Below are 121,896 nucleotides of genomic sequence, written 5' to 3'. Positions count from 1 at the left end.
TAGACTCTGGCTCTCTCTCGAATGTTATGATTTGGCCGCATTTCTTTCCCATCGATGATCACTCTTGCACAGATTAAAAATGCAGTTTTCCCTACCTTTCGAGCTGCAGCCACCATCGACCATAGTTTCTCTCTTGTGAATTTGACCAATGAGGTCAGATCCTCCGTGAACCTCAATTTTTGCTTGATGAGGAATTCACAATTCTTCGCTCGCCTCCAGAGAAGATCCTGTGTAGATCTGTTGGTGAACCAGATGATTGTTGTCCTCGGTCTCTTGTCTTGATACTCGAGTCTCCCAAACGATAGACGATGTCTACATTTTCCATAAGTTCAGCTTTTGAATTGGGAATGATATCTCCACAAATGTCAACAACTCTGCATTTGATGTCCGCACCCACCTACTCTGGAATTTCATGGAGCCTCAGGTTCCACCTGCGCTGGTATCTCTCCGCCTCTTTCACCTTTTGCTCGAGTTCAGCTACCTTCTTTAAATTTTCCTGGCAGATAACTTCCACTTTCTTCATGTCAATTTTGAGGGATTTCACTTCTCCAAAGATAAAGTCAACAGATTTTTTAATGGCCCCAATTTTCATCGTATTCTCCCTAACCATGACCTCCAAGCCATTTGCCCTTTCATCTATCTTTGCTGTCAAAAGCATTACAATATTGCTTTGCATCTCAAGAAGTGACATACCCTCTTGGCCTCTCATCTTTTTCCACTGGGGCTTGACTGGAGTGCAGGGGTTGTAAGGTACCAGCCTAAGCTGGGGACTGGAGAGGCGCAAGTTGTGAGCATTGTTGTCCATGCTCACCACATTTTCATCACCCATTGCAGTATTTCCCCCCACAGTTACATTCTGAATGTCACGTCCTGACCTTAGTTCCTTTTTTAGGTCTCTGTTTTAGTTTGGTCAGGGCGTGAGTTGGGGTGGGCATTCTATATTTTTGTTCTATGTTTTGTATTTCTGCTTTTGGCCTGGTATGGTTCCCGCTCAGCTTTCGCTGCCTCCAGCTCTGCCTTACAGAACTACCCACCAGAAATGGACCAAGCAGCGTGGTAACCAGGAGCAGATGGTTCTGGACACCTGGACTTGGGAGGAGATACTGGAAGGCAAGGGACCCTGGGCACAGGCTAGGGAATATCGCCGCCCCAGGGCAGAGCTGGAGGCAGCAAAAGCTGAGCGGTATGAGGTAAGGCAGCGCAACAGGCACGAGAGGCAGCCCCCAATTTTTTTTGGGGGGGGGGCACACGGGGAGATTGGCAAAGTCAGGTAGGAGACCTGAGCCGTGTTATGCGGTGAAGCGCACGGTGTCCCCAGTGTGCATGCATAGCACGGTGCGCTACATCACAAGTGCCATGCAAGAGTGGGCATCCAGCCAGGGGAATGTTGTGCCGGCCCAGCGTGTTTGGTCTCCGGTACGCCGTTTCGGCCCAGGGTATCCTGTGCCGGCGCTGCGTGCTGTGTCTCCAGGGCGCTGGGAGGGTGCAGTTCACCCTATGCCTGTGCTCCGCCTGTGCCGGGCGAATGTGGGCATTGAGCCAAAGGGAGAGGTGTGAGTGGTATGCACCAGATCTCCAGTGCTCACCCACAGCCCGGTTCAACCTGTGCCTGCACTCTGGAGTGTCCGGGCTAAAATGGTCATCCAGCCTGGAGGAGTGGTGCCAAGGCTGGGCATTAGAGCTCCACAGCCCGGTCCATCCGGTGCCTCCTCCACGCACCAGGCCTCCTGTAGGTCTCCCCTCCTGTCAGGAGCTGCCAGAGCCGCCCGTCAGTCAGGAGCTGCCAGAGCCGCCCGTCAGTCAGGAGCTGCCAGAGCCGCCCGTCAGTCAGGAGCTGCCAGAGCCGCTCGTCAGTCAGGAGCTGCCAGAGCCGCCCGTCAGTCAGGAGCTGCCAGAGCCGCCCTTCACTCTGGCGCTGCCAGAGTCTCCTGCCTGTCCGGCGCTGACTGAGTCTCCCGTCTATTCGGGGCCCAATACAAGGGTCCCCAGTCCGAGGTTGGCGGCGAGGGCCGCTCCAAAGGCGCCACTTAAGTGGGCCAAGACTATGGTGGAGTGGGGTCCACGTCCCGCGCCAGAGCCGCCACCGTGGACAGATGCCCACCCAGACCCCCTCTATGGGTTTAGGTTTTGCGGTCAGAGTCCGCACCTTTGGGGAGGGGGGTACTGTCACGTCCTGACCTTAGTTCCTTTTTTAGGTCTCTGTTTTAGTTTGGTCAGGGCGTGAGTTGGGGTGGGCATTCTATGTTTTTGTTCTATGTTTTGTATTTCTGCTTTTGGCCTGGTATGGTTCCCAATCAGAGGTAGCTGTCAATCGTTGTCTCTGATTGAGAACCATACTTAGGCAGCCTGTTTTCCCACTATGATTTGTGGGTAGTTGTTTTCTGTTTAGTGTGTTGTTTCACCAGACAGGACTGTTTAGTTTCTTTCATTCACTTTGTTATTTTGTTTTGTGTGTTCAGTTCTAATAAAATAACATGGACACTTACCACGCTGCATACTGGTCCGATTCTTCCTACTCCTCCTCAGATGAAGAAGAAAACTGTTACACTGAAGAGGAGTACCCAAAATCATACCGTCTTTTGTGATTAATTGTCCATTTGACGATCTCTCCATTTCTTTCCTTTTGGTTCTGGTCGTGGAAGTTTCCATGTACGTTCGACAAACTAGTTTGAGCTAGCTTGCTTATCTGGCTATCTAGTATTGTCACAAACTTAGTTTTAGAGGTGAATAACTTGCAGAAAGTAATCAATTACTTTGGTAAATAAACGAAACCATATTCATACAGGGTTTTATGACCATAGAAATGATCCAATGGCCATAAATGGGTAAGGAAATCCAATAATTCCTTCAGCTACCAAAAAAAATATCTGCACTGCCCGCCTGTCAGGACCCAGTTACGAACCCGGGTCTCCGGAGTGAGAAACAGTCACTAAACTAACTGAGCCACGAATAGTCAGCTGAACCCAGAAGATGAGGCAGACACAGCAGTACTTGAGATGGTGTATTTAATGAAGTAAAAAGTGAAGTTCTTCAGGAAAACATGTAACTCCACAACCTCAAAAGGAATTCCACAAGAACAAAGGTAATCCTCCAAGACAAAAAGGTAAATCCCCAAGGTGGAAGGTATAGCACAAAAAAGCCTCAAAAGACACTTAAAAAACAAACAAACAAGAACAAAAAACAGAATTCCACAAGAAAGTCCACCAGGATCAACAAGAGTTCACAGAGTACTAGGGCTGGGTGCTAACATACAAACACAGAGCAAAGAACTGAATAAAACAAAGGGTTTAAATACAATCAGGGGAAACGAGGCACAGGTGCAAATAATAATGGGGATCAAGGGAAAAGAAAAGGTCAAAAGGCACAATGGAGGCATCTAGTGACCAAAAACTGGAACAACCCTGGCCAAATCCTGACACCGCCATCTTGCGTGCCCCCTCTGACGTTTGCATACACCCACTCATCCACCCCTAGTAGCCACCCTAGTTTTGTTTTTTTGTTTTTTTTAAGTTATCATCTGTCATATACAGTGGGGCAAAAAAGTATTTAGTCAGCCACCAATTGTGCAAGTTCTCCCACTTAAAAAGACGAGAGAGGTCTGTAATTTATCATAGGTACGCTTCAACTATGACAGACAAAATGAAAAAAAAAATCAGAAAATCACATTGTAGGATTTTTTATGAATTAATTTGCAAATTATGGTGGAAAATAAGTATTTGGTCAATAACAAAAGTTTATCTCAATACTTTGTTATATACCCTTTGTTGGCAATGACAGAGGTCAAACGTTTTCTGTAAGTTTTCACAAGGTTTTCACACACTGTTGCTGGTATTTTGACCCATTCCTCCATGCAGATCTCCTCTAGAGCAGTGATGTTTTGGGGCAGTTGCTGGGCAACACAAACTTTCAACTCCCTCCAAAGATTTTCTATGGGTTTGAGATCTGGAGACTGGCTAGGCCACTCCAGGACCTTGAAATGCTTCTTACGAAGCCACTCCTTCGTTGCCCGGGATCATTGTCATGCTGAAAGACCCAGCCACGTTTCATCTTCAATGCCCTTGCTGATGGAAGGAGGTTTTCACTCAAAATCTCACGATACATGGCCCCATTCATTCTTTCCTTTACACGGATCAGTTGTCCTGGTCCCTTTGCAGAAAAACAGCCCCAAAGCATGATGTTTCCACCCCCATGCTTCACAGTAGGTATGTTGTTCTTTGGATGCAACTCAGCATTCTTTGTCCTCCAAACACGAGTTGAGTTTTTACCAAAACGTTCTATTTTGGTTTGATCTGACCATATGACATTCTCCCAATCTTCTTCTGGGCCAAATGCTCTCTAGCAAACTTCAGACGGGCCTGGACATGTACTGGCTTAAGCAGGGGGACACGTCTGGCACTGCAGGATTTGAGTCCCTGGCGGCGTAGTGTGTTACTGATGGTAGGCTTTGTTACTTTGGTCCCAGCTCTCTGCAGGTCATTCACTAGGTCCCCCCGTGTGGTTCTGGGATTTTTGCTCACCGTTCTTGTGATCATTTTGACCCTACGGGGTGAGATCTTGCGTGGAACCCCAGATCGAGGGAGATTATCAGTGGTCTTCCATTTCCTAATAATTGCTCCCACAGTTGATTTCTTTAAACCAAGCTGCTTACCTATTGCAGATTCAGTCTTCCCAGCTTGGCGCAAGTCTACAATTTTGTTTCTGTTGTCCTTTGACAGCTCTTTGGTCTTGGCCATAGTGAAGTTTGGAGTGTGACTGTTTGAGGTTGTGGACAGGTGTCTTTTATACTGATAACAAGTTCAAACAGGTGCCATTAATACAGGTAACGACTGGAGGACAGAGGAGCCTCTTAAAGAAGAAGTTACAGGTCTGTGAGAGCCAGAAACCTTGTTTGTTTGTAGGTGACCAAATACTTATTTTCCACCATAATTTGCAAATAAATTCATTAAAAATCCTACAATGTGATTTTCTGGATTTTTTTTCTAATTTTGTCTGTCATAGTTGAAGTGTACCTATGATGAACATTACAGACCTCTCTCATCTTTTTAAGTGGGAGAACTTGCACAATTGGTTGCTGACTAAATACTTTTTTGCCCCACTGTATAACCATAAAAACGTAACATTTCAGACTAATTTAGTGTTCCGGATTTACATTTACTGTTACATCTAGTCTATGAGACCTTGCTGGTACAACACAAACATCTAGCAACTTATTAGCAACTTTTCAACTACTTACTATTTTTTAGTTACTTTGCAACTACTTAGCATGTTATCTAAACCTTCTCCTAACCCTAACTTTAACCATTTAAGCTAACTCTTCCCCTAACTCTAACCCTTTAACCTCCTAACTCCTAAACTTAACTTTAACTTTAACCCCAACTCCAACCCATAGCCTAGCTAATGTTAGCTAGATAGCTAATGTTAGCCATCTAGCTAGAATTTGTAACATATCATATGTTTTGCAAATTCGTAACATACTGAACCTTTTTTGCAAATTCAGAACACATATTACAAATTGTTATTCATAACATATCATACTAATTGTAGCGTCTCGGATTTAGGTACAGAATAATACTAAATGCTCTGAGACCAGGTTGCCTGGTTGGGTTGCTTCCACAGATCCTCTGTGATTTCCTCAATACTCATACACTTCCTCATGACAGCTCTGTCCATACACAACAACCTGGATCTCAGCTATTTGAAGTCCTCCTCCCCCTCTCCCGCTCTTTCTTTCTTTCTCTCTCAACCCCTGTCCCTCCTTACACACAAATAGCCTACTCTCCCTCACTCAGACTTTCTCTCGCCCATTCTCTCTCTCTCTCTTCATACTTGGCCGAGCTCAAAAGAAGGGGACATAACAGAATGAAAGGAGATGGATTTTTCGACGAGATGTGAGGGGAAAGGTGAAATTAGCAACTCTTAGCCTACGTTGCCCCTATGTGAAACGACAATCGTAAATGTTCAACAGAATGAATGAATAAGAGCGGCGTCTATCAACAAGGTAGGTTATGTAAACTGGCTTATTTCACCCCGGACGTTAGACTGGTTTTGTGGTGACTGAGAAATTACGGATAATATAAGTGGGGGAGTGGGTGATGTTACATAACACAGTGCACCGTTTCCCCTTTTTATCTTTCGTAAATTGTACAAGTGAACAAGAGTATCCAGTTATCATTGCAATGAAAAAGCAACAAGCTTTGAGTGTGAAGTCTCGTTTATAACATGCACTTGCCGCACGTGAAAAAGGAACAGTGGAACCTTATACAGATGGTTTCCACATGATCTCTTATCTATCCTTGCATTCTCATTTGTCAGACATTATTAACAGTAATTGAATAACGTGTGTGCTTTATCAGAAAAATCTGTCAAAATAGTATTTCCATAGATCTGTGTTGGCTACTTAGCCTATAGGCCTATTTTCCACATAATATTAATGAAGCACTTTATTTTCCTTGAGGTCTGTGGGTTAATTGTGTTTTCAACCTTTCTAATAATGTTAGTATACCATAAAACAAAAACATTTAATTATCAGTTTTTGCATTTTCCATTAAATTGCGTCTTGTTCTTTCAAACACAGGCCTGACATTTTTTAATGTTCTAGAATATAATCTTATTCTAGAATCAGCTTCTGTCTAGAGAATACTTTCTCATTAAATTAGTGATCACGACAATAGGGCATTTTTGTCGTCAAAGCAAATGCTGAAGGGGCCGGCTTGGTGAAGCGTTGTTGCTAATGAAGCGATACCTATTATTTTCTGGATAAGAGCTCCCTCCATCTCCATGGCGACGTGGAGATCTTACATTCAAAACCATGGAGTGTGCGCGCAGCTTTCTCGCTTGAAGGGGATCGGTTCGATGGCAGGACAAAGCGAAAGGTAGAGCCCTCTACCTTGCGGAAGAAAAGATAAACGATAGGATCTGTTTTGGGGACGAAAAGGGGAACAATTCTGAGACACAAGTAATCTTCATAGGAAAGGAGCCGGGTGAGTGAACTGAGTAAGGTTAGACTATTGTTTAAGAACAATGCCTGTTGCTTGCTACCCTATCCTGGGAAATGTCATTTTTTTAGGCTATAGGTCTAGCCTCCAGACTGTTGCCTTTCTGCAGCAGCGCAGCCCAGTGGGCATACGATGTGATAAAGACGTATGTTACTGGTTGAAATAATGGTCGGGGAGGTCTTATTACCAGATCGCAACCAAACGTTTTTTTGACGTCATGAAAAATACATATTATTTTGGGTGATACCTGTTTTTTGGTTAAAATCTGATTGAACTACTGACCAGTTATCTAAATGCTACACCAATCTATATAAACATGTGCATCGTGTTTGTAAGCCATCCACCCAGTGCAAATAAGACATTAGAACCATTACAATTATTACAGTTGGAGTAATGTTTTTTTTCCAGAAGTGTTTGCATGATTCAGCTTAGCACATTTGGCAAACAACAGCTGGCAGAGGGCACAAAAGCAGGTTAGGGTCTCATGGCATACTATACCCAGTCAACATGATGGGCTCGGCACTATTCCGTTTTGACACTCTGCATGGACTCGGACTCGGTGGGCTTCATGCAGGCCAAGCTTTTTCAGAGTCTGGCAGAATGATATTACTCTGGGCTCCGGTTAATGGTACTCTGGCCGAGTCCACTTCAGCTTATCCAGCCCAATTCACTTTTTCAGGAGTAGGGTCATTTGAAGTTTTTATTCAGCAGGTGATGAAATACCAATTTTAAAAAATAACAAAGAATTGTGATATTTCACCTCCAGGTCATCGAATTTGATAGGTCATTAAAAGCTAACATTAGTGACAGTCTCTGCGGTCCTATAGCTATCAGAAATTATCCCTAAATTATAGAATCTCTGATGCTATAAATGCTTTTGCTTTTACTACAGGCTATGGCAGTGTTTTTCATAGTTGCAGGCCACCCAATTGAAAAGTACACATTCACTTCCATAACATTTGTTCTTGGCTACCAGCATGGAAGATAAATATGCACAATAATACAAAAATGTGGTAAACCTGCAGTACATTGAAATAATTGTTGTTTAATGAATGATATCTGGTAGCTTGCTGTGTGTGTTGGCTTCTAATGATAATCTTTTGTTGATGTTAATTGCAATATTTATTGTAGTGCACATTTTCTTCTGTTCCACTGAATGCAATTTGCTGTTCTATTATGACTAACTACATTTGCTTTCAGAATTTAACAAATAACACATAGGCCTATGTATTTTATTGCAATATCCTACTACAATCCACCAGGATTTACAAAACCCTATTGTTATCCCATTTATTTCCATCAATAATTACAAAAGCATTATTGCACCTGATTTTGACCCTGAGAATATGACAATTGTCTTTCCCCTTGAAGCTTTTAAGCAATTAACATAATGCATCCAGTCATTTTATTTTAATTTCAGTAACTAAGTAAGGACGTAGGCATATCAGTTCCAGCTAAAACTTGGATTGGAATCTGTGCCTCGCGTAGCAATAGGTCTGTGAGCGCAGGCAGCCTGCTTGCTTGAGCATATTGCTCGAGCGTCAACATTCCATACAGCATGTTGGGACAAAGTGCCCGGTAGGCTACACAACAACATCACTGGGAAACAACATCAGTTTCTCGAAATGTACACAATTTTTTTTTGAAAAGATTAGACTGCTAAGTGGTAGTCCCTCTTCTCCTGCATTCTTGTTTTATTTTAAAGCGGCGGTTTGTTGGGGAGAAGAACATCAAGAAAAGTGTTGCTAGCTAGCTGGCTAGTTTTAGCTAGCTAATGTTAGCTCTCTGGCTAATCCTCCATGGACATGGTAAGTTTAAATTGTTACCTGTTGTAGCTAGCTAGCTAACATTTTGATATCTGTTTTAGTTAAAGTGGAATTGTCAGCTTTTTAACTACTTTGCAGATATGAAACAAACAGACAATCATATCATCCCAAAATTGAACATTTCCAGTTTATGCTACAAAATCAACTTTATAAAAGCTTTTAAAAATAGGTTATATTTGCCATAACATTTCATGATGTACACTAAGGCATTGTTGGCAGAATAGATGGATGTAGTTCAATGCATGATTAATATAATTCACCAATGCATTTCTTGGTACTCCAAAAAATATTGCGATCAGGTTTAAATCACAGCTGGCCTGGTACATAGTTTGCTGCCTCCATTTGGGATGCACTGTTTCAGTTTCAATTGCTCAATTTAGGAAAACAAATGAATGTAACTAAGGCTGGTAATGTCAATCCAATCAAACTAGCAAGGGCAATGATCATAAGTCAGTCATAATGTGGCTAATAGGCTGGCATATCTATTTACGTAGCAAGCTAAACGTTAGCTAGATATCTAGCTTGCTAGCTGCTAGGAGGATGTCATGTCATGTCATTGGAGGAGTGGGTGAGTGAGTGACTTTTGCCCCTCATATAATTTTTCGGTGACTATACTGTACACAGCTAGAGATGCAGGTGTCATTTGGTTAGCTAGCAATGACTTGAACGACTGTTATCCAGTTAGGATATCGCTTGCGTTCGCAAATTCACTCTGGCTATTTACTCCGATTCCAGAGCACTCTCGCTAAGTGTGGCAGAGCGCAGAATAACTGATGAATTTACGAAGCACAACACCCACTGAATATGACCGACCAGTGTCAGTAAACATAAGAAAATAAATTAATAGTTAGTCATGAACGCTCTAGATAACATGTAAACAGCCTGACCAGCTTTGCTAGGGCGAGTAAAATGGTCAGTAAGGTGTTCTCTCGTTTGTGTCTAGAAGTAGCTAGCTAGCAAGCTAGCCAACTTTAGCCAGTTAGCTTTGGGAACTTGGTTGGGACAAGCATGTATTGTTAGCAGGCAAGCTGAAGAAGGAGGAGTAGGCTACAATTCCCCACTGTTTATCAGTGCAATTTTGACTGTCAATTAAATGAAAAAGTTTGAGAGTTTATCTAATGTTCCTTCGTTAGATTTTAGCTCATCTTTCTCTGGCTAGCATTAGTTGTTGATTTTTTTTGTTGATGTGCATAACTGAGTGAGAGAAAGCCTAACTTTTCATGGTTGTTTGATCAATAGGACTGTTAAGTTCCCAAATGTAAGAGGACTCCCAAGTGGTATTGACATATTTGCAGAAATGTGTTTTGTGACTTTTTGAGACGCGAATGCGTTTGAAATATCTTAAGTCTTGCTGTTGCAACTGCCTGTAAACAAACAGTCCAATTCAAAGTGAATGATGGCAGGCCTGTGTGGAAAATACAGGTCTACTGTAGCTCTGATTGGCTATGGTGCACCGGTCTGCATAGACTCTGGTCCTGGACGAGACAGATATTTTTATTAGGTTTTATTTACTGCAGTTAATTGTCCAAACGCACGGCCGCTTTCCCACTATATTGCTATGGAATTTTCACAAAAGCCTTAGTATACGTAATTCACAAACATTCTAAGAATGTATGAAAATTACAATATCTAAGTCCTTTCTTGTCAGAATAAATTTGTTTAAGTGTCATATTCTTCCTGGGGGTGTATATGAACAGATTTTAAGATTTTATGTTGCTAAAATGCTGTCAGTTCCACTTGAAATGACAGTACATTTCTGTGTCTGTGTGTATTCTCTCTCTGTGTGTGTGTGTGTATAGAAAACATTGTCATGTCAATGCTGTCATGCTATCTATGTGCGTGTGTGTGTGTGTGTGTGTGTTCTGTGCATAGTTTCCATTAGCCAGTATTAGCCGGCTTTTGGCAGATAAAAAATTAGAAAAGCAGATAAACCAAATTGGTACTGGCCAATTGTCTGGGAGAAGAAAAAATCCCTTTGTGAAATAATTATTTTTATCCTATTCATTGATGTTAATACCAGTCAATGTAAATACACTTGACCAGTCATGCTTATTGGTCTATAGGTTTATAGCATACAGATACAGAGCCTTAGAGCAGAAAATCTGTCAGATACAGTATCTCAAACCACTTTGTAATGAGCTGGAGGCAGTATGCATTTTGAAAACATATACTTAATGGTTGCTTCAAAGTACCTTGCTTCAAAGTACCTTGCTTCAAAGTAACCCAGCCAAAATCAGACCATATCCGTGGAGGCAATTATTTTATATAAACTTTCTTTCATTGTCCCTTAGCCAAATGCACAATCCTAGCACCCCATGTTCGTTGTTGTATATCAGATCTCCCCTCTTTCTAAATTTAGAAATTATATTTTAATCTCTGTCACATGAAATGTCTTGTTGGCATCAGAATTCGGTAAGAAGGACCGCACATCGTTGCATCCTCAACTTGCAGGTTCTGTTAAGATGAATTACCATAATCTAAATGTGATTTCTGTCATTCTGAGTACTTTGGGTGGATGTCCTAATCAGGTTACGCATCCAATGCATACAGGTCTGGTAAATTTCTCAAAAGTTAAAATGCTGCCGGTCAAATGTTCGGAGCCCCATTTTCGTATTGGAGAGAGGGGGGGAGAGATGATGATCACAAAAACATATTGAAAAGATTTTCATCATGTCAACATTGTGTCATGCCAGCTGTGTGTGTGAGATAGTGTCTGAGAGAGAACAAGAGAGTGTGTGTGTGTGTGTGTGTGTGTGTGTGTGTGTGTGTGTGTGTGTGTGTGTGAGAGAGAGATATTTTAAGATAGCCTAATTCTTGAAACGTGTACCCCCCCATATGGAAGTTAAGTTTTTCTTGATTCATCAGGGATACTGTTATTTTGTATTTGACAATACAATACATTTTGCCTATCCCAGCTCCCCCTCAACACTCATTCTAACATTACAACTCTCAACTGCCTTTTTCAATTCTTGGTTTTCTTTTTTGCAGGAATCTTCTAGCTTGGATGGCAGGATAGAGGAGGGAACAAAAGGAAGAAGTACAGAAGTTATCCTAACTAAGAAATGTACGTAAATAGCCTCTCTCTCTCTTTCTCTCTCTCCGTATGTCTGCCTGACTGGCAGATTGCTGAGGGGCAACGTAGCCAATGTACTTTCTATGCTAAGTCTAACTTGGGCCGTCATTGAAAATAAGAATTTGTTCTTAACTGACTTGCCTAGTTAAACAAAGGTAAAATAAAACAATTTAATAAAAACTTAGTGAAGAACTTAGGTAATGGTTAATCATGATTTGTCTCTGTCTTTACAGTTCCTGAAAAATGTCAATGACCTGATGCATGTCCTCTACAGCAGTGCTTGGCCACACACTCAGTGGAAAGGAGAGAGCAGCACCACCACTCCTTAAATCAATAGTCAAGTTTTGTGGTTTTTTAAAATCTTTTTTTTTCTTCTGTTTGATACTCTGATCTTCAATGTGTATTGATTCCTACTAGCCAGCTTTGTAAGAGCTAGGTTTGTACTAGCTATGTTAATGATCATTAGTTTTTTTCTCTGCATCAGGAGAGAAACTGGATTCCCCAAGAGAAAAAAGATGCCATCTAGAACCTAAAAGGGTTCATCAAAAAAAGTGCCATCTAGAACCTAAAAGGGTTCTCAGCTGTCACCGTGAAGAAAAGGATGGAGGTTTTTACATATTTTTACTGACCAGAATATAAAGTATTTTTCTGGCCATGATACAATCAGTTGGTCATAATTGTGACCTCTATCTGACCAGCTGGTCATAGTTTTGACCACTATTATGTGCTATATTATGTACTGGTCATAGTTAAGATCTCATCGTAACCTGGTAATGACCACCTGACTACAGCTTATTACCTACCATAAAAAGTATTGTAGAGGAACAAGTTGGATATTGAAAACATTTCATATTTATTTGTTTACATAGGCACCAATTAAAGTTTAAATCTGCAACATATTCTTACATTTAAAATAGATCAAGTAATGGCAAAAACAAATCATAACTCACCCACAGACATTACATGCATAGAAATACTGGGAAACAAACGATATAATGTATTATTTTTTAAGAGTGGTGTGATGGGGTAGATCCCCGTCAATTCCACCGTCCGCAACCACAGGGCTCTCCAGACAATGGTGTGGTCAGCCCAATGCATGCCTGCCCTCCAGGACATCTACAGCATCCGGGGTCACAGAATGGCCAAGAAGATTATCAAGGACCTCAGCTACCCGAGCCACGGCCTGTTTACCACACTACCATCTAGAAGGCGGGAAATGTAATTAGCGACAAAACACCATTCTCAAAAGCGCACCGCATGAGAATGGGGAGATCTAAAGATGCATCAACTGGGTTACTGATTTGACTAGGATTATGCCTTTGACTGCTGGACAATAAAATAACATTGATTTGAAAACCAATAGATAATGCTGGTTTTAATGGCATATAAAGTGTTTATAAAATAATAATTCCCCCAACATGTCTGATCGTATTTTGGCTTGGCTAGGCTAGGCTACTTTAAAACAAGCTATGATATGCTTCATAAAATGACATGAAACATCCAGGTTTTAAACAATTAAGATTATGGTTAAATAGTTTCAAAATGCTAACCGCCTCCGCTCAGATTCAAGGTAAAATTAAATGTTATATGTCACATGCTTCGTAAACAACAGGTGTGGACTAACAGTGAAATGCTTAATTACGGGCCCTTCCCAACAATGCAGAGAGAAAGAAAATAGATAAATTATAGAAAAGTTAAACATCTAATAATAAAAGTAATAATAGATCATGGGTACCAGTACCGTGTCGATGTGCAAGGGTACGGGGTACTGTAGATATGTACATATAACTAGGAATAAAGTCACAGATAGTAAACAGCAGCAGCACCGTATGTGATGAGACAAAAAAAGTATGCAAAAAGGGTCAATGCAGACAGTCCGGATATCGATTTGGTTAACTGTTTAGCAGTCTTATGGCTTTGGGGTAGAAGCTGTTCAGGGTCCTGTTGGTTCCAGACTTCTGTATTGCTTGCCATTGATGAACGTGAAGCTCTCGACCCAATCAACTACAGCCCCGTTGATGTTGCTTTTCTCGAAGCAAGGCATTTGGCTTGTCTGGAAGGCTTGTGTCATTGGGCAGCTCGCAGCTGGGTTTCCCGTTGTAATCCATGATAGTTTACAAGTCCTGCCACATCCGAGGAGCATCAGGGCCATTGTAATAGGATTCAATCTTAGTCCTGTATTGATGCTTGGCTGTTTGGTGGTTCGTCGAAGGGCATAGCGGGATTTCTTATAAGTGTCCGGGTTAGTGTCCTGATCTAGGGTGTAATCATTAGTCAATCTACTGTGTAAGTCTATGGAAGGGGGTGACAACCACGCGCCTCCTAGGTTTTGTATTAATGTCAATTTACCTAGAGGAGAACGGAAACTAGCTGTCCTCTGGCACGTATTAATGAGGCCGGTGACCGGCGTGGTAATTTCCTCAATGCCATCGGGCGAGTCCCAGAACATATTCCAGTCTGTGCTATCAAAACAGTCGTGTAGCTTAGCTTTTGCTTCATCGGACCACTTCCGCATTGAGCTCATCACTGGTACTTCCTGTTTGAGTATTTGCTTGTAAGCAGGAATAAGAAAGATAAGAGTTATGGTCTGATTTGCCAAACGGAGGGCGAGGGAGAGCTTTGTATGTGTCCCTGTGTGTGGAATAAATGTGTTCAATAGTTTTTTCGTTTCTAGTTGCAGAAGTGACTTGCTGGTAAAAATTAGGTAAGACAGTTCTGTTTCCTGCATTAACCCTTTGATGTGTACTAACCAGAACAACCTTCTAAAAATGTATTTTACACACATTATATGTGTCCATTATAATCTATGCAAGAATCAGAATGCATGATATGTTACCAGTACTTAAAACAGTAAATAAAAAAATGTATTACCACACAAACCAATTTCTGATAGTAATTTATTGATACAAGTGGCCCGTGCCGGTGTTATGAAAACATTACTGAGGATTTGTCACCACAGATGGTCTGTTTAAGTTTCTACCATTGTAGCTAGGCCAACAACAGCGCCTCTTTTTTTAAATGTATTTTTTTACCTTTATTTAACTAGGCAAGTCAGTTAAGAACAAATTCTTATGTTCAATGATAGCCTAGGAACAGTGGGTTAACTGCCTGTTTTGACTGGAGATGTGCAAATGTCTGCATACTTGACCTGAGGAGACACTGTTGGAGTGCTTGGGCTATCATCGAAGAGAGAAGTTTCATCTAGCTAATCCTCACCTTACATTAGCATGGCATGTCTCAAACATTAGTTGAAATTGCTACTTCTGTGTGAATTAATGAGGAGGCAGGACATACCTCATTTCAAACTGCTGTTAGAAAATCATGTAAAATGTCAAAGTTTAAACATAGCATATAGATAATTAGCAAGCCGTGCCTTGGTTTGAGGGCAGCATGGGTTAACTGTCCTGTTGCGTAACAGTCACATAATTCTGACATCATGGCATAAGAAAACTCACGCCGTTAGAGATATTTGGAACCCATATGTGAAAAGATTAAAATCACCGGCCACTAGGAGAGCTGCCTCTGGATAGGCATTTTCTTGTTTGTTTATCGCCCTATACGTTGAGAGCAGGCTTAGTGCCAGCATCGGCTTGTGGTGGTAAATAGATAGCTCCGAAAAATATAGATAAACTCTCCTGGTAAATAGTATGGTTTACAGCTTATCATGAGGTAATCTAACTCAGGCGAGCAGAATCTTGATGTAACGGCTCTATTCTATCTCCTCCTCCTCCAGAACAAGGATCGGACCAAAATGCAGCGTGATGATGATTCATGATATTTTAATGAAGGAAAAACTATACATACAGAAACTACAAAAATAACTAAATGAAATAACGAAAACCGAAACAGCCCTATCTGGTGCAAACACAAAGACAGGAACAATCACCCATGAAATACTCACAGAATATGGCTGCCTAAATATGGCTCCCAATCAGAGACAACGATAATCACCTGACTCTGATTGAGAACCGCCTCAGGCAGCCATAGACTACGTAGACACCCCACAAAACCCCAAGACAAAAAACACACCACAATAACCCATGTCACACCCTGGCCTGACCAAATAAAGAAAGAAAACACAAAATACTAAGACCAAGGCGTGACAGAAACCCCCCCCCCCCCTAAGGTGCGGACTCCTGGACGCACCTCAAAACCATAGGGAGGGTCCGGGTGGGCGTCTGTCCATGGTGGCGGCTCGGGACGTGGATCCCACTCCATAAATGTCTTAGTTCCTCCCCCTCGCGTCCTGGGATAGTCCACCCTCGCAGCCGACCATGGCCTAGTAGTCCTCACACAGAACCCCACTGGACTGAGGGGCAGCTCGTGACTGAGGGGCAGCTCGGTACTGAGGCAGCTCGGGACTGAGGAGTAGCTCGGGACTGAGGGAAAGCTTGGGACTGAGGGGAAGCCCGGCACTGAGAGGAAGCCCGGCACTGAGAGGAAGCCCAGCACTGAGAGGAAGCCCAGCACTGAGAGGAAGCCCAGCACTGAGAGGAAGCCCAGCACTGAGAGGAAGCCCAGCACTGAGAGGAAGCTCTGCACTGAGAGGAAGCTCTGCACTGAGAGGAAGCTCAGGCAGGTAGTTGGCTCCGGCAGATCCTGGCTGGCTGGCGGATCTGGAAGAGTCTGGTTGACTGGCAGATCTGGAAGAGTCTGGTTGACTGGCAGATCTGGAAGAGTCTGGCTGACTGGCAGATCTGGAAGAGTCTGGCTGACTGGCAGATCTGGAAGAGTCTGGCTGACTGGCGGATCTAGCTGCTCTGGCTGCTCCATGCAGACTGGCAGGTCTGGCTGCTCCATGCAGACTGGCAGGTCTGGCTGCTCCATGCAGACTGGCAGGTCTGGCTGCTCTATGCAACCTGGCTGCTCCATGCAGACTGGCTTCTCTGGCTGCTCCATGCAGACTGGCAGGTCTGGCTGCTCCATGCAGACTGGCAGGTCTGGCTGCTCCATGCAGACTGGCAGGTCTGGCTGCTCCATGCAGACTGGCAGGTCTGGCTGCTCTATGCAACCTGGCTGCTCCATGCAGACTGGCTGCTCTGGCTGCTCCATGCAGACTGGCAGGTCTGGCTGCTCCATGCAGACTGGCAGGTCTGGCTGCTCCATACAGTCTGACAGCTCAGGCGGCTCCATGCAGACTGGCAGCTCAGGCTGCGCTGAACAGGCAGGAGACTCCAGCAGCGCTGTAGAGGAGGAAGGCTCTGGAAGCGCTGAACAGGCGGGAGACTCCAGCAGCGCTGTAGAGGAGAAAGGCTCTGATAGCGCTAGACAGGCGGGAGACTCCGACAGCGCTGTAGAGGCGAGGCGCACTGTAGGCCTGATGCGTGGTGCTGGCACTGGTGGAACTGGACTGAGAACACGCACAGGAAGCCTGGTGCGGGGAGCTGCCACCGGAGGACTGGTGTGTGGAGGTGGCTCTGGATAGACCGGACCGTGCAGGCGCACTGGAGCTCTTGAGCACCAAGCCTGCCCAACCTTACCTGGCTCGATGCCCACTCTAGCCCGGCCAATACGAAGAGCTGGTATGATCCGCACCGGGCTATGCACCCGCACTGGAAACACTGTGAGCTCCATAGCATAACACAGTGCCTGTCCGGTCTCTCTAGCCCCCCAGGAAGCACAGGGAGTTTGTGCAGGTCTCCTACCTGGCATAGCCATACTCCCTGTGTGCCCCCCTCAAGACATTTTTGGGGCTGACTCTCAGGCTTCCATGTGCGTCGCCGTGCTGCCTCCTCATACCAGCGCCTCTCCGCTTTCCTTGCCTCCAGTTCTTCCTTGGGGCGGCGATATTCTCCAGGCTGAGCCCAAGGTCCTTCACCGTCCAGTTCTTCCTCCCATGTCCAGTCCTTCTCTCGCTGCACCTTGGCGCGGCTACACTCCCCTGGTTTAGCCCAGGGTCCTCTCCTGTCGAGGATTTCCTCCCAAGTCCAGAAATTCTTGTTGCGCTGGTCCTGCTGCTGCTGTTGCCTGTTACCACGCCACTTGGTCCGGGTGTGGTGGGTGATTCTGTAACGGCTCTCTTCTTTCTCCTCCTCTGATGAAGAGGTAGAACAAGGATCGGACCAAAATTCAGCGTGATGATGATTCATGATATTTTAATGAAGGAAAAACTATACATACAGAAACTACAAAAACAACTAAATGAAATAACGAAAACCGAAACAGCCCTATCTGGTGCAAACACAAAGACAGGAACAATCACCCACGAAATACTCACAGAATATGGCTGCCTAAATATGGCTCCCAATCAGAGACAACGATAATCACCTGACTCTGATTGAGAACCGCCTCATGCAGCCATAGACTATGTAGACACCATACAAAACCCCAAGACAAAAAAACACACCACATTAACCCATGTCACACCCTGGCCTGACCAAATAAATAAAGAAAACACAAAATACTAAGACCAAGGCGTGACACTTGAGACTTCCTGAACACTGCACCCCCTTGAACTTACCCGACGCTGATGGTCTGTCCTGCCGATTCATAGAAATAACAGCTAGATTATTATCCATGTCCTAGTTCAGCCCAGTTTCCAAGAAACATAAGATATTACAGTTCTTCAGGTCCCGTTGATAGGATAGTCTCGAATGGAGCTCTTCCAGTTTGTTCTCCAGTGATTGTACATCCGCCAATAGAACAGAGGGTAGAGGCCCACGACGGCCTCTTATATCGCTCTCTTTCTCTTCCGAGTGTCAGGAATTAGGGCCTGGTCCGGGGTGAGCAGTATATCCTGTGCCGCCGGCTCATTGAAGAAGAAATCTTCATGCAAATCAAGGCTAGTGATCGCTCTTCTGATGTTCAGAAGCTCTTTTTGGTCAAAGGAAACGATGACAGAAACATTATGTACAAAAAAGGTTAAGATCAGCGCCTAAAAAAACCCACAAAATAGCAGAATTGGTAAGGAGCCTGTAAAATGGCCGCTATACATTCCAGCACCATTCTCCTTTATCACAGGTGAGTGATGTGCAGTGCGCAACAGGCACTGTCCTTCACTCTCCGATTTTATAACCATTTGATCTGAATGAACCATACCTCAAGTATGTATGTCGACAGAATCAAGCCTTTAGACATGAATGTTAATTATCCTTCATTAGATATATTTTTTTTGTATAGGACTCAATCTTCCCATGATGTCAAGCAAAGAGGCACTGAGTTTGGAGGTAGGCCTTGAAATATATCCACAGGTACACCTCCAATTGCTGTCAAATGATGTCAATTAGCCTATCAGAAGCTTCTAAAGCCATGACATAATTTTCTGGAATTTTCCAAGCTTTTTAAAGGCACAGTCAACTTAGTGTATGTAAACTTCTTACCCACTGGAATTGTGATAAAGTGAATTATAAGTGAAATAATCTGTCTGTAAACAATTGTTTGAAGAATGACTTGTGTCATGCACAAAGTAGATGTCCTAACCGACTTACCAAAACTATAGTTTGTTAACAAGAAATTTGTGGAGTGGTTGAAAGAGTTGTTTTAATGACTCCGACCTAAGTATATGTAAACTTCCAACTTCAACTGTACATGTGAGAGTTGATTGAGTTTGAGTGAGTGACAGGGAGAATGAGCAAGAGAGAAATAGGATAAACTACATGACTCACCAAGGGAGGTGCCTGTTGAATTATATATTATAATTATAAATGATATACCCTAATTAGCCTACTCCTGTCTATTTTTGTCTCACCTTCTCGTAAGCCTATTATATGGACAATGTCGCTTTTATTGATCTGTTTGTCAGACTCAACAGTGTAGGCTACCCTGTAATTTGACGTATTAAAAAAGATTCTGCTAACGTCTCCAGCCATACAGTGCATTCGAAAAGTGAATAGGTGACTGCGGCATGCTGGCCTTCTAGTCAGAGCTGCAAAGAAAAAGCCATATCTCAGACTGGCCAATAAAAATAAAAGATTAAGATTGGCAAAAGAACACAGACACTGGACAGGGGAACTCTGCCTAGATGGCTAGCATTCCAGAGTCACCTCTTCACTTTTGATGTTGAGACTGGTGTTTTGCAGGTACTATTTAATGAAGCTGCCAGTTAAGGACTTGTGAGGTGTCTGTTTATCAAACTAGACACTATAATATACTTGTCCTTTTGCTCAGTTGTGCACCGGGGCCTCCAACTCCTCGTTATATTCTGGTTAGAACCAGTTTGCACTGTTTTGTGAAGGGAGTAGTATACAGTGTTGTACGAGATCTTCAGTTTCTTGGCAATTTCTTGCATGGAACAGCCTTCATTTCTCAGAACAAGAATAGACTGATAAGTTTCAGAAGAAAGTTATTTGTTTCTGCCATTTCGAGCCTGTAATCAAACCCACAAATGCTAATGCTCCAGATACTCAACTAGTCTAAAGAAGGCCATTTTTGTTGCTTCTTTAATCAGAACAACAGTTTTCAGCTGTGCTAACATCATTGCAAAAGGGTTTTCTAATGATCAATTAGCCTTTGAAAACAACAAACTTGGATTAGCTAACACAACTTGCCATGGCAACACATGAGTGATGGTTGCTGATAATGGGCCTCTGTACGCCTATGTAGATATTCCATTACAAATCATTTCCAGCTACAATAGTCTTTTACAACATTAACAATGTCTACACTGCATTTCTGATCAATTTTAGGTTATTTTTATGGTCAAAAATGTAGCTTTCCTTTCAAAAACAAGGACATTTCTAAGTGACTCCAAACTTTTGACCGGTAGTGTACGTCTCGTGTTTAAGCCATTGAATTGCGACTCCACTTTGTCTCTATACTAACACTTTGCTTGTTTGATTGCCTTATGGAGGGAATAACTACACTGTTTGTATTATGTCATTTTTCCAGTCACCTTTTCATGATAAATGCGGTGGTACGTACTTTCAGTTTTGCCCGAATGCTGCCATCAATCCACGGTTTCTGGTTAGGGAAGGTTTTAATGGTCACAGTGGGTACAATATCTCCTATATACTTCCTTATAAACTCCCTCACTGAGTCAGCGTATACATCAATGTTATTGTCTGAGGCTACCAGGAACATATCCCAGGCCACGTGATCGAAGCAATCTTGAAGCGTGGAATCCAATTGGTCAGACCAGAGTTGGATAGACCTAAGCACGGGCACTTCCTGTTTTAGTTTTTGGAGCAACAAGATGGAGTCATAGTCAGACTTGCCAAAAGGATGGCGGGGGAGGACCTTGAATGCATCGTGGAAGTTAGAGTAGCAGTGGTCGAGTTTGTTACTCACTCGTGTACTGCAATTGATATGCTGATTGATATCAGATTAGTTTGTTAAAATCCCCAGCTACAATAAATGAGGTCCTTCTGTAGCTCAGTTGGTAGAGCATGGCGCTTGTAACGCCAGGGTAGTGGGTTCGATTCCCGGGACCACCCATACATAGAATGTATGCACACATGACTGTAAGTCGCTTTGGATAAAAGCGTCTGCTAAATGGCATATTATTTATTATTATTAAAACCTCAGGATATATGGTTTCCAATTTGCATAAAGTCCAGTGAAGTTCCTTGATGGCCATGTTGGTATCCGCTTGCGGGGGGTCTGCTAACTGCTAAACTGCCGGGCCCTGGTCTACTAACTGTTAGCTTGCCTGCCCGGTCTGCTAACTAATAGCCCTTGCTAACTGCTTGCTTGCTAACCAGGTCTGCTAACTGCTAGCCCTTGCTAACTGCTTGCTTGCTAACCCAGTCTGCTAACTGCTAGCTTGCCCTGGTCTACTAACTGCTAGCCCATGCTAACTGCTTGCTTGCTAACCCGGCCTGCTAACTGCTAGCTTGCCCTGGTCTACTAGCTGCTAGCTTGTTTAGCTCCGGCCTACTAACTGTTAGCTTGTTAGCCTGCTAACTGTCTGAATCGCCGTGTCCCCAGCCAGCCCAACCACTCACTGGAGCCATATGTTCACTTGGCTACGCATGCCTCTCTCTAATATCAATATGCCTTGTCCATTACTGTCCTGGTTAGTGATTACTGACTTAAAAAATGTCAATATTTCACTGTAGAGCCTCTAGCCCTGCTCAATATGCCTTAACCAACCATGTTGTTCCACCTCCTACATATGCGATGACATCACCTGGTTTAAACATCTCTAGAGACTATACAGTGCCTTGCGAAAGTATTCGGCCCCCTTGAACTTTGCGACGTTTTGCCACATTTCAGGCTTCAAACATAAAGATATAAAACTGTATTTTTTGGTGAAGAATCAACAACAAGTGGGACACAATCATGAAGTGGAACGACATTTATTGGATATTTCAAACTTTGTTAACAAATCAAAAACTGAAAAAATAGGCGTGCAAAATTATTCAGCCCCTTTACTTTCAGTGCAGCAAACTCTCTCCAGAAGTTCAGTGAGGATCTCTGAATGATCTAATGTTGACCTAAATGACTAATGATGATAAATACAATCCACCTGTGTGTAATCAAGTCTCTGTATAAATGCACCTGCACTGTGATAGTCTCAGAGGTCCGTTAAAAGTGTAGAGAGCTTAATGAGGAACAAGGAACACACCAGGCAGGTCCGAGATACTGTTGTGAAGAAGTTTAAAGCCGGATTTGGATACAAAAAGATTTCCCAAGCTTTAAACATCCCAAGGAGCACTGTGCAAGCGATAATATTGAAATGGAAGGAGTATCAGTCCACTGCAAATCTACCAAGACCTGGCCGTCCCTCTAAACTTTCAGCTCATACAAGGAGAAGACTGATCAGAGATGCAGTCAAGAGGCCCATGATCACTCTGGATGAACTGCAGAGATCTACAGCTGAGGTGGGAGACTCTGTCCATAGGACAACAATCAGTCGTATATTGCACAAATCTGGCCTTTATGGAAGAGTGGCAAGAAGAAAGCCATATCTTAAAGATATCCTTAAAAAGTGTTTGCCACAAGCCACCTGTGGAAGAAGGTGCTCTGGTCAGATGAAACCAAAATTGTACTTTTTGGCAACAATGCAAAACGTTATGTTTGGCGTAAAAGCAACACAGCTCATCACCCTGAACACACCATCCCCACTGTCAAACATGGTGGTGGCAGCATCATGGTTTGGGCCTGCTTTTCTTCAGCAGGGACAGGGAAGATGGTTAAAATTGATGGGAAGATGGATGGAGCCAAATACAGGACAATTCTGGAAGAAAACCTGATGGGGTCTGCAAAAGACCTGAGACTGGGATGGAGATTTGTCTTCCAACAAGACAATGATCCAAAACATAAAGCAAAATCTACAATGGAATGGTTCAAAAATAAACCTATCCAGGTGTTAGAATGGCCAAGTCCAGACCTGAATCCAATCGAGAATCTGTGGAAAGAACTGAAAATTGCTGTTCACAAATGCTCTCCATCCAACCTCACTGAGCTCGAGCTGTTTTGCAAGGAGGAATGGGAAAGAATTTCAGTCTCTCGATGTGCAAAACTTATAGAGACATACCCCAAGCGACTTACAGCTGTAATCGCAGCAAAAGGTGGCGCTACAAAGTATTAACTTAAGGGGGCTGAAAATTTTTGCATGACCAATTTTTCCGTTTTTGATTTGTTAAAAAAGTTTGAAATATCCAATAAATGTCGTTCCACTTCATGATTGTGTCCCACTTGTTGTTGATTCTTCACAAAAATATACAGTTTTATATCTTTATGTTTGAAGCCTGAAATGTGGCAAAAGGTCGCAAAGTTCAAGGGGGCCGAATACTTTCGCAAGGCACTGTATCTCTCTCTTCATTACTCAATGCATAGGTTTACCTCCAATGTACTCACATCCTACCGTACCTTTGTCTGTACACTATGGCTTGAATCTATGCTATCGTGCCCAGAAACCTGCTCCTTTTACTCTCTGTTCTGAACGTGCTAGACGGCCAGTTCGTATAGTCTTTAGCCGTACCCTTATCCTACTTCTCCTCTGTTCCTCTGGTGATGTGGAGGTTAATCCAGGTCCTGCAGTGCCTAGCTCCACTCCCACCCCCCAGGTGCTCTCATTTGTTGACTTCTGTAACCGTAAAAGCCTTGGTTTCATGCATGTTAACATTAGAAGCCTACTCCCTAAGTTTGTTTTACTCACTGCTTTAGCACACTCTGCCAACCCAGATGTCTTAGCCGTGTCTGAATCCTGGCTTAGAAAAACCACCAAAAACCCTGAAATCTCCATTGCTAACTATAACGTTTTCCGTGAAGATATAACTGCCAAAGGGGGCGGTGTTGCAATCTACTGCAAAGATAACCTGCAGAGTTCTGTATTACTTTCTAAGTCTGTACCCAAACAATTTGAGCTTCGACTTCTAAAAATTCACCTTTCCAGAAACAAGTCTCTCACTGTTGCCGCTTGCTATAGACCTCCCTCTGCCCCCAGCTGTGCCCTCGATACTATATGTGAACTGATTGCCCCCCATCTATCTTCTGAGCTTGTGCTACTAGGTGACCTAAACTGGGACATGCTTAACACCCTGACCATCCTACAAACTAAGATTGATAATTTGTGTGAGATTGAGGGCATCAATGAACCTACCAGGTACAACCCCAAATCAGTAAACACGGGCACCCTCATAGATGTCATCCTAACTAATTCGCCCTCCAAATACACCTCTGCTGTTTTCAATCAAGATCTCAGCGATCACTGCCTCATTGCCTGCATCCGTAATGGGTCTGCGACCAAATGACCACCCCCTCATCACTGTCAAATGCTCCCTGAAACACTTCTGCGAGCAGGCCTTTCTATTCGACCTGGCCCGGGTATCCTGGAATGCATTGACCTCATCCCGTCAGTAGATGATGCCTGGCTATTTTTTTAAAGTGCCTTCAGCACCATCTTAAATAAACATACCCCTCTCAAAAAATGTAGACCTGGGAATAGATATAGTCCTTGGTTCACGCCAGACCTGTCTGCCCTTGACCAGCACAAAAACATCCTGTGGCGTTCTGCATTAGCATCGAATACCCCCTGTGATATGAAACTTTTCAGGGAAGTTAGGAACAAATATACACAGGCAGTTAGAAAAGCTAGGACAAGCTTTTTCAAACAGAAATTTGCATCCTGTAGTACTAACTCAAAAAAGTTCTGGGTCACTGTAAAGTCCATGGAGAATAAGAGCACCTCACCTCCTCCCAGCTTCCCACTATTCTGAGGCTAGGAAACATTGTCACCACCGACAAATCCACTATAGTTGAGAATTTCAAGAAGCGTTTCTCTATGGCTGGCCATGCTTTCCACATGGCTACCCCCTACCCCGGTCAGCTGCCCGGCACCCTCCACAGCAACCCGCCAAAGCCCCCACCATTTCTCCTTTACCCAAATCCCGATAGCCGATGTTCTGAAAGAGCTGCAAAATCTGGACCCCTACAAATCAGCCGGGCTAGACAATCTGGACCCTCTCTTTCTAAAATTAACCCCCGAAATTGTTGCAATCCCTATCCCTGTTCAACCTCTCTTTCATATCGTCTGAGATTCCCAAAGATTGGAAAGCTGCCGCGGTCATTCCCCTCTTCAAAGGGGGTGACATTCTAGACGCAAACTGCTACAGACCTATATCTATCCTACCCTGTCTTTCGAAGGTCTTCGAAAGCCAAGTTAACAAACAGATTACTGACCATTTCGAATCCCACCATACCTTCTCCGCTATGCAATCTGGTTTCAGAGCTGGTCATGGGTGCACCTCAGCCACGCTCAAGGTTCTAAACGACATCATAACCGCCATTGATAAGAGACATTACTGTGCAGCCGTATTCATCGACCTGGCCAAGGCTTTCGACTCTGTCAATCACAACATTCTTATTGGCAGACTCGACAGCCTTGGTTTCTCAAATAATTGCCTCGCCTGGTTTACAAACTACTTCTCTGAGTTCAGTGTGTCAAATCGGAGGGCCTGTTGTCTGGACCTCTGACAGTCTCTATAGGTGTGCCACAGGGTTCAATTCTAAGGCCGACTCTCTTTTCTGTATACATCAATGATGTTGCTCTTGCTGCTGGTGATTCTCTGATCCACCTCTACGCAGACGACACCATTCTGTATACCCCTCTTTGGACACTGTGTTAACTAACCTCCAGACGAGCTTCAATGCCATACAACTCTCCAACCGTGGCCTCCAGCTGCTCTTAAACGCAAGTAAAACTAAATGAATGCTTTTCAATCGATCACTGCCTGCACCTGCTCGCCCGTCCAGCATCACTACTCTGGACGGCTCTGACTTAGAATACGTGGACAACTACAAATACCTGAGTGTCTAGTTAGACTGTAAACTCTCCTTCCAGACTCACATTAAGCATCTCCAACCCAAAATTAAATCTAGAATCGGCTTCCTATATCGCAACAAAGCATCCTTCACTCATGCTGCCAAACATACCCTCGTAAAACTGACCATCCTACCGATCCTCGACTTCGGTGATGTCATCTATAAAATATTCTCCAACACTCTACTCAACAAACTGGATGCAGTCTATCACAGTGCCATCCGTTTTGTCACCAAAGCCCTATACACTACCCACCATTGCAACCTGTACGCTCTTGTTGGTTGGCCCTCGCTTCATACTCGTCGCCAAACCCACTGGTTACAGGTTATCTACAAGTCTCTGCTAGGTAAAGCCCCGCCTTATCTCAGCTCACTGGTCACCATAGCAGCACCCACTCGTAGCACGCGCTCCAGCAGGTATATCTCACTGGTCACCCCCAAAGCCAATTCCTCCTTTGGTCATCTTTCCTTCCAGTTCTCTGCTGCCCATGACTGGAACGAATTGCAAACATCTCTGAAGCTGGAGACTCACATCTCCCTCACTAGCTTTAAGCACCAGCTGTCAGAGCAGTTTACAGATCACTGCACCTGTACTTAGCCTATCTGTAAACAGCCCATCTATCCACCTACCTCATCCCCATACTGGTATTTATTTATTTATTTTGCTCCTTTGCACCCCAGTATCGCTACCTGCACATTCATCTTCTGCCGATCTACCATTCCAGTGTTTAATTGCTATATTGTAATTACTTCGCCACCATGGCCTATTTATTTCCTTAACTTACCTCATTTGCACTCACTGTATATAGACATTTTGTTTTCTTTTGTTCTACTGTATTATTGACTGTATGTTTTGTTTATTCCATGTGTAACTCTGTGTTGTTGTATGTGTCAAATTGCTACGCTTTATCTTGACCAGGTCACAGTTGCAAATGAGAACTTGTTCTCAACTAGCCTACCTGGTTAAATAAAGGTGAGAAAAAACCATGGCTTTCACTGAGGAGAGTTCTCTTGGGAGATAATACGGTCGGCATTTGATTGTGAGGAATTCTGGGTCAGGTGAACAAAAGGACTTGAGTTCTTGTATGCTGTTACAATTACACCATGAGTCGTTACTCATGAAACATACAACCTCACCCTTCTTCTTACTAGAGAGATGTTTGTTCCTGTCGGCACAATGCACTGAAAATCCCGTTGGCTGTACGGACCTCGACAGCATGTCGAGGTCAAATAGCAATGTCTCCGTGAAACAGAGTATGTTACAATCCCGGATATCTATTTGGAAAGCAACTCAATGTCAACTGATGTCAATTAGATTGAAGCATTCATGGATTTATGACATTTTTCTGGTGAGCAAGGGTTTATTTAGTCTTATAGGGCAGAAGAGAAGCTACATAGACAAGTTGTCACACCCTGACCATAGTTTGCTTTGTATGTTTCTATGTTTTAGTTGGTCAGGGTGTGATCTGAGTGGGCATTCTATGTTGGATGTCTTGTTTGTCTATTTCTATGTCTGGCCTGATATGGTTCTCAATCAGAGGCAGGTGTTAGTCATTGTTTCTGATTGGGAACCATATTTAGGTAGCCTGGGTTTCACTGTGTGTTTGTGGGTGATTGTTTCCTGTCTCTGTGTTTTGCACCAGATAGGGCTGTTTTAGGTTTTCTCACGTTTATTGTTTTTGTAGTGTTCGTGTTTATCTTTTGTTATTAAACATGAATCAAAGAAACCACGCTGTATTTTGGTCCGCCTCTACTTCACCTAAAGAAAACCGTTACAGAATCACCCACCACAACAGGACCGAGCAGCGTGGTAACGGGCAGCAGCAGGAGCAGCGTAAGAAATCCTCGATGGGAGAGGACCCTGGGCAAAGCCAGGGGAGTGTCGCCGCCCCAAGGTGCAGCAGGAGAAACAGCAGCAGGAGCAGCGAGAGGAATGGACATGGGAGGACGAATTGGACAGAGAAGCGCCTCTCCAGCGCTGCCGGAGCTTCCCGTCTGCCCAGCATTGCCGGAGCTTCCCGTCTGCCCAGCGCCATCTGAGCTTCCCGTCTGCCCAGCGCCATCTGAGCTTCCCGCCTGTCCGGCGCTGCTGCCGGAGTCTCCCGCCTGTCTGGCGCTGCTGCCGGAGTCTCCCGCCTGTCCGGCGCTGCATTTTGGTCCGCCTCTACTTCACCTAAAGAAAACCGTTACACAAAAGATATCCCCACCCCCTGTCAAAAAATTATTCTGCCGTCTCTGGCTGTACAGCGAATTTTTTGATTTATCACATATAATCTGGGGGCTGCGGATGGATTAATAGCAATTGTGGGCAGGTGCGTTGAACAAACAGCTGACCCCCACATCACTGATCTGCATGTGTCTTAATGTGTGCATCTGCGTATGCATGCGTGTGTGTGTTGCGCAAGTGCATGAGTTTGTGCTTGTGTGTTATAGTCCTACATTTGTGAGAATACGTGTGTGTGCACCTGTGCATGTAATGGTATAGGCCTACTGTGCAGTATGTACATTATAATGTATCTCAGTCTGGGCTGTGAGGAAATCCATTAGGATTTACCAGGCTAAAGGAAGATGCTGCCTCACCACGGCATGATTGGTTCTGGGGCTCCTCGCCTAGTGGCTACAGCTGATTAATGGCTTTGTGGCACACTATAGAATTAGTGAGGGACCGTGGAAATGAATTTAATGTAAAAAGCGAGTGGAAAGGAAGAGCTTGGGTCAGAGACGAGAGCTCTTAGCTGGACATTATTATTGTTTTTTTAACCCTTTTTCTCCACAATTTGTAGTTACAGTCTTGCCGCATCGCTGCAACTCCCGTACGGACTCGGGAGAGGCGGAGGTCGAGAGCTATGCATTCTCCAAAACACACTTCTTGACACAGTGGCCACTTAACCTGAAAGCCAACCACACCAATGTGTTGGAGGAAACACCGGCGACCATGTCAGGGTGCATGTGCCCAGCCCAACACAGGAGTAGCTAAAGCATGATAGGACAAGGACATCCCTGCTAGCCAAACCTTCCCCTAACCAGGAACTCTAACGGCACAGCTCGCTGCAATGCAGTGACTTAGACCACTGCGCCACTCAGGAGGCCCTTAAATGGACAGTTATAACTGCTGTCATGATTTAAGGTCATCATTTTTGGGGTAATTTGTTTTGCTCCCTTGGGCGTGAATCATGCTGCCTATGGCCCCAGAGCCAGCAGGTTATCAAAAAGATATGCACAACATCAGCTGGCTTCTCACAGGGTGTTAACCCAAGGACATTTCATTACGAAAACTCACGGTTTAAGAAGTGTTTGCGATGGAAAGGGGGGTTAGGACTAGGTGTTTCAGGTAAATAGACATTGTGTCTCGCCTGGGAGGAAGTGAGAAGTACATGCACTGTCTACTAGATGGCCCCTTATATTAGACCGCAGCCTCAGCATTGCATCTCTCTGGCTGTCCCTGACACATTATTACTGGCAGGCTCATTTCCTTATGAGCGAGGATGATATACTGTTAAACAAGCACAGTACCATCCATCACACATGCAACAAATATGATTTAGCGCTAGTTCTAACAGTGTGAACACGGTGAGCTAGAATTATAATCTAGTTTGTTAATTTCTATGTGAAAAGGCTACTTGATTTTGTTCCCTTGTTGTAATTTTACAGATCTGCCTTTACTTGCTATTGTGCTACGGTTTCATTTGGTGAAAATGCAGCTCTGGTTTTGTTGACTCAGCCACCGAAGGAAAAATATTGCATTTTTTTTTATTTCACATTTATTTAACCAGGTAGGCTGGTTGAGAGCAAGTTCTCATTTGCAACTGCGACCTGGCCAAGATAAAGCAAAGCAGTGTGACACAGACAACAACGCAGAGTTACACATGGAGTAAACAATAAACAAGCCAATAACACAATAAACAAGTCAATGACACAGTGGAAAAAAGAAAGTCTATATACAGTGTGTGCAAAAGGCATGAGGAGGTAGACAATAAATAGGCCATAGGAGCGAATAATTACAATTTAGCAGATTAACACTGGAGTGATAAATGAGCAGATGATGATGTGCAAGTAGAGATACTGGTGTGCAAAAGAGCAGAAAAGTAAATAAAATAAAAACAGTATGAGGATGAGGTAGGTAGATTGGGTGGGCTATTTACAGATGGACTATGTACAGCTGCAGCGATCGGTTCGCTGCTCAGATAGTTGATGTTGAAAGTTGGTGAGGGAAATAAAAGTCTCCAACTTCAGCGATTTTTGCAATTCGTTCCAGGGACTGGCAGCAGAGAACTGGAAGGAAAGGCGGTCAAATGAGGTATTGGCTTTGGGGATGATAAGTGAGATATACCTGCTGGAACGTGTAATACGGGTGGGTGTTGTTATCGTGACCAGTGAACTGAGATAAGGCGGAGCTTTACCTAGCATAGACTTATAGATGACCTGGGGCCAGTGGGTCTGGCGACGAATATGTAGCGAGGGCCAGCCGACTAGAGCATACAGGTCGCAGTGGTTGGTGGTATAAGGTGATTTGGTAACAAAACAGATGGCACTGTGATAGACTGCATCCAGTTTGCTAAGTAGAGTGTTAGAAGCTATTTTGCAGACGACATCGCCGAAGTCGTGGATCGGTAGGATAGTCAGTTTTACGAGGGTAAGTTTGGCGGCGTGAGTGAAGGAGGCTTTGTTGCGAAATAGAAAGCTGATTCTAGATTTGATTTTGGATTCGAGATGTTTAATATGAGTCTGGAAGGAGAGTTTACAGTCAAGCCAGACACCAAGGTATTTATAGCTGTCCACATATTCTAGGTCGGAACCGTCCAGGGTGGTGATGCTAGTCGGGCGGGCGGGTGCGGGCAACGAACGGTTGAAAAGCATGCATTTGGTTTTACTAGTGTTTAAGAGCAATTGGAGGCCACGAAAGGAGTGTTGTATGGCAGTGAAGCTCGTTTGGAGATTAGTTAGCACAGTGTCCAAGGAAGGGCCAGATGTATACAGAATGGTGTCATCTGCGTAGAGGTGGATCAGAGAATCGATGAGCAACATCGATGATATATACAGAGAAAAGAGTCGGCCCTAGAATTGAACCATATGGTACCCCCATAGAGACTGCCAGAGGTCCGGACAACATGTCCTCCGATTTGACACACTGAACTCTGTCTGCAAAGTAGTTGGTGAACCACGCAAGGCAGTCATTAGAAAAACCAGGCTATTGAGTCTGCCGATAAGAATACGGTGATTGACAGAGTCGAAAGCCTTGGACAGGTCGATGAAGACGGCTGCACAGTACTGTCTTTGGTGGTGGTTATGATATCGTTTAGTACCTTGAGCGTGGCTGAGTTGCACTCGTGACCGGCTCGGAAGCCAGATTGCACAGCGGAGAAGGTACGGTGGGATTCAAAATGGTCAGTGAGCTATTTATAAACTTGGCTTTCGAAGACTTTCGATAGGCAGGGAAGGATGGATATAGGTCTCTAACAGTTTGGGTCTAGGGTGTCACCCCCTTTGAAGAGAGGGATGACCACGGCAGCTTTCCAATCTTTATGGATCTCAGACTATATGAAAGTTAGGTTGAACAGGATGGTAATAGGGGTTGCAACAATGGCGGTGGATAGTTTTAGAAAGAGAGGGTCGAGATTGTCTAGCCCAGCTGATTTGTACGGGTCCAGGTTTTGCAGCTCTTTCAGAACATCCGCTGTCTGGATTTGGGTGAAGGAGAAGCCGGGGAGGATTGGGTGAGTAGCTGCGTGGAAGGAGGAGCTGTTGGCCGGGTTTGGAGTAGCCAGGAGGAAGGCATGGCCAGCTGTTGAGAAATGCTTATTGAAATGTTCAATTATCATGGATTTATCAGTGGTGACCGTGTTACCTCTTGCTTCAGTGCAGTGGGCAGCTGGGAGGAGGAGCTCTTGTTCTCCATGGACTTTACAGTGTCCCAAAACTTTTTGGAGTTAGAGCTACAATATGCGAATTTCTGCTTGAAAAAGCTAGCCTTTGCTTTCCTGACTGACTGCATGTATTGGTTCCTGACTTCCCTGAACAGTTGCATATCGTGGAGACTATTCGATGCTATTGCAGTTCGCCACAGGATGTTTTTGTGCTGGTTGAGGGCAGTCAGGTCAGGAGCAGCTGGGAGCAGAGGGGGGCCGATAGCAGGCGGCAACAGTGAGAGACTTATTTCTGGAGAGATTCATTTTTTAAATTAGAAGTTCAAACTGTTTGGGTATAGAACTGGAAAGTATGACAGAACTTTGCAGGTTATCTCTGCGGTAGATTGCAATTCCTCCCCCTTTGGCAGTTCTACCTTGATGGAAAATGTTGTAGCTGGGTATGGAAATCTCAGAATTGTTGGTGGACTTCCTAAGCCAGGATTCAGACATGGCAAGGACATCAGGGTTGGCGGAGTGTGCTAAAGCAGTGAGTAAAACAAACTTAGGGAGGAGGATTCTGATGTTGACATGCATGAAACCAAGGTTTTTTCGATCACAGAAGTCAACAAATGAGGGTGCCTGGGGACACGCAGTGATGATAAGAGAGGTTGTATCTCTGGATAAGCTGGTTATAATGGGTGAGGTCACCGCATGTGTGGGAAGTGGGACAAAGGAGGTATCAGAGGTATAATGAGTGGAACTAGGGGCTCCATTGTAAACTAAAACAATGATAACTAACCTAAACAACAGTATACAAGGCATATTGACATATTGACATATGAGAGAGACATACAGCGAGGCATAAAGTAATCACAGGTGTTGATTTGGAGAGCTAGCTAAGACAACAACGGGTGACACAACAACAGCTAATCAGCTAAAACAACAACAGGTAAAATGGCGATGAATGGGCAGAGAGGGTCAGTTAACTACACACAGAGCCTGAGTTTGCGCCTGGGGTCGACAGATAAAAAATTCATAAATACAAATAAATAAACAGAATGGAGTACCGTGATTAATGGACAGTCCAGCGGTTATCAGCTATGTAGCCAAGTGATCATAGGGTCCAGGGGGCAGCAATAGATGGAACGGGGAAGTCGCCGGGTAGTCACTACCAGGCTAGCACGCGGGCGACACAGCATTTAAAGTTAGTAGCCCGGGGCTAGTAGAAGCGTCTGCTCTGACGTCCGACGGAGGCCGGTTGAAGGCATAGCGGATGGCGTATTCGGCGGCAGACCTTTCTTGGTGGTGCGGCCGGGCGCCGTGTCGACTAAGGATCCAAGCCAGATGGCGAAAGAGATATTGTAGTTGTATTAATTTAGTTTGCTAGCCGGGAGATGCACCTGGCTCACGGCTAACTGGTGCTAGCTTCGGGGCAGGGGCATTAGCCACTATAGCCACTCGGTAGCAGCGGTGATCCGGTTGCCAAGGTCCAGAGCTTATGCTAAGGATCCGGTGGAGTAGTGTGTTCTAGCCGTGTTTGGGTGGAGTCCGGGTGAACAACTGAGTAGGCCAGGAGGTGGGCCTCAGGGATAGTTTCGGTACTGGGTAACTCAGTGGGTGCTAGCTAGCTGTGAAGATCAGGAGAATGGTCCAGGGATTACGGCAGTGAGGCAGGTTACCGGAAGGGATAATTGAACTATAATGGAGAAGAGATTGAAAATAAAATTGAAATATATACAAAAAAGACGAAAAAATACAAAAGTACACAAGAGGACGAACAAAACATGTCTGCACTGCTACGCCATCTTGGAGGAAAGGAATCATCGCATGTGAGCCTTCTTTTGGCACCAGGTTTGGGGGAAGTCTATGTACACTGTTTTGCTAACTCTGTTGATTCGTCTTGAAATCTCCACTGAATAGTCCACAGTCTATGGTTTGATAAAAAGTCTGTTTCAAAAATACTTTAAATGTGCAACATACTGTGCCTTAGCTTTGTGCCTCTCCCTCAGAAAAGTATGCAAGAAGTCATTGTGCACATTGCTCAGTCAGATGATCCTTCCAACTCTATTACTGGATTTATTCTGTTGGATCGAAGCCTCTGTTCTGAATGTGTGTTAATTCATTTATGTTGAGACCACTCAACGCTTGCTCCTGCCATGTCTTTCCTATATACAGTATATACTGTATTGTCACAGGGACTAGCCTAGTAAGAGCAACCTGTTGAGTAAGCCTAGAATTCCAGCCTCTAGATGGCCAAATCGTATCCAGCGCATGTTCCCTGCCAAACTATGCTAAATCTAGGAACTGTCATCAAGCTGATAATCCAGGAACTGTCACCAAACTGAGATACAGCACAGTGTGTCCCTGTGCTCTGAGTGGCACTGATTTCAGGGAAACTTCCCTATGCTCCACAATATGTTGCTACAATATTATATCACCCTGCTAATATGATATAGTCAGAGTACCAAGCTTAAATGAATGGCTGAATCATTAATTAATCAAAGGGGGTGAATCGCTAATCTAATTTCCTGTCCCCCTCGGTTCTGTACGTCTTGTGTCACAGCGTCACAAACATTGTGTTTTTCTGTTCTCTCTGCCCCTGTTTCTCGCGTTGGCTCTGGGCTTTTTTTTCTTCAGGACAGTGGTCTAAATACAGCTGTCTGTTGGAAGAGGATGATTCACTCCCATCAGTGTCAATCGCAAACCTACCTACCTCTGTCTGTGGGTCTCTCTTTGTGTGTCTGTGATTGTAGACGCAGCCACAGGACACTTTGGAACATGAACATTAAACATTATCTCCCATCAGTGGCAGTCAGTGCCGTTTAAGATGAGGCAGGACATTTTTTTTATTGAGCATTGCCTTATTTCTATTGTATGACTCTCATTCATATTCCATTCACCCAGTTCAATGTAACCGGGATATATTTAGGCTACTACATGATACTCTACTTTTCCCTATACCCATCATGAGGTTGCTACAACCTAGCTTATGAATGAAAGTTTACAACGTAGGTGCACACAGGTCGAGAGACAAATTTGAGGTGACAGACAGTGACATTCAATACCGACTTGCACACTCTTGCTTGCATCTAGCTGATATAGGATGCTGCCGTTTAAGAAACGTTTTTCAACAGAATCAGCGGAATGAATAAACCTCTGATCACACATACACAGTTCACTTTCATAGCAGCCTCTCACCTCTTCCCTTCGCTAGTGGACTTCAATGCACAACACATCAGCTGTACGTGACCAGGCCAAAAAAACTTTCCAAGCCAAACCGCTGCCCACAGTATACATTGTTGTATTAGCTAAAGCAACGTTATAGTCAGCATAGCTAATAGAACTAACACGTTAGTAAACCCGCTACAATCATGCAGTAACATCAGTAAACAGTTACACCGGTGGGCCCCGGTGGCAATAAGCAAGTACAGGGGGCTTTACTTTTCTTAGGTAGGGGAATAACTTTTGCTTCCCTCCAGGTGTGAGGGAACATACTTTCTAGTAGGCTTAAATTGAAGATATGGCAAATATGATTATCCTCAGTCATTTTCCATCCAAGTTCTCAGACCCAGGTGAGAACGTTTTTTTTTTCTTACTTTACAGAATTCAAAATTACAATACCTGTCTTTCATAATTTGGTCAGAATCAGTACCAGTCAAAAGATTGGACACACCAACTCATTCAAGGGTTTTTCTTTATTTGTACTAATTTTACATTGTAGAATAATAATAGTAACCAAAAGAGTGTTAAACAAATCAAAATATATTTTATATTTGAGATTCTTTAAAGTAGCCACCCTTTGCCTTGACAGATTTGCACACTCTTGGCATTCTCTCAACCAGCTTTATGGGGTAGTCACCTGGAATTTGAGCCAATTGATTGTGTTGTGACAAGGTAGGGGTGGTATACAGAAGATAGCCCTATTTGGTAAAAGACCAAGTCCATATTATGGCAAGAACAGCTCAAACAATCAAAGATAAATGACAGTCCATCATTACTTTAAGACATGAAGGTCAGTCAATCTGGAAAATTTTAAGAACTTTGAAAGTTTCTTCAAGTGCAGTCGCAAAAACCATCAAGCGCTATGATGTAACTAGCTCACTTGAGGACCGCCACAAGAAAGGAAGACCCATAGTTACCTCTGCTGCAGAGGATAAGTTCATTAGCGTTACCAACCGCAGAAATGTCAGCCCAAATAAATGCGTCACAGAGTTCAAGTAACAGACACATCTCAACATCAACTGTTCAGCTGCAAAGAAACCACTACTAAAGGAAACCAATAATAAGAAGAGACTTGTTGGGGCAATGGACATTAGACCTGTGGAAATCTGTCCTTTGGACTGACGAGTCCAAATTTGCAATTTATTGTTTCAACCGCTGTGTCTTTGTGAGATGCAGAGTAGGTGAACGGATGATCTCCGCATGTGTGGTTCCCACCGTGAAGCATGGAGGAGGAGGTGTGATGGTGTGGGGTTGCTTTGCTGGTGACATTGTCAGTGATTTATTTAGAATTCAAGGCACACTTAACCAGCATGTCGACTACAGCATTCTGCAGCGATACACCATCTCATCTGTTTGCGCTTTGTGAGATTATCATTTGTTTTTCAACAGGAGAATGACCCAACACAACTCTGGGCTGTGTATGGACTATTTGACCAAGAAGGAGACTGCTGCATCAGATGACCTTGCTTCCACAATCACCCAAACTCAACCCAATTGAGATGGTTGGAGATGAGTTGGACTGCAGAGTGAAGGAAAAGCAGCCAACAAGTGCTCAGAATATGTGGGAACTCCTTCAAGACTGTTGGGAAAGCATTCCAGGTGAAATTGGTTGAGCGAATGCAAAGAGTGTGCAAAGCTGTCATCAAGACAAAGGATGGCTACTTTGAAGAATCTCAAATATAAAATATATTTAGATTTGTTTAACACTTTTTTGGTTACTACATGATTCAATATGTGTTATTTCACAGTTTTGATGTCTTCACTATTATTCTGTAGAAATTTAGAAAATAGTCAAAATAAAGAAAAACCCTTGAATGAGTAGGTGTGTCCAAACTTTTGACTGGTACTGTACCTGGATGTGTAGTCAGCATTTGTTGCTGGCATTTGAATGTACTTTTCTTGCCAATTAAAAAAACATTAAAGTAGTTGGCAATATCAGTGTGTTTTGTGATGAATGAGCCATCGGATTCAATAAATGATGGAGTGGAGTTCGATTTTTTTGCCCAAAATTTCATTGAAGGTGCTCTAAAGCTTATCATTTCTTATCATTTCATTTCTTATCATTCTTTGTGTAGTTTCTTCTTCTTTTTATTCAATTTAGTCACGTGATTTCTCAATATGCATTACATTTTCCAATAGGTTGTAAAGCCAAACCTATTTGCCATCTCTTTTGCCTCATCCCTCTCAACCATACAATTTTTTAATTCCTCATCAATCCACTGGGATTTAACAGTCTTTACAGTCATTTTCTTAATGGGTTCATGCTTGTTAGTAACTGGCATATGCAATTTCATAAATGTGTCAAGTGCAGCGTCATTATCTCTTGCCACTGTATGTCCTTAATCAGTATAAAGGAGGACATATTTCTTACTTGTTGAGCAAAATCAAAGCTGTAACGCATCCTATGTCTTTGCTTGCTGGTTCAGTAGGGCCCCCCAGAGACAGCTGCAGGTCTTGAACAGATGGTCTTGCAGTCAGCAACCATCCTCTGGTAGACAGACCGCTCACTCTGAAGAAGTGCTTGCTTGGACCAGCTCTCTTTTTGATGCATTAGACCGTTCTCCTTGTATGACTGGTGGAAGAGAGTCAGGCGTGTTCTACTGATGCTGAAAGACAAATTCCAGATACAAATATTTTTGCATTATTATACAATAGATAGCCGTAATCACCGTCGGACACACCTGGCTAACTTGATGGGTCATGTAATCATCTGGCGAAGTGGAGTCTTTTGTTTATTCCAGTCTTGTGGTATGACATTGTGGTCCCAGATCTTGCGAGAGAGGTCAGTCAGCACCTTGGTAGCCTGCAGAGAGTCAATACCTGGTGCTTTGCCACTCTTCATAGCCTTGATGGCTGCTTGGACCTCTGTTTCAACTGGTGGGCCAGTGTCAATACCATCAATCTCATCCGAGGGTGGTGCTTCTGCTGGATCATTAGGCTTTGGCCAGTTGAGGACTTCTTCAAAGTGCTGGACACATCTTCAAATCAAATTGTAGTCGCATGCGCCGAATACAACAGTGAAATGCTTACTTACGAGCCCCTAACCAACAATGCAGAACAAATAAGAATAAGAAATAAAAGTAACAAGTAATTAAAGAGCAGCAGAAAAATAACAATAGCAAGACTATATACAGGGGGGTACCGGTACAGAGTCAATGTGCGGGGAAACCGGTTAGTCGAGGTAATTGAGGTAATATGTACAGTGGGGAGAACAAGTATTTGATACACTGCCGATTTTGCAGGTTTTCCTACTTAGGTTTTCCTACTTTTGGCATGGGCCCTTGAGGATCTGAGGGCCCATGCCAAATCTTTTCAGTTTCTTGAGGGGGAATAGGTTTTGTCATGCCCTCTTCACAACTGTCTTGGTGTGCTTGAACCATGTTAGTTTGTTGGTGATGTGGACACCAAGGAACTTGAAGCTCTCAACCTGCTCCACTACAGCCCCATGGATGAGAATGGGGGTGTGCTCGGTCCTCTTTTATCAGTAGACCACAATCATCTCCTTTGTCTTGATCACGTTGAGGGAGAGGTTATTGTCCTGGCACCACACGGCCAGGTCTCTAACATCCTCTCTATAGGCTGTCTCGTCGTTGTCGGTGATCAGGCCTACCACTGTTGTGTCATTGGCAAACTTAATGATGGTGTTTGTGTCGTGCCTGGCCATGCAGTCATGAGTCATGAGCAGTCATGAGTGAACAGGGAGTACAGGAGGGGACCAAGCATGCACCCCTGAGGGGCCCCTGTGTTGAGGATCAGCGTGGCGGATGTGTTGTTTCCTACCCTTACCACCTGGGGGCGGCCCGTCAGGAAGTCCAGGATCATTGTAGAGGGAGGTGTTTACTCCCAGGTTCCTTAGCTTATTGATGAGCTTTGAGGGCACTATGGTGTTGAACGCTGAGCTGTGGTCAATTAACTTCTTAATATATAGGGGATGCTTGCGTCCCACTTGGCCAAAAGCCAGGGAAAATGCAGTGAGGAAAATTCAAATAAAATGATATAAAAATCCAACTTTCATTAAATCACACATGTAAGATACTAAATTAAAGCTACACTCGTTGTGAATCCAGCCAACATGTCAGATTTTAAAAAGGCTTTTCGGCAAAAGCATAAGAAGCTATTATCTGATGATAGCACAACAGTAAACAAAGACAGTAGCATATTTCAACCCTGTAGGCGCTACACAAAACGCAGAAATAAAATATAAAACATGCCTTACCTTTGATGAGCTTCTTTTGTTGGCACTCCAATATGTCCCATAAACATCACAATTGGTCCTTTTGTTCGATTAATTCCGTCCAAATATATCCAAAATGTCAATTTATTTGGCGCGTTTGATCCAGAAAAGAATTACTTCCAATTTGCGCAACATCGCTACAAAATATCTCAAAAGTTGCCTGTAAACTTTGCCAAAACATTTCAAACTACTTTTGTAATATAACTTTAGGTATTTTTAAATGTTAATAATCGATCAAATTGAAGACGGGTCTATCTGTGTTCAATACAGGAAGACAACAAACCAACGCTACTTTTCAAGTCTTGCGCAACTCTCAACAGTGTTACTTCTTCATTGAACAAAGGAATAACCTCAACCAAATTCCAAAGACTGGTGACATCCAGTGGAAGCGGTAGGAACTGAAAATAAGTGCCTAAGACATATAATTTCCCAATGAGAACTTACTGAACAGAGGCCTAAAAAAAAATCTGAACGGTGAGTCCTCTGGGTTTTGCCTGCTACATAAGTTCTGTTTAAAGGTCTTACTCACATTAGCTGCGGAGAGTGCGATCACACAGTCTTCTGGAACAGCTGGTGCTCTCATGCATGTTTCAGTGTTATTTTCCTCGAAGATAGTGTAGAAGTAGTTTAGCTGGTCTAGTAGGCTCGTGTCACTGGGCAGCTCTCGGCTGTGCTTCACTTTGTAGTCTGTAAAAACCCTACGAGCGTCAGGGCTGGTGGAGTACGATTCAATCTTAGTCCTGTATTGACACTTTGCCTGTTTGATAGTTCGTCGGACACCATAGCAGGATTTCTTATAAGCTTCCGAGTTAAGAGTCCCGCTCCTTGAAAGAGGCTGCACTACCCTTTAGCTCTCTGTGTATGTTGCCTGTAATCCATGGCTTCTGGTTGGGGTATGTAGGTATGCTCACTGTGGGGATGACGTCGTCAATGCACTTATTGATGAAGCCCATCACTGATGTGGTGAACTCCTCAATGCCATCAGAGGAATCACAGAATAGAGGAATCTTGTAGCTTAGCATCTGCTTCCTCTTGCCACTTTTTTATTGATGAGTCACTGGTGCTTCCTGCTTCAATTTTTGCTTGTAAGCAGGAATCAGGAGGTTAGAATTATGGTCAGATTTGCCAAATGGATGGCGAGGGAGAGCTTTGTATGCATCTCTGTGTGTGGAGTAAAGGTGGTCTAGAGTTTTTTTCACTCTGGTTGCACATTTACCATGCTGATAGAAATTTGGTAAGACCGATTTAAGTTTCCCTGCATTAAAGTCCACAGGCCACTAGGAGCGCTGCATCTGGGTGAGCATTTTCCTGTTTGCTTATGGCGGAATACAGCTCATTGAGTGTGGTCTTAGTGCCAGCCTTAGTCTATGGTGGTATGTAGACAGCTACGAAAAATACAGATGAAAACTCTCTAGGTAGATAGTGTGGTCTACAGCTTATCATGAGATACTCTACCTCAGGCAAGCAAAACCTAGAGAATCTAACCTTCCTTAGATATAGTGCACCAGCTGTTAATTACAAAAATACATAGTGGGCCGCCCCTTGTCTTACCAGACACCGCTGTTCTATCCTGCCGATTCAGCATTTAACCAGCATGTTGATGTTGATAATGTCGTTGTTCAGCCATGACGTGATGCATAAGATATTACAGTTTTGAATGTCCTGTTGGTAGTTTAATCTTCTGCGTAGGTCATCAATTTTATCTTTCAAAGATTGAACGTTTGCTAGCAAAATGGAAGGCAGTGGGAGTTTATTAAATCGCTTTCGAATGTTAATTCTTACAGCTTGTTCCTCTTTGGTTTTAAACATTTTTGGTTGTTTTTGACTGGCTCTGTGAGGTTGCTAACTTGGCTGTATTGCTGTCTCGTGATTTTATATACAGTGCTTATTTCTGCTCTTTCTGCAGCTTGTTCTGCCCAGTGGTGGGAAAATTACCCAATCGTCATACTTGAGTAAAGGTAAAGATACTTTAAAAGAAAAGTAAAAGTCACCCAGTGAAATGCTACTTGAGTAAAAGTCTAAAAGTATTTGTTTTTAAATATACTTAAGTATCAAAAGTAAAAGTATAAATAATTCCAAATTCCTTTTATTAAGCAAACCAGATTGCACAATGTTCATGTTTTTTACATTTACGTATAGCCAGGGCCACACTCCAACACAGAATTTACAAACAAAGCATTTGTGTCTAGGGAGTACGCCAGATCAGATGCAGCAGGGATGACCATTTAACTTATTAAATTTAATGAGACGATGACATTTTATCAATTGAGATTCGCTGGATTATCAGATGTGTAAACAGTATTTTAAATGTTAGGTTACTGTAATGCTCTTTGGAAGAAGTGGACCAAGGTGCAGCGTGGTAAGTGTTCGTACTTTAATTACAACTGAACACTAAACAGAACAACAAAAGAACACCGAACATCACATTCTGAAGGCTACACAGAGCTAACAAAAAACAACATCCCACAACCTAAGGTGGCAAACAGGCTGCCTAAGTATGATTCCCAATCAGAGACAACGATAGACAGCTGAAAAAGGTCATTCTTGCAATTTGACCTCTTAGTTAAATTTAATGAGGCAACGATATCCAGTCAGTTGAGATTGGCTGGATATCATAAGTAACCACTAGTTAAACGTGATACACGTTGGGTGTCACATAAATAATATATATTTTTAGATTACTGCCGATTCTTCTCCACCAGGGGTCACTGATCACAGAAAGCTGAAATCAATCGGAAGTACAAAGGGCGGGACTTCAGTCGCCCAAGACCGAGGAATTTCAACATGACATAGGAAAAACTAAACAGATATAATTAATAAGACATTGCTATTCTGCCCTTGAGTTGCGTTCCCATGCAAAACTAGACAGATAGCTAACAACTAAGTCTTCAATAAAACTCCCAAGGCGTGACTTTTCTTGAATGAATATATTGAAACGTTTATGTTGTGAAACTGCAAAATACAGAAAAGAATATACTTTAGTGTTCAATTCACACCGACATACTGTAGCTGTACATTAAACATTTGAAGTTGCATAATACAAAGCACGTGCTAAGGTACCATGCATCTGGCATGATGCCAAACCATATAGCTAATTGTTAACCATATGGTAATTGCTCCTTTCATTACTCTAATAATGTATAACCATCTATGTAGAATAACAAAGCATATTACACTAGAAACAGTAACAAAACTACAGTATTGTATATTTTACAATTCGTTTGCATGACGCATGAGCAAAGTAATACAGCTAACGACATACACAAAAGGTATTGCAATTTGTGAGTAAATGCAACCAACATTGATATGTAAGAAACTCCATCAATAACAAGATTATTATCATTAGCTAAATGCTTGAATTGAACTTACAAACAAATATTTTTCCAAGGCTGAAGCGTGACAAGAAATAACTACATTGAAAGACCTGCACCGTAGCGTTGTCTGTAGCTGCTTCTATGCATGCAAAACAAATTCTGAACTTCCCGTTTGCGTTGTCTTTCTAAGTACCAGAAAGCGCCACTATGGGGCAAATAACACCATTGAACACAATGAAAATCCAATTTAACCATTGTAATAAAATAATCTGTTATCTTCTAACAGGATGGCAGCACAATTGCTATTCTGCAAACCAGGACAACAGGAGAGGATGTTTTTAAAGTACTGGAGAGCTTTGTAACATCAAATGGACTTTGGTGGTCAAGATGTGTTGGTATCTGTACTGATGGCGCAAAAGCCATGAAAGGGAGACATAGTGGAGTGGTAATGCGCGTGCAAGCAGTTGCTCCCTACACCACTTGGGTACACTGCAGCATCCACCGAGAGGCTCTTGCTGCCAAAGGAATGCCTGACAGCTTGAAAGACATTTTGGACACTACAGTGAAAATGGTTAACTTTGTTAAAGCAAGGCCCCTGAACTCTCGTGTATTTTATGCACTATGCAATGATATGGGCAGTGATCGTGTAACGCTTTTACAACATACAGAACTGCGTTGGTAATCAAGGGGCAAAGTATTGACACATTTTTTTTAATTGAGAGACGAGCTTCAAGTTTCATTTAATGACCATAATTTTCACTTGTCTGATCGTTTGCATGATGATGAGTTTCTCACCCGACTGGCCTATCTGGGTGATGTCTTGCCTGAATGATCTGAATCTAGGATTACAGGGACTCTCCGCAACTGTATTCAATGTGCGGGACAAAACTAAGGCTATGATTAAGAATTCGGAGCTCCTCTCTGTCATCATTAACAAGGACAACACACAGGTCTTTCCATCATTGCATGATTTTTTGTGTGCAAATTAACTCAAGCTTATGGGCAATGTCAAATGTGATATAACGGAGCACCAGAGTGAGTTGGGTGCGCATTTACGCAGGTACTTTCCCAAAATAGATGACACAAACAACTGGATTTGTTATCCCTTTCATGCCCTGCCTCCAGTCTACTTACCGATATCTGAACAAGAGAGCCTCATCGAAATTGCAACAAGCAGTTCTGTGAAAATGTAATTGAATCAGAGGCCACTGCCAGATTTCTGCATTGTACTGCGCTCAGAGTATCCTGCCTTGGCAAATCCCTCACTTGCATGAAAACTAAATACAGGCACAGACTGTGTGTGGAAAATGATGTAAGACTGAGACTCTCCAACACAACCCAACATTGCAGAGTTATGTGTATCCGACCCTGATGCTAGAGGGGGTACACAGCTGATGGTTGAATGTTTGAAGAGGTAGTGGACTATAAACATTTTGGATCCACTGCCTTAGAGCACTCTTTTTTACCTTTTTGTCCTTGGTCTTATATTCTTGCTGTGCTCACTCAATCATTTTCCGCTCGGCAGTTTATCTTTGGCCAGCTTTCTCTCATCTAGTTTCTTCCATGTATCTTGTGTTAACCACTTCTTGCCCTTTTTCTTACAAATGCCAATAACTTTCTTTGTGGTTTCTGTGTACTCATTCTTGATGTTACTCCATGTGGTTTCAACTGTGCCCTGGTCTTCTTCCTCTGCACTGGCTAATGGACTGAAGCGATTTCTTCACTCAACGGTTAAAGCTTTTATTTATTTCAGGAGATGTGAGCTTGTTGATGTCAAACACTTTAATTCGGGCCAGTAGCTTTCAGTTGGTACTGGCCCGGTGTGCCACTGGCAAATTTACCTGAATGTCAAGCTCTGGCTTTTACACTCTTCGGGAAAAAAAGGTGCTATCTAGAACCTTAAATGGTTCTTTGGCTGTTCCCATAGGAGAACCCTTTGAAGAACCCTTTTTTGTTCCAGGTAGAACCCTTTTGGGTTCCATGTAGAACCTTTTTCTACAGATGGTTCTACATGAAACCCAAAAGGGTTCTACCCGGAACAAAAACAGGTTCTGCCTGGAACCAAAAAGGGTTCTCCTATGTGGACAGCCGAATAACCCTTTTTTATAAGTGTGCATCTTTTTTTGAAAGGCTTTATGAATATGAGTTATTTTTGGGTTGTATTTTTCCATTTCTGTCTGTGACAGGACATTGACATCCAACCACATAGCATAAAAGAGGTTAATCATTTGAGCATTTGGATCAAAATTAGCTGGATGTGAAATGCTTATAACAAACCTTAAAAGGTCAGTGTTAGGGTGTAAGAAGAGGAAAAGAGGAAATGCAGCTACAAAACGAGTGTTACGCAGCGAACATTATACACACACACACACACATTAAATAACTCCCTTATGCATGGCATGATGACATCATCCCTCTTCAGCTCCTCTTCAACGGAAACCAATCGAGTCAGTGTGTCCAAACTTCAATTGCCTCCTATTGATAGGAACATAATTACAAAACCTTTCTGTAAGCCCCTCTTTAGAGAGATAGACAGAGGCAGGAGGCTAACAGGAGAGTGACAGGAGCTAACAGATCAGATCTGAGCTGAGGAAAGACAAACAGTTAGCAGGAAAGAAGGAGTAGAGGGTTGTGCCTCAGCATTCATTTCAATCTTCACAGAGAAAGAGGGTGAGAGACAGGGAGAGATGGAAGGAGGGAGTGAGAGAGGGAGCTAATTAATCACAACAAATGTTTACACATCTGCTGCTGTGCTGTGACCATATGCCCTCTATTCAATTAGGAGAATGAGACTTACTTCATGGCTCCACTACAGAGAATATAGGCCTACTTTGCTGGTTCATAATGAAACTAATAGTAGTCAATGCGGATACAAAAGCAATATGACAATGTAGGTACTTAAGGTTAGAGCTTACCACAACTGGCATAGCTGTTAGATATGAGTACATTTTGCATGATGTTATCTAAGGCTACATTTTCCAGGATTATCTACAGAATAAAAAAAATCCTTGCCACTCGTGCCCACGATGCTGAATCATGCATGCGTTAACCTTTGACGGAGTTGCTATTTTTGGGTCCGTCTCCGATGCTAGCATAGATTTGATTACTGCTTTAAATCATCTACTCTTTTGGCTCGTTGGAACATCACGATGTCATCCATTGTGGAAGACTAGGGAAACAATCTACAAAAGAAACCTCCATAGGATTATTGACAATCTCAAAGTTTGATTTGATTGGTTGACCTCACACGATCTAACACAAAACAGCCCAACACATGAGGACCAAAGATAAGAGGATGTTTCTTCAGCTTCATCTCTGCCTCTTGCAGTGCAGAAAAGCGGCCAAGAACACAGACTCAATGTGGTGGATTGTTGCTCCTAATCCTTGGAGTGACGATTGAAAAAGTATACACCTGATACAGGCTATATTGGGTTTCTGAATTCTTCATATCTGAAGTCTTTGCTTTATTGGATTTAGCCAAGTCGGTGCCGACTGTCATTCATATTCCATCTACCCAGCTCAATGTAAAATTGATAGGCTTAGGCTACTACATGATACTCAAATGTTGCCTATGCCCATCATGAGGTTGCTACAACCTAGCCTACATAGGAACGTTTATAACGTAAGTGCACAGTTTGAGAGACAAATTGGAGTCATCAAGGTGACACATTAAGGAGTTTGGGAAAGCCAGTGAATTTATTGAAAGTTCCCAGAATTGTGCAACTGTACTCTTGCCTGCATCTAGCTGATCTGGGATCTGGGATGTAATCATTAGACCAAACAGTTGCAAAACGTTCCGTTCTGAAACTAAAATAATAGCTTCTATTGGACAAATTCCCTCCCCTTTTCATTCCGCTTGCTTCCATTTTAGAAATGTTTTCAAATCAGCAGATGGAATACACTCCTGATCACCTGCACACACAGTTCATTTTCATAGTAACCACATACTGCATCATCACTTTGTTTGTTATATAATTCCTTCTCACATCTACGTGCTCTCTTCCTCTCACCTTTTCCATTCGCATGTGGACTTCAGTGCACAACACAACAGCTGTCTGTGACCAGGCGCAAAAACCTCTGAAGCCAAATCTTCATACCATACCCTCTCACCGCTACACAGCCTACGTCGTAAACCCATAATCCAATCCATGTGTACAACAGCAAGCAGGTCATCAGTTACACCGGCGGGCCCCGGTGGCAATACATTAGTAAAACCAAAAGCTTACCTTGACTTGGAAGAGTTGCTGTGTTGGATAGCCTTAGCTAGCTAGCTATCATAAATAACATTCCTCTCTGTTTATTGAGTGGGCTACAGTTGCTGCATTAGCTACTAAAGTGAAAGGTAAACTAAGATGAAACAAATACAACAAAATATAGCTAGCTAGCTCTCTCTCTTTCTCTCTCGTTCTGCTACTTCACCTTCATTTTTGAAGAAATACATTTGACTGTTAAACTATTGTCTTTCTCTCTCTTTGTGTCAACTACTCACCTCACTTTATGCTAAAGTGCTAGCTAGCTTTAGCTCATGCTTTCAGTATTAGATTCATTCTCTTATCATTTGATTGGATGGACAACATGTCAGTTCATATTGCAAGAGCTCTGACAGACATCCTCCAGAAGTTGTCATAATTGCTGTGTAGGTCTATGGAAGGGTTGAGAACCATGAGCCTTCTAGGTTTTGAATTGAAGTCAATGTACCCAGAGGAGGATGGAAAATTGCTCTCCTCCAGCTACATCATGGTGCTACCCTACAGGGTGCTGTTAAAACTACTGTAGACCATTGCATAACGGCGTGTTTTAATCAGTTATTTGGTAACGTGAATATGTTTAGTATAGTTTTATCCAGTTTAATTTGTTTTATTTTTATGAAATTCACTAAGTTGGATGGTCCTCCCCTTTGTCCTCTGAGGAGTCTCCACTGCTGCAGAAGACTTAGGGAAATTCTAAGACTCATTACTTGAAATGTAATGACGCGATTTCCAGTTTTTTGAATGATGTTTTCACACTATGAGGTTGAAATAACACTCTGAAACTGTGAAAATTAAGATAATGGTCTTTTAGTGTAAGAGGTTTTGGAGAGACAAAACAGCCTGTTCAGGTGGGATAGAGTTTTTGGCCCAGAGCATGACATCACAATCTGATCTGAATATTCTGACCAGTCATGTTTTATTTGCATATGCATCCTCCTGTTTTGAAGGGGTAAGCAGGATAGGTTTAGGAGTCCAGATGATCCTATCTGCCAATCTGGGCTGTGTATGTAAATATATTTCAATTTGTATCAACATGCCACACGATCAGATTGAGCATTTCAATGGCAATACCTGGCTCTGGGAAATAAATAATAAAAATATATTTACAGTTATTTTCATGAAGTAAACACACACAGAGATTGATGAGACATACAGTGATGATTGAGACATTTAAAAGACTGCATGGGGGCTTTAAATGTTACTTCAATTGCGATTTCCAGTTAATTCTATGTTTATTTATTCCATACAGTTTACTTTGAGTCAGAGTGAGCACTGCAAAGGGAGACATGACCTGATCCTTGCAGGTTCACACGATTAGATATATCACCTCATTTGCCTGTGTGCTGCTTAGCATGAATGGTGTGACACCGATAAGGACATCTCTTTCTTTGGATGTCTCACCAAGCTTTCCCCACTAATCACAAATGTATTTAATACACCATTGCCCGCACCCTTCAAACAGGATTCTCTCTTGGCCTCACTCTCACAAGGGCAATAGGGAGGTTGAAAGGGCTCTAGATGGAACCCAAAAGGGTTCTGCAATGAGGACAGCCAAATAACACGTTTAGGTTCGAGATAGCACCTTTTTTTCTAAGAGTGTACAAACAGTAATGGTTTGTCATTTTTCAATCCACTTTGTTAATGCACAGATGCTAATTGACACTTGTGTAAATGCATGTTATTAACACTATTTGAAAATCAAAGCATGTAAATCAGTAAAGAGAAGGTATACTGTATAAGCTCAATGTGCTAACTGGTAATATTGTTAAAGGAAAGTTCACCTTTTTTTAAAATCTTTTTTATGTAAATTGGAGTTTCACTTAGTTTTGAGAAACTTACCACACCAGTGATAAAAATATAGATTTTTTTATTTATTTTTATTTAGTTGACCTTTAAGCTTTATAACATAACTACACTATACACAAATATAAACACAACATGCAACAATTCCAGCGATTTTACTGAATTACAGTTCATTTAAGGAAATCGGTCAATTGAAATAAATTCATTAGGTCCTAATCTATGGATTTCACATGACTGGGAATACAGATATGCATCTGTTGGTCACAGATACCTTTAAAAAAAGGTAGGGGCGTGGATCAGAAAACCAGTCAATATCTGGTGTGACCATGAGGTGATTGTGGTAGATGAATGGCACGACAATGGGCTTCGGGATCTCGTCACGGTATCTCTGTTCAATCAAATTGCCATTGGTAAAATGCAATTGTGTTCCTTGTCCGTAGCTTATGCCTTCCCATAACCCCACCGCCAACATGGGGCGCTCTGTTCACAACGTTGACATCAGCAAACCACTTGCCTACACGACACCATACACGCTGTCTGCCATTTGCACAGTACAGTTGAAACCAGAATTGATACGTGAAGAGCACACTTTTCCAGCATGCCAGTGGCCATCGAAGGTGAGAATTTGCCCACTGAAGTCAGTTCCGACACCGAACTGCAGTCAGGTCAAGACCCTGGTGAGGAAGACAAGCACACAGATTAGCTTCCCAAGATATTTCTGACAGTTGGTGCAGAAATGTGTCTGTTGTGCAAACCCACAGTTTCATCAGCTGTTTGGGTGGCTGGTCTCAGACGATTCCGGAGGTGAACATGCCAGATGTGGAGGCCCTGGGCTGGCGTGTTAACACATGGTCTGCGGTTGTGAGGCCGTTTGTGTAACGGATGTGAAACTGCTAGCTTAGTTAGCGGTGTGCGCTAAATAGCGTTTCAATCGGTTACGTCACTTGCTCTGAGACCTTGAAGTAGTGTTTCCCCTTGCTCTGCAAGGGCCGTGGCTTTTGTGGAGCGATGGGTAACGACGCTTCGTGGGTGACTGTTGTTGATGTGTGCAGAAGGTCCCTGGTTCGCGCCCGGGTATGGGCGAGGGGACGGTTTAAAATTATACTGTTACATTTGGAAGTACTGACAAATTCTCTAAAACGACGTTGGAGGCGGCTTGTACTAGAGAAATTAACATTCAGTTATCTGGCAACAGCTCTGGTGGACATTCCTGCATTCAGCATGCCAATTGCTCGCTCGGTGAAAGGTGACAGAGCTAGAGCAATGTTTGTCAGACCATGAAACATCCCAATTTGTAAGTCGCTCTGGATAAGAGCGTCTGCTAAATGACTTGAATGTAAATGTAAATGTAATCTTGAAAATGTTTTTTCTCATAAAAACGTCTGTAGTGTCTTAACGGTTTGGCTTACTGTCATGAACGCGATGGTGTTCCCCGTTTTGCCCTAGGAGTGTCTTGGACCTCATCTGAATTTGGTACAGCTGTTCTGCCAACTTCTGTCTGTAGCGTCCAAACAGTTTGGGATACACACTAATATGACCACTTTGTGGAAAAGTGAGACTCTCATGAACACGTATGTCGATTGTTTTGCCCACACAGCCTCACAAGACTTGTCTGAAGGTTGCCTGGTGCCAGTTGAAAAAATGCATGGAGACTGTTTAGCGCCAAAAATGAAGGGGTTGTGGCTCAGTGGACTAAGGAACTGCATTTCAGTGCTAGCTGTGCCACTAGAGATTCTGGGTTGGAGTCCAGGCTCTGCCGCAGCCGGGCCGCGACCGGGAGGCCCATGGGGCGGCGCACAATTGGCCAAGCGTCGTCCAGATTAGGGGAGGGTTTGGCCAGCAGGGAAATCCTTGTCTCATCGGGCACTAGCGTCTCCTGTGGCGGGCCGGGCGCAGTGCACACTGACACAGTCGCCAGGTGTCCAGTATTTCGTCCGACACATTGGTGCGGCTGGCTTCCGGGTTGGATGGGCATTGTGTCAAAAAGCAGTGTGGCTTGGTTGGATTGTGTTTCGGAGGACGCATGGCTCTCGTCCTTCACCTCTACCGAGTCCATACAGGAGTTGCAGCGATGATACAAGACTGTAACTACTACCAATTGGGATACCAATAAATTGGAGAGAAAAAAAAATACAAAATACAAAAATACAAAAAATAAGGGGTTAATTAAGTACATGTCCATTTTGTATTTTTTGGGGGACTCTGTCGTTCCGTGTAGTGAATTTGTTTTTTATATTTGTTTTTGATACTTCAAGGGGTCTTAACATTCTAATTCAAATAGCAAAATGATCCTTGATCCTTGATCCAAATCCTTCTTAAAACAATTCCATATAGCTTAGCAGAACTTAAAAGACCCCAGAAATTCTAAACATGGGACATATATCCTTCTTTACTTAAAGGGGCAATCTGTGATTGCTACATCATTTGTTTTACTTTTAAATTCATGATATATTCCTATTGATTCTTGAGTAATATAACTTATACATGCCGAATGAGCTTAGTTCAATTGTGTTAGCCCATCAGAACCCAAAATATAAGCTTGTTTTACTCCTTTGTTTGTAAACAACATAACCATGTAAACAAACACTGTATTGCCTCAAACATGGGGTTACATTTCTCCAGGCCCAACCCTTCAGCTATTTACTCAATTATTGTTTAAACTGCATATTGCTCCTTTAAAGAAAAACCTATGCATTTTAGTGCATTCCATAAGTATATTCCATTCTTTCATGCTTTACCAACAGTTGTGTGATATGGTCATTTTCTTCAGAAAGGAGAGTATCGCTAGCAACTGCATTGTGACAGCCAATGTAGCATTTGACTAGGCGTAAATTTACTTGATATCCATAATATCATCAGCATCATCATTATTATATCACTCGCCATCAATGTGGGATGTGTCTTCTCTGTGTCAGCCATGATAAGCCAGGCATTCTGTGTTAGTCCCCATCATCACCTTGTCTGTCACTCAACAATTCCACCATTAAACCGTCCTCATGCCTTCTCTCAGATTCTCTCTCTCTTTCTCTCTCTCCCCTTTCCATTTATCATGCACTCACTATTCATTTGTTCTCTATCTCTTTATTTTTCACACACACAACCATACAGTGCATTCGGAAAGTATTCATACCCTTTGACTTGTTCCACATTTTGTTGTTAGAGCCTTATTCTAAAATGGATTAAATAAAACCATTTCCTCATCAATCTACACACAATACCACATGATGACTAAGTGAAGAGTTTTTATTTTATTTTAGCAAATGTATTAAAAAAACAAAAACAGAAATACCTTATTTACATAAGTATTCAGATCCTTTCTTATGAGACTCAAAATTGAGCTCAGGTGCATCCTGTTTCGATTGATCATCCTTGAGACGTTTCTACAACTTGGAGTCCACCTGTGGTAAATTAAGTTGATTGGACATGTGGAAAGGCACACACCTGTCTATCTAAGGTCCTACGGGTTGACAGTATATATCAGAGCAAAAACCAAGCCATGAGGTCAAAGGAATTGTCCGTAGAGCTCCAAGAAAGGTTTATGTTGAGGCACAGATCTAGGGAAGGGTACAAAAAAGATTATGCAGCATTGAAGGTCCCCAAGAACACAGCGGCCTCCATCTGGATATCAAATGGAGTAAGTTTGGAACCACCAAGACTCGTCCTAGAGCGCTCAGGACCTCAGACTGGGGCAAAGGTTCACCTTCCAACAGGACAACGACCCTAAGCACACAGCCAAGACAACACAGGAGTAGCTTCGGGACAAGTCTCTGAATGTCCTTGAGTGGCCCAGCCAGAGCCCGGACTCGATCAAACATCTCTGGAGAGTTGTGCATCTCTGAAAATTGCTGTTCTGTAACGCTCCCCATCCAACCTGACAGAGCTGGAGAGGATCTGCAGAGAAGAAATGGAAGGAACTCCCCAAATACAGGTGTGCCAAGCTTGTAGCGTCATAGTCAAGAAGACTCGATGCTGTAATCACTGCCAAAGCTGCCTCAACAAAGTACTGCGTAAAGGGTCTGAATACTTATGTAAATGTGATTTTACAATCTTTATGTTTTTATAAATTAGCCTACATTTCTAAAAAATAGTTTATGCTTTGTCATTATGGGGTATCCTGTGTAGATTAATGAGGAAAAATAACACTTTTATGGGGTATTATGTGTAGATTGATGAGGAGCCAAAAATCTCAAGTGTGGACTCATCAGACCATAGGACAGATTGTCCACTGGTCTAATGTCCGTTGCCCATGTTTCTTGGCCCAAGCAAGTCTCTTCTTCTTAGTGCCCTTTAGTAGTGGTTTCTTTGCAGCAAATCGACCATGAAGGCCTGAATAACAGTCTCTGGACAGTTGATGTTGAACTCTGTGAAGCATTTATTTGGGCTGCAATCTGAGGTGCAGTTAACTCTAATGAACTTATCCTCTGCAGCAGAAGTAACTCTGCGCCTTCCTTTTCTGTACGGTCTTCATGAGAGCCAGTTTCAACATATTGCTTAATGTTTTTTGCGACTGCACTTAAAGAAACTTTAAAAGTTCTTGACATTTTCCATAATGACTGACCTTCATGTCTTAAAGTAAAGATGGACTGTCGTTTCTTTTTGCTTATTTGAGCTATTCTTCCAATAATATAGACTTAACCTTATTTGGTAAAAGACCATCTTCTGTATTCCACCCCTACCAACTCATTGGCTCAAACGCATTAAGAAGGAAAGAAATTCCACAAATGAACTTTTAACAAGGCACACCTGTTAATTGAAAAGCATTGCAGGTGACTACCTCATGAAGGTGGTTGAGAGAATGCCAAGAGTGTGCAAAGCTGTCATCAAGGGTGGCTACTTTGAAGAATCTCAAATGTAAAATATATTTAGATTTATTTAACACTTTTTTTAGTTATTACATGATTACATATGTGTTTTTTCATAGTGTTTATGTCTTCATTATTATTCGACAATGTAGAAAATAGTAAAAATAAAGAAAAACCCTGCAATGAGTAGGTGTCCAAACTTTTGACTGGTACTGTATATGGAGTTTCTTTATCCATTAGATAGCTGTCTTTACTCTTGTTACCACTACTGATTCAAAACCCCAGCAGTGCTTTTATAATGACTTATTTTCAGTGACTTTTGTGTGGAAAAATAGCATATATCTAGAGGTTACAGTAATTAATCCTCAATCCATGATTAAAGTGAACTTCTTAAATAGTATTGTGTACTTGGACGTTGGATGTAAAACATGGCTGGTGTCACCTAACTGTTCTCACATTAATCATTCGTTCACACTCTGGCTGCAACGGAGTCATGTAAGGAGAATGAAAGGCTTGTCACATGTCACCATGGCTGACACATTGCTACAGTCACCTTTGTACACAGACTGCAGGAAGCCTTTACTGTGGGAGAGGTGGAGCAGACATGGCTGGCATTGCACTGAGTAGCCCAGAGTGAAATGTCAGTAGTTTTTGTACTTTCTGTCTTTCTTATCCGTGTTTGCTTCCAGACAGACATAAAACCAAAAATATAACCCCTCGTGTTACTGAAGTCCGTTCAAAACATCTTCACCATGGTTTGATAAGAAAAATGTAATAAGAGAAAAGGAACAGCTAAGTCTCCATTATTTATTTCACGGAAGTGAAGGAGAAGCCGAGATCAAATTATTCTCAACCATTGTAATATCACAGGGCAAATCCTGAACAGGTCAGATTTGGTTTGAGGGCCCTTTCACTTTTTCACAGAGATAGAAAGGGAAGGAGAGTTGACAAGCTGGGTTTGAAAATGGCAGCCAGACAGGTAAGCTCTTTCCCTGGCAAAATGGGTGATGTGACATGATATGACGTGAAGTCCGTATTGACAGACAGTATACCGAAAATCTAGGGTTGCAAAGCTACGGTAATTTACCTTCTGTAATTTCGGTTATTAACAAGTAATCTATTGGCAATCTATGGTAATTTTGGTACTTTATAAATTAATAACTTTAAAAAATATATATGTTTCCATGAGATTCTTGTGGAAAGACCATATGTTTCAAGAGAATATAGCCTCATGAAAAAGCATATAATCAACAATGACATTATTTTCAATTAACTCTGTAACTTTGGCCCCAGAACATTTACAACAAAGGCATATGGTGTTATGCAGGTGAAGGAGGACCCAAACGCGACTTAACAGAAACAGAGTTTATTAATGCTCAAAACCGAATAACTGAAATCCTCTAGATAGTAGAGGGGAAAACAACTGGAGAAGCGGCCACAGACTGCAGGTCGCTTCGGGTAGGCGCAGGCCGTAGTCAACTGAGACACCTGCTCACACGCAGCGTCTGAAGAAGGCACAAAACACGACAGGACAGGGTGATACACAATCACGGCAAAAAACACGACAGGACAGGGCGAAACGCAATTACAGCATGGAATACAAAACAAGGAACCGACGGAACAGGAACGGATTACAAAGGAATAAATAGGGAATCTAATCAGGGGAAAGGATCGGGAACAGGTGTGGGAAGACTAAATGATGATTAGGGGAATAGGAACAGCTGGGAGCAGGAACGGAACGACAGAGAGAAGAGAGAGCGAGAGAGTGAGAGAGGGAGGGGGAGAGAGAGGGATAGGAGGGAAAGAACCAAATAAGACCAGCAGAGGGAAACGAATAGCATGGGGAGCACAGGGACAAGACATGATAATAAATGACAAACATGACATATGGACATATGTCATTGTTCCCCAGAAAGAAAAATAATTATCCCGTTAGTTTCTATGGAGAAACTCATTAACTGGTATATGTTGAAGTAATGGGCAAGAAAATGGCTTCCGAGTCACATACATGTGTTGTGACAGACATAGAATTGAAGTCGGAAGTTTACATACACCTTAGCCAAATACATTTAAACTCAGTTTTTCATAATTCCTTACATTTTGTCCTAGTAAAAAGTATCTGTCTTAGGTCAGTTAGGATCACCACTTTATTTTAAGAATGTGAAATGTCAGAATAATAGTAGAGAGAATGATTCATTTAAGCTTTTATTTCATCACATTCCCAGTGGGTCAGAAGTTTACATACACTCAATTAGTATTTGGTAGTATTGACTTGTTTAACATGGGTCAAATGTTTCGGATAGCCTTCCACAAGCTTCCCACAATAAGTTGGGTGAATTTTGGCCCATTCCTCCTGACAGAGCTGATGTAACTGAGTCAGGTTTGTAGGCCCCCTTGCTCGCACACGCATTTTCAGTTCTGCCCACACATTTTCTATGGGATTGAGGTCAGGGCTTTGTGATGGCCACTCCAATACCTTGACTTTGTTGTCCTTATGCCATTTTTCCACAATTTTGGAAGTATTGTCCATTTGGAAGACACATTTGCGACCAAGCTTTAACGTCCTGACTGATGTCTTGAGATGTTGCTTCAATATATCCACATAATTGTCCTCCCTCATGATGCCATCTATTTTGTGAAGTGCACCAGTCCCTCCTGCAGCAAAGCACCCCCACATGATGCTGCCACACCTGTGCTTCACGGTTGGGATGGTGTTCTTCGGCTTGCAAGCCTCCCCCTTTTTCCTCCAAACATAACGATGGTCATTAATATTTTTGTTTCTTCAGGCCAGAGGACATTTCTCCAGAAAGTTCTCCAGAAAGTCTGCCTTTTTCATGGCAGTTTTGGAGCAGTGGCTTCTTCCTTGCATACTATTGTTTGTACAGATGAACGTGGTACCTTCAGGCGTTTGGAAATTGTTCAATACTGAATGAACACTTATTTTAACTTAATATAATACATAAATAAAATCAATTTAGCCTCAAGTAGATAATGAAACATGTTCAATTTGGTTTAAATAATGTAAAAACAAAGGGTTGGAGAAGAACGTAAAAGTGCAATATGTGCTATGTAAGAAAGCTAACATTTCAGTTCCTTGCTCAGAAAATGAGAACATATGAAAGCTGGTGGTTCCTTTTAACATGAGTCTTCAATATTCCCAGGTAAGAGGTTTTAGGTTGTAGTTATTATAGGACTATTTCCCTCCTTACCATTTGTATTTCATTAACCGTTGACTATTGGATGTTCTTATAGGCACTTTAGTATTGCCAGTGTAACAGTATAGCTTCCGTCCCTCTCCTCGCTCTTCCCTGGGCTCGAACCAGCAACACAACGACAACAGCCACCACATCGAAGCAGCGTTACCCATGCAGAGCAAGGGAAACAACCACCCCAAGGCTCAGAGCGAGTGAAGTTTGAAACGCTATTAGCGCGCGCTAACTAGCCAGCCATTTCACTTTGGTCACACCAGCCTCATCTCAGGAGTTGATAGGTTTGAAGTCATAAACAGAGCAATGCTTGACGCACAACGAAGAGCTGCTGGCAAAACGCAGGAAAGTGCTGTTTGAATTAATGTTTACGCGCCTGCTTCTGCCTACCACCGCTCAGTCAGATACTTAGATACTTGTATGCTTGTATGCTCAGTCAGATTATGATTGATTGTTTTTTATAAGATAAGTTTAATGCTAGCTAGCAACTTACCTTGGCTTACTACATTTGCGTAACAGGCAGTCTCCTTGTGGAGTGCAACGAGAGAGAGGCAGGTCTTTATTGCGTTGGACTAGTTAAATGTAAGGTTGCAAGATTGGATCCCCCGAGCTGACAATGTGAAAATCTGTCTTTCTGCCCCTGAACGAGGCAGTTAACCCACCGTTCCTAGGCCGTCATTGAAAATAAGAATGTGTTCTTAACTGACTTGCCTAGTTAAATAAAGATTAAATAAAGGTGTAAGAAAAAAATAATAATTGCCGCCCTAAAATACCGATTTCCGATTGTTATGAAAACTTGATATCGGCCATTCCGATTAATCGGTCGACCTCTAATACACTGGTACACCTCCAATTGACTCAAATGATGTCAATTAGCCTATCAGAAGCTTCTAAAGCCATGACATAATTATCTGGAATTTTCCAAGCTGTTTGAAGCCACAGTCAACTTCTGACCCGCTGGAATTGTGATACAGTGAATTATAAGTGAAATAATCTGTCTGTAAACAATTGTTGGAAAAATTACTTTGTGTCATGCACAAAGTAGATGTCCTAACTGACTTGCCAAAACTATAGTTTGTTAACAAGACATTTGTGGAGTGGTTGAAAAACAAGTTTTAATTACTCCAACCTAAGTGTATGTAAACCTCCGACTTCAACTGTATATAGAAAACACATCAAAGCCTGGGATAAATAGTCAATAAATAGAGGATGTCTGCATTTTGAAGAGTTGAGGGCTTTGCTTCATAATGTTTTGTCCCTCGTCTCTGGACGGTACCTGGGGGCTGACATCACTTGACAGGATGTGTGGGTGTTGGAATGTTGGCTGTTCCCTTGGGCAGAAACAGAACACATTTGGCCACCATTCCTTCAAAACTAGACTGCAGCGGTGCGGCAAGCCACCGAAACGAATCATCATCATAATGCAAAGGCAGTTTCGTATGTGCAATGGATGGTATAGTGGTCATTTGTTGGCATTGATGTTGCTGCTGCCTGAGCTGTTGTGTAGGTTTGCATTGTTTTGAGCCAAGCTAGAAGTTCTTTGGTGTATGGTATAAACAAGCATGAGGGGAATCTATTAAACATGGCACAGACATATTTTAACTTCTCATATTATACTGTATATTCAAAGTTGTCTGAGATTTTCCAAGCAGATTGTGTGATTGTGTATATACTTTGACTCTAACATGGTCTGGTGTCAGTGACTCAATGCATGCAGCTTTGTCCTCAGCCACTCTGCCTATACAATACTATATTTGTCCAGTTGCCTCAGTGTCATTTAGATCTTCCAGGGCCAAATTGTATTTTATATATATATGTCACAAGCTGTGCCTGAGCTGGAGCACTGTAGACATGGATTGGTCCAGCTATGATGACCAAGATCAATAGCCTCTAGTACCTAAAAGTGTTGCAGTGGTCTTTTTCCCCGGCTGAGGGGCACGGGACGTGATTGTATTTTCTGGTAGGAAAGCACACTGAACCAGCTTTTCCTCTAGGAATTTGCCTGTGCTTAGCTCTATTCCGTTTCTTTTTATCAAAGAAAATCCTTAGTCCTTGCCGATGACAAGCATACCCATAACATGATGCAGCCACCACTATGCTTGAAAATATGTGTGAGTGGTACTCAGGGATGTGTTTTGTTGGGTTTTATTCTGGATATCAACTTAATTTCATTGCCACATTTTTTTGCAGTTTTAATTTAGTGCCATATTGCAAACAGGATGCATGTTTAGAAATGTTTGTATTCTGTACAGGCTTCCTTCTTTTCACTGTCAATTAGGTTTGTATTGTGGAGTAACTACAATGTTGTTGACCCTTAGTTTTCTCCTATCACAGCCAATAAACTCTGTAACTGTTTTAAAGTCACCATTGGCCTCATGGTCAAATTCCTGAGTGATTTCCTTCCTCTCTGGCAACTGAGTTAGAAAAGACTGTATCTTTGTAGTGACTGGGTGTATTGATACACCATCCAAAGTATAATTAATAACTTCAACATGCTCAAAGGGATATTCAATGTCTGCTTTTTAATTTCTACCTATCTACCAATAGGTAGCCTTCTTTGCAAGACATTGGAAAACCTCCCTGGTTTTTGTGGTTGAATCTGTGTTTGAAATTCACTGTTTTTGACTGAGGGAGCTTACAGATAATTGTATGTGTGTGGTACAGAGATGAGACAGTTATTCAAAAATCATGTTAAGCACATTTTTACTCCTGAACTTATTTAGGCTTGCCAAAACAAAGAGGTTGAATACCTATTGAACCAAGCCATTTGAACTTTTCCTTTTTAATTCATTTGTAAAAATTTCGAACATGGGGTATTGTGTGTAGGCCTGTGACAAAAAAATCTCAATTCTGATTGTAACACAACAAAATGTGGAATAAGTCAAGGGCTGTGAATTCTTTCTGAAGCCACTGCATAACAACACTGTATATCACTGTAGGTCAAAATTCACAACAGACTGGAATTTGCTCCCGGGATTCCTCCGATTGCATTGAGGAGTACACCACATCAGTCATTTGCATCATCCATAAGTGCATTAATGACATCATCCCCACAGTGACCGTAAGTACATACCCCAACCAGAAGCCATGGATTACAGGCAACATCCGCACTGAGCTAAAGGCTAGAGCTGCCGCTTTCAAGGAGCGGGACTCTAACCCGGAAGCTTATAAGAAATCCCACTATGCCCTCCGACAAACCATCACACAGGTAAAGCGTCAATACATGACTAAGATTGAATCATACTACACTGGCTCTGACGCTCGCCGGATGTGGCAGGGCTTGCAAACCATTACAGACTACAAAGAGAAGCACAGCCGAGACCTTCCTAGTGACACAAGCCTACCAGACCAGCTAAACTACTTCTATGCTTGCTTCAAAGCAAATAACACTGAAACATGCATGAGAGCATCAGCTGTTCCGGAAGACTGTGTGATCACTGTTATGCAGGTGAATGAGGACCCAAAAGCGACTTGGCGAAAACAGAGTCTTTATTCCAGTAAATAGCAAAAGTAATACTCCTGGACAATTAAAGAAGAAAACAAAACATGAAAAAACTCAAATCCACTCGTAGTGACGAGGACAGACTGGAGACTCGACCATTGACTGCAGGTTGCCTCGGGAAGGCACCGACTGTAGCAGACTGAGACACCTGCTCACACGCAGCATCTGAAGGAGACAAGACACGACAGGGCGAGACAATGACACAGCACAGCGAACATCATACAAGGATCCGACAGGGACAGAAGCGGAAAACAAGGGGAGAAATAGGGACTCTAATCAGAGGACAAAATAGGGGACAGGTGTGAAAAGACTAAATGAGTGAGTTAGGAGAATGAGGAACAGCTGGGAGCAGGAACGGAAAGATAGAGAGAGGAGAGAGAGGGAGGGGGAGAGAGAGGGATAGAAAAAGGGAACGAACCTAATAAGACCAGCAGGGGGAAACGAACAGAAGAGAAAGCATAATGACAAGACAATATAAGACAAAACATGACAATCACGCTCTCCGCAGCCGATGTGAGTAAGACCTTTAAACAGGTCAACATTCCCAAGGCCGCAGGGCCAGATGGATTACCAGGACGTGTACTTTGAAAGGCTGGTCACAGCTCACATCAACACCATTATCCCAGAAACCCTAGACCCTCTCCAATTTGCATATCGCCCCAACAGATCCACAGATGATGCAATCTCTATTGCACTCCACACCGCCCTTTCCTACCTGGACAAAAGGAACACCTATGTGAGAATGCTATTCATTGACATCCGTCATGTTGATCCTCAACACAGGGGCCCCTCAGGGGTGCATGCTCAGTCCCCTCCTGTACTCCCTGTTCACTCATGACTGTACGGCCAGGCATGACTCAAACACCATCATTAAGTTTGCCGAGGACACAAAAGTGGTAGGCCCGATCACCAACCACAACAAGACAGCCTATAGGGAGGAGGTCAGAGACCTGGCCGTGTGGTGCCAGGACAACAACCTCTCCCTCAACGTGATCAAGACAAAGGAGATGATTGTGGACTACAGGAAAAAGAGGACTGAGCATACCCCCATTGTCATCGACGGGGCTGCAGTGGGGCAGGTTAAGAGCTTCAAGTTCTTTGGTGTCTACATCACCAACAAACTAACATAGTCCAAGTACACCACGACAGTCGTGAAGAGGGCACGACAAAACCTATTCTCCCTCAGTATACTGAAAAGATTTGGCATTGGTCCTTAGATCCTCAAAAGGTTCTACAGCTGCACCATCAAGAGCAACCTAACTGGTTGCATCACCACCTGGTATGGCAACTGGTCGGCCTTCCGACCGCAAGGCACTACAGAGGGTAGTGCATACGGCCCAGTACATCACTGGGGCCAAGCTTCATGCCATCCAGGACCTGTATACTAGGAGGTGTCAGAGGAAGGCCATAAAAATTGTCAAAGACTCCAGCCACCCTCGTCATAGACTGTTCTCTTTGTTGCCACACAGCAAGCGGTTCCGGAGCGCCAAGTCTAGGTCCAAGAGGCTATTAAACAGCTTCTACCCCCAAGCCATAAGACTCCTGAACACCTAATTAAATAGCTACTCAGACTATTTGCATTGCCCCTCCCCCCTATCTCCCCCTCTTTTACACCGCTGCTACTCTCTGTTGTTATCGTCTATGCATACTCCCTTTAATAACTCTACCTTCATGTACATATTACCTCAACCGGTGCCCCTGCACATTGACTCTGTACCGGTACCCGCCTGTATATACTCTCGCTATTATTATTTTTCTGCTGCTCTTTAATTACTTGTTTCTTTTATTTCTTATACAGTGGGGCAGTCAGCCACCAATTGTGCAAGTTCTCCCACTTAAAAAGATGAGAGAGGCCTGTAATTTTCTTCATAGGTACACTTCAACTATGACAGACAAAATAAGATTTAAAAAATCCAGAAAATCACATTGTATGATTTTTAATGGATTTATTTGCAAATTATGGTGGAAAATAAGTATTTGGTCAATAACAAGCGACTTTTTCCCCATTTTGTTCCAGCCTTATTTTTAAAACATTTAAACGGGTAAATTGTTTTTTTCTCAGCAATCTACACACAATATTCCATAATGACAAAGCAAAAACTGTTTTTTAGAAATATTTGCTCATTTATAAAAAAAATAATAATAATAATAATAACTGAAATATCACATTTAGAGTCACAGGCTTGATGTAGTCATTGCATGCTATGAATATGTGGCAGAATGCTAAACTTTAGACTACTTTAGTACACTTAAGTGAATTTGTCCAAATACTTATGACACCTTGAAATGGGGGGACTTTCCGATGGCACTGTATATACCTCTATCACTCCAGTATCCCTGTATAATGTAAATATGCTATTGGAACTGACCCTGTTCTTCTTTTTTCTTGTGTTTTTACTTATTTATTTATTGTGTGTTTTTGTTCTACCTTGTGTTATTTCTAGTGCTACAATGATATTGATTACGGCATTGTTGGGTTTGGAGCTTGCACTGTACTTGTGCACATAATATTAAAACTTAAAACTATATCACCAATCACATCTCAAATCTAATCTGCCCGGGGATGAAAGATGGGGACATTTGGAAAAGCTTGGATCAGATTGCCTTGGGTTGATTTGCCAGATAAAATTATCCAGTTAAAGTAAGATTCTAACAGTAATCAGCACCACTTATTGGCTCCCAAGACAGGGCCTCCATCACACTGTTGGAGTCTGGGCCAGAGATACCCTGAGTTGGTTCAGTTATCCTGCTCCTTGGATATCTGTCGATGCATATATATTCATTTATCCTAGCATTCAAACCTCTTGAGATGCAAGCAATATAAGAAATGTAAAGACTTAGTGTCGTGATGGGCAGGTCCATTTTAGGAGATTGGCTGACGGATGAAGAACGAGAGCGAAAGAAAGAAGAGAGTTTGTATGAAGATCTGGAGGAGTTCTTCCACAAGGGAGTCATGGTAACCCATCTGTCTCAGTCAGTGTGCCGTTACTGTGAAGGTAGACACTCCGGGACCGGGGCAATAGAGTGGTCATATCTCCTAACTCGTGACTGCATTGGCGAAGAAAATGCAAGGAAGATGATTAGGTGGGTGAGTGAAGTGCAAGCAGATCCGCAGGCAGGTGGGCTGCCGCGAGGTCGGGCCTCTTTGACAGCTCGGTGGGAGTTAACAAACATGGCGTGTGTTGTGACATAAACCTTTGGCCCGGCAGCTTTACAGATGTAGCACAAAGGAGCCATCATAATGTCCCTCAACAGAAAACCCTGCGCCACTAATATTATTTGATTGCCACGTGAAATGGCATGACCTTTAAGAAGAGCGATTGTTTTCGGAGCGTTTCTCCCTCCTCTGAAGCCGAGCTTGAACACAGCCAGCCTCCACACTTGTTCTTTAAAAAATAGGAAATAACCTTGACATTTTTGTACAGTTTATTATTACAAAACTCCCACATGTACACAACACACACACACATTTACACTCGTAATTTTCTGCTGCTGCTCTATTCTTTATTTTATCATTATCTATCCTGATGCCTGGTCACTTTACCCTTCCTTCATGTGCATATCTACCTCAAATACCTCGTACCTCTGCAATTTTATTCCTTGTGTTACTATTTAATTTTTTAACTCTATATTGTTGGGAAGGGCTCGTGAGCAAACATTTCACAGTCAAGTCTACACCAGTTGTATTCGGTGCATGTGACAAATATAATATATTTTGATTTGATTACAGAGGGAGAGATACTCTCTATGGGGTGGGTGAGGGATGTGAGTATGAGCAGCGGCGGTGGCTGATTTACTAAATAAACTGGGTGCAAGAGGATTGAAGATGTCAACAAAGCAGCATCACAGAAATATGATGCCAAGTTTTCAAACTACCGGTAGTTCATTTGAGAAGATATATAAAGCAACCTGTGCATTTCAACAACAGCATAAATGCACCTATTGCACTTTTGTATATCAAAAACCGAATGACCACTGCTGCACATGCTGCCACTGTTTTGAACAGATTAGATTATACTATTTAGAATGAGCAAGTCAGCTCATGAACGAGCGAACAAGGAAGAACGCAACAGGCACGCAGATGCAAAGGGGTCCAGGGTATCTGGGATTAGGGAGTTTGTGTGTGTCATTACCAGCCTTTCAAAGCACTTTTTGATTTCAGATGTGAGTGCTACGGGGTGTTAGTCATTGAGGCAGGTTACCTTAGAGTTCTTGGGAACAGGAACAATGGTGGTCAGCTTGAAACATGTTGTGATTAGACTGGGAGTTAAAAAATGTCAGTGAAGACGCTTGCCAGCTGGTCTGTGCGCCCGGGTATTCCTTCTAGTCCTGCGGCCTTGCTATTATTAACCCTTTTAAAAGTCTTACTCATGTCAGCCACAGAGAAGGAGATGTATACACTGAGTGTACAAAGCATTAAGAACACCTTCCTAATATTGAGTTGCACCCCCCTTTGCCCTCAGAACATCCTCAATTCATCGGGGAATGGGCTCTACAATTTGTCGAAAGCATTCCACGTGAATGCTAGTCCATGTTGACTCCAATGCTTCCCACAGTTGTGTCAAGTTGGCTGGATGTTGTTTGGGTGGTGGACCATTCTTGTTACAGACGGGAAACTGTTGAGCGTGAAAAACCCAGCAGCGTTGCATTTCCTGACACAAACCAATGCACCTGGAACCTACTACCTCAATCTTTTGTCTTGCCCATTCACCCTCTGAATGGCACACACACACAATCCATATTTAACCTGTCTCTTCCACTTCATCTACACTGATTGAAATGGATATAACAAGTGACATCAATAAGGGATTATAGCTTTCACCTGTATTCACCAGGTCAGTCTGTCATGTAAAGAGCAGATGTCCTTAATGTTTTGTACACTCAGTGTATCTATCTATCTTTAAGCTACCTCTGGGTGAAACTATTTGCACCACACCTGAAAAAGGCTGCATTTGGCTGTGTTGCAGTTGGCACTTCCAGTGTGTGTGTTTTTGTAGATGTGATTGTAGTCTAAGCAGCGCTGTATGGATTTTCCTGTTGTGTTTGAGCTGTGGAGAGGGTATTTGATATTTATCGAAGACAGCGGGGTCTCGCTCGGAGGGCAGGGCCAGCGGGAGGGCGTTAAGGTAGGGTGAGGGTGGTGAGTCTAGAGTTGAGAAGCAGTTTGGGAGTGAAGGGAGTATAAAAGTGAGGGAGACGATAGTTCACGGAATGTGTAGGCCATCAGTGGTTAGGCTTTTCTGTGAGTTGACACACTATGTCCTGTCTTATTATACTCAAGCTGGCTTACATACAGTCGGCATCTCAGATACACTGCAGGCTTCGCCTCTCACACCTTCCCTGTAGCACACACACAGACACACAGACACACAGACACACAGACACACAGACACACAGACACACAGACACACAGACACACAGACACACAGACACACAGACACACAGACACACAGACAGACAGACAGACAGACAGACAGACAGACAGACAGACAGACAGACAGACAGACAGACAGACAGACAGACAGACAGACAGACAGACAGACAGACAGACAGACAGACAGACAGACAGACAGACAGACAGACAGACATGATTGTCACTTCCTTCTGTTACATATATGATGGAAGCCTTCAGTATGTTGCTGCGAAGATTAGTTAAATAGCAGAGTTACCTTTTCCACTGTCATCTATATCCCATTTCAGAGTTGTCAACTGCATGGTCTCAAGTGCCTCTCATCCCAAAATCCTGTATTGTGGGTTGCTGTAGAAATGGAGTGGCACACAAGAGGTAGAAGGTCAGGGGTGGGTTATTTGATTTGACATTGATTGAAACTGGTGGTCTCTTCTTCAGCTGAATAATCAATGACAAACCCTATAGGATCGATGGATAGAACATGCATCTAGTGCTATTGTATCATTCATCTTCATCTGTCCATTGTTTATTCTACTATGAATCTCATTGAGATTGAATTGCTTTTTTTAAATGAGATTTTGGCCATGAGGTGCCCACGCAAGCATTAGCCTTAGCTACAGTTCAACCATTCATTCTAAAGAATCTCTCTCCTCTTCAGTGTAAATGAGACATCATGCTGTGGCTCTCTGGCTCTCTGATGGTGGCCCGTTATGCATGTGATTCTGCTGTTCTTCATCACCAACTAAATATGAACAATGGCCTCTTTATGGCCATACTTGTTGTGGATTTCTTCTTCATGTTGATTGGGAAACATAAATGTGGCCTAGACACAGGGACCCTCTCGATTTAGAATGCAGAGAACATGATGTCTTCTCCTATGGACACAGGATTTATGGGCCATTAACTCTCCTACATGCTCTGCCTGTAGGGTTGTTCCATATGATTTCAATCACGTTCTGACCTGCACCCATTTTGATTTGAACAAAACCTTCCATAAATGTTTGCCCAGGGCCGGTCCTGGACATTCTGCCAACCTAGGTGAGATAAAAATTAATTCTCAGCTAAAAGTCAGAGGAACATAATAGCAGCCCAATTAATAGGCCTATGCTACAAATTAAACACAATTTTTAACACATCTGGTTAGTAGGCTATATAAACAGTTCAATGTCAATAACTTAATGTAATATTTTCAATCTGATTACATTGATAAAATCACCAATGCCCTGGACTGCTGCTGCCATAGGCAAGACAAAAATGATTACATCTTAGACATCCTTATGAATCTAAGCATGGCATTTTCAAAAGTTACCTTCCCACCCAGACAGACTCTACTGATGTAGAAAACTGTAAGCTTCAATTGCTGGCTACTCGTCCGTTGTATAACCCAATAACAGAAGTGCTTCCCTAAAAGCTGCCTGGGTTTAAACAGACATATTATCTTTTCAGAAAGAGAAAAGCTCAAGTAATAGGGACAAATTTGCAAACTCAATGTTTTTATCTCCTTGAATATTATAGGCTGCAGTTTAGCTTCAGATCGTCATAAAGAGGAATCAATATCCCCATATGCATCAAAGTCACGTCTTTCGCGGGCATTTAACAGTTTGTTTCTACCATAAAAGCATCACCGAGTTAAGCATTGTTGTAGAACGCTTGATGTAATCTGGATACGTTTGATGTATTTATTTCAAAATATAAAGCAAACAATTTACATCATTTTTGCCCTTTTCTTTAAAACAAAGGGTATGTGATACCCTCACTTAATTCGAGCCCTGGTTTTAGTCAAGCACACCAAGCCCTTCCCAAACACCGAAGTATTTAATCAGTGCATGTGACAGTATTAGAGTATTTGGCTATACTGTACCGACATCTATGGATTGGATAATTGTGTCTGTCAAACAGGTAGGCTTGACCACTTATTTTTTGGAAGATGAAGAAATAAGCTCCAAGTATATATGTAATTTTATGTTTATGCCCATAAAAATGTTTGGTGCACATATAGGAGGTCCCTTACCAGGCAGAATGGATTATAATGCATCAAAGAATTACAATGTTGCTATCACTATGCAACCTACTACCTATAGTAGGAAAACAAGTTTCTTATTAATATCACACATGCACGACCCCATCATTGTTACAATTACAATAAAAATAACCCTTTATATAACATATTTAACATATATTTTAATATTCCTGTAGAACTGTAAAATAGAGTAAGATCATTTGAGCTTTGGAAACAAGTGCTTTCATAAATGCATGGCGGGCCTCGTTTCGCTGGAGCAGTGTAAATTAAACGTTATGTCAATGACCCAGCCTTAACAAGGTTTGTTTATTTACATATCCAATTTGATTGTCCAACATCAGTTTCAGCATTTATTTATTTTGTCTCCACCAAGAGTGGCCTCTTTCCTTTCCTGTGGTGCTGCATTGTAGTCAGCAATGTTTTCTGTCGGTAGATATCCATGGTCCTGAAATCAAATCAGGTTTGCTTGGACTCGGGCCTGATCTCCAGCTCCTTCCACCTCTGGAATCTATCTAGGTAGTCATGCGACTTCTCATGCGAGCTGAGGAGGTGGCATGGATTCTTCCAGTCCCTGGTTCCATTCCTGACCATCGCAGATTTGCACTCGTGTGAAAACAGAAGGCTGCAACGTTTTGCTTGGAATAGACAAGCCTTGGTCTCGCCACTCTCTCCCCGTTTGGCATCCTCCAATTGTAGTGGGCCACCGACAACTTCCCTTGCTCCTCGTGACGAGGACGAGTGACTAATCTGAGTCTGGGCATTGTTTGGAGGTGAGTCTAGGCGTGGTACGACCACCTGTTCTTGTCCAGCCAGAGAGCTGTCATCGTCGGTGGAAGTGCATGACTCGGACTCATCCGTTTTGCCGTCTTCGCTACTAGAATCAGCGCGTTCTATGCGAATGAATGGCCTTTCCTTGTAGGCTTGTCATTCTCCATACCGGCTGATGGACATTGCTGCATGCTGATACATTTCACTAGCAAATTTCTTTGGATTAGAGATTGTGCTTCTTTTATCATTGTTTTTTAAAAACATATTCACTTCCTGATGGTTTTTGTCTCTTAGACATGGTAGCAAATGGTTTCAAATCTCTATAGATGACTTTTAGCTGAAATTATATCCACTAGTAGTAGTTAGCTAACCTTAACAGGCTAGGTTAGGCTACTGCCTTAATCACCAATTGTCTTCGTCACACACAAACATTAACATAAATACAAACATTTAATTGGCAGATTCATTTTTATTAATGTTTCACAATTGGATAATCCCATATAAAACACACACATCACCATAGCTGCCAAAGATAGTAGGAGTGAACTTCGGGAGAAGCGGGAATGGGGTGGGGGCGGGAACTGCAGCAACGCTATGAGCTGGTGGCTGGGGTGCCGCGGACGGTGTAGTAGCCGATCAGGGGCTCGGAGGGCGGCCTAAGGGCGGCCTAATCTTGCCTAATGTTAGGGCCAGCCCTGTGTTTGCCCATGGAGGAAGTGTTGACCCATTTTGACCCAAAATTGACCCATTTTGCACACCCCACTCTACCATGAAACATCTGTGTCTTAAAGAAGGTGTGGCGGAGGTGTGTCTACACCGTATGCTGACTTTGACCTAATGCCCTAATAATTCCACCACCTATACACACGAGACAACCATTTAATAAGGTCTAACAAACCTACCGGTTCCAAGTAGAAAAAGCAAGCATCAACAATAACAAAAATCCAGAAAGAAATAACTCCATTCTCCATGCACTGTAATTTACATCTTGATAAGAACTATTGATAAGAGCTTTATAAATTAGTAATTCGTTTGGATATGGGACTTGTAAATATAAATGACACTTGTTTTAGATCTATTTTACCTTATAGTCGCTGGAGACAAAGCATTTGGAAGCAAACTGAAGCATATTGTCACGGATCCCCCGGTACTGTTGCTCATTCTGTTCACCAGCTCCAGAGGTCTAGTCACCGGCCTTCTAGGTGTCACTGAACTGGATTCATTACCACCAACCCCGGATTGTCTTGTCTCATTACACACACCTGGTTCCCATTCCCCCTGATTAGTATGTGTATATATGTGCCCTTTGTTCCCCATTCTCCTGGTCGGTTATTGTCCCCATGTCCGTTGATCTTGTGAGTACCTGTGCTTTGTTGTAGCGGATTTCGTGCTACGTGTTATTGTGCACTTGTTATTACGGGTCTCCTCCCATGTATTATTTTGAGGTTTTACACCTCGCTCTTTTGTTTGGGTTACATCCCTGTTTTTATATATATATGTGTGTGTTTTTGGGCTTCATCCCTGTCGTTTTTCATGACATACTTTATTTTTGGTGGAGAAATAAAACACCCGTTTTCCTGCGGCTGTCTCCTATCATTATACAGTGTGACTGAATAATCGACCCAGTGAAAATATAGACGGTGGGAAAGGCCGAGCTGTCGACCGTTGTTGACAGTCCTCATGACGCTGGACTGTCTCAAGACTCGGCAGCGCCATGGACAGCGTGCTGGCAACCATTCTGCGTTTGGAACCGTATGAGCAGCAGTACCGGGGGATTTGTAAACACATCAACTTTCTCACATTAAAGTTCATTCCATTATGCAGATTTACATCATTTTAACTTGCAGGGATGGGCACTCTTGAATGTCTTAATTATAGGTTACACCGGCTTTAAAACAGTTACAGAGGTTATTGGTTGTGATAGGAGAACTGAAGATGGATCAACATTTTAGTTACTCCACAATACTAACCTAATTGATAGAGTGAAAAGAAGGAAGCCTGTAAAGAATAAAAAATATTCCAAAACATGCATCATGTTTGCAACAAGACTCTAAAGTAACACTGCAAAGAAATGTGACAAAGAAATTTAGTTTTTGTCCTGAATATAAAGTGTTATGTTTGGGGTAAATCCAACACAACACATTACTGCGTACCACTCTCCATATGTTCAAGCATAGTGGTAGCTGCATCATGTTATGGGTATGCTTGTAATCATTAAGAACTGGAGAGTTTTTCAGGATAAAAAAATAATCAAAATGGAGCTAAGCAACTAGTGTCAGGACCCGGTTACGAACCCAGGTCTCCAGAGTGAGAAACAGTCACTTAACCAACTAAGCCACGAATAGTCGGCAGAACCCAGAAGATGAGGCAGACACAGCAGTACTTTGAGACGGTGTATTTAATGAAGTAAAAAGTGAAGTTATTCAGGACAACATGTAACTCCACAACCTCAAAAGGAATTCCACAAGAACAAAGGTAATCCTCCAAGACAAAAAGGTAAATCCACAAGGTGGAAGGTATAGCACAAAAAGCCTCAAAAGATACTCAAAAACAAACAAACAAGAACAAAAAACAGAATTCCACAAGAGTCCACCGGGATCAACAAGAGTTCACAGAGTACTAGGGCTGGGTGCTAACATACAAACACAGAGCAAAGAACAGAGGAAAACAAAGGGTTTAAATACAATCAGGGGAAATGAGGCACAGGTGCAAATAATAATGGGGATCAAGGGAAAACAAAAGGTCAAAAGGCACAATGGGGGCATCTAGTGACCAAAAACCGGAACAACCCTGGCCAAATCCTGACAACTGGCAAATTCCCGAGAGGAAAACCTGGTTCAGTCGGCTTTCCAACAGACACTGGGAGATGAATTCACCTTTCAGTAAGACAATAACCTAATACACAAGGCCACATCTACACTGAAGTTGCTTACCAAGAAGACAGTGAATGTTATTGACTGGCCAATTTACAGTTTAGACTCAAATCTACTTAAATCAATGCAAGACCTGGAAATGGTTGTCGAGCAACAACCAAATCTTTTGAAAAGAATAATAGTCAAATGTTGCATAATCCAGATGTAGAAAGCTCTTAGAGATTTACTCAGAAAAACTCACAGATGTATTCGCTGCCAAAGGTGATTTTACAAAGTACTGACTTAGGGGTGTGAATACTTATGTAAATTCCATATTTCTGTATTTCATTTTCAATAAACTGCCAATGTACTGATAGTTCCATTCCGTTGGTATAGCCTACATTATAATTCCAGTTACGTTGTTTGGTTAATTTGTTTCCTCTAAATGCGGTCCTGGCGTGTGGTTGTTGATGAGGACCATAAGTAAGTGTTGACAATATTTAAAAAAAGACATGTAGGTTAATTAAATCGTTATGGAGCAGAGCACAGGCCAAGCCGTAACATTTTGAAAGCTACGCATGGTGTAATACTTGGCCATGTCATCACACAGTTCCATGGTTAGTGCAAGCAATAGACAAGGGTATAGCCTACTATTGCACACTATTCTCTCTATTATAATTATATGTACACTAATCTTCCAATATTACCATGGTTTAAAGAACTGAATGTGGCAATTTGCAGAATGAATCGAACCACCATTTTCTTTCTTTTGTGAGTAAAGGCTCTCTAAACCTGTTTTTTGAGATTCATAGAGTAAATACTTCCATAAACCTAAATAATTTACAAGAACAGGGTATTGATGCTGAAACTGAGACAAATATGCATATATTTAGATGGATTTTTCATTGATCCTTAATATTCTGAACCTGTTCTCTCAATACATTCTCATGATTCTGTCAACAAAAGTCATACTTGCACCACGAATGGCTTAAGACAAATATACTGAAAACCCTATTGAATGAAAACTCCACGAGAATATCTGTTGATCAGCAACTGGTAGGACTTTCAGCGGTTGAGTTAAATTTATTCAGAGTGTGCAAGGTAGCCACACCTGCAGAGTGCTTTACGCCACTGAATAAGATGGGTCTGAATACTAAATACTGAGGTGTGCGTAGGAAAGTCATAAATTCCTACGTCTGAGGCTTAAAAGTCTTTGAGGAAGTTCTCACTTGTATGGAGTGAGAAAACTAGTCTTATAAACTATCAAACCAAACATTACTGACCACAACATGGCTTCTTCCCTAATTGACACACCCACTTCCTTTTTCTTCTCCTTCATTGGGGTTTAACTGCGGTTGGCATCCAATATTATTGTTGCATTACCGGAACCAACTGTACCTCCACTTCTTCTACTCTTCTGGTAGCTAGAAATCATCCAAACCCATACAATCCACCCAAACTACATACACTACACTGCCCACTAGTCATACTACAGTGATCAGGTAAATTAATCCCTCCTCTGCCCATGGGCCGGGGAGGGTAGCACTTCTTCTTCTAACATCTTCTGTAGATCCTATAATAATGGAAATTTTTATAATATGCACAATTCAGGACCATCGCAATGAAGGCCAAGAACCTGGATTTGTCAACACACAGATTATGCACCCACTTTCAAATTCATTCAAACCAGGAAGTGAATATGGGTGTGGCTAGGGAGTGACCGGGGCTAAGGCCACAGCCTATACACATCTCAAGGAACCATGGAACCTTGTGGGGTACATACAGTATGTGTGGGGAATAATGAACATCAAGGCTATATGAATGATTTTATCACTGTATTCAAGCCCATTTGTGTGATAAAATAGCCTAGATTCAGTGTTCAACATTGTCGTCTGGTGTTCTCTATTGACTATATATACACTGCTCAAAAAAATAAAGGGAACACTAAAATAACACATCCTAGATCTGAATGAATGAAATATTCTTATTAAATACTTTTTTATTTACATAGTTGAATGTGCTGATACCAAAATCACACAAAAGTTATCAATGGAAATCAAATGTATCAACCCATGTAGGTCTGGATTTGGAGTCACACTCAAAATTAAAGTGGAAAACCACACTACAGGCTGATCCAACTTTGATGTAATGTCCTTAAAACAAGTCAAAATGAGGCTCAGTAGTGTGTGTAGGCATGCTCCTGGGCATGCTCCTGATGAGGTTGCGGATGGTCTCCTGAGGGATCTCTTCCCAGACCTGGACTAAAGCAGCCGCTAACTCCTGGACAGTCTGTGGTGCAACGTGGCGTTGGTGGATGGAGCGAGACATGATGTCCCAGATGTGCTCAATTGGATTCAGGTCTGGGGTACGGGCGGGCCAGTCCATAGAATCAATGCCTTCCTCTTGCGGGAACTGCTGACACACTCCAGCAACATGAGGTCTAGCATTGTCTTGCATTAGGAGGAACCGAGGGCCAACCGCACCATTATATGGTCTCACAAGGGGTCTGAGGATCTCATCTCGGTACCTAATGGCAGTCAGGCTACCTCTGGTGAGCACATGGAGGGCTGTGCGGCCCCCCAAAGAAATGCCACCCCACACCATGACTGACCCACCGCCAAACCGGTCATGCTGGAGGATGTTGAAGACAGCAGAACGTTCTCCACAGTGTCTCCAGACTCTGTCACGTCTGTCACATGTGCTCAGTGTGAACCTGCTTTCATCTGTGAAGAGCACAGGGCGCCAGTGGCGAATTTGCCAATCTTGGTGTTCTCTGGCAAATGCCAAATGTCCTGCACGGTGTTGGGCTGTAAGCACAACCCCCACCTGTGGACGTCGGGCCCTCATACCACCCTCATGGAGTCTGTTTCTGACTGTTTGAGCAGACACATGCACATTTGTGGCCTGCTGGAGGTCATTTTGCAGGGCTCTGGCAGTGCTCCTCCTGCTCCTCCTTGCACAAAGGCGGAGGTAGCGGTCCTGCTGCTGGGTTGTTGCCCTCCTACGGCCTCCTCCACGTCTCCTGATGTACTGGCCTGTCTCCTGGTAGTGCCTCCATGCTCTGGACACTACGCTGACAGACACAGCAAACCTTCTTGCCACAGCTCGCATTGATGTTCCATCCTGGATGAGCTGCACTACCTGAGCCACTTGTGTGGGTTGTAGACTCCATCTCATGCTACCACTAGAGTGAAAGCACCACCAGCATTCAAAAGTGACCAAAACATCAGCCAGGAAGCATAGGAGCTGAGAAGTGGTCTGTGGTCACCACCTGCAGAACCACTCCTTTATTGGGTGTCTCTTGCTAATTGCCTATAATTTCCACCTGTTGTCTATTCCATTTGCACAACAGCATGTGACATTTATTGTCAATCAGTGTTGCTTCCTAAGTGGACAGTTTGATTTCACAGAAGTGTGATTGACTTGGAGTTACATTGTGTTGTTTAAGTGTTCCCTTTATTTTTTGGGGCTGTGTATATATGAATGTAGGTGCTACAATAAAATAAAACAATTGTAATCATGTTAAGGTGGGTCAGTCATTGCATTGCTGGGTGTAAAAGAAATGTGTGTCACATTAGATAACAGTCAGTGTAGGTCATTTCATTGACCCATATACTCTTTTGGTGGACGGCTGTAAAAGACCATCATAAACGATACTTGGTGTCTGAAACATGATGAGTGTTGTTCCACAAGGCCACATCCACTGGATCCCCTTATCTTTGGCAGTTTGAATCATTTCAACTGTCGCTGTGAAAAGGAGATTACCCAGTTCTATGGATTTAGAGTGATGGCGACCCAGAGATCGTTTGAAGTCGTTTGAAATAGAAGACATGGCTACGAGTAGCAACAGACGCTGATCAATCGGGATAAGGGCAGGAAAGAGCATACATAGATTCTCTCTATGCAGCCTACTAACAATGCTGAAAATAATGGAGGGGAGAAGAAGCACTGTAAGGCGGTTGTAATTCAATTGGGTCCGGCCAATTAAAGCTAAATATAGCATACATTTCTAGGACAAAAATAACAACGAAGTTACAGCAACAAAATTAAATCTGTCCATCAAGACAATACCATTACGCTGAATGTGTTTATTTGTGTCTTTTGAAGACAAAAATGTAAGGACACACTCCATGTTGTGTATTGTACTCATCTCCACAAAGAACTGTTGCTCAACATCCATCTCCATTTTGCCCTAGCTGGAGCTCTGATGCAGATGACAAATCTGGGGGATGTGAGGAGGGCCTAGTGAAGCTGGAGTAATTGAATTACCTGCCTCTAGTCTGTATGACTGCCGGCAGCCAGTGACATAGGGATAATTCATGGGCACAGAAGCCTCCCTGCCCCTCACTCTCTATGAGCCAGGGCCACAGCTTTGTTTGCCAAGGCATATCTCCATTTTGCTTTCTAGTCTTTCATCAGATCTGTGACGCATGCTAAGCCTTTGCTGACCTGAGCAGTTTGACAATAGGTGCCTGGCACCTATTACTATACCCCATTCAAAGCTACTTCAAACTTTTGTTTTGCCCATTCACCCTCCGAATGGCACACATAAACAATCCATGTTTCAACTGTCTCAATGTTTAAAATCCTTCTTTAACCTGTCTCCTCCCCTTCATCTACACTGATTGAAGTGGATTTAACAAGTGACATCAATAAGGGATCATAGTTTTCACCTGGATTCACCTGGTCAGTCTATGTCATGGAAAGAGCAGGTATCCTTAATGTTTTGTACACTCAGTGCATGTCTATATTTTCAACAAAACACTTGCTTAGCGACCTTTAATAAAAACTTTGGAGAGAAAATAATCCTGCGATGACAGCTTAAAGTTGGTGGAATTTAATAGATATCTCTTCAAAAATATTGTGGAAAAGCAACAAAGGGCCGAGACCCTGGTTGAATTCTTGACTCATCCGACTAAGTGGAATAGAGTAGCTTTAATTTCAACATAGTGAGCATTTATTTGCTTCTTGGCAGTTCTCTCAGAGACAGAATGGACTGTGACCGGTCTCTAATCTGGTGGTATCCAGAAGCGCAGACGAGGGAGATGTGTTCATGGTTTAACTGGACGACCGTCCATCTGCCCAAGACCTCAAAGGACCCCATGTAGAGAGAGTTAGAGGGTTGGTTGGGGATTAAGCAGAAGCCTCGCTATAACTTTAGTCATCAATACCCTCAGCCCACGATGACCAAACCACTACCAGTTCCATAGTTCTATTTTTATCTGGTGAAAAAATCCCTATAACACTCTCTGCCAGCCTCTTCAAAGTTAAAGCACGACAGAAAATGTTGTAAATTGAAGAGGATCTTCAAAAGTGCTGTGGGGATACAGTTTTGGTAAATATCATGGAATGTAGAGAGTAGCATTGGAGAGCCAGTATATTAACCTTTTGACCTTGACAGATTATCTATTTTTTAGGCCCCTCATGATCAAAATCTGTCTGAGATTGTCAGCAGTAAAACATTTGTCAAATAAACATTATTTTACTGTGTTGTGTCTTGCACTGTATGAAGACTAGGAATTTAGAGCACAGATTTTCAAAGATGAATAAAAAGTCAGAATTGTATAAGATAAATCAAACCATAGCAAGGTCCTACCACAGAACTTGAAGTGTGACATAGTGAGATCTAGGATGAAATGACCATCACAATGACTTAAATGTAAATGTAAATGTATAGGTCCCACTGGTACACCACATAAATTGGTTGAGACATTGATCAGTGAGATTACAACCAATAAGTTGTAATCACATAAGTTAATTGAATTTCTAATTTGATATCACTATGCTTTAACCATCTAAAAGCACAACCAAATTCCAATTGTAAGTTTTTTGGTTCAGTGGTCACCCAATTATCTATCATTGCTTATTCCACCATTTAAAACCATACAATAGACTAATATGTTATCACTGTGCTTCAGAAATCGATCAAATGAAATTTGTTTATAAAGCCCTTTTTACATCAGCAGATATCACAAAGTGCTATACAAAAACCCAGCCTAAAAACCAAACAGCAAGCAATGCTGATGGAGAAGCACGGTGGCTAGGAAAAACTGCCTAGAAAGGCAGGAACCTAGGAAGAAACCTAGAGAGGAACCAGGCTGTAAGGGTGTGAACTGGCGGCAGAGAAGTCAGACGCAGGAGAGAAATAACTGTGTTTCCAACGGCACAGTTTATTTACAGGAACACACCGGAAAACATAATAGTAAAAATCAATGGGTAACATAACCCGACGCACAGCAGTACAGACGTACAGATACACTACAATAAACAATCACCGACAAGGACATGAGGGGAAACATAGGGTTAAATACACAACATGTAATTGATGGGATTGGAACCAGGTGTGAAGGAAGACAAGACAAAATCAATGGAAAATTAAAAATGGATCAGTGATGGCTAAAAGATCGGTGACGTCGACCACCGAACACTGCCCGAACAAGGAGAGGGACCGACTTCGGCGGAAGTCGTGACAGACTTTCATATTCTGACTATCTCTGAAACTCACTTAGATAATACCTTTGATGATACAGTGGTAGCAATTCATGGTTATAACATCTACCAAAAAGACAGAAATGCCAACGGAGGCGGTGTTGCGGTCTATATTCAGAACCACATTCCTGTAAAGCTGTTAAATACTGTTGAAGTAATATGGCTACAGGTTCATCTGCCTCACCTAAAGCCCGTTCTTGTGGGAAGCTGCTATAGACCATCAAGTGCTAACAGTCAGTATCTGGATAATATGTGTGAAATGCTTGATAATGTATAGGATATCAACAGATAAGTATATTTTCTGGGTGATTTATATATTGACTGGCTATCATCAAGCTGCCCACTCAGGAAAAAACGTCAAACTGTAACGAGTGCCTGCATCATGGATCAGGTTGTCAGTCAACCTACCAGGGTAGTTACAAACAGCACAGGAATTCAAATGTATTGATCACATTTTTACTCAGGCTGCAGATATTTTCTTTAAAGCAGTATCCAAATCCATAGGATGTAGTGATCACAATATAATAGCTATATCTAGGAAAACCAAAGTTCCCAAGGCTGGGCCTAATATAGTGTATCAGAGGTCATACAATACGTTTTTTAGTGATTCATATGTTGATGATGTAAAGAATATTTGCTGGTCTGTGTTGTGCAATGAGGAGCAACCAGATGCTGTACTTGACGCATTTATGAAACTACTTCCAGTTAGTAATAAGCTCACACCCATTAAGAAAATGACTGTAAAACTGTTAAATCCACTTGGATTGATGAGGAATTGAAAAATTGTATGGTTGAGAGGGATGAGGCAAAAGGTATGGCAATTAGGTTTGGCAGCCCAACTGCAAATTAAGAAATCATGAGACAAAACTAAATAAAAAATAAAATAAACTACACTATGAAACAAAGATAAATTATATCAAGAATTATAGTAAAAAGCTTTGGGGCACCTTACATGAAATTTTGGGGAAAAAAGCCAACTCGGCTCTTTATTGAATCAGATAGCTCATTCATCACAAAGCCTACTGATATTGCAAACTTATTGAATTACTTTTTCATTGGCAAGTTAGCAAACTTAGGGATGACATGTCAGCAACAAACACTGACACAACACATCCAAGTATATTTGACCAAATTATGAAAGACAAGAATTGTACTTTTTAATTCAATAAAGTCAGTGTGGAAGAGGTGAAAAAATTATTGTTGTCTATCAACAATGACAAGCCACCACGGTCTGACAATCTAGATGGAAAATTACTGAGGATAATAGCAGATGATTTTCCCACTCCTATTTTCCACATCTTCAATTTAAGCCTACTAGAGAGCGTGTGCCCTCATGCCTGGAGGGAAGCTAAAGTCATTCCTCTACCCAAGAATAGTAAAGCCCCCTTTACTGGCTGAAATAGCCAACCAACCATCCTGTTACAAACCCTTAGTAAACTTCTGGAAGAAAATTGTGTTCGACCAGATACAATGCTATTTTACAGTAAACAAATTGACAACAGAATTTCAGCATGCTTTATAGGGAAGGACACTCAACAAGCACAGCGCTAACACAAATGACTGAAAATTGTCAGAGAAATTGTTGATAAAAATGATCGTGGGGGCTGTCTTGTTAGACTCCAGTGAAGCATTTGACATTATTGATCATAGTTTGCTGCTGGAAAAACGTATGTGTTATGGCTTTACAACCCCTGCTTTAATGTGGATAAAGAGTTACTTGTCTAACAGAACACAGAGGGTGTTCTTTAATGGAAGCCTATCAAATATAACCCAGTTAGGAATCAGGAATTCCCCAGGGTAGTTGTTTAGGCCCCTTGCTTTTTTCAATTTTTACTAACGACATGCCACTGACTTTGAGTAAAGCCAGAGTTTCTATGTATGTGGATCACTCAACTACTCTACTACTACTACACCTCAGCTACTACAGTGACTGAAATGACTGCAACACTCAACAAAGAGCTACAGTTAGTTTCAGAGTGGGTGGCAAGGAATAACTTAGCCCTAGATATTTCTGAAACTAAAAGCATTGTATTTGGAACAAAACACTCAAGTTGAGATGACTAAACTGCTTGGAGTATCACTATATTGTAAACTGTCATGGTCAAAACATATTGATGCAGTAGTAGCTAAGTGGGGAGAAGTCTGTCTTTAATAAAGTGATGCTCTGCCTTCCTAACAACACTATCAACAAGGCTACATGGAACTTTATCCACATCAAGTAACTGACGCAAGAAGTACAATTTGATTTAAAGAAACAGATTTAAAAATCACCTTATGGAACAGCAGGGACTGTGAAACAACACAAACATTGGCACACCCACACACACACACACACACACACACACACACACACACACACACACACACACACACACACACACACACACACACACACACACACACACACACACACACACACACACATGATAACATACACACTATACATACACATGGATTTAGTACTGTAGATATGTGGTAGTGGTGGAGTAGGGGCCTGGGGGCACACAGTGTGTTGTGAATCCATAATAAATACAAAATACAAATGGCACGACAATGGTCCTCAGGATCTCATCAAGATATCTCTGTGCATTCAAATGGCCATCAATAAAGTGAAATTGTGTTCATTATCCGCAGCTTATGCCTGCCCATACTATAACCCCACCGCCACCATGGGGCACTGTTCACAATGTTGACATCAGAAAACCGCTAGCCCACACAACGACATATACGTAATCTGCCTGGTGCAGTTGAAACTGGGATTCATCTGTAAAGAGCACACTTCTCCAGCATCGAAGGTGAGCATTTGCCCACTGAAGTTGGATACAATGCCGAACTGCAGTCAGGTCAAGACCCTGGTGAGGACAGCGAGCATGCAGATGAACGAGCATGCAGATGAGCTTCCCTGAGACGGTTTCTGACAGTTTGTGCAGAAATTCTTCTGTTGTGCAAGCCCACAGTTTCATCAGCTGTTCGGTTGGCTGGTCTCAGATGATCCCGCAGGTGAAGAGGCCGGATGTGGAGGTCCTGGACTGGCGTGTTTACACGTGGTCTGCGGTTGTGAGGCTGGTTGGACATACTGCCAAATATTCTAAAACTACGTTGGAGGCAGTTTATGGTAGAGAAATTAACATTACATTCTCTGGCAACAGCTCTAGTGGACATTCTTGCAGTCAGCCAACCAATTGCAAGCTCCCTTAAAAATTGAGACATCTGTAGCATTATGTTGTGTGACAAAATATTAGATTTTTGATTTTATTATTATTAATTTTTTTACCCCTTTTTTCTCTTCAATTTCATGGTATCCAATTGGTAGTAGTTAGTCTTGTCTCATCGCTGCAACTCCCGTACAGACTCGGGAGAGGTGAAGGTCGAGAACAATCCGTCCTCCAAAACACAACCCAACATAGACACACTGCTTTTTGACACAACACACATCCAACCCAGAAGCCAGCCGCACCAATGTGTCGGAGGAAACACTGCACATCTGGCGACCTGGTCAGTGTGCACTGCGCCCGGCCCGCCATAGGAGTCACTAGAGCGCGATGAGACAAGGATATCCCTGCCGGCCAAATCCTCCCTAACCCGGATGACGCTGGGCCAACTGTGCGTCATGGACCTATGCGGGCGCGGCCAGGATTCAATTCTGGGCTTTGGCTGGTCCACTCAAAGACTTTCACATTCCAGCATTCCAGCATTGCTTTGGCTGTATGCTTGGGGTCATTGTCCTGTTGGAACCTAAATCTTCGCCCCATTCTGAGGTCGTTTGCACTCTGAAGCAGGTTCGGGACGTGAGCGTCCCACCTCTCAACAGCCAGTAAAACTGCAGGGCGCCAAATTCAAAACAACAGAAATCCCATAATTAAAATTCCTCAAACATAGAAGTATTTTACACCATTTTATAGATACATTTCTCATTAATCCAACCACATTGTCCGATTTCAAAAATGCGTAGGTCATCAACTAGTCACAGAAAGCATTCAGCCATTTTCCAACCAAAGAGAGGAGTCACAAAAAGCAGAAATATAGATCAAATTCATCACTAACCTTTGATGATCTTCATCAGATGGCACTCATAGGACTTCATGTTAAACAATACATGTATGTTTTGTTTGGTAAAGTTCATATTTATATCTAAAAATCTGAGTTTACATTGGCGCGTTACGTTCAGTAGTGCCAAATACTTCCAGTGATTTTGCAGAGAGCCACATCAATTAGACAGAAATACTCGTAATAAACATTGATAAAAGATACAAGTGTTATGCATGGAATTTCAGATCAACTTTTCCTTAATGCAACCGTTGTGTCAGATTTTTAAAAAACTTTACCGAAAAAGCACACCATGCTATAATCTGAGTAGAGCGCTCAGAGCCTATACGTATATCCGCCATGTTGTGGAGTCAACATTAGTCAGAATAGCATTATAAATATTCACTTACCTTTGATGATCTTCATCACAATGCATTCCCAGGAATCCCAGTTCCACAATAAATGTTTGTTTTGTTTGATAATGTCCATCATTTATGTCAAAATAGCTCCTTTTGTTAGCGCGTTCAGTCCAGTAATCCACATTCATAAAGCGTGTTCAATAGTTTCAGATGAAAACTCAAAAAAGCTCTGTTACAGTTAGTAGAAACACGTCAAACGATGTATAGAATCGATCTTTAGAATGTTTTTAACATAAATCTTCAATAATGTTCCAACCGGACAATTCCTTTGACTTCAGAAATGAAGTGGAACGTAGCTACCTTTCACGTGAACGAGCGAGACTGAGCTTGTGGCACTCTGCCAGACCACTCACTCAAAGAGCTCTTATGAGCCCCTCCTTTAGAATAGAAGCATCAAACAAGTTTCTAAAGACTGTTGACATCTAGTGGAAGCCATAGGAAGTGCAAAATTACCAATATCCCACTGTGTATTTGATAGGGGCTGAGTTCAAAAACTACAAACCTCAGATTTCCCACTTCCTGGTTGGATTTTTTATCAGGTTTTTGCCTGTCATATGAGTTCTGTTATACTCACAGACATCATTCAAACAGTTTCAGAAACTTCAGTGTTTTCTATCCAGAACAACTAATTATATGCATATTCTAGCTTTTATGGCTGAGTAGCAGGCAGCTTAATTTGGGCACGCTTTTCATCCAAAATTCCCAATACTGCCCTCTACCCCAAAGAAGTTAAGGATTTTCTGTATTTGGCTTCATTCATTATTCCCTCTTATCTTTACTGGTCTCCCAGTCCCTGCCGCTGAAAAGCATCCCCATGGCATGATGATGCCACCACCATGTTTTAGACAGATGATGGATGAGCTGTACCTGTACCTTTTCTCCAGACAAAGCAATTTGCATTCAGACCAAATAGATATTTTTTTGTCTCATCAGACCATAGACTCTTTTGCCTTATGCTCTCAGAGTTATTCACATACCCTTTTGCAAACTCTAGGTATGCTGTCATGTGACTTTTTCTCAGGAGTGACATCCATCTGGCCACTCTCACATGAAGCCCAGATTGGTGAATTGCTGTATAGACCTTCTGGCAGATTCTCCTATGGCCTCCCTGTTTCTCAGTTTGGTCGGACAGCCAGCTCTAGTCATTGTCTGGGTAGATCCATATTTTTTTTTCTCCCAATGATGGAGATCAATGTGCTCTTGGAAACTTTCAACACTCTAGAAATTGTGTTATACCCTTCCCAAGATAATTACATTTTCCACAGTTGTAGTGACATCTCAAGGATGATCAAAGGAAATTGGATGCACATGAGCTCAAGTACCAGTCAAACGTTTGGACACACCTATCATTCAAGGGTTTTTCTATATTTTTATTTTTTCTACATTGTAGAATAATACTGAAGACATTAAAACTATGAAATAACACATATGGAATCATGTAATAACCAAAAAAGTGTTAAACAAATCTAAATATATGTGAGATTCTTCAAAGTATCCACCCTTTGACTTGATGACAGCTTTGCACACTCTTGGAATTATCTCAACCAGATTCACCTAGAATGCTTTTCCAACAGTCTTGAAGGAGTTCCCACATATGCTGAGCACTTGTTGGCTGCTTTTCCTTCAATCTGCGGTCCAACTCATCCCAAACATTCTTAATTGAGTTATGGTTGGGTGATTGTGGAGGCCAGGTCATCTCATGCAGCACTCCATCACTCTCCTTCTTGGTCAAATAGCTCTTACACAGCCTGGAGATGTGTTAGGTCATTGTCCTGTTGAACTTCTAAAAACATGGTTTTCCTTTGTCATTATGGGTTATTGTGTGTATATTGGTGGAAAAAAATATATATTGAATACATTTTGAACTCAGGCTGTAACACAACAAAATGTAGAATAAGTCAATGGGTATGAATACTTTCTGAATGCACTGTAGGTAGATGTTTCCTGCAGTCAAATGACCAAATTGCCCTGTAGTGGCCTCTTGGGTGAAATGTTATTCATATTTTTCATAACCTGCCGAAAATCCAGTGTTTCTATGTCAAACGGTTTGGTTATATTTCAGTGATGTATATAGAGTGTAATATTGGGATGCAAACTCAAAATGTAATACATATCCACGCTATATATGCCATGTATTATTTTTGTAAACCCATAGCCATGTGTGTGAGGTGTATTCTTTCGTTTCAAAGTCGATCTGTTTGACTACCAATAAACACTTTTTGTGACTGTCACGTATACTCCCTCTCTGGCCTCTAGGTCACCAGGCTGCTTATTATGGCGCACACCTGTCACCATCCTTATGCGCACCAGCACGTCATCACACTCACCTGGACTCCATCACCTCCCTGATTACCTTCCCTATATATGTCACTCCCTTTGGTTCCTTCCCCAGGCGTTATTGTTTCTGTGTGAGTTTCCTGTCTGTACGTTGTTTGTGTTTCTTGTTTTGTATTATGTTTAATTTATTTATAAAATTATTCACTCCCTGAACTTGCTTCCTGACTCCCAGCGCACACGTTACAGTGACCCTGATTTAGACCACTGCAGTAAAAGTTTAACGTACAAAATATATAAGCAAGCAAAAACACAGACACAATAAACAAGCATAGAAAAAATGCACTTTAAATAAAGGTTTATTAGATTTAGTCCTATTCTTTACTTGAGAGTTTTGTTTGAGATGGAGACGTTAATCCAACATATCAATTAATTTATTGACACACTGAAATGGCACAGATGGAACTATCGAAGCAGAAGATACATGTCCTGGTACATGTAGGATATTTGGTTGCGTTGGAATCAAACACAATTCAGTATCACTCAATATCATTAAATATGAAATTCACCAGAGCTTGAAACCCTGTTAAATTGTTTATTTTTTGTTGAATTCCGAGTTGAATTAAAAAATATATATCTCTTGATGACAAATGTTATATAGCCCTAAATATCATTATTGATCAAATACAGTTGAAGGCGGAGGTTTATATACACCTTAGCCAAATACATTTAAACTCAGTTTTTCACAATGCCTGACATTTAATCCTAATCCCTGTTTTAGGTCAGTTAGGATCACCACTTTATTTAAGAGTGTGAAATGTCAGAATAATAGTAGAGAGAATGATTTATTTCAGCTTTTATTTATTTCATCACATTCCCAGTGGGTCAGAAGTTTACATACACTCAATTAGTATTAGGTAACGTTGCCTTTAAATTGTTTAATTTGGGTCAAATGTTTCGGGTAGCCTTCCACAAGCTTCCCACAATAAATTGGGTGAATTTTGGCCCATTCCTCCTGACAGAACTGGTGTAACTGAGTCATGTTTGTAGGCCTCCTTGCTCATAAACACTTTTTCAGTTCCGCCCACAATATGTCTATAGGATTGAGGTCAGGGCTTTGTGATGGCCACTCTAATACTTTGACTCTGTTGTCCTTAAGCCATTTGCCATGACTTTGGACGTATGCTTGTGGTCATTGTCCATTTGGAAGACCCATTTGCGACCAAGCTTTAACTGATGTCTTGAAATGTTGCTTCAATATATCCACATAATTGTCCTCCCTCATGATGCCATCTATTTTGTGAAGTGCACCAGTCCATCCTGCAGCAAAGCTCCCACACAACATGATGCTGCCACCCTGTGCTTCATGGTTGGGATGGTGTTCTTCAGCTTGTCCCCATGTGTCCCCCTTTTTCCTCCAAACATAACGATGGTCATTATGGCCAAACAGTTTAATTTTTGTTTCATCAGACCAGAGGACATTTCTCCAAAAAGTGCGATCTTTGTCCCCATGTGCAGTTGGATTTTTTATGGCGGTTTTGGAGCAGTGGCTTCTTCCTTGCTAAGCGGCCTTTCAGGTTATGTTGATATAGGACTCGTTTTACTGTGGCTATATATACTTTTGTACCTGTTTCCTCCGGCATCTTCACAAAGTCATTTGCTGTTGTTCTGGGATTGATTTGCACTTTTCGCACCAAAGTACGTTCATCTCTAGGAGACAGAACGCGTCTCCTTCCTGAGCTTTATGACACCTGCGTGGTCCCATGGTGTTTATACTTGCGTACTATTGTTTGTACAGATGAACATGGTACCTTCAGGCGTTGCTCCGAAAGATGAACCAGACTTGTGGAGGTCTACAATTTATTTTCTGAAGTACTGGCTGATTACTTTTGATTTTCCCATGATGTCAAGCAAAGAGGCACTGAGTTTGAAGGTAGGCCTTGACATTTATCCACAGGTACACACCTCCAATTGACTCAAATGATGTCAATTAGCCTATCAGAAGCTTCTAAAGCCATGACATAATTTTCTGGATTTTTCTGAGCTGTTTAAAGGCACAGTCAACTTAGTGTTTGTAAACTTCTGACCCACTGGGATTATGATACAGTGAATTTTAAGTGAAATACTCTGTCTGTAAACAATTGTTGGAAAAATTACTTGTGTCATGCACATAGTAGATGTCCTAACCGACTTACCAAAACTATAGTTTGTTAACAAGACATTTGTGGAGTGGTTTCTAAAATGTTTTTAATGACTACAACCTCTGACTTCAACTGTATGAGTGTAATGAACACGGGGGAGACAGCGGGCTGGTTTCAAGCGCAGAGCGCAGCAGGTGTTTAATGAAAGGGACCATAGGAGGAGGCAGGTAGCTGGGTCGAGGGGCAGGCAGAAGGTCATACACGGTAGGTCCAAAAATGGCAACAGTACAGGCAGGGAATAGGCAAAAGGTGCTGTGAGTGAGGTAGGAAAAAACTGTCATACACGGGAGGAGAGAAGGATGGGGGAAAACATTACTGTGCAGCCGTATTCATCGACCTGGCCAAGGCTTTCGACTCTGTCAATCACCACATTCTTATTGGCAGACTCGACAGCTTTGGTTTCACAAATGATTGCCTCGCCTGGTTTACCACTACTTCTCTGATAGAGTTCAGTGTGTCAAATCAGAGGGCCCGTTGCCCGGACCTCTGGCAGTCTCTATGGGGGTGCCACAGGGTTCAATTCTTGGGCTGACTCTCTTCTCTGTATACATCAATGATGTCGTTCTTGCTGCTGGTGATTCTCTGATCTACCTCTACGCAGACGACACCATTCTGTATACTTCTGACCCCTCTTTGGACACTGTGTTTTCTAACCTCCAGATGAGCTTCAATGCCATACAACTCTCCTTCTGTGGCCTCCAACTGCTCTTAAATGCAAGTAAAACTAAATGCATGCTTTTCAATCAATCACTGCCCGCACCTGCCCGCCTGTCCAGCATCACTACTCTGGACGGCTCTGACTTAGAATACGTGGACAACTACAAATACCTAAGTGTCTGGTTAGACTGTAAACTCTTCTTCCAGAGTCACATTAAGCATCTCCAATCCAAAATTAACTCTAGAATCGGCTTCCTATATAGCAACAGAGCATCAATCACTCATGTTGCCAAACATACCCACGTAAAACTGACCATCCTACCGATTCTCGACTTCGGCGATGTCATCTATAAAATAGCCTCCAACACTCTACTCAACAAATTGTATGCAGTCTATCACAGTGCCATCTGTTTTGTCACCAAAGCCCCATACACTACCCACCACTGCGACCTGTACACTCTATTTGGTTGGCCCTCGCTTCATACTCGTCGCCAAACCTACTGGCTACAGGTTATCTACAAGACTCTGCTCGGTAAAGCCCCGTCATATCTCAGCTCACCATAGCAGCACCCACTCGTAGCATGTGCTCCAGCAGGGATACCTCACTGGTCACCCCCAAAGCCAATTCCTCCTTCGGTCGCCTTTCCATCCAGTTCTCTGCTACCAATGACTGGAACAAAATGCAAAAATTACTGAAGCTGGAGACTCATACCTCCCTCACTAGCTTTAAGCACCAGCTGTCAGAGCAGCTCACAGATCACTGCACCTGTACATAGCCCATCTGTAAACAGCCCATCTATCTACCTCAGCCCCATACTGTATTTATCTTGCTCCTTTGCACCCCAGTATCTCTACTTGCACAGTCATCTTCTGCACATCTACCATTCCAGTGTTTAATTGCTATATTGTAATTACTTGGCCACCATGGCCTATTTATTGCCTTACCTCCTTACCTCATTTGCACTCACTGTATATAGACTTTTTGTTATCTTTTTTTCTACTGTATTATTGACTGTATGTTTTGTTTATTCCATGTGTAATGCTGTGTTGTTGTATATGTATGTGTTGCTATGCTTTATCTTGGTCAGGTCGCAGTTGCAAATGAGAACTTGTTCTCAACTAGCCTACCTGGTTAAATAAAGGTGAAATAAATAAATAAATAAATAAAAATACATCCTGTGGTTAAAATTTCAACCACAGGATTATTTTTCACATAGATTCTATGTCACAATAGGTAGACAAATTACATGGAAACAACATTGATTCAACCAGTTCATGCCCAGTAGGGTTGTGCAGTACATTAGCTGAACAGCAATCTAACCTGCCCTTTTTGTTTCTCTCTCTCCCTGTAGGCTTGACTCCTTCTAAAGCCCCAATGGAGCAGGATGTGGAGAGTCCGGCAATCACCATCCGAAAGGCCAAGCTCCCCAAGCAAGCCTGTGAGGACCTCCCCAAGCAGCTGGGGGACCAGGTGCGAGCAAAGAGGAAGATTCAGCGGTACGTCCGTAAGGACGGCAAGTGTAATGTCCACCATGGCAATGTCCAGGAGACCTATCGGTACCTAACGGATATCTTCACCACACTGGTGGACCTCAAGTGGAGGTTCAACCTCTTCATCTTCGTCTTGGTGTACACAGTGACATGGCTTTTATTCGGCTTTGCGTGGTGGCTCATCGCCTATGTTCGTGGTGACCTGGAACACATAGGGGACAACCAGTGGACTCCCTGTGTCAATAACCTCAATGGGTTTGTCTCAGCCTTTCTCTTCTCCATAGAGACAGAGACCACCATAGGGTATGGCTATAGGGTTATAACAGACCAATGCCCAGAGGGGATCCTTCTGCTGTTGATTCAGTCAGTGCTGGGGTCCATAGTTAATGCCTTCATGGTGGGCTGCATGTTTGTTAAGATCTCGCAGCCCAAGAAGCGGGCGGAGACGTTGGTATTCTCTACCAACACTGTCATCTCCATGAGGGATGGCCGGCTGTGCCTGATGTTCAGGGTGGGGGACCTTCGGAACTCGCACATCGTGGAGGCCTCCATCAGGGCCAAGCTGATCAAGTCCAAGCAGACCAAGGAAGGGGAGTTCATACCCCTCAACCAGACAGACATGAATGTGGGTTATGACACAGGGGACGACAGGCTCTTCCTGGTGTCCCCGCTCATCATCTGTCATGAGATCAACCAGAACAGCCCCTTCTGGGAGATCTCCCAGGCCCACCTGGACAAAGAGGACCTGGAGATCGTGGTCATTCTGGAGGGCATGGTGGAGGCTACAGGTAAGCAGCATCAAACATATAAATTACAGGTTTAATTAACCAATTTTTCTTTCTCTTTGTTTCCTTATTAGCAGATTTCACCTAGTTAAACTGAAACTTTTCTGCAGTTTGATAATATATATTTAATTTGTGTGTGGGTGTTGTATTAGCTATGACAATAATTCTAGTAATTTTATACAGTAGCAAAGACCGTGCTCATCGTCCAGTCATATGTTACCACTGATTTGCATTAGTAGTTCATGGATTATGCAGAAGTGAACAAGGATGTTTCATCTCTTATTATAATAATGAATTCATGTGTACTTGTCTCCTCTCCTTTTCTTCTTACCTTGTTTTCCACTGAGGTTTGAGAGGGAGTCATTGAAAGGCATGAGGGAAAACAGACAATGTGATATAATTAAAATAATCTAGATTCAGCCCTTATGTGCACAGGGCCAGATTCTGAAATCATAGGCCTGGGGCTTTTTTTATATAGTAAATTCGCTGTTGAAGAAGAACAACTTTTATAATAAAGCCATAATAATATTTGCGATGTGGCATAGGCTACAGCTGAGTAGAGGGATTTGTAGGATTTCCACACATGTGGAACATTTGTTAGCAGGGTCTCCCGCCTAAAAATGTGCCTTTTAAAAATGCATTTCACGCAATTCTATGTCATTTATATGACAGAAGACATTAGCTGAATCTTTTTTAATACCACACAAATGACCGGAATTAGTGACTACTCTGACAAACTGAGATCAAACTGGTCTTGAATTCTAACAAACAATAGCCCAGGCCATTGAAGCAACACACAGCAGAAACCATAGGCTATTACTCATGGTAATGGCCGATGCGCTCCTCTTGGCAGTAGCCTATCTCAAGATGAGCTACTTTGAAAAACAGTGCTGCTGTTTGCAAAAAATTGGGAGTTCTGGAGAAAAATAAATGATATTAGTTCTACAGACTGTTATGCAGGTGAATGAGGACCCAAAAGCGACTTGGCGAAAACAGAGTTTTTAATCCAGTAAAGTTACTATACAAACAAAAGGCATAATACTACTCGTAATGACGAGAACAGACTGGAGACTTGATCAAGAACTGCAGGTTGCCTCGGGAAGGCACTTGAACCTAGCAGACTCAGACACCTGCTCACCACGCAGCATCTGAGGGAAACACGACACGACAGGGCAATACATAGACACAGCACGGTGAACAATAGATAAGGATCCGACAGGGCAGGAACGGAAAACAAGGAGAGAAATAGGGACTCTAATCAGGGAAAAGGATCGGGAACAGGTGTGGGAAGACTAAATGATTGATTAGGGGAATAGGAACAGCTGGGAGCAGGAACGGAACGATAGAGAGAAGAGAGAGCGAGAGAGTGAGAGAGGGAGGGGGAGAGAGAGGGATAGAAAGAGGGAAAGAACCTAATAAGACCAGCAGAGGGAAACGAATAGAAGGGGAAGCACAGGGACAAGACATGATAATCAATGACAAAACATGACAGTACCCCCACTCACCGAGCGCCTCCTGGCGCACTCGAGGAGGAACCCTGGCGGCAACGGAGGAAATCATCAATAAGCGAACGGTCCAGCACGTCCCGAGACGGAACCCAACTCCTCTCCTCAGGACCGTAACCCTCCCAATCCACTAAGTATTGGTGTCCCCGTCCCCGAGAACGCATGTCCATGATCTTACGTACCTTGTAAATAGGTGCGCTCGACAAGGACGGGAGGGGGAGGGAAGACGAACGGGGTGCGAAGAAAGGGCTTGACACAGGAGACGTGGAAGACAGGATGGACGCGACGAAGATGTCGCGGAAGAAGCAGTCGCACAGCGACAGGATTGACGACCTGGGAGACACGGAACGGACCAATGAACCGCGGAGTCAACTTACGAGAAGCTGTCGTAAGAGGAAGGTTGCGAGTGGAAAGCCACACTCTCTGGCCGCAACAATACCTTGGACTCTTAATCCTGCGTTTATTGGCGGCTCTCACAGTCTGTGCCCTGTAACGGCAAAGTGCAGACCTCACCCTCCTCCAGGTGCGCTCACAACGTTGGACAAACGCTTGAGCGGAGGGAACGCTGGACTCGGCAAGCTGGGATGAGAACAGAGGAGGCTGGTAACCCAGACTACTCTGAAACGGAGATAACCCGGTAGCAGACGAAGGAAGCGAGTTGTGAGCGTATTCTGCCCAGGGGAGCTGTTCTGCCCAAGACGCAGGGTTTCTGAAAGAAAGGCTGCGTAGTATGCGACCAATCGTCTGATTGGCCCTCTCTGCTTGACCGTTAGACTGGGGATGAAACCCGGAAGAGAGACTGACGGACGCACCAATCAAACGACAGAACTCCCTCCAAAACTGTGACGTGAATTGCGGGCCTCTGTCTGAAACGGCGTCTAACGGGAGGCCATGAATTCTGAACACATTCTCGATGATGATTTGTGCCGTCTCCTTAGCGGAAGGAAGTTTAGCGAGGGGAATGAAATGTGCCGCCTTAGAGAACCTATCGACAACCGTAAGAATCACAGTCTTCCCCGCAGACAAAGGCAGACCGGTAATGAAGTCTAGGGCGATGTGAGACCATGGTCGAGAAGGAATGGGGAGCGGTCTGAGACGACCGGCAGGAGGAGTGTTACCCGACTTAGTCTGCGCGCAGTCCGAACAAGCAGCCACGAAACGGCGCGTGTCACGCTCCTGAGTCGGCCACCAAAAGCGCTGGCGAATAGACGCAAGAGTGCCTCGAACACCGGGATGACCAGCTAACTTGGCAGAGTGAGCCCACTGAAGAACAGCCAGACGAGTGGAAACAGGAACGAAAAAGGAGGTTACTAGGACAAGCGCGCGGCAGTGGGACGCAGTGTGCGTGAGTGCTTGCTTAACCTGTCTTTCAATTCCCCAGACAGTCAACCCGACAACACGCCCATAAGGAAGAATCCCCTCGGGATCAGTAGAAGCCACAGAAGAACTAAACAGACGGGATAAGGCATCAGGCTTGGTGTTTTTGCTACCCGGACGGTAAGAAATCACAAACTCGAAACGAGCGAAAAACAACACCCAACGAGCTTGACGGGCATTGCAAGTCGTTTGGCAGAACGGATGTACTCAAGGTTCTTATGGTCTGTCCAAACGACAAAAGGAACGGTCGCCCCCTCCAACCACTGTCGCCATTCACCTAGGGCTAAGCGGATGGCGAGCAGTTCACGGTTACCCACATCATAGTTGCGCTCAGATGGCGACAGGCGATGAGAAAAATAAGCGCAAGGATGAACCTTATCGTCAGACTGGAAGCGCTGGGATAGAATGGCTCCCACGCCTACCTCTGAAGCGCCAACCTCGACAATGAATTGTCTAGTGACGTCAGGAGTAACAGTGAGGATAGGAGCGGACGTGAGGTTAGTGGAAAACGTTCTTTTAGAAGATCAAAAGCTCCCTGGGCGGAACCGGACCACTTAAAACACGTCTTGACAGAAGTAAGAGCTGTGAGAGGGCAGCAACTTGACCGAAATTACGAATGAAACGCCGATAGAAATTAGTGAAACCTGAAAAAGCGCTGCAACTCGACACGTGACCTTGGAACGGGCCAATCACTGACAGCTTGGACCTTAGCGGAATCCATCTGAATGCCTTCAGCGGAAATAACGGAACCGAGAAAAGTAACGGAGGAGACATGAAAAGAGCACTTCTCAGCCTTTACGTAGAGACAATTCTCTAAAAGGCGCTGTAGAACACGTCGAACGTGCTGAACATGAATCTCGAGTGACGGTGAAAAAATCAGGATATCGTCAAGATAGACAAAAACAAAGATGTTCAGCATGTCTCTCAGAACATCATTAACTAATGCCTGAAAAACAGCTGGCGCATTGGCGAGACCAAACGGCAGAACCCGGTACTCAAAATGCCCTAACGGAGTGTTAAACGCCGTTTTCCACTCGTCCCCCTCTCTGATGCGCACGAGATGGTAAGCGTTACGAAGGTCCAACTTAGTAAAGCACCTGGCTCCCTGCAGAATCTCGAAGGCTGATGACATAAGGGGAAGCGGATAACGATTCTTAACCGTTATGTCATTCAGCCCTCGATAATCCACGCAGGGGCGCAGTACCGTCCTTCTTCTTAACAAAAAAGAACCCCGCCCCGGCCGGAGAGGAAGAAGGCACTATGGTACCGGCGTCAAGAGACACAGATAAATAATCCTCGAGAGCCTTACGTTCGGGAGCCGACAGAGAGTATAGTCTACCCCGAGGAGGAGTGGTCCCCGGAAGGAGATCAATACTACAATCATACGACCGGTGAGGAGGAAGGGAGTTGGCTCGGGACCGACTGAAGACCGTGCGCAGATCATGATATTCCTCCGGCACTCCTGTCAAATCGCCAGGTTCCTCCTGAGAAGTGGGGACAGAAGAAATGGGAGGGATGGCAGACATTAAACACTTCACATGACAAGAAACGTTCCAGGATAGGATAGAATTACTAGACCAATTAATAGAAGGATTATGACATACTAGCCAGGGATGACCCAAAACAACAGGTGTAAAAGGTGAACGAAAAATCAAAAAAGAAATAGTCTCACTGTGGTTACCAGATACTGTGAGAGTTAAAGGTAGTGTCTCAAATCTGATACTGGGAAGATGACTACCATCTAAGGCAAACATGGGCGTAGGCTTGTCTAACTGTCTGAAAGGAATGTCATGTTTCCGAGCCCATGCTTCGTCCATGAAACAACCCTCAGCCCCAGAGTCAATCAAGGCACTGCATGTAGCACCCGAACCGGTCCAGCGTAGATGGACCGACATAGTAGTACAGGATCTAGATGAAGAGACCTGAGTAGTAGCGCTCACCAGTAGCCCTCCGCTTACTGATGAGCTCTGGCCTTTACTGGACATGAATTGACAAAATTTCCATCAAATCCGCAATAGAGGCACAGGCGGTTGGTGATCCTCCGTTCCCTCTCCTTGGTCGAGATGCGAATACCTCCCAGCTGCATGGGCTCAGTCTCTGAGCCAGAGGAGGGAGATGGTTGCGATGCGGAGCAGGGAAACACCGTTGACGCGAGCTCTCTTCCACAAGCTTGGTGACGAAGATCTACCCGTCGTTCTATGCGGATGGCGAGAGCAATCAAAGAGTCCACACTGGAAGGAACCTCCCGAGAGAGAATCTCATCTTTGACCACTGCGTGGAGTCCCTCCAGAAAACGAGCGAGCAGCGCCGGCTCGTTCCAGTCACTAGAGGCAGCAAGAGTGCGAAACTCTATAGAGTAATCCGTTATGGATCGATCACCTTGGCATAGGGAAGCCAGGGCCCTAGAAGCCTCCCTACCAAAAACTGAACGGTCAAAAACCCGAATCATCTCCTCTTTAAAGTTCTGGTAATTGTTAGAACAATCAGCCCTTGCCTCCCAGATAGCTGTGCCCCACTCTCGAGCCCGGCCAGTAAGGAGTGAAATGACGTAAGCAACCCGAGCTCTCTCGCTAGAGTATGTGTTGGGTTGGAGAGAGAACACAATATCACACTGGGTGAGAAAGGAGCGGCACTCCGTGGGCTGCCCGGAGTAGCAAGGTGGGTTATTAACCCTAGGTTCCGGAGGCTCGGCAGGCCAGGAAGTAACAGGTGGCACGAGACGAAGACTCTGGAACTGTCCAGAGAGGTCGGAAACCTGAGCGGCCAGGTTCTCCACGGCATGGCGAGCAGCAGACAATTCCTGCTCGTGTCTGCCGAGCATGGCTCCTTGGATCTCGACGGCAGTGTTACGAGCATCTGTAGTCGCTGGGTCCATTCCTTGGTCGGATCCTTCTGTTATGCAGGTGAATGAGGACCCAAAAGCGACTTGGCGAAAACAGAGTTTTTAATCCAGTAAAGTTACTATACAAACAAAAGGCATAATACTACTCGTAATGACGAGAACAGACTGGAGACTTGATCAAGAACTGCAGGTTGCCTCGGGAAGGCACTTGAACCTAGCAGACTCAGACACCTGCTCACCACGCAGCATCTGAGGGAAACACGACACGACAGGGCAATACATAGACACAGCACGGTGAACAATAGATAAGGATCCGACAGGGCAGGAACGGAAAACAAGGAGAGAAATAGGGACTCTAATCAGGGAAAAGGATCGGGAACAGGTGTGGGAAGACTAAATGATTGATTAGGGGAATAGGAACAGCTGGGAGCAGGAACGGAACGATAGAGAGAAGAGAGAGCGAGAGAGTGAGAGAGGGAGGGGGAGAGAGAGGGATAGAAAGAGGGAAAGAACCTAATAAGACCAGCAGAGGGAAACGAATAGAAGGGGAAGCACAGGGACAAGACATGATAATCAATGACAAAACATGACACAGACAGATTACTCTTCTCTTTTCAACGGTAGGCCTTTGCTTTCCAAACTATGTTTTTCCAACAATGGTATTTTGAAATTTGAAAAGGGTAAACAGACAGCCGCAACCAACCATAGAAATATATTCCATAGATGGCAGTTCCCAGACAGTCAGGACTGGCAGCTGTTGCTAGTGTACCCATGACTTTAACACCAGGGTAAGTGGCCCCAAAACTCTTCTATGGATTATATGTCTATTCCCACAATGCAACAAGCTGTATATTTGGCGCGGATGCTGCCCAAATTGCGGGCCTTCCCGACTGTAGGCTAAATAAAGGAAACACTTGAGTAAATGAGGAATACAAAGTTTATGTTATGGTGTGTGGGGTGCATTTTTCTGGCATGGTTTAGGTACACTTGCTGTTCTGGCAGCTCATTGTGGCCCAACACCCTTTAAAGACACTTTATGTTAGTGTTTCCTTTATTCTGGTAGTTACCTGTATGCTTGTCATAATTTTATCCAGTTATTTTTCAGAAACTATTGATCCTCTGTGGCTAAATTATGCTATCTGGTGTATTTTTAACATTGAGATTACATATCCAATATTGGACTACATATCCAATATATACTGTATATACTGTATAAAAAAAAATAAATATATATATATATATACTACATATCCAATATACACTGTATATACTGTATAATATATACTGTCCATGTGTTTTATTTCTTAATTTTTTTGCTGCCTCTTGGGCCCCCCACGGGACTGACCCCAGGGTCTTCAGCCCCAGTAAACCCCTGCATTAATCCGGTCCTGTATGTGCACCATGGGGTTGCCCCACAACCTTTTGTTAGGTTATCAGCTGCACAATAAGCTTATTGTGCGGGAGATGCAAAAAAAGATCAGACGTTATTACCAATAGGAAAAGGCTGGTGCATCCCTGGTTGTGTAACCACATGGACCATCGTAAGCACTGTCTGCAGACACTTTTGCCTGATTACACAAGCAGTAAAGAGTGTTCAGTGTGGAATAAAACTAAGAGGCACAGTGCAGCCAGCCAGGTGTTATTTGTAAGTCGCTCTGGATAAGAGCGTCTGCTAAATGACTTAAATGTAATGTAAATGTGTTACAGGTTAGAGAGCACAGATTTCTTTCCTTTTGCATTTATATGAAAAAACATACACTTATTACACACAAACTATTTAACACAAACATACACACAAGACAGGTATTCATTGTATCCATTGTGAGGTGAATATGTTTTTCTTGCCTCAAATTGCTATTTGTTGGTTGGTCTAGCTTTGCAGCATTTGATTTGGCTTGACCTCCATGCATGTCCGTGCCGTGTCTTTACTATCATTAAATTGAAGACTTAGTTTTTTATCAAAGATTCTCTGTAATTAGTATTAAGGCGATCAAACTGATTTATCATGTAACTGTAATTAACTAGGAAGTCGGGGCACCAAGGAAAATATTCAGATTACAAAGTTATAATTTCCTAATATAACCTTTCAGATATTTTCATATCTGATCCATAGTCTTCCGATTAATGAATTATTTACTTTACCTCACGTTAGTCTCATTCCAAATGTCGTAAATTGTTGGTTATCTGCACAAACCCAGTCTTCACTATGAGTCAACCATACATAAATTGTCTTAAATCATGTATTTATTACTAACTAAGTAATTCACAGAAATGTAATTCACAGAAACACATGAACACTCACTCATTTGGGAACAATTGCAATCAATATATATATTTACGCTCAGTGTGTCGTCTTGATCGCTGTTGAAAAGTTTGTTTCTGTTGGAGAGTTTCCGTCCTCTCTCTCTCTCTCTCTCTCTCTCTCTCTCTCTCTCTCTCTCTCTCTCTCTCTCTCTCTCTCTCTCTCTCTCTCTCTCTCTCTCTCTCTCTCTCTCTCTCTCTCTCTCTCTCTCTCTCTCTCTCTCTCTCTCTCTCTCTCTCTCAGAGGGGATAGTTCAGAATGACATTCATTAATGTTGTTGTAGAATGGATGTTTTGGCGGTTGTCCTTCTTCACGTTCAATGATACCAAATTCCTAGCTGCAGACTAGTAATTAATATCAAAGACTTGTTCTTCTTCTTTCAGTATCAATAGTCTATGGTTCGTGGTATGGTTCAAAGATTCAGCAATGGTCTGCAACCTTTGTCCTCCCGTGATTGAGAGAAACATGGTCTACTGAGAATTTCTCAAAGTTGGGTTTTATTTGGTATTGCAGAAAAGGGCTGTCAGGATGCCTGACCCTAACTGGGCTCATGGGCGGTCCTCTGATTTAGTTAAACTCAAAAGGGAATTGGAGTTTCCTTCATTGAACAGTCCAAAATCACATTACACAATTTTACAAACAGTATCATACTCACTCATTCATCTTATACAACAATTAGATGTAAACCTCATATCTGAGGCTATTATATCAACAGCGTTATGGTAATGTGGCCACACCGTCTCCCATGAGTTTCCCCAAGTTGTAACAAACGGACCAGTTCGTAGCTGGATTCTTCACCGATCTTTTATACCTTCTCCAGAACATGAAATTTGTTCGGACCTCAAGTTCTGTGAGGTGGAAGGATTTCCTTTGTTTTCTATGAAACTTCACTCTATCTCTATACTGTGTGGCCATGAGGCAGGGTCTTCCCTAGAAATTTACGACCTCACTCTGACCACAGCAGTCTGGTTGTAGAAGCAGAGAGCGGGGGATGGTGCTTGCTGTACCCAAATAGGGCAACGCCATGACATCCGTGTGTTACTGAAATAAAGTGCAATGCCTTTCCAGAATTCCAGACTAATTATTTCCAGTCCAGATACCAGATGTATTGTGCATCTTGCTAGAAGACCATTTTATCCTGTTGGTGGGAGGAATTCAATTTATTTTTCTTTGAAGGTTATGTTTCCCTTGAGTTTCCTTGACTTTCACTCAGACAAAACAAAACCTTGGAAGCAAGACATGGTTGTCAGAATAAACAGAGTAAACACAAACACACACTTCATAAATTTAAACTGTTTCAAATGAGCTCCAGCGAGGATTTGCTAAGGCTGAGTGACTTTATCTTTTCAGAGGCAGCAGAAAAGCAGCTAAGTGACTTGATGGGGTGAGAAGCAGGTCTCCACGTGTGCTTCGGCCTGTGAATTCTCATGTTGAGTTAGTGAGGTAACATTAATGTGAGTGAGTCACTCTCTATCAGGCACAGAGTGCCTTTCACTGCACAGCTCCAACGCAACACATCACACAGGGATCTACTGTAACAGGGAAGCCCTGAAGAGGGATAGACACGATTGAATTTGGCAGCTTGTCAGAGGCTGTGCACACACATTCAAAACACAGGGCCTTGTTTCACATTTTTGCCAACAAAATGCTAACACACTAAGGACATTTGCAATCAAGATTTTTTCTGAAACAATATTTCTGTAGATGGTATCCCTGAAAAGCGGTTCTAAAGGTACCTAAGCGTTGCAGGGTGTAGGATGTCGTACTGTATGGCGTGTAACTGCGCTTGTGTGATTTGAGCTGAAGAGTAAGACAATTGAGCTAAGAGTAAGGTCTGTTTGTTGCACATTATTATGCAAAGCAGGAAGTGTGCTTGTTTGTCTGTAAATCACATTCGATTTTTGTATTGTGTTCCAGGGAAGGTCTGACTGCAACATTCTATTTAAATCGCACAGGCTGCAGTGAGAGTTTATCTGGCCTTGCTGTAATGTGAGAAATCATTACACTGCAGTTTCTGGGCTGATACTGTTGTTTTTTTGTAGAACAGAAGGAAAATCCTAAGAAAAAGGGCATTTGATAATGGGAGCTTGAATGCATCTGTGACGTAGAAGTCTGTCACTGGCCGCGGGCAGCATTTGGTTCTTTAACGCACACACATATTCATCACTCCTCCCTGCGCCATTATAAGATAAGTTAACAATGTGGGTCGACACACAAATTAACTTCTGTCTTGGTGCATGCATTTCACACTTGTCAATGTTCATATTTGAGAGATAAAATAATTATTATACTTATCAATGTTGTGGATGAGCGCATTGTTTGTTTGTTCTGTTCCTCTCTCTCCATCTCTGTAGCTTCCGGGTCTGCTGGAAAAGGACCCGAGCTAAGGGAATTGGGTTGGCTTTATAGTGCCTGTCCCAAATGGCTCATTAAAGATATTGTCAGTAGTGATCTAATGTTGTAAATGGTATGTTGTGATATTGTTTAAAACCGTGTTGCAATGTATATCCTTTAGTATGTTTAGTTCATGGAAAATTTAGGTTTGTATTGTTAATTGATTAATTAATTAGGGTTAATTGTTCTGAGGGGAGGGGCTAGCCCTACAAAAGGAGCCTCTCTTTCAGTCATGGAGAGGCATTTTTGGATTGAGCTGTGGATGGGGCAGCATTGTTTTTAAGCTGTCCCATAAGGTAGACGTTGATGGCAGTACTGTTGTTTTTTGTTCCGGAATCACTTGTAAATAAACACCTTTGCACAGAAGAACTTTTGCGGCTCCGCCATCTTTTTATTTTGATAGAGGTTAGGTTATCCAGTTTAGCCTTCTGGCCTACTCTACGTGACAGCATCCATTCAAAACAGGCCCATTTAAAAGTTAGGTCAAAGAGTAAACTAGAAATGATCCTGCTAGGAAACTGCTCTGAGAATTATCGGTCCCCAGCTTCTTGACTCATCCTGTAGCTCTCTGGCTTGTTTCTGGAGCGCAGGCCAAACAAATCAATTCCTTTCCTCCGTCTTCCAATTTCCTCCTTTCTTGTCTTTGTGGCCGATATGAGCAGATACATGTCAATTAGTCAAATGAGCGAAGCTGTTTTGAAAGCAGGTTGGTATATTGGGATGACTCATGTACTGGAGGCAGCTCTGATGGCACAGCCACAAAGTCATAAAATCAGGTTTTAAACCTAACCCTTACCTTAACCCTAACATTAACCACACTACTAACCTTATAAACATTCATGTTCATACATTTTTATGATACAGTGGCTTGCGAAAGTATTCACCCCCCTTGGCAATTTTCCTATTTTGTTGGCTTACAACTTTGAATTAAAAAATATTTTTGGGGGGGGGTTGAATCATTTGATTTACACAACATGCCTACCACTTTGGTGGTAACATGTCTACCAACAATCTTTAAGTCATACCACAGATTCTCAATTGGATTGAGGTCTGGGCTTTGACTAGGCCATTCCAAGACATTTAAATGCTTCCCCTTAAACCACTGGAGTGTTGCTTTAGCAGTGTGCTTAGGGTCATTGTCCTGCTGGAAGGTGAACCTCCATTCCAGTCTCAAATCTCTGGAAGACTGAAACAGGTTCCCCTCAAGAATATTCCTGTATTTAGCGCCATCCATCATTCCTTCAATTCTGACCAGTTTCCCAGTCCCTGCCAATGTGTTCTGGGTGTGATGAGAGGTGTTGGGTTTGCACCTGACATAGCAATTTCCTTGCACCTGACATAGCATTTTAGTCTCATCTGACCAGAATACCTTCTTCCAGATGTTTGGGGAGTCTCCCACATGCCTTTTGGCGAACACCAAACGTGTTTGCTTATGTTTTTCTTTAAGCAATGGCTTTTTTTCTGGCCACTCTTCCGTAAAGCCCAGCTCTGTGGAGTGTATGGCTTAAAGTGGTCCTATGGACAGATACTCCAATCTCCGCTGTGGAGCTTTGCAGCTCCTTAAAGGTTATCTTTGGTATCTTTGTTGACTCTCTGATTAATGCCCTCCTTTCCTTGTCCTTGAGTTTTCATGGGTGGCCCTCTCTTGGCAGGTTTGTTGTGTTGCCATATTCTTTCAATTTTTTAATAATGGATTTCATGGTGCTCTGTTGGATGTTCAAAGTTTCTGATATTTTTTTATAAACCAATCCCGATCTGTACTTCTCCACAACTTTTTCCCTGATCTGTTTGGAGAGCTCCTTGGTCATCTTGATGCCACTTGCTTGGTGGTGCCCCTTGCTTAGTGTTGTTGCAGACTCTGGGGCCTTTCAGAACAGGTGTATACATACTGAGATCATGTGACAGATCATGTGACACTTAGATTGCACACAGGTGGACTTTATTTAACTAATTATGTGACTTCTGAAGGTAATTTGTTGCACTAGATCTTATTTAGGGGCTTCAGAGCAAAGGGGGTGAATACATATGCACGCACCACTTTTACGTTTTTAATTTTGTAAAATATTTTGAAACAAGTATTTATTTTTATTTCACTTAACCAATTTTGACTATTTTGCGTATGTCCATTACATGAAATATAAATTAAATTACAATTAAATTACAGGTTGTAATGCAAGGGGGATGAATACTTTTGCAGGGCACTGTATACTATATAGCCAATTGTCACGGTTGTTGTAAGAACGGGACCAAGGCGTAGCGGATATTGAGTTCCACATATTTATTCTAAAGTGAAACTTTAGCCAAAAACAAATAAATCCAATAAACGAACAACGGAACGTGACTACGTTGTGCACATGCACAAACACAAAATAATATCCCACAAACACAGGTGGGAAAAATAGCTACTTAAATATGATCCCCAATTAGAGACAACGATCACCAGTGGCGTCTAATTAGGAATCATACAAAACATCAACATAGAAAAAATAAACTAGAACACAACATTGAAATAATTAACTAGAATAGCCCCTAGTCACGCCCTAACCTCTTACACCATAGAGAAACAATGGCTCTCTATGGTCAGGGCGCGACAGTACCCCCCCCCCCCCCCCCCAAAGGTGCGGACTCCGACCACAAAACGGCTCCGATGTAGGTCATAGCCCCCACCCAGGCCCCGGATCTGGCCATCGCCGTCGCTGGAGTTTCCGGACTGTGGACCGTCTCTGGAGGTTCCGGACCATCGCGGGAGGTTCCGGACCGTGGACCGTCATGAGAGGTTCCGGACCGTGGACCGTTGTGGTAGGTTCCGGGCCGTGTACCGTCGCTGGAGGTTCCGGACCGTGGACCGTCGCTGGAGGTTCCGGAACGTGGCCCACGGACAGTCGCGGGAGGTTCCGGACCGGGCACCGTCGCAGGAGGTTCCGGACCGGGGACCGTCACGGGAAGCTCCAGACCGGGGACCATCGCGGGAAGCTCTGGACTGTGAATGCGCACTGGAGGCCTAATGCGTGGAGCCGGTACAGGTAGCACCGGACTGGTGACACGCACTTCAGGACGAGTGCGGGGAGCAGGCACAGGACGTACCGGACTGGGGAGGCGCACTGGAGGCCTGATGCGTGGAGCCGGCACAGGTTGCACCGGACTGGTGACACGCTCTTCAGAGCGAGTGCGAGGAGGAGGCACAGGATGTACCGGACTGGGAACACGCACTTCAGGGCGAGTGCGAGGAGGAGGAGGCACAGGACGTACCGGACTGGGGCGGCGCACTGGAGGCCAAAACCGTGGAGCCGGCCCAGGTTGCACCAGACTGCTAACCGGATCCTCTGGTCGGATGTTGAGCAGAACACACTTGCACAACATCTCTCTCATCTCTCCCAACTTCCCCATTGCCTCCCTGACGGTCTCTGGCTCTTCAGGGTGAGTGCAGGGAGCAAGCACATGACGTACCGGACTGGGGAGACGCACTGGAGATCTGGTGCGTGGAACCGGCACAGATGGCACCGGACTGATGACCTGATCTTCAGCCCGCCTGCGCTGCAGCCTACTCTTTGCCAACATCATTCTCCGATATCCGTCTTCACACTGCTCCATCGACTCCCAGGCGGGCTCTGGCTCTCTCCTTGGGTTGACCGACCACCTCTCTATCGCCTGTTCCATGTGCTCTGTCTCTTCCCAAAAAAATCTTGGGGATGTCCTTGGGCATTCTGTGGCCGCGAACCCTGGCGTCATCGCTGTCCTCCATTATTACCTTCCGTCTGCCGCCAAGGAAGGGTTTTGCATCCACCCATCACTTCTTCTCATGTCCAAAACTCCTGTACCTCGTGGATACGCTGCTTGATCCTCTTTTGGTGGGATATTCTGTCACAGTTGTCATACGAACGGGAACAAGGCGCAGCGGATATTGAGATCCACATATTTATTCCAAAGTGAAACTTAAGCCAAAATCAAATAAATCAAATAAACGAACAACGGACCGTGACTATGTGGTGCACATGCACAAACACAAAATAATATCCCACAAACACATGTGGGATAAATAGCTACTTAAATATGATCCCCAATTAGAGACAATGATTACCAGCTGCATTTAATTGGGAATCATACAAAACACCAACAAAGAAAAAATAAACTAGAACACAACATAAAAATAACAATAATTGCTGAGGGCCCAGGGAGAGTTCGAATATGCAAAAATAACATCTCCAATAACAATAACATCTCCAATTCTGAAATGTGTATAATACACACTTGTTTGAAATAGGACAAATATAAGCACATACCAAATGATTATACAGGTAATAATTTAGAGCAGTGCTCTCTGTATCCTATTCTACAGTATATGTGTCTACGGTACTGTGAATATTCCAGTTAGACATGAACACAGGGCTGCATACATGGCTAATTCCCCATCTTGTTGTTGGAACATAAGGAGAAGACAGTCCTCCCTCCTCCTGCTTCTATTGCTCTCTCTAAGCAACCATACAATCATTTGCGGTGGTTTGTGATGTTGCCATGGCAACTGAAGTGTGCCCATGTAAGATGGACAGAGAGAGAGTGAGAGAGAGAGAGAGAGAGAGAGAGAGAGAGAGAGAGAGAGAGAGAGAGAGAGAGAGAGAGAGAGAGAGAGAGAGAGAGAGAGAGAGAGAGAGAGAGAGAGAGAGAGAGTGAAACTTGAATGATCTCTCTGCATTTTGCATAATCATGATGACATGGCCGGAGACACTTAGCTTTTTAAGTCCAATATCTTAAAAACTTGACTGCCGGCATACTTGACAATATCTTAAAAACTTCACTGCCGGTACTAATAAACAAAATACTAATGAACAAAATACCCCAAATATAGTTATTTTTATGATACAAGGCGAGACCCAGATGCAGACACAGGAGGCAGATTGTTGGAGTCTTACAATATTAATTAATCCAATAGGGTAAAGCAAGAGAATGGTCGTGGACAGGTAAAAAGGTCAAAACCAGTTCAGAGTCCAAAAGGTACCGAAGGGCAGGCAGGCGGGGAAATAGTCCAGAGTCAGGCAGGGGTCAAAACCGGGAAGGCTATCAAAAAGAGAAAAGCAAAAGGTGAAACGGGAAAAACGCACTGCTTGACTTGACTAACATACAAGACAAACTGGCACAGAGAGACAGGAAACACAGGGATAAATACACTGGGGAAAATAAGCAACACCTGGACAATCAACAATGTTTTTAATAGCTTGCCCAGGGACTGCGGTTGAAAATTAGTCGGCTTGCTAAAACAGGCACTTTTACTGAAACATTTATTAATGTGCGCTGTCCCTGTAAAAATGTAAATAAACGAAAAGAAAATCACAGGAACAGGTGAAACAGATTAGGGAGTGAGAGCTTTTGAGTGGGGTTTCCCTTTAAGCAGTATTATCCAAACAGCAGGCCACACCAGCCAATAGCTATTAGATATTATGTTCCACCAACTCTGCACATGGGTGGTTGCTTTATTTTAGGCGAGGACTTTATTCTTACAGACAAAGATTTATTGTACTGCACAAGTTCTACTTTAATTGTTTTTGATATGGCCAATACTTTGACATGGTGTTGCCATGTGGTACATGGTTGTCTCAAATTCTGTCACTCAATATATAAACCCTCTAATGACAATGCAGGTGGAGATACAGGCTGTGTGTGCCTTGTGCTGCTTTGTGTTAAGGTAGAGAACAGTGGTTGTCAACTCTCTCTTGAAATGTTGTCATGACTGGTGTCAAAGAAGGGGGCTGGCCCCTTTGTCCTCTTCTTGGCATTCTGTGGTTTGATGGCTTAAAGGGTCATCTGTGGTACCACCTCTACATGTTGGTAAACTAATCTTGCATTTAGACTAAACAATAACTACAGCTACTCCTCTCCAATACTACTTTCCCAAAGCAATTACTGCCTTTTGTCTGACCCTTGTAATTAGCTCAACATTTAGAAAAAGGTAACGCGCTTTTCACCCTGACCCAAACCCCCCAGCTGTGAAGGGTTTTGGGCAGAAGGGGGCACACAGTATTCTGCCATTTTGTCTAATTCGATAATGACTGTTTGCGAAGGGGCAGGCTGCATTTGTAAATGGAGGGGGACGGAAGGGTTTTTGCGGGTTGACTGACTGCCGTAACTACTTTCTGGCAGACTCAACATGCATAGAAAAGTCAGTGGTCATAAGCACATCCTTAAAAACATAGGTGCTGGGCTAATAAAGAATACTATTAAAGAACAAGAAGGCCCGCACACTGTTAAAGCTACAAATTCACTGATTTATTGACAACGTTTCGATCTGAAATGGATCTTCATCAGGTCAAACAAATTGAGTGCTCACATCCCAAAATATACACATTTCACCTCACATGACCATTGAGGACATGAAGCATGGTGGGTGCAAAAGCAATTTGTGTACCTCTAATAATTTAATAACAATGAGATGGGTACATGTAGTAGTTCCAGAAAATAATAAATATTTACAAAATGACCAAGTGGGTTACCTGGAAGGCAAGACAAATCAAAGTGACATATTCATGTAAGAAATGGTCTGATATCAAACTCTTGTTCAGACCTCTAGGAGACATGGTACACAAATGGTGAATCCAATACAATTCTCTTCTCAATAATATAGATTATCAGTATCTCTCCCCCTCCTAGGAGTCTTAACATGTTCGATGCCAATGTATCTCAAAGAGCTAATGGTGTGACGAGCCTCCATGAAATGCGCAGCCATCGGGTTTCTCTGGTCAAGTGTCCTGATATTACTCCTGTGTGCTGCTCGTTTTGTTTTTCCTACATAGCATAGACCACAAATACACTTGATCAGGTATAGCACATTTTTTGTGGAACATGATGCCCTTAATCTTAATGGCCTTGCCCGTAATAGGGTGAGAGTGACACCGCAATGGGTTTTTAGAAAGAAATCTACAAAAGCAGAAATATTTTCAGTCAATGGAGGCCACAATAGGTATCCCTGGTGGCTTATCCAGTAGTTTGTGTATTTTGGTAGGGCATGAATAAAGTTAATGACTGGATAGTCTACTTTCATGAACTCATATTATTTTTGCATAATGTCTCCACTTTCCACAAGAGACTTCAGCTTGCAGTGAATCTCTTCTTTGAACAGTGGTGTGGGGTCACGTGACAATTTCTGATAGAAAGTGGTGGTGTTCAAATAGTCCCCAGATCTGATTCACATAGTCATCACGGTTTAACAACACCACAGCTCCGCCCTTGTCATCAATTACGTACTATCAAAGTGGAATCATTTTTTAAACATCCAATGCTTGTCTCTGTTTAGGGAGATTATTGCAGACTCTGTATTCTCACTTTAATATTCAAAATCTGAGACATCTTTTTCCACCAATCTGTAGTATGTTTCTAGGGAGGGATTTCTGTATCTGGCCGAAAAATGGTGGATTTGCCTCAAAACGGGGTATTCGTTCTGGTGGAAATGTAATTCTCTATTGTGTCACCCATAGTCTGAACACTCGTCTCACCCATACTTGACACATCCACATTTGGAAATAATTTCTGAAATGCTATTGTGGTGTCAAAGTCATTACATGATGCAGTGGGGATGAAAGATAAACCCTTACTCAACGCCAACTCACATGAAGTGATGATGGGACGTGAAGAAAGGTTAATCACACTCAGGCATTCTGACTGTGTCCAATTGCAGCCTTGCTCCTCTGTTCTTCTTGCCCCTCCTACACTTCTTCCACATCTGCGGTGCTGCTGACCCCTGTCGGGCCATTGAGGGTATCCTCTTCCCCCTCGCTTGCGTCCTAAAAAAGATCCACTCCCATGGGAATCATAGCTGTAATCTGAATCTGCATCAAGAGAAGATGCACTTAAGTGTGGAGGTAGGGTAACCTGTTTTGGGTAGTCTCTGACATCACTGCATGTCCTCGATGTGGATTCCCTCTCTACAGATACACCTCATTTTGTTCATAGTCATTGAAGTGCTGCTCAAACTTCTTAATCTTCATCGCTGTGATGTCCTGCTCCTGGTAATTTTTTAATTTCAATAGTGTGTTCTCCATATTTGTGCAACTAGTTTACTGTGTCCCCCAATGCCCGACAGATGGGGACACGCACCAGGCATGAGTGCACAGGGCATCCGTCTTTCTAATCTCTATATGTTGAGGTAACTACAGGTGTCAGGCAATCGATCAACCACATGTATTTATAAAGCCCTTTTTACATCAGCAGATGTCACAAAGTGCTTATACAGAAACCCAGCCTAAACCCCAAAACAGCACAAATGCAGATGTACTGTAGAAGCACGATGGCTAGGAGAAAATCCCTAGAAAAGCAGGAAGCGAAGAAAAAACCTAGAGGATCCAGGCTTTGAGGGGTGGCCAGTCCTATTTTGACTGTGCCGGGTGAAGATTATAAGAGTAAATGGCCATTAAAGCCAGATCGTTCTTCAAGATGTTCAAACGCTCATAGATGACCTGCAGGGTCAAATAATAATCACTGTGGTTGTAGAAGGTGCAACAGGTCAGCACCTCAGGAGTAAATGTCAGTTGGGTTTTCATAGCTGAGCATTCAGAGGTCAAGACAGCAGTTGCGGTAGAGAAAGAGAGAGAGATAGAGAGAGGGAGAGAAAGCGAGATAGAGGGAGAGAGACGAAAACAGCAGGTCCGGGACAATGTAGCATATCCGGTGAGGCCAGAGTTCCATAGCTGCCGGCAGAACAGTTGAAACTGGAGCAGCAGCACGACAAGGTAGCACGTCTGGTGAACAGGTCAGGGTTTCATAGCCACAGAAAAAACATCAGAAACTAGATCAGCAGCACGAACCGGTGGACAGGTAGTCCTGACGCATGGTCCTTAGGCTCAGGTACTCCAGAGGGGAGAGAAAGAGAGACAGAGAGCAGGAGAGAGAGAGATGGTAGAATTAGAGGGAGCATATTTAAGTTCACACAGGACAACAGATAAGACAGGGGAATTTTACCAGATAGGACAGACTGACCCTAGCCTCCTGGCACATAGACTATTGCAGCATATATTCTATTTTTAAAATGTTTATTTTACCTTTATTTAACCAGGCAAGTCAGTTAAGAACAAATCCTTATTTTCAATGATGGCCTAGGAACAGTGGGTTAACTGCCTGTTCAGAGGCAGAACGACAGATTTGTACCTTGTCAGCTCGGGGTTTGAACTTGCAACCTTCCGGTTACCTTCCGCTCTAACCACTAGGCTACCCTGAGACAGGGGGGGGTCGGGACGCTGTGTCACTGTCAGACGATACCCCCGGACAACACTAGAGGGATATCAACAGACCACCAACTTACTACCCTGAGACAAGGCTGACTGTAGCCCACAAAGATCTCCTCCACCGCATGAGCATGAGGGGGGCGCAAAATCGGAAGAAGAACGTCAGTGACTCAACCCACTCAAGTTGAGTATAGCGGGGAAAAAGCCTGGCAGATGTGAAGCACCCCTCCTAGGGACGGCATGGAAGAGAACTTGTACTAGTTTGATTTTATTTTATTTTATTTGTAAGCCAGTGACTCAGCCCCCGTAATAGGGTCAGAGGCAGAAAATCCCAATGGAGAGAGGGGAGCCGGCCAGGCAGAGACAGCAAGGGCAGTTCATCACTCCAGTGCCTTGCCATTCACCTTCGCACCCCTGGGCCAGATTGTACTCAATCATAGGATCTACTGAAGAAATTAGTCTTCAGTTGAGATTTAAAGGTTGAGACAGAGTCTGCGTCTCTCACATGAATAGGCAGACCATTCCATAAAAATGTTGCTCCAGAGGAGAAAACTCTGCCTCCAGCTGTTTGCTTAGGAATTCTAAGGACATTAAGGAGGCTTGTGAACGTAGGGTACGTGTAGGTATGTAAGGCTGGACAAAAGTATAGAGATAGGTAGGAGCTTGTCCATGTAATGCTTTGTAGGATAGCAGTAAAATCTTGAAATCAGCCATAGCCTTAACAGGAAGCCAGTGTATACGCTAGCACTGGAGTAATATGATAACATTTTGGGGTTCTAGTCAAGATTCTAGCAGCCGTACTTAGCACTAACTGAAGTTTATTTAGTGCTTTATCCGGGTAGCCAGAGTGTAGAGTACTGCAGTAGTCTAATCTAGAAGTATTCGCTTTTCTGGATAACTTTTGGACAAAATGTTATGATTTTTGCAATATTACTGTCAAGGCTCAGGAGAAGACCCAGAAGCTGACAGTTTAAAAGTAACAAAAGTTATTACAAAAACAGGGGGGACAGGCAAACAACAGGTCAAGGGCAGGCAGAGGTCAGTATTCCAGAGCAGAGTCCGAAATGTACAGAACGGCAGGCAGGCTCAGGTTCAAGGCAGGGCAGGGCAGGCACAAGTCAGTAATCCAGTGAGGTGTTACAAGGTACAGAACGGCAGGCAGGCTCATGGTCAGGGCAGGCAAAATGGTCAAAACCGGGAAACCCAGATAGCAGGAACTAGAGAATACAGGAGAATACGATGGTGGGTTTGAAGAAAAACAAAACGAACTGGCAACAGACAAACAGAGAACACATAAATAGACTGGGAATAATGGGGAAGATGGGAGACACCTGGAAGGGGTGGAGACAATCAAAGACAGGTGAAATAGATCAGAGTGTGACAGTTATGAAAAAAAGCTGCCCTTGAAATATTTTTGATATGTTCGTCAGAAGAGAGATCAGAGGTCCTTCACAGTTTATTCAAGATGAATTGCCAGATCAAACAACAGATCACTTTATTTCTTGGGACCTAGAATTAAGATCTCTGTTTTGTCTGAGGTTAAAAGTTTTAAAAATGCCCCATCCACTTCTTTATGTCTGAAACACAGGCTCCCAGGGTAGCAAATTTTGTGGCTTTACCATGTTTAACCAGAATGTACAGCTGTGTATCGTCTGCATAGCAGTGAAAGTTGACATTGCATTCCCTAATGACATCACCAAGAGGTAGAATATATGGTGAATATATAGAATATATAGTGAAAACAATAGCGGTCCTAAAACGGACCTTTGAGGACAAACCATCCACAGAGATATCTTTCCGAAAGATAAGATGTAAACCAGGCAAAAACTTGGCCGTGTAGGCCAATAAGGGTTTCCAATCTCTCCAAACGAATGTGGTGATCGATGGTGTCAAAAGCGGCACTTAAAATCTGGGAGCACGAGGACAGATACACAGCCTTGGTCTGACACCATTATAAGGTAATTCATCACATTCACAAGTGCAGTCTCAGTACTATGACGGAGTCTAAAACCAGACTGGAGCGTTTCATGTACGTAATTTATGTCTTCAGGAAGGCAGTGAGTTGCTACACAACAGCTTTTTCTAAAATGTTTGAGAGAAATGGGAGATTCAAGGGAAGTCATTGTTTTGGGAAAGTTGAAGGTGAGTAGTTGATATTGTGTAGGCTAAATACAAGACCAGATTTACCAACGTGGACAGGTGGTACCACAGGTGACATTTGAAACCATCAATCCCACCATAATTTAAAGGTACTATACTTTGGAAAAAAAGAGGTGAGATGTGAACTTTGTGAGGCCAGACTCAAAGTTGAATAATTGTTTGAGTGTACCATGCACTGTGTGTTATTGGGTCAGTGGCCTGTTTTGCATGCTCGGCTGAAGTAATAGTAGACGGACAGTCGGAGCGGTGCCCTGTCATTCAGCCCAAGGGCCTGTATAAGCCGAAGCGGCGGTGGCGTAAAGGAGAATGTTCTGGGTGAAAGGGGAGAGGTCGAAAGGTTGTGGAAAGCATGATGCGAACCAGGAACATCTTGTGGCCATTGTCACGGCTGACCTGTTCCGTCATATGAGGGCTGTTAGTGTGCAGTACGCAACACAAACACATATACACATGTATCCACAGCAGGATGAGCAAACTGTGTGGTTATGTATCTGCCAGACATTCATGTTCCAGGTTTGTCTTTCACCCCCCCCTCTTTGTCCTCATGTGCAGTTGCAAACCGTAGTCTGGCTTTTTTATGGCGGTGTTAGAGCAGTGGCTTCTTCCTTGCTGAACGGCCTTTCAGGTTATGTCGATATATTACGCGTTTTACTGTGGATATAGATATTTTTGTGCTTGTTTCCTCCAGCATCATCACAAGGTTGATTTGAACATTTTGCATCAAAGTTCGTTCATCTCTAGGAGACAGAACACGTCTCCTTCCTGAGCGGTATGATGGCTGTGGGGTCCCATTGTTGGTGGCAAGGAAGTCAGGCGCAGGAGAACGAACTTGGTATAAACTGAGTTGTTTAATAAATTCTGACAAAACTCCAAAAGAACCGAAATGTACAAAATAACAAAGTGGGTACAAAACCCGTCGCACATCACATACAATCAAAACAATCTCCGACAAGGACATGAGGGGAAACAGAGGGTTAAATACACAACATGTAATTGATGGGATTGGAACCAGGTGTGAAGGAAGACAAGACAAAATCAATGGAAAATGAAAAATTGATCAGTGATGGCTAGAAGGCCGGTGACGTCGACCGCCGAACACTGCCCGAACAAGGAGAGAGAGGGACGGACTTTGGCGGAAGTCGTGACACCCATGGGGTTTATACTTGCGTATTATTGTTTGTACAGATGTACCTTCGGGCATTTGGAAAATTCAAGGATGACCCAAACTTGTGGAGGTCTTGGCTGATTTCTTTAGATTTTCTCATGATGTCAAGCAAAGAGGCACTGAAGGTAGGCCTTGAAATACATCCACAGGTACACCTCCAATTGACTCAAATTATGTCAATTAGCCTATCAGAAGCTTCTGCAGCCATGACATCATTTTCTGGATTCTCCAAGCTGTTTAAAGGAACAGTCAACTTGTGTATGTAAACCTCTGACCCACTGGAATTGTGATACAGTGAATTACAAGTGAAATAACCTGTCTGTAAACAATTGTTGGAAAAATGTCTTGTGTCATACACAAAGTAGATGTCCTCACCAACTTGCCAAAACTATAGTTTGTTAACAAGAACTTTGTGGAGTGGTTGAAAAACTAGTTCTAATGACTCAAACCTAAGTGTATGTAAACTTCCGACTTCAACAGTATGTATATCCAAATCCACCCCCTGGATGTCTTCAATGAAAACATTATTGAAATGTTTTAGCCCATGAAATGCGTGTGTTGTACTGTGCGGCCTGGAATTTAGGGTCTGACATGACAGAAAACAACATTTTGTAATGGTTTCTTTCCAAGCAGGATAATTATATCACTTCTTTGACATTTTCTGTAAATTCATACTTTTTTGGGCTGGCTTGTAGTTTTAGAAACCTATGTGTTAGACCTCATAGCAGAATGCTTTCTTCAGCATCCATGCTGCCGGAGCCCTGAAGGTACGCCATATCCTTTCTGCAGCGCACCAGCTGCTCATTGGAGCTGCACATTTTCAGCATCATCAGCCAAATGAAGCTGCAGTACGAGATGTACCAGTCCTTCCTCCCCTACCATGATACAGACACACACACACACACACACACTTGATATAGTCCTTTATACCGTCTCTTCGCTTTACTCAATATCCTGTTGATGGATTTGCTCCAAAACACCAATTATTTTTTTAATCGCATGTTCATTGCCTTGTTGACCTCCCTCCACTTTCTAAATATTTTTAAGTCTCAATAATTGTGCCATTTTGATGCCCTGCAGCATTGCATGTGTCAAAGGGACATTGCTTGTCATTCAGTGTTAGTTGAACGGTTTCTTATTAGGATGTCTTATGAAACCTGACGGATCAGAAAAAAAACTTCACTCACAGCTGTAGGCAAAAGAAGTTTAATGATTAATGGCTCTTCTTCTTGTGTAAGAATTACTGTTTAAAGTCTTTCATCTAATGTTTTAGAAGTTCCCCTTCTAAAACAGTTCTCCTTATATGTGAAAAAATATTTTTAACTGCCAACTTGAAATTTATCTAATTCTGTTCTCTAAGAATGTAGCTTTCTGTTGTAATGAGGCAAGGAATTCAGACACTTTCTAGAGTAATTATTAACATGTCATTATATATGACCCAACAAAATATTAAGTAGTGAGAAAGCTGTTTTCCTTGAGAAATATATTAGAGGACGGCTTCACTTACCCTACACACAGAGCCTAGCAGCACCATTCATTCTAATGTGACAATAAAATCTTGGCAAAGTGCTTGAGGTACAATTACAATGTACTGCTGCATGAAAGGTAAAATGGTTAGTGGCTATGTTCATAATTAAGAGTTATTAATAGTCTCTGTACAGTATGTTCAATACACCAACCCTTCCTGAGTGTTGGGTGGCCTGGATAGGGCTGTATATATTACTGAGTGCTCAGTTTCCCACAGCTATAGTGTCCAACTGTATTGACAATTAATAACTTACTCCCAACACATACGGCCTTAGCCAGAGATCGCCGATACTAACACCTAACAATGACATGATAACATGATATAACATTATTTCTCATAAAGTGCTAGTAGACCTGTGTCATTATGTTGTAATGACTCTGACATTGAATGAGTCATATCCACAACTAGACAGTGTTTTTTTTTGTTAACTCTAGAGGAGGCTAAGTTCCGTCTTCTCTCTGTCCCCACAGGGATGACTTGCCAGGCCAGGAGTTCGTATGTGACCAGCGAGATAAAGTGGGGCTACCGCTTCATGCCGGTGCTCACCCTGGAGGATGGCTTTTACGAGGTGGACTACAACAGCTTTCACGACATCCACGAGACCAACACCCCCAGCTGCAGCGCCAGAGAGCTGGCTGAGATTAATTGCCGCATCCACCTGCCCTTCACCTGGTCTGTGGCCAGCAAGCTCAGCCAGCAGGGGGTGCTGGAGCCCGAGGGCCGCGAGAAGAAGCATACTACACTGGTAACCCAGGAAGAAGGGCTAGAGGAGCAGACAGAGAGGAACGGTGACATTGCTAATATAGAGAGCGAGTCCAAAGTGTAGAGGGGAGAGAACTTAGGCCAGAGGGGCTGTATGGGGCTTACTGTGGTGTCTCTACTCCTCATGGCTGGCTGACCAGGTGAGCTGGTCCCAGGTCAAAGGTCAGGGCCAAGGCAGAAAAATGGGGAACCTTAGTTCAAGGATGGTCTGGTCCTAGGAACCCTGCAACAAGGACAGCTTTAGCCCTAAACAGGTCCTTTGCCCCCAAAAAATAGATGGTACATGACAATGGCTGGACTGAAAAGCTCTGTAATTGCATGTTTTGATAACATCGTTTTTTTCTTGAAGATATCAATTAATATTATTTCGTTTTTTTTATTCAAAGATTAAAACCTATACATATAAACATATATATTCTAGGATATTTGTATTTGTATTTTTTGTATATACTATCTGTTATGTTGCCAAAGTGTGAATATTTGACAAGAAGATGTTTGATACTGATTCATTTAGACCAGGTCTGTACATATTCTATGCCTTATGTACAAAGCTTTCCTTACATTAGAGTTTTAAGAAATATATAAGCATGTACAAAAACTCACTGTAGTTAATTTATTATATATTGTGTACATATGAGAATAATGGTGATTGTAATAGGCATGACAATATAACTCTTATTAACAATTCTGGATGAAAGCCCTATAGAATATTCAGCCTGGCCTAATGGACTAGTTACTTTAGACAGAAAGTAGGGAGGTTGGTCGGGGAGGATGGGTAGGCATAATGCGCATCCTTCTAGCAATCCACAGGTTGCGTGTTCAGGTTGCGTCTGGGACAACTGTAGCATTTTAGCTAAAACATCTCCTAACCATTTTCTAAGCTTATGCCAATTCACCTGACCTGCTACGTAAAGTTGCCTAACCCTAGTTGTTTTCGTTCTCCTAACCTTTTAACGTAAATGTCATAACCTTTGTTAGTTCCCTTAACTGCCAGCATAAATTCTCTTTATAATTCTCCTACTGGTGCAACAAGCAATCTGGTCTCAGAGGAGGACGTCATCCAAGATACGTTATCCAAGCAGCAGAATGTTTATTTTATACTAATACAATTGCTCAGAGAAATATTTTATTTATAAGTAATATAAAAAATATAAAAAAGAAAGGAGTAAAAATTGGCACGACGCTGAGCATTTCTCTAAAATGTTTTATGAGATTGGAGAACATAATGGGAGGGATCTTAGACCATTCCTCCTTACAGAATCTTACCAAATCCTTGATATCCTTCATCTGCTCCTATGGACTGACCTCTTCAATTCAAACCACAGGGTTTTCAAGTCCTGGCAGAGGCATCCGGGTTTTAGGCTAAAATATCCTGGTACTTGGTAAAGTTCATGATGCCTTTAACCTTAACAAGGGCCACAGGACCAGTGGAAGCAAAATAGCCCCATAAGATGAAGCACTTTTCTCCATATGCTTCCGTTTTTCGACGCCAAATCCACCGCTGGTGTGCATGGCCAAAGAGCTCTATTTTCATGTCATCTGACTATAGCACTGCCTGGAGTTTGCTAAACGGAATTGGCACTTGGATTGGAACCGGTGAGAAACATGCTCACTTTTCTAATATGAAGGACAGGCTTCCATCTTTCAATGTGTCTCTGAAGTGAACCCCACTGTGGTGTCCGGCCCATAGCGGACAAATGAAAGCACACTGGTACTACGAAAGAAGCCATGTGAGGGGAGCTTGGGGAAGAGCATCAAGGCCTACTCTAGCACCTTTCATTTAACGCAGTGCAGCCCGAGGGTGTTCATTTTCTTCTTTTTACATATTAGACCTCTTTATTTCTGTTGCAAAACTAAGTTTCTAAAAGCAATTTCTTTGTGTTTCCGGCAAAATGTTTGATTTGAAATAAAACAGTGTAATGTAACCTTACAATGTTATCACTTTACAAAATGGTTCTATTGCTTGTGCTGAAGAGCCATATACAGGGCTCAGACAGCAACAGTGTGTAATTTTGTTGCTGCAGAACGTTCTAGCTCTGCATGTCACTGATAGCACACCTGTATAACTTTGGCTTCTATGTGTCAATGAAAAACATTTGGGTAACACTTAAGTTACCCATATACAACGCAGTTAGTCTATAGCTAATTAAATGTTTTATTTGTGATCCATATTTGTTACAGGTGTAGGTACTGTGAAGTTATTGGTAATTAATCAGATGTTATCAAAGGGGTAGATATTTCAGCTATGTGGTATTTCAACAGCTTAATGTAAAGCGTTATAAACATGCAGGCATCATTGTTTAATCTGACTTCTGTCCAATCGCTGAACAAAGATTGAACGAAACAGACATGTTTATTATATCGACTCTTTTATTTGACTGTTTGTATTCATTTGTAATTATTAATTGTATCAGGTTATATTTTCAACATTACACTGAATTGCAAAATACTGGTTCATAAAATCTTCGATAATACTTTAACTAATACTTCTCACTCTCTTTTATTGATACAAATCTTATTTTACCTTGTGTTGATTTAATGAAATTGAGAAATATATTCACTCTGCGGTCAATAATTGATTGAAATGGACAATCATATTCGATCTAAAGGGCACTTTATGAAACCATGTGGTACAGGACCAAGAAATGGTGGTAGAGCTAGAATTTGGGAGGACCCAATGTTTTGGGTTGGGTTGTCATACTCAAACCCTGAAGGTTGCACAGTATACCACAGTATACCAACCCATAATTTATGGGAACTCAAGTCCTTTTGTTCTCCCAATTTGGAATACCTCACTATCAAATGCCAACCTCATTACCTCCTGAGAGAATTCTCTTCGTGTAATGTAGTTCGTCTGTTGTTTGAAGTGAGTCAGACCGAAATGCAGCGTGTAGGTTACTCATGACTTTTAATGAAGAATAATGCGGTACATGAAATAACTGACAATACAAAAACAACAAACGAGTGAAACTAATACAGCCTATCTGGTGACTAACACTAAGACAGGTACAATCACCCACGAAATACAACGCGCACTCAGGCTGCCTAAATACGGTTCCCAATCCGAGACAATGAGAATCAGCTGACTCCAATTAGGAATCGCCTCAGGCAGCCAAGCCTAACTAGACACACCCCTAATAATACACACTCCCAATTAATACAAACCCCAATACGAAATACAACATATAAACCCATGTCACACCCTGGCCTACCCAAACATATAACAAAAACACAAGATACAATGACCAAGGCGTGACACTTCGGTCGTGTGTATATTCCCCCTCAAGCCGACACCGCAACGGCTCTCAAGGAACTACACTGGACTATGTGCAAAATGGAAACCGCATATCCTGAGGTGGCATTTATTGTAGCTGGGGACTACCAAAGTTTTATCAATACATCGCCTGCAATACTCGCTCATCAAGAATTCTTGACCATAGCTGGTACCCCTTCTGGGACAGCTACAAGTATATTTAAAAAACATGGGTAGATGGCAGCATTTTTGCAAAAAAGAAAGTGCAAACCACCACATTACCACAACAAGGTGACTGGGAACATGGATGAGTACAAACAGTACAGCTATGCCCTTCGTAAGGCAATCAAACAGTCAAAATGTTAGTACTGAGACACAGTGGAGTAGCAATTCAACGACTTAGAACTGAGATTACATTTACATTTAAGTCATTTAGCAGACGCTCTTATCCAGAGCGACTTACAAATTGGTGCATTCACCTTATGACATCCAGTGGAACAACCACTTTACAATAGTGCATCTAAATATTTTAAGGGGGGGGAGGGGGTGAGAAGGATTACTTTATCCTATCCTAGGTGTTCCTTAAAGAGGTGGGGTTTCAGGTGTCTCCGGAAGGTGGTGATTGACTCTGCTGTCCTGGCGTCGTGAGGGAGTTTGTTCCACCATTGGGGAGCCAGAGCAGCGAACAGTTTTGACTGAGCTGAGCGGGAACTGTACTTCCTCAGTGGTAGGGAGGCGAGCAGGCCAGAGGTGGATGAACGCAGTGCCCTTATTTGGGTGTAGGGCCTGATCAGAGCCTGGAGGTACTGAGGTGCCGTTCCCCTCACAGCTCCGTAGGCAAGCACCATGGTCTTGTAGCGGATGCGAGCTTCAACTGGAAGCCAGTGGAGAGAGCGGAGGAGCGGGGTGACGTGAGAGAACTTGGGAAGGTTGAACACTAGACGGGCTGCGGCGTTCTGGATGAGTTGTAGGGGTTTAATGGCACAGGCAGGGAGCCCAGCCAACAGCGAGTTGCAGTAATCCAGACGGGAGATGACAAGTGCCTGGATTAGGACCTGCGCCGCTTCCTGTGTGAGGCAGGGTCGTACTCTGCGGATGTTGTAGAGCATGAACCTACAGGAACGGGCCACCGCCTTGATGTTAGTTGAGAACGACAGTTTGTTGTCCAGGATCACGCCAAGGTTCTTAGCGCTCTGGGAGGAGGACACAATGGAGTTGTCAACCGTGATGGCGAGATCATGGAACGGGCAGTCCTTCCCCGGGAGGAAGAGCAGCTCCGTCTTGCCGAAGTTCAGCTTGAGGTGGTGATCCGTCATCCACACTGATATGTCTGCCAGACATGCAGAGATGCGATTCGCCACCTGGTCATCAGAAGGGGGAAAGGAAAAGATTAATTGTGTGTCGTCTGCATAGCAATGATAGGAGAGACCATGTGAGGTTATGACAGAGCCAAGTGACTTGGTGTATAGCGAGAATAGGAGAGGGCCTAGAACAGAGCCCTGGGGGACACCAGTGGTGAGAGCGCGTGGTGAGGAGACAGATTCTCGCCACGCCACCTGGTAGGAGCGACCTGTCAGGTAGGACGCAATCCAAGCGTGGGCCGCGCTGGAGATGCCCAACTCGGAGAGGGTGGAGAGGAGGATCTGATGGTTCACAGTATCGAAGGCAGCCGATAGGTCTAGAAGGATGAGAGCAGAGGAGAGAGAGTTAGCTTTAGCGGTGCGGAGCGCCTCCGTGATACAGAGAAGAGCAGTCTCAGTTGAATGACTAGTCTTGAAACCTGACTGATTTGGATCAAGAAGGTCATTCTGAGAGAGATAGCGGGAGAGCTGACCAAGGACGGCACGTTCAAGAGTTTTGGAGAGAAAAGAAAGAAGGGATACTGGTCTGTAGTTGTTGACATCGGAGGGATCGAGTGTAGGTTTTTTCAGAAGGGGTGCAACTCTCGCTCTCTTGAAGACGGAAGGGACGTAGCCAGCGGTCAGGGATAAGTTGATGAGCGAGGTGAGGTAAGGGAGAAGGTCTCCGGAAATGGTCTGGAGAAGAGAGGAGGGGATAGGGTCGAGCGGGCAGGTTGTTGGGCGGCCGGCCGTCACAAGATGCGAGATTTCATCTGGAGAGAGAGGGAAGAAAGAGGTCAGAGCACAGGGTAGGGCAGTGTGAGCAGAACCAGCGGTGTTGTTTGACTTAGCAAACGAGGATCGGATGTCGTCGATCTTCTTTTCAAAATGGTTGACGAAGTCATCTGCAGAGAGGGGGGGGGGGAGGGGGAGGAGGATTCAGGAGGGAGGAGAATGTGGCAAAGAGCTTCCTAGGGTTAGAGGCAGATGCTTGGAATTTAGAGTGGTAGAAAGTGGCTTTAGCAGCAGAGACAGAGGAGGAAAATGTAGAGAGGAGGGAGTGAAAGGATGCCAGGTCCGCAGGGAGGCGAGTTTTCCTCCATTTCCGCTCGGCCTTCCGGAGCCCTGTTCTGTGAGCTCGCATTGAGTCGTCAAGCCACGGAGCGGGAGGGGAGGACCGAGCCGGCCTGGAAGATAGGGGACATAGAGAGTCAAAGGATGCAGAAAGGGAGGAGAGGAGGGTTGAGGAGGCAGAATCAGGAGATAGGTTGGAGAAGGTTTGAGCAGAGGGAAGAGATGATAGGATGGAAGAGGAGAGAGTAGCGGGGGAGAGAGAGCGAAGGTTGGGACGGCGCGATACCATCCGAGTAGGGGCAGTGTGGGAAGTGTTGGATGAGAGCGAGAGGGAAAATGATACAAGGTAGTGGTCGGAGACTTGGAGGGGAGTTGCAATGAGGTTAGTGGAAGAACAGCATCTAGTAAAGATGAGGTCGAGCGTATTGCCTGCCTTGTGAGTAGGGGGGAAGGTGAGAGGGTGAGGTCAAAAGAGGAGAGGAGTGGAAAGAAGGAGGCAGAGAGGAATGAGTCAAAGGTAGACGTGGGGAGGTTAAAGTCGCCCAGAACTGTGAGAGGTGAGCCGTCCTCAGGAAAGGAGCTTATCAAGGCATCAAGCTCATTGATGAACTCTCCGAGGGGACCTGGAGGGCGATAAATGATAAGGATGTTAAGCTTGAAAGGGCTGGTAACTGTGACAGCATGAAATTCAAAGGAGGCGATAGACAGATGGGTAAGGGGAGAAAGAGAGAATGACCACATGGGAGAGAGAAGGATCCCTATGCCACCACCCCGCTGACCAGAAGCTCTCGGGGTGTGCGAGAACACGTGGGCGGACGAAGAGAGAGCAGTAGGAGTAGCAGTGTTATCTGTGGTGATCCATGTTTCTGTCAGTGCCAAGAAGTCGAGGGACTGGAGGGAGGCATAGGCTGAGATGAACTCTGCCTTGTTGGCTGCAGATCGGCAGTTCCAGAGGCTACCGGAGACCTGGAACTCCACGTGGGTCGTGCGCGCTGGGACCACCAGATTAGGGTGGCAGCGGCCACGCGGTGTGGAGCGTTTGTATGGTCTGTGCAGAGAGGAGAGAACAGGGATAGACAGACACATAGTTGACAGGCTACAGAAGAGGCTACGCTAATGCAAGGAGATTGGAATGACAAGTGGACTACACGTCTCGAATGTTCAGAAAGTTAAGCTTACGTAGCAAGAATCTTATTGACTAAAATTATTAAAAATGATACAGTACTGCTGAAGTAGGCTAGCTGGCAGTGGCTGCGTTGTTGACTTTGTAGGCTAGCTGACAGTGGCTGCGTTGTTGACACTACACTAATCAAGTCGTTCC

The 121,896-nt window shown here is 43.1% G+C and overlaps 1 protein-coding gene across 6 annotated transcripts; it reads left to right on the top strand.

Annotated features, from left to right (window-relative positions):
- Positions 1 to 5,660: 5,660 nt before the first annotated feature.
- LOC123999682 (G protein-activated inward rectifier potassium channel 2-like) lies at positions 5,661 to 117,372 on the top strand. 6 transcript variants are annotated; one of them, XR_006832494.1, is made up of 4 exons: positions 5,661 to 5,998; positions 8,701 to 8,803; positions 11,810 to 11,885; positions 12,128 to 14,763. XR_006832494.1 is itself a non-coding variant. In XM_046305664.1 (3 exons), the coding sequence occupies exons 1-3, from the start codon at positions 5,971 to 5,973 to the stop codon at positions 114,970 to 114,972; spliced, it is 1,311 nt and encodes a 436-aa protein (XP_046161620.1). In that variant the 5' UTR covers positions 5,661 to 5,970; the 3' UTR covers positions 114,973 to 117,372. The 6 variants fall into 6 exon arrangements, 1 of the variants encoding a protein (XP_046161620.1); XR_006832496.1 differs by lacking the exon at positions 5,661 to 5,998 and adding an exon at positions 8,399 to 8,573; XM_046305664.1 differs by lacking the exons at positions 8,701 to 8,803; positions 11,810 to 11,885; positions 12,128 to 14,763 and adding exons at positions 88,744 to 89,670; positions 114,617 to 117,372.
- Positions 117,373 to 121,896: the final 4,524 nt, after the last annotated feature.

The sequence above is a fragment of the Oncorhynchus gorbuscha genome, linkage group LG16 (assembly GCF_021184085.1).
Source record: "Oncorhynchus gorbuscha isolate QuinsamMale2020 ecotype Even-year linkage group LG16, OgorEven_v1.0, whole genome shotgun sequence".
Taxonomy (NCBI): domain Eukaryota; kingdom Metazoa; phylum Chordata; class Actinopteri; order Salmoniformes; family Salmonidae; genus Oncorhynchus; species Oncorhynchus gorbuscha.
This window is presented reverse-complemented; position numbering and strand designations above follow the sequence as displayed.

What these genes read in the sequence shown, in the direction of transcription:
- LOC123999682 (XM_046305664.1), top strand. Translation starts at nt 5,971, where the DNA reads ATGAATAAGAGCGGCGTCTATCAACAAG. An exon ending in GAGCGGCGTCTATCAACAAG is followed by an intron (nt 5,999 to 88,743) that starts GTAGGTTATGTA and finishes CTCTCCCTGTAG; the next exon opens with GCTTGACTCCTTCTAAAGCC. An exon ending in GGGCATGGTGGAGGCTACAG is followed by an intron (nt 89,671 to 114,616) that starts GTAAGCAGCATC and finishes CTGTCCCCACAG; the next exon opens with GGATGACTTGCCAGGCCAGG.